A 144,179-nucleotide genomic window follows, 5' to 3' on the forward strand; every position below is an offset into this window, starting at 1 on the left:
GACAAACAAAATATACAAAAAGAGGGGGCGGAAGACAAGATGGGGAGAGAAGGGGAAGCACACAACCACAACATTTGAGAGCAGGGAGAAGTGTCGGAGGGAGAGGGCTTGGGGGGAGGAGGCGTGGGAAGGGGGAGGGGGGGGGAGAGGTATAAAACACAAGGGGACCGAAATTAGCGGGGGTAGAAAAGATCAAGGTTTTGGATGGGGGAGGATAAGAGATGGTGGTGAACAGCTGTTTTAAAGACCTGGAGGGTGGAGAGGGATTGAAGAGAGTGAGGGAGTTTGTTCCAGAGGCGGGAGAAAAGAGGAATGAAGGAGTAGTCAGGTTTGTTATGTAATTTCGTTGTTTTTTTGTGGAGATTAGCAAAACTATACATTTTTGGAAAGCTGATAGCACCAGGAATCCGAAAAACCATGTTTCCATTTGCGCAAATTTTTCTTTGGCGGCCATATTGGATTTTCAAAATGGCCACCATCGGAAACCTATTTTTCGCGATATCTCAACATCCGAACCACCTAGAGTGCTGATTCCAACACCTATACCCACATTTTTGGGCATGAGGAATCACATGAAGCCATCTAAAATAATCTACACCTACCCTGAGATACCAGGTGGCAGCCTACAGCGGATTTTCAAGATGGCCACTTTCAGGAAACATGTTTTTTTCTGAATATGTATACCACATTGAGTGATGTTTCGCTACATTGTGGCACACGGATCATAATTATGAAACCACATCCCTCATATATCCTAAACAGGTGATTTATGTATTCAAGAGGTAAGTATATAGAGATGAGGCTATACAATCCATAATTATACATGTAATAATTACTTTTATTTGAACATAGAATATTTCCCATAGATGAAATTTTATCTTTGTCAACATTCGTCAACATTTTGTCCTCATAGGTTTTCAAATGTCCTCATCACTGTCGTCAGAGCAGAGAACAGGTTGACAGTCATCGTCGTTTTCACATTCGGAGCTGCACAAACACAAGTCTGTGCATGCCAAGTCATTGGCACGGCACGAACACCGTCTCGATGAGCAGTCTCCTTTGCACTGACATCTGACCATCTCAAGTATTGCTTTCGGTGCTGGTGGTACATCTGTCATTAGTGGTTTCAATTCCCCATCGTTGTCCTTGAAGTAGCCATGTTGCTGTGGATCCAGGAACACTTGATGTGCGATAGTAGCCTGAGCCCATACCCTTGCCTGAAGATGTACACGATCAACATGCTGATTTAGAGCCCCTAGCGTTGGAGGTAACTTGTGACTTTCAGTCATGTGTTTACAGAAGAGGTACCAGCGCAACTCCGGAATGCTGTTGATACATATTCCCTTTGGTACGTACACTGCACATACAAATCTTGCCAAGTTGGACATCTGATCTGCGGTCACATCTGCAGCATCACCGAGCATTCTCATGGCCTGTATCACGTCACTATCGGCTCTGACGAAAGCTTCAAACCATGTTGTTTTGCCTATTCGCGAAAACCGTCCAGTATTGTCTGCTCCTGTGAATGTGTGGAATGCTGGCAATGCCTTGGCCTTTTCGACGCCAAGATTGTTCCAGATTGGTTGTACTTGCACAAGGCCCGACACAAGGGAGACAGCAGTGTTTTTGAGCAGAACATCATAGTTAGCTATGACCAAGACCAGGACAACCGTATCAGGAGAGAAGAAGGTAAGCTGTTCTGCGTTGGGATTGCGGCGAGTTGCCAGCACTGCTTGGTGAATCATCAGAGTGTCTGCCTCCTCATGATTATTGTCTTCAAAATGCACGCCTTTGTTACTCTTGGCCTTTCCTGCTGCACATATAATTTATCAGCTTGGAGGCATCTCTGTTGTACTCCAACGTTTTCTCAGCCAGATATTCTGCCAAATCTGACTTTGTCTGATCGTGTGACAAGAACCGCTTCATGGTGATGTGTTGGATCTTGGTATTGTCCTTCACTTGGTACTGGACTGGATTGTGCCCCCCTCGTCTTTTTTGTCTTGTGCTTTGCTTCAACGAATCGGCCTTGTAAGTATCAAACACGAGGATAACTTCGTCAAAATGTCTTGTCAGTGACATCAATCTGGTATTAAAGCTGACACTGAGATCTTCAACGGTTACTGTTGCAGCTGGTTTTGTCGACAATTTCTGTACAAGAACCATGGCGTCGACTACTGCTATTTTCATAGCTGCAGAGTTATGGACTTGAGCTTGAGGACTTGAGGTCGGAGCTAAGTCACCCGGAGCTAAGTCTCCATGTTTCACAAGGAGATGGATTAACTTTGACTTGTCAAGGCAAGGAAGCAGGTCACCGTTTGGTGCGAACAAGGCGCGAGGTGTAAGGGTGAATTCGTAGTTGCCTATTGCGTCTTTCTGGTCAACATCACGGCTTGATTTTGTCAATATCATCAGCCTTCCATACAAGTCTTTTGTTTCCTTCAAGTCGACTGACTTGTCCCTGAGCATGATCTTGGTCTTCTTCACACCAGACAAGTACATCGTGTTGTTTTCTTTTTTCACGGGTGCAAATAAGCTGACTGTTCCGTTGATTCTTTCGTCAACATACTCTTCGTACAAGTGTTGACCAATGTTGTCGATATTCAGGATTTGTGACGTGTGCTCCTCTGGGACATAGGCATGTGTGATCAAGTTGTATATGCTATTTCCTTCTGTGGTAAATGGATTGCCATGACTCATGATAGCAGCCTTGATCTTTTCAACCGCTGTATTGTTCAGATTCACTGCCCTCGGACTAAGTTCGTGGTGTTCAGTCACTTTGTCTGTTTTGGTGTCGAACTGATCTTTGAATTCTCTGGTCAGCCGTGACAATTCTGGAGAGGTCATAAAGAATCTCTGCCTTGCATTGGCATTATTGGAGATGCCTGGAAGTCCAGAATGAACCTTCATTGCTCTGTTTTCCTGTTCACAAGCGTGGTCTGCACCGATTGATACAAAGGGGATGCTAGATTTCGTTACTGAGATATTTCCATTCTCGAGTTCCCTGTATGTGGCCGGATGCGTCTTCCTCAGGTCATACATATCTGCTATGTATCGCGGCCAAAGACGTTTGTATTTGATACGATCCATGGAGAAAAATAGCTTGCTGAGTGCCTCACCAGATTCGAGGTGGAGTTTGAGATCTGCGTCCCGAGAAGCTTCCACAAAGAACAGAATTGTCTCCACTCGATGCAGGTAATTCATCAAGGACTTGAACATGGCTTTTTTGGATTGTTCTGTTTCCCAAGTCTTGAATATGTTCACAACATCAGCTGTAGTGATGACATTCAACAGTTTTGTGTTGGCTTCTTTCACACTTGTGGCTTTGGTGAACTTGTCCTTTTCTGAACATGCCTCGTCTATTTCTTCTGACATATCTGAGCAAACGGCTTTCAACTGTGGATAATCTTTGAAGAACAGGTCCAGCGCCATTTCATAAAGTGCTATATATGAATAAATATGAGCACGGAGAGTGCGTTTGTAATGCGAACATCTCAGGATCTGCCTTGTTGTTGAAGGTCCGTAGAGGTCGGCCTCTATCCACGCGTCATCAATACCTGAGTTCTCAATGGAAGTACCCAGGGCTCTCAAAGCAGCCATGACCACATGCAGCTCGCCAAGCCGAGGTACAACGGTACCTTTCAGGTCTGGCCTTGCATCCAGCAGCCTTATCACCTTTTCATAGAGGGCCATATCCCAGGAAATGACTGTAGGGTGGCTTGTACCAACAACTAAGTTCTTTAGCTGAGTTGTCTGAGAGATGACGGTCAGAAGAGTCGACCACTCATGTGCTACTTCAGGTAGAAGGGGTAAGACTCCGACTTGTGTCAAACTGTGACTACCCGACAGCAATGAGTGGTATCCTGCCCAACCAGGTATATATGTGCTGTTTGATTTCTGCATTCTGGTGATCATAGAAGCAACCAACCATCCTAGATGTGTAAGGTGATACGCTGGTGATATACCATCCTTGCTGATGTGGAATGTGTCTGTTCTCTTTATGGTTTTCGGCACCGGCTTGTCACAATGAAGCATAGGAACCTGGTACGGGGTCACTGACAAACTGGTAGTGTCAGCTATGCTCAGTTGTGGCGCCAATGTTTCTCCTTGAGTGTCACGTTTTTGATAAACAGCAATGATTGTTCCATGGGTTGTCCCTTTGCCATCCACGCTGTCTTCAGCAAAGTCTGTGTTATCAGCTGCAAAAAACACAAAAGTTCCCTTCTTCAAAAATGGAGGAACATAAAGTCCTTGGAACTTCAGGGTGTTTTCCACAATGGCATTTGCTAGGGCTGTTTTTTTGCTAGGGCGTTTGCATTTTGCATTTGCATTTGCATTTGCTAGGGCGACAACAGGTAAGTAATTGTGAGCTTCATGAGGTTTATTTTAAATGAACTATTAGGTCTGATATAATGACTTTCTATGTACATGAACTGAACATGTTGAAATGATCCCATTTATGACTATGACTGTACTGAGGCGAAACATCACTCAATGTGGTATATATATTCAGAAAAAAACATGTTTCCTGAAAGTGGCCATCTTGAAAATCCGCTGTAGGCTGCCACCTGGTATCCCAGGGTAGGTGTAGATTATTTTAGATGGCTTCATGTGATTCCTCATCCCCAAAAATGTGGGTATAGGTGTTGGAATCAGCACTCTAGGTGGTTCGGATGTTGAGATATCGCGAAAAATAGGTTTCCGATGGTGGCCATTTTGAAAATCCAATATGGCCGCCAAAGAAAAATTTGCGCAAATGGAAACATGGTTTTTCGGATTCCTGGTGCTATAAGCTTTCCAAAAATGTATAGGTTTGCTAATCTCCACAAAAAAAGAACGAAATTATAAATCTGAACATAATGAACCTGACTAGAGTGAAGGTGAGGAGAAAGTATTGATTTTGGCAGTTTAACCATAAGAGGGTTGCAGGCAGATCTTGTGCGACCTGTAGCAATATTTGGGGGACAGAACCCAGAGAGAGCTGGGGGGGGGGCAAGGCCAGAAAGGAGTCGGTAGAAGACGGAAAGACCACCAACCTGCCTGCGGTGAGTGAGTGAAAGGCCCTTGGAGTTAGCTTCATCGCGGGAGATTCCAATGATTCTGAACGCTTTGGTTTCAACAGCGTGAATACGAGCTAGGTGTGAGGCAGGAGCACCAGACCAGAGGGGAGAGCAGTATTCCATAGAGCTGCAGATGAAAGCCTTGTATGTGGTGAGGAGCTCAGGTGTGCCAAGGAAGGACTTCGCACGACTGAGGATGCCCAGTCCGCGACTGGCTTTGGAGACCAGATTTGAAATGTGGTTTTCCCAGGAAAGATCATGGCAAATAGTGAGACCCAAAAGCTTGAGTGACAGAACTTCTTGGAGAGGATTATTCAGAAAGTGGATGGGAGGGTTGTCCAGTCAGTCTTTTCGGAGAGACATCGTAAGAGTGTGGGATTTATCAGGATTGAAAGACATGTTCCATTTGTTTGCACAGTCTGTGATTTTGTCCAGGTCTGCAGAGAGTGAGGAGGATGCAGACTGCCGATCTGAGGGATGAGGATGGAGCGACAGAGAGTAGAGTCGTCAGCAAAGAGATAGAGAGGATTTCAAGAGAGTCAGAGAGATCATTGATGAAGACCAGAAAAAGCACAGGGCCCAGAACACTACCTTGGGGAACTCCAGCCTGAACAGGAAGAGGAGATGAGAGAAACCCATTCAGCGCCACACGTTGACTACGACCAGAGAGGAAGTCCGCCAGCCATGCGTGGAGATTTCCATGGATACCAAAGGAGGAGAGTTTGGTGAGCAGAGCAGGGTGCCAGACCGTATCGAAGGCACGTGAAATGTCAAGGGAGACAGCTCTAATTTCCTGTTTGGCATTGAGGACCTCCATCCATTGTTGAGAAAGCAGAAGCAGCATGTCCAGAGTAGAGTAACCAGGTCTGAAACCAAATTGATGATCAGAGATCAAGCCATTGGAGAAGAGGAAAGATTTCATATCTGAAGCAATGATGGATTCCATGACTTTGCTGATAATTGGGAGAAGGCTGATTGGTCTGTAGTTGTTAGGATCTGTTTTTGCAACTTTTTTGTGCAAAGCGGTGATGTTGGCTGGTTTCCAAGCAGATGGCAGATGACCTTGAGCAAAAGAGAGGGTGAAGAGAACAGAAAGAGGGAGTGAAAGAGCGGAAGAACATGATTTTAGGACCCGTGGGCTGATGCCGTCAGGACCAGTTGCAGAATCAGAGTCGAGGGTTGACAGAAACTTTTCCACCTTGTCAGGAGGAAAGGACACAGAGTCCAGGAGCAGCTGGGTATGACTGGGTACGGTGGGTACAGAGAGGGATGGGTTTGGGACACAAGATTTAGAGGCAAACACAGAGTTGAGGCATTCAGCTTTTTCACGTGCGGAGTCAGCCGTTAAGCTGTTTGAGGTGAGGGAGGGGATGGAGGGGGAACAAACACCAGAAACAGATTTGACCAGACGCCACCAGGATTTGGAAGAGGGAGACAGATAAGAGAGTTCGGTCTTGAGAACGGTGAGATATTGTTTCCTGGCTCTCCTGAGGGTGGACACACACTTGTTTCGGGCTTTGTGAAAGGAAATTAGATTTCCTTCCGTTGGATTTGCTTTCCAGGAGACGAAAGCAAGTTGTTTCAGGGCAACAACCTCACCACAAGATTCCGTTCGATTCCGATTTCACCACAAGATTCCGTGTACCATGGACGGGAGGAAGGGTATGACAACTGAAGACGAGATGGGATAAATCTGTGCATGAGAGAGAGAGCAATTTACTTTGAAAGAATTCCCAGGATGAGTTGATGTCAGAGGCGGTAGAGATGGGAGACCAGTCCAGATGATTGATGGCTGCTTGAAGACCGTGCCAGTTGGCCTGAGTGAAATGCCAGACTCGTCGACGCTGAGGAGGCTCTCTGAGAATGGTCAGAGAGATGTCCACTTTGACAAGCACATGATCAGATGAGCCGATTGGAGCAGAAGAAGAGCAGCAGACATTTTCAGGGAAGTTAGTCATAACCAAGTCCAGAAGAGAAGATGCTCCGTTGACTGAGATCCGGGTCGGGAAATTGACAGATTGTGTCAGTCCCAGTGAGTCGCAGAAGTCCTTTGCTGAAGAGCCGTGGTTGGTGAGAGAGGTACCCACACCCAGCCAACTGGCATGGTGACAATTGAAATCACCATATATGTGGAAGAGAGAGTTGGGATGGGTAGATAGAAGTTGGTCCATATTATCAGACAGCGAGATGTAGATGGAGTCATTACTGTTTGGTGGACGGTACAACACACATATGAACAAAAGGTGGGAGCGAAGGGGAAGCCGTAGCCAAAGGTATTCCTGGGGGTGAGGTGGAGAGTGGGCAGTGGAGGGCGAGTGAGCAAGAGAGTTTTTTATAAAGATAGCAACCCCACCTCCAGGACGAGGCTCAGGTCTATCATACCGGAGGAGGGAGTAACCTGGGAGAGATACCAGGGCATCAGAGACATCATGAAGGAGGAAAGTTTCTCTTAAGCAGATCACATCTGGTTTGTCAGAAGCAACCTGTATGGAGAGATCAGTCAAGTTTGAGCGAAGGCCCCGGATGTTTGAGGTCCATACCGTTAATGAAGAGGAAGGGGGAGCATCGGGTACAGAACAGGGGGGGGGGGGGGAGAGGGGTAGGGTAAGATGTGGAAGAGGAGGAAGAGGTAGGGAGAGCTGTTGAAGTTGTGTCAGAGATTTCAGAGATTTCAGAATAGCTTGGAGAAAGGGAAGAATGGGGCGGACAAAAGGTTTGATGGAGATTGGGTGAGGCACAGTGAGGTGTTATTTGAGGAGGGGGAAGAGCGAGGCAGAAGGTTGGGGGAGATGAAGGTGAAAGTTGGAAGGGGGAAGAAGCAGGGAGGATGCTTTGAGGAGGAGGGGTGAGAGGTGAGTCTAGGAGGGGAGGAGCGAGGGAGAGTCTCGGAGGGGAGGGGTGTGGGGGGAGTTTAGGAGGGAGGGAAGGGAAGGGGCAGGTGGGGAGATTTGAAAGGGATGGGTGATGGGGAGGATTTGGAGGGGAGGGGTGATGGGGAAGTTTTGGAGGGGAGGGGGGATGGGGAAGTTTTGGAGGGAAGGGGGGATGGGGAAGATTTGGAGGGGAGGGGTGAGATTGGATTTTGAAAAGTGTACGATTCATGGGAAACGAACATTTTTTGCAAAATGAGTTCGAGACCTTCGAGTCAAAAATACGTTTGAGGAAGCTGAAGGAGGGGTGGAGTTCTGGAGAGTTTAGGGAATGTAGAAAAAAGGAACTGTCAGAGATGGTATTATTATATTTTTTTGGAATGAATAGATTTGGTGAGCAAGACGAAAGCATCCTTTTGTAGGAGAAGAAGAAAAAGGTGTTATAATATATGAGAGAAAATAGTTGTTCAGGGGAGAGATTATACATTTCTAACCACGTGATCGCGTGATCGCGAACAACGTGAACGAAGAACGAACGAACAAGTAAGAACAACAAATAAACGAATAAGACCTGAGAAGGAAATATTTTTTTGGGTTTTTTTTTTTTGAGTAGAGATATTAAACAAGGAGGTATGGGGTGAACGACTGGGACGAAACAGAGAACGAACATAATTGCAGCGCATTCGATGAACCGCTGAGAGAAAAACAAAACCACAAGGTCAGAGACGGTACGGTAGCCTAAGCCTACGAGTACTAGGCCTCAGAATACTCGATACGCATTAACCGACGATTGTGTATACATGTACGAAAAATTAGCACCGAAAATTTTCCTAAAGATACGTTATAGGTACACACACCGAAAGATAGATACAGTCTCGACAAAAACACAATTGTGAAAGATTACTTAGCTTCGAAAGCGTGAGCGCATGGAACAGCTTCGAAAAGACGTGACCTCGCCTCGCCTCGCCGACCCTTGGCTCTAATAGGTGGTGTAGGGGAATTTGTAGCTGAGAGACTCAAGACTCCAATGACCGGACACAGGTTTTACAAAAGGTCTGGTTTATTAACTGGTTATTCACTTCATTCCAATTACCAAACGATAGGGCTTAATTCAATGGACCAGGTTAACTCTTTTCGCATGGTCCTTCTCGTTCGGCCGATGTTCCTCCGCCACTCCCGTCGGGCAGAGGGTCTGATGATGAGGAGTGCTCGTCCATTCCGTCGGTCAGAGCTCCTGGTGACAAGTTCTTTTGACTCAACGTTTGCTCTCGTTTATATGGACAAACTGGACTTAATCCCCTGTCCGCTGAACGTTAATCCTTTCTCCGCTAATGCCCCGAGGTCATGCATGCACCAAGTCCTGGCATCAGCTCGCTCCCCTCCTGCTGTGAGTTCCGTTTACCAAACGATAGGGGGGTGCTCCAGCCAGGGGCTGTGACCAGGTGGACAAGAGATTATCATGTTCGGGCACATTCCTGACACTCATTTACGAACTCGGCTTTCACAGAGTTTGCAGGTAAAATGTATCTGCTTCGTTACCAGTGTTAATTAATAAGTTACCAGTGCCAATTAATAAGTTACACTGAGTTACACTTCCACAATTCCCTCATCTTTTTGTTTTTGTTTATATTAACCATTAATCTAAACATCAATATAAGTAAACAATCAATCACTACAAGTAAACATCATTACAAGTATAAGTAAATAATCAATCACTTTGGTATTCAAATTCCCTTGGGCATACACCGTCATCCTGCAAGAATCACAAAACATTTCGTTGGTCATTGACTCCTTCCATATCGTTCAATCTATTGCATTTGCATCACAAATATATTTTCAAAACAACACTTCACCATCACCAAGATACAACAATTTCACTTCATTTTCAAATTTTGTAAAGCATCTGCACCATCTGGCAAAAACGTTTGCCTCCACACAAATGTTGACTTTGTTTGAAAGGAAGGGCTGATCACTTGTGTTTGAATCCTGGTATGAAACATTTTCTCCTAATGTCTTCATAGCTCCTGCACTACTTCGTGTAGGATTTCGCTGTTGTGGTAACATTGCGGAGTCATAGACTGACCCTGCTCTCCTTGTAGCATTCTTGCCACTTTTTGCTGTAAACCATTGTAATTCCTGAACAAGGCCTTCACCCAGTTGTAGTCGACTTGCCTCCTCCCTCATTGTGAGTGGGCAGCAAGTATTGGTGTGACGTTGATTGGCCAGCAAGATGTGGAACAGGGATGCCGGATGCATCCACAATGATGTTGGGACCATGGTGTTCCGGTCATTCATGGTCCTTACCAGGAGCAACCAGCAGAATCGTGCACAGCTGTTGTGACAAGGGCACAGCCGTTTTTTGCAGCTCCATGCTGGTTCCCCGGACGTTGGTGAAGTAATAACATATGTCCCCGCATTTCACAGAGGTTGCAGGTAAAATGTCGTTATCCTGCAACTTCTGATGTGGTGAATGTTCGAAGCCTTCAAACAAGAGTAAGTGATCGCCTTTCTTTCATATGTTGCAGTGTGATCCAGGCAAATGGTCACATAAATTTCCTTGGTGAAGGTAAGCATTCATCTCCAAGTTACACGGGAGAATGTCTTCATCATTCTTTGAGAAAGAGGGTGTATGCCATGATTAACTTCATTTTTTAGCCACAAATTTTCTTTCTCGAACTTCTTCCCAATTCCGTTAGCAATCCCTCCAAAATGTGATCTCGTCTTATCCTTATGCTCAGTCACATCTGAATCTGCTTTCCGCACACACTGAATCAGATAGGGTACATCTTACCATGAAATCAGCATAATCATGTATATCTTCCGACAGTTTCACATTCAACAATTTGTTGTTTTTCCTTAACACAAAAGTTATATTCATTTATATGCGTCACACAAATAATATTCAATCAGGTATGTATTTTATTACTAAACTAAGAATAGCATTGTATATGATTACAATCACAAACGGGAATACCTAATTCCCAACCACAATTTTCCCAAACCAACAAATTAAACATAATGTATTATTACCATAATTCCTCTCCACTTTTTCTTTTCCCTCTTTTTTTTTTTTCTAACAGTGTGTCACTCGTGGTGATATGAGTTCACTGATATTGTAATTGACACAACTCATAACATTGTCGTTATGCCATTATCTTAATTCTACTGTATTCACTATTCATTTGCAACATCACTTGATTCATTCTTTTAATCTCGGTATTATTCATATCATCATAACAATCTTTCTATTTTAGGTCCATATTTGTTTCTATTCTTATCAACCTCCTACGGTTTATCAATTTGTTCCAAAACACTACAACCAAAGGTTTTAACCAAAGCTCTACCAAACTATTTCCAATTTGAACTCAAAATGCTAATTAAACAACAATTCAAAGAATTAACTTCAATGGGTCAACAAATTCATTTTATAAACAGATCTAATTTTCCCATCCAATAATTTTCCTTGCCAAATGTCATATTGCAACACTTTAATAAACCTTCGAAAAATGTCTCCCAAATCAATAAATTCCCTTTTTACTTCCCAAATACTCATCTGTAAATTACATATTCAATTACAGTTTTTTCCTATTTGTTCGGCCTAAATGGCCACCGAAGTGGCTGCCAACATGCAGTACCGTTTTTATCTACCAAGCAAGTATTCGTCCACATAAGATCTCTACCAAAATGTTGTTTGTAAAAAACAAATCTGGGATTTCTGATTACATGGATGCACACTCTCAGGACATTTCAGGCTGCTTGTTAACAATCCACTACGATAAATTAATTCCTTTACCCACAATCAAATAATTAGTACAAATTGAGGATATTATCCCTATCACATTCATTTATAGATTCATTATGTTGGATCTAAATTTTCTCCCACAGCTGCAAGGAAGAACAATAGCTCTAATAAGTCTTTGTAATATCTCACTTCATTTACCCAGCATCGAAGAATTTATTTACTATCCATTCCCATCTGTTAACCAGTGACTTTGTTTGAACTCCAAAACTTAATTTGATGAATCCCATGTGTACAGCTACCACTTATTGAAACCCATACTTTTGTAGAAAATATCCAAGTAAGTGTTTTTATTTTAAACCCCCTTAACTGTTGCTCATCCATTTCTATGCACCCAGTGAGTACTACTGACACCAGTATGCCAATATAGGTGTGCGAGTTTAACAAATATGTTGCAGGTACACGTGACATCGCGTTCTGAGTATAAATAACGTAACAGCGCGTTCATGTCTGCCCCTTGGTTTAAGATTCACAATGCATTCCGTTTTAAAACTCACAATAGTTCCAACCAGCAAGATATTCTTTACTATTTTCCCATATCATCTATGCCTAATACACAACCATACATGCAGCACAATTTATATGCTGATAAAATTCAAGTTTATATATATATATATATATATATATATATATATATATATATATATATAAATCCGTGAGCAGAGTATTCTGGGAAGTCAGTGTAAGACCTCTCCCAAATTTGGCTAATTTTGTACTCCCTCATTTCTTTTTATGAAGCTCATATCCATAAATAGCTGTTATTCTCATATAAATTCTATCAAAAATGGAATCCCCAAATTACTCACAATTTTACTATTAATTAATGGCTGCTCATAACCCAGCACATCAAATCTTTATATTCCATCTCCCTTGACAAAAGAGATAATGTTCATAATCAAATTATATTTCTATTTTATTTTACGGATTCTCTGCATATTCAATCCTATCCACATAAAACTATCCATTTCCAGACAGGCACACTGTCGGTGTCAACAATCTTGTAAGATTGATACACAAAACAATAAAAAACACTAACATTGACACACAAAAATACACACACACATGCATTATGCGTATTTGTTTGCGTTGGAACTATTATTTACAGATCAAGATGGGTGTCAATTTTATTTCAATTTCATAAAATTTGTCCTTCAATTTTAGAAATGCTAATACACAAATGGACCAAAAAGTTTATTCTTAGAAAACCCCTATGATGTCACATTGAAATTACCCTTTCAGTTCCCACAATAATTTATCCAAATTTGACTACACACCCATTTATATGTCAGTCGACCACTGACCTATCAATCATGCGAAACAATAGTCCGAAATTCCCACCTGATCATCATGTGACCCTTGTCCCTTGGTTTAAAATTTGCAAAGCAATTGTTCCAACTTTGTAAATTTAAAATTGTGTGCCCAACATAAAAGATCCAATTTCGGCATGTGATCAATTAATTACTAATTTGCTTACAAGCAAAAGAAAAAATGAATAATTCTTGCTCCGAAAACTTTTCAGACCCAAGAATCATCGACAGTTATTCATGTTTGTCCAGTAATCGAATCTGTTGAGGCCAATCATCATTTGGGATTTGCAGCAATGAAGGCCTAATCATTGTCTGAGGTACCGGTACGCACTGGTACCTTTGATCTTGGTTTGCCCCATGACCTTGTCCTCCTGTTGACATACGGACATCTTCTTCTCCAATGTCCCATCTTTCCACACTCGAAACACCGGTTTCTGTCGTTTCCTGGTCTGTGCACCTGTGCATTTGTATTGCTGGGCTGCATCTCTACATCCCTGGGTTGCCACTGCAATCTCTCGTTGTCTCCTGAAACACGAAAAAATTCTCTGTACCGTCCTTTTTGGGGAGACAACTGGAAATCAGATGGGACAACTGTCACTTTCATTCCTAATTTCGAGGGCAGTTGTGCATTTGTCTCCTCCACTGTATCCTGTATCCTTTTTATTTTAAGTTCTAGATCCGTTATCCGTTCTTGCTGTTCCCGTTGTCTGGATTCACCATCCCAAAGATGGAATGCAAGCCAGTCTACCGTTAGATTCTGTCTCTTCCTGGCTTTCAATCTTTGTTCCAATCTTTCCAATCGACTTCGCTCAAATGTACCATCTCTTGGAAACTCCTCATCATGTCCCTTTGTCCACAAATACCAATTCTCGACCTGCCTTATAGCTTCGGCACCATAACGGTCGTACATATGATGTGTACAAGTACCTTTTTGTGGAATCTCTGGTTGTCCTTGTGTATTCTTGCAGGCTCCATTTCCCATTCTGCCTTTTATCAAAGTAGCGTTGGATGTGTTGTAGCTTGTTCCAGGTTCCTCTAAAGCTTCACTCGTACCTCCAGGAAAGATCTCTCCACCTGTTCACACGGTGATTTCCAGAGAGTCTCACTCAGTTGTGGCTTTTGCACAATCCAATCTGACAGATCAGTATTTGCAGATGAGCCGGAGGGTCAGTATGAAATGGGTGAATCCTCAGGTGTCCGCTCTGTTGACGGGGAAATCACACAATGGTAACCGCACATATATATCTGTATATAAACTCACCACCTTGCTCAATTTTCCCAGGTTGTCTCCACATTGATAATATCTCGCAAAGATATCAAAGCTTCTTTCTTGAGACCGCATTTTCATCAATCAAACAATCAATATATTCAATTCAATTTATTCAGTTCAATTTATTCAGTTAAATTTATTCAATTAAATTCAATCAATTAGATTCAATCAATCAAGAATATCCAATCATATCATTCAACTTCTTCCATGATTGTCAAGAATATCCAATCATATCATTCAACTTCTTCCTGAGTGTGAAGAATATCCAATCATATCATTCAACCTCTTCCTGAGTGTGAAGAATATCCAATCATATCATTCAACTTGTTCCTGAGTGTGAAGAATATCCAATCATATCATTCAACTTCTTCCATAAGTGTGAAGAATATCCAATCATATCATTCAACCTCTTCGTGAGTGTGAAGAATATCCAATCATATCATTCAACTTCTTCCATAAGTGTGAAGAATATCCAATCATATCATTCAACCTCTTCGTGAGTGTGAAGAATATCCAATCATATCATTCAACTTCTTCCATAAGTGTGAAGAATATCCAATCATATCATTCAACTTCTTCCTGAGTGTGAAGAATATCCAATCATATCCTTCAACCTCTTCCATAAGTGTGAAGAATATCCAATCATATCATTCAACTTCTTCCATAAGTGTGAAGAATATCCAATCATATCATTCAACTTCTTCCTGAGTTTGAAGAATATCCAATCATATCCTTCAACCTCTTCCATAAGTGTGAAGAATATCCAATCATATCATTCAACCTCTTCCTGAGTGTGAAGAATATCCAATCATATCATTCAACTTCTTCCATAAGTGTGAAGAATATCCAATCATATCATTCAACCTCTTCCTGAGTGTGAAGAATATCCAATCATATCATTCAACTTCTTCCATAAGTGTGAAGAATATCCAATCATATCATTCAACTTCTTCCTGAGTGTGAAGAATATCTAATCATATCATTCAACTTCTTCCATAAGTGTGAAGAATATCCAATCATATCATTCAACCTCTTCCTGAGTGTGAAGAATATCCAATCATATCATCTATGTACAGATCGCTAGAGAAAAAAAAAACACGAATAATAGATAAAACCGTGTGTAAGACCTCTTCCAAATTTTGTCCGCTCATTCACTTTTCCTGATTCGCATCAAGGATCTCCATCATCAGACAGCGTACTTAATTCCGCATTTTAATGAGAATTCAACAGGATTTTACGACTCAAAGGAAAAAGAACGAGCAGACCTTTTGCAGGACGATCGTTACAAAATCGTTACATATATTAAAGTATTTATAATGTCGACAAATCATATCTTAATTCTTACAAAATTTGGTTCTTTGAATAAATCACAGCACCGGGAGAACCAGCTCCAAAAATGGATATTTGTGTTAATTCAGCACCCTAGTAATTGGTTCTTTGTGTACTAATTACACAGCACCCAGGCCCCGCTCATATGGATCTTTGTGCAGCGCTGCACAGCACCTGAGCAAAAGGGGTTTCATCTACATTTTCCTTATCCGGTGTACCATCCGTGATATTTGTTTGCTCATTCACTATTCCTGATTCGTCATCAAGGATCTCCATCATCACACAGCGTACTTAATTCCGCATTTTAATGAGAATTCAACAGGAATTTACGACTCAAAGGAAAAGAACGAGCAGACATTTTGCAGGACGATAACTGGAATTAGTCGTGAAAATATATCCCAAATACACAAGAATACACACCCACACAAATAAACAACATTTATTCCGTTTAACAGAACAAACATTTCCTCTATCATGACATGCATGTCTTCAAAATTATATGACCAAGAGAAAAAGTAAAATTAATTAAAAACTGCGGGCAGTGATGATCCGGGGACCATACCGCTCCATCCTGATTGGACGAGTGCGTGCTAGAGTCGTTAATAACGACAGTCCAGATCCGATTGTTCAAAATTTCAACTCAATCGATCGAAAAATGAACGCAGGGATGCATTTTAAAGGTGCAGTGGCACTAACTGAGTTGCCACGAATATGGCCACGAAATTGCCAATATGGCCAATATGACAGCCACAAAATATTTTCCTTAATCAATTGGCTCATAGCATAACCAATCTGCAAGTATTTCATCCGAAGATGTATCTCTGAGGACTTTTAATTAAATAAGTCATTTATAAATCAACGAGTTAATTTATTAAATGATTAATCAATAAATCAAAATTTTCCTTGACAGCCACATCACTTGGTCAGTGTCATGTCCAAATATCAGCTTCCTTACTCAAAAGGTGCCTGAGTTAATGTAATGTAATTACTGTAATAAGATTACTGCAATTACTGTAATGATTACTGTAATTACTGTAATTACCGGAACTGTAATTACTGTAATTACCTCAGGTAATTACTGTAATGTAATTACTGTAATTTAATAAGAAATGTAATTAATTAAATAAGTACTTCATTAATCGTTAATAATGAAATAATTCCTGAATTTTCATTCGATTTACTTGACATTCGAATGGGATTTATATATCCGTCAACTAGTTCAATCAACACCTATTTTATTCAACATAGGCCAAAAGTCAACAACAATTTGAAAAATCCTTAATTTTCATTCGATTCACTTGACATTCGAATGGGATTTATATATCCGTCAACTAGTTCAATCAACAACTATTTTATTCAACATAGGCCAAAAGTCAACAACAATTTGAAAAATCCTTAATTTTCATTCGATTCACTTGACATTCGAATGGGATTTATATATCCCTCAACTAGTTCAATCAACAACTATTTTATTCAACATAGGCCAAAAGTCAACAACAATTTGAAAAATCCTTAATTTTCATTCGATTCACTTGACATTCGAATGGGATTTATATATCCGTCAACTAGTTCAATCAACAACTATTTTATTCAACATAGGCCAAAAGTCAACAACAATTTGAAAAATCCTTAATTTTCATTCGATTCACTTGACATTCGAATGGGATTTATATATCCCTCAACTAGTTCAATCAACAACTATTTTATTCAACATAGGCCAAAAGTCAACAACAATTTGAAAAATCCTTAATTTTCATTCGATTCACTTGACATTCGAATGGGATTTATATATCCGTCAACTAGTTCAATCAACAACTATTTTATTCAACATAGGCCAAAAGTCAACAACAATTTGAAAAATCCTTAATTTTCATTCGATTCACTTGACATTCGAATGGGATTTATATATCCCTCAACTAGTTCAATCAACAACTATTTTATTCAACATAGGCCAAAAGTCAACAACAATTTGAAAAATCCTTAATTTTCATTCGATTCACTTGACATTCGAATGGGATTTATATATCCGTCAACTAGTTCAATCAACAACTATTTTATTCAACATAGGCCAAAAGTCAACAACAATTTGAAAAATCCTTAATTTTCATTTGATTCACTTGACATTCGAATGGGATTTATATATCCCTCAACTAGTTCAATCAACAACTATTTTATTCAACATAGGCCAAAAGTCAACAACAATTTGAAAAAGCCTTAATTTTCATTCGATTCACTTGACATTCGAATGGGATTTATATATCCGTCAACTAGTTCAATCAACACCTATTTTATTCAACATAGGCCAAAAGTCAACAACAATTTGAAAAAGCCTTAATTTTCATTCGATTCACTTGACATTCGAATGGGATTTATATATCCGTCAACTAGTTCAATCAACAACTATTTTATTCAACATAGGCCAAAAGTCCACAACAATTTGAAAAATCCTTAATTTTCATTCGATTCACTTGACATTCGAATGGGATTTATATATCCGTCAACTAGTTCAATCAACAACTATTTTATTCAACATAGGCCAAAAGTCAACAACAATTTGAAAAAGCCTTAATTTTCATTCGATTCACTTGACATTCGAATGGGATTTATATATCCGTCAACTAGTTCAATCAACAACTATTTTATTCAACATAGGCCAAAAGTCAACAACAATTTGAAAAAGCCTTAATTTTCATTCGATTCACTTGACATTCGAATGGGATTTATATATCCGTCAACTAGTTCAATCAACACCTATTTTATTCAACATAGGCCAAAAGTCAACAACAATTTGAAAAAGCCTTAATTTTCATTCGATTCACTTGACATTCGAATGGGATTTATATATCCGTCAACTAGTTCAATCAACAACTATTTTATTCAACATAGGCCAAAAGTCCACAACAATTTGAAAAATCCTTAATTTTCATTCGATTCACTTGACATTCGAATGGGATTTATATATCCGTCAACTAGTTCAATCAACAACTATTTTATTCAACATAGGCCAAAAGTCAACAACAATTTGAAAAATCCTTAATTTTCATTCGATTCACTTGACATTCGAATGGGATTTATATATCCCTCAACTAGTTCAATCAACAACTATTTTATTCAACATAGGCCAAAAGTCCACAACAATTTGAAAAATCCTTAATTTTCATTCGATTCACTTGACATTCGAATGGGATTTATATATCCGTCAACGAGTTCAATCAACAACTATTTTATTCAACATAGGCCAAAAGTCAACAACAATTTGAAAAAGCCTTAATTTTCATTCGATTCACTTGACATTTGAATGGGATTTATATATCCGTCAACTAGTTCAATCAACAACTATTTTATTCAACATAGGCCAAAAGTCAACAACAATTTGAAAAAGCCTTAATTTTCATTCGATTCACTTGACATTCGAATGGGATTTATATATCCGTCAACTAGTTCAATCAACACCTATTTTATTCAACATAGGCCAAAAGTCAACAACAATTTGAAAAAGCCTTAATTTTCATTCGATTCACTTGACATTCGAATGGGATTTATATATCCGTCAACTAGTTCAATCAACAACTATTTTATTCAACATAGGCCAAAAGTCAACAACAATTTGAAAAAGCCTTAATTTTCATTCGATTCACTTGACATTCGAATGGGATTTATATATCCGTCAACTAGTTCAATCAACACCTATTTTATTCAACATAGGCCAAAAGTCCACAACAATTTGAAAAATCCTTAATTTTCATTCGAAAAAAAATTATTTATCTATTTATTTAAAACGGGTGTACACGATTGTACACGTGTACGGACCTTACCGAACCTTACCGACCCGGCAAACAAATCGTCTCATGGTGCACTTCATGAGCCGATTTGCCCGCAGATCTGGGCAAGGCTTTTAATACCCAGCGTCATGTCCTCGCAAGCTCACGAATAAATAGAATCATTTTAAAACGTTTCATCCTTGGATTACCTATGGACAATCACAAGTCCCACACACCAAATCCTCCATCTTCAGAATTCATATTTCATAATGGACAGATCCCCAAGACGTCATGCTCACCTTGGCGACGTCCACTCGAAATTCCAGCGGTGCCTCCAGATTGTAGGGGAATTTGTAGCTGAGAGACTCAAGACTCCAATGACCGGACACAGGTTTTACAAAAGGTCTGGTTTATTAACTGGTTATTCACTTCATTCCAATTACCAAACGATAGGGCTTAATTCAATGGACCAGGTTAACTCTTTTCGAATGGTCCTTCTCGTTCGGCCGATGTTCCTCCGCCACTCCCGTCGGGCAGAGGGTCTGATGATGAGGAGTGCTCGTCCATTCCGTCGGTCAGAGCTCCTGGTGACAAGTTCTTTTTACTCAACGTTTGCTCTCGTTTATATGGACAAACTGGACTTAATCCCCTGTCCGCTGAACGTTAATCCTTTCTCCGCTAATGCCCCGAGGTCATGCATGCACCAAGTCCTGGCATCAGCTCGCTCCCCTCCTGCTGTGAGTTCCGTTTACCAAACGATAGGGGGGTGCTCCAGCCAGGGGCTGTGACCAGGTGGACAAGAGATTATCATGTTCGGGCACATTCCTGACACTCATTTACGAACTCGGCTTTCACAGAGTTTGCAGGTAAAATGTATCTGCTTCGTTACCAGTGTTAATTAATAAGTTACCAGTGCCAATTAATAAGTTACACTGAGTTACACTTCCACAGGTGGTATTGCCCACTTTGGCAGAAACAACCTCAAGTAGGCGTTTCTTATAACTGTCTACTAGTCTCTGACATCGACTGGTATAAATTTTTGCCAAATCCTCCATGCAGAATTATTTCAGCTGTGCGATGTTTGAGGGGTTTCTTGCATGCACAGCTCGTTTCAAATCCCCCCACAACATCTCGATGGGATTTCGATCCGGGCTTTGACTTGGCCATTCCAGAACCCTCCATTTATTTCTTTTCAGCCATTCCTTGGTGGATTTACTGGTATGTTTAGGGTCATTGTCATTTTGCAAGGTCGACCTTCGGTTGAGCTTCAACTTTCCTACAGATGGCCTCACATTATCCTCAAGCACCCTCTGGTACAATGAAGAATTCATAGTGGATTCTATGATGGTGAGCTGCCCAGGCCCTGATGCAGCAAAGCTGCCCCAAACCATAATATTTCCACCACCATGCTTTACAGTTGGTATCAGGTTCTTGTGGTCAAATGCTGTCTTTGGATTTCGCCAAACATGTCTTCTGGTACTGTGGCCAAATAGCTCTACCTTTGACTCATCTGTCCAGAGCACATTGTTCTAGAAGTGCTGGTCTTTGCCTCGGTGTTCATTGGCAAACTTTAGTCTTGTCCTGATGTACTTCCTGGACAGCAAAGGTTTCCTCCTGGCACACCTCCCATGTAGATCAAATTTGTGCAGCCTCTTTCTAATGGTAGACTCGTGCACTTTGACATCAACAGTGGCAAGAGCTACCTGTAGGTCCCGTGATGACATTCTGGGGTTCTTAGAGACTTCTTTCAGCATCTTGCGGTCTGCTCTCGGGCTGAACTTGCTGGGCGGCCTGGCCTGAACAAGTTGGCAGTTGTTTGGAATCTTCTCCACTTGTAGATGATCTTCCGGACAGCCGAATGATTGCTTTCAAATTGTTTGGACATCTTTTTAAAGCCCTTCCCAGACTCGTTGGCATCTATAACCTTCTTTCTGAAGGCCTCAGAGAGCTCTTTTGATCTAGGCATGGTGATGCCGCACACTTCAACAACAAAGAGCATACCAAACTAAATGTCTGAGGTTTAAATAAGACAGGTTCCTCCAAGATCCTCTCTAACGATGTTCTAATCATTTGCATCTGGGCTGGTGCACCTGATTCTAATTTTAGGTATTTGAAGTAGTGATAAATGTAGGGGTGTACTTACTTTTTCTACATGCGAAATTTGCATTTATATTTATTTAAATTATACAATGGACTACAAAATGTAAATGTTTCATGATATTTGTTATATTATATCACCTTTATCTATCAATATTGTTGAAATGAAGATCAAATAGCTGTATGTTGAAATATTTTGAAAAAGTCAAAACTTTACATGGGGTGTACTTACTTTTTCATGTGACTGTACATACTTACATACATACAGATGGACAATTTATATTACACTTTCATCTTCCCACTTACGACACCCTATCCCACATTGCTTCGCAGGATATCCCACCATTAACACTGAACAGCTTCGTGGAATATCCCATCAGCTGCGTAACACATCATCCCCAGCGAGTTACTGTACAGAATTAACACTCTACACCGCATATATTAATGCAGTTAGCTGTCTCAACTTTCCCCCCATTGAAATAACTAGGGCATGCCCGTACTATATCTATATCTAAAATTATATCCCCCCCCTCTATTTACATGAAATGGTTTGGTCCAAAGCGAACGGCTTGCGAGTGGTGACAATCCCCCCCCCTCTATTTACATGCAATGGTTTGGTCCAAAGCGAACGGCTTCCGGAGTTTGGTAAAGAAATCGCCATCGCGTGCACAAACGCGCAGGAAAGCGAATGAATCGCAAATTCGTTTTTATTAGTTGTAAAACATAGTTTAACGCCAACATAGTTTGCAAACGTGAAATAAATGAATACGCTCTCAAATGTGCCATCCGAGGCAGAGTGTGCCCGCCACGTTCGGCACACGCGATCGTTCGCTGCTCTCTGATTGGTTGAATCGTTTTTTGGACATAGCTCGGTAAGTAATTGTCCGATTAATATGAAACCTTGAAAAGGCACATCCTCGGGTCCCCAGCAATATACCTGGCAAGTTAAAAGTATATCGGACCCGTGGTTGTCGAGAAACAGCGGTCACAGACAAACGTACAGACAGACAGAGATTACTGGAATTATAGATAGATGCCCTGACATTCATGGATTTTCCTCAACATTCACAGGATTTTCCGAGAATCAGGAACCGCCGGCACCCATCCCCCCTTTTACCATTGAAACAATGCCCCACATTTGCGGTTCTAACATTCACAGCATTTTCCAGGAACGTATCCTCTGTGAATGTTGGGGTCCGACTGAATATTGGGGTCCGACTGCATATATACTGTTGTGGATCTCAGCGCCGGCCTTTTCCCCTTACCAAGGGGGGATTAGTCCCCTTGTCTTTGACTAGCCGACGGGACCGGGGACCTATGACGTCCTTCCCGGACAGCGCGAAGTAGGGTCGTAGGACTAATCACAAATACCTAATTACTTGCGCTGCCCAGAAACGAGGAAATAAGCCCCGCACGAATCACGGGTGTTGGTGGATACGCCGAGCGGTAGCGAACCCGTGACCTGAGCCGTTATCAATGACTAGACCCCGATCCAAGCGGTTCTTAATCGTGCCACGCTTACCCAATGATGGAAATCACAGAAAGGGTCGAATTGGAAGAAAAGGCATAACAAGATTTATTTACACAATGTACAATGATTCAGCAGAAGAAGACACAGTGCAGCCTTAATCACAGTCTTAACTTATTCCCTGGACAAACGGGCCCATTCACACTCAGACACACTCACACAGCGTTTGCAGACGAACAGGTCAGCACGTCCAAGGATGGCGTCTGGGCAGCTCTCCCTCCGGTCCCCAGCTCGCACCGTGAAGTAGATGAATCATAGAGACGGCAGGAGCTCTCCGCGTGTCGTTGGTGCGCACGGGATAATTACAGGGCGAACGGTAGGGCTGGGCTCTGGCGGCTGCGTATGTAATAAGCGAATAGGCGCTAACAATGCGCTTTTCAATTCCTTCAAGTCCTCCGACAAATCCTCTCGATACTGTCATGTGCACGCGAGCCCTCGTAAGTTCTCCAACAAGTCCTCTCTCATAACTCTGGGTCAGTCCTCTAAGTCCTGTTCAAGAGCTTTGTGCGAAGGCTTATATAGCCCTGCCCAGCGAACTCTCTGGAACGTGTTCCAGATGCGCCCTTACCACGCCCTATTACGCCATGCCCACAGAGCCCCGGTTGGCTGATGGCCCTTAACGTCACCGCCTCTGATGTGCAGCTTGACGCCGCCCCTCCTCGACCCCCGTGCTCCTCCCTCTTCTTAGGCCTACCTCGTGTTACTGGGCGAGTTTGAGTGAACAAAAGGCAGCTAATGCTGCTGGCAGCCAAAGCGTAACACACGGAGGGATCAGCCAAAATGGGGCACGGGATCGATTATGCCCATGGTGGAATTGGAGGGTGGCCGCAAAAATGAAAGGACCTCAGCTCATTTCTTTACACAACGCAGATGTTACTAGGGAAATGGCCTACTCTTACACATACTATGACATAACTAATACTCTAAGTGGGCCTACGTGTTGCTTGTGGACTAACTATGGGGGGCCAACCTTTAACCTTTAATGATGTCATATATACAAATCTCAAAACCGTATCAATACACATCTACTGTACTTGTGGGATATGCTTACATGTTGTGTGAGCAATAACAAGTGAATCCTCTTGGATTGCGCTGAGGTTCGGGCATGGAATTTCTAGGAGGAAGTATAATTTGTATGCAATGAAAGTACATGTAATATGGGATCGAGTAAGATCGAGTAAGCTTCACCAGTGCGCGTGCGCGAATTTACGTCACGTCGGCAGCGAGAAGGCGTTCCCCAACACGAACCAATCAGGAACTGCCACGCCCACTTATATGATCTCAGAATTCCTGTGACAGGAATTAGCGTTACACTGGCTGGAAGTCATTCGCTAGAGGCGCTTCCTCAGCGCCAATAAACGGTGCTTTGTAAGTAGGTACCTAATAAATAGAAGCTTTATGATTATAGGTAAGCATCACCGACCTGTTGATAGATATCAATTTAAGTTTATTTATTTATTTATTTTACGGAAGCATTTACAGTTTTTATGTAAATTTTCATTGACATTTTTATTTCACAGTTTACAGTTGTAATAATATTACAATTTTCAAATGCTGGATACCGATTGAGGTTCAAAAATTTTTTTTACGGACAAGTTCATTTTTACGTACATTTTCATTTACAGATGCTTTTTCTTTATTTTCATTTATGGCCATTATTTTCATGTTTATTTCACAGTTTACATTTATAGAAATGATAATGCTCAATTACGAGCGATTCATTTTTTGTTTGTTTTTAACGTATGTGTTTACGGGTCAGTCAGTGATTCAGTTGTGAGAAAGGGCTGTATGTATATATACATATATATATATATATATATATATATATATATATATATATATATATATATATATATATATATACAATATATATATATATATATATATATATATATATATATATATATATATATATATATGTGTGTGTGTGTGTGTGTGTGTGTGTGTGTGTGTGTGTGTGTGTGTCGTTGGTTGTTATCTCCAAATGTGGGTTTCAGAAGGTAGAACGGAGCCCTCCCAGGTATCGATGTATCCACGTTTGTGTGTGTGTGTGTGCGTGTTTGTCAGTCTGTGTGTGGGGTATTCGGTTTGAGTTTAGGTGTGTTTGGGTGTGTGATGTGTTGGGTTTTGGTGTGTGTTGTGTGTGGTGTGTTCGGTTTGGGTGTGTGTGTGTTTGTGTGTGGTGTCTTCAGTTTGGGTGTGTTGTATCTAGTTATGTGTGTGTGTGTGTTTGTGTGGTGCCTTCGGTTTGGGTGTGTGGTGTGTGTTTTTTGTGTGTGGTGTGCTGATGGGTTTAGGTGTGTGTGTGTGTGTGTGTGTGTGTGTGTCTTTCTTTTTTTTTTGTCACAGCGATACGAAGCAGCCTAATGGGGTTAAACGATGAATCGAAATTAAAACTGCAAATCCTATAGTTTCAGCAATCATTGCCAGTACAAACTTCTGATTGTCAAGCCATTTTAGCAATATATTTCATGCATCAAGAAGTGAATGCTGAGGCTTATGGAATTTGTATGACAGTAGACAAAATAAACAGTCGATCAATGAAAGCATTTATTTGTATTCATTGCACTAAAAAATCCACAAAAACACCTGAGAAAAAACAAACAAGACAGAAGAATGACGTAAATAAAATATATTCACATTTTATTAAAAACAACAAACAAAAGCACCATCCTTGATATATTTAAAACAAAGCACACTCTCTCAAAAACAGATTACACGAGAACAAATCGTTTCCGGTAAAATATAATTTTTTTCCACACCATGAAAAATAAAACACTCAATGCTATATTTTTACATTTCAATGTTCATAAACATTCGTTGCTTTAAAATGTGATGATAAAATATAACAGAAAAGACACGATTTAAATAGAATGGGCATGTATAGTGAAATCACAGATATGCTAATAGTTTACTGTGGGTGGAATTTTCAATCCAAAAATGGAGTTTCGTCATTGTGATTGATGGCACACGTGCTCTTATTCAAAATAAAGTTTAGTGATTCGTGTGAAATGTGGCAAAATGGCATGTGAGGTTTTTATCCAAAATCTTATAATACCTGTAATTAAAGGGATGCAAACAGAAATCTGAGTGTTCTCATCTACTGTATTTCAATTTTCTCTGAAAGCAAAACATTCCAACAACAACTAGTTCCAGATGTCTACACCTTCTCTTAGCAAATTAACTATTCCACTCGCGTTTGTAAGTTGTAATTTTTTATTGATGCCCACACACGTGATTGATCGAGCTTGCGCTATTCGTCGGTCATAATTTTTTTTTCCAGAATAACGCATACGCAATCAATCGAGCTGACGTTATTTTATGGCTTACCTTGGCAAAGTTAGCCAGAAGCAAGAAACGAAATTATCCAAGTGGGGCAAAAAAACGAAAAAAATAAAAGCAGAGAAGAAATTGCATGAAAGTTTATAAAAAGTTACCAATTTCTTCAAAATTAAAAGCAGAGAATTGACGCTTCAGTGCCGCTATGAGAACAGCAGTCGGTTGAAACCACCACCAGCAGCAGCAGCATTCGGGCTAACAGGTAAAAACATTTCTACCTTACTAACCACACTTTTCCGAGTTGTAGCAAGAATATGTTGTTTTTCGAGCCCAATACAATGCACTCATACTGAGATGACAAATTAATCGAGTCATTACTTTCCAATTATAATATCAATTTTCTTTTTTTATAGCAATAGCTCTGTTTTCTGTATGGTTTTGGCAAATATTGAAGAAAAAAGTAAAATCACAAACTGCAGTGCATTGTCGAAGGGACATGCATCATGAAAATTTGGCACTTTATTATTGTTCACAGAGGTTTGGGTCAGAATAAAAGGAGGTGTAGGGCGCCCCATCCTTGACTTTTGCCTGGGCTCCCGAATCATTAAGACCACCCCTGCTGATAGAGACCCAGGAGTTTGAATGACCTGAACTTCACCACTCCAATAAATAAATAAAACTTCGAGGGTGTATGATTTCTCCGAGATAACTACGTTAGTCGTGTATAATAAATTATCAAAATGCTTGAAAAGTTATGGTACAGTACTCCGTTAAATGCTTGTTACAAAAAAGAATGTTCATAGATTCCTGGAATAAGAATCGTATACCTACTATACGGTATTGGTCAAATTACCTTCCCATTTTACTTTGTCTAACATAATTGGTCTTGTGTTTACTATACAACTTATAAAATAAAAATTTACATCGTTATTGTGAAAAACAAAACTAGCAATAAAGGCAGTGCAAGGATGTACATTCCCTTGGAGCAGAGCATATTATGACACATGAAAAATATTATGTGTTACTAAGGTGAGACCAAAAAAACACCCTTAAGAACACCAGGATAGCAAAGTGTCCATATTATTTATTTTACCATACAGCATATCTGCACTCTTTGGTAACTCTGTGGCCTGGTCTTGAGCAAGACCTTCAACATATAATGCAAAGATCAGGAAATAAAAGTGCTTATAATGCCAGGAAATCCCATAACAGCTTGATGATTTCATTATTTTATTTTGTATCCTAAAGGCTGAGGCTATGTGAACATTTGACATGCATCTTTAAATGAAGAAACTCTGCATAGAAGGATGTAATCCAGGCAATGGTCTGACTACAATGTAAATAATTTAAAAGGCCACCTTTGCAGAGGTCCAGCATCCCATTGGACCGAAGCATTAAGAAGTACATCACTGGATCATTAGAAAGAAACTACAGCATACATCTACCAAAACTGTAGCAGAACACTGCCGGCGTCAAATGGCACTTTTATAGATCCTGTTTCCTGGAAGAGACCACTCAAGACTTCCCTGAAAAATATAAATCCTAAATGGTATATTCATGAAGACGTGAACAGCACAATATCCAACAACTAAGATGAACACAGTTGGTAAAGTAACTGTCCTTGAGAGTTATTGTCAATGAAAGCGTGACATCATTTCTCACTCTATTGGTTAGGGTGAGAAGTCACTTGTCCTGCTGGCTTTAAGCGGTAGAGAAAACTTCGAAAAGGCTGGCAACTGAGTGCATACGGTAGAAGATTCCCAGTGGCATAGTGAGGTTGATTACGAGCACCCAAGTGGTGAAGCCGTAGAAATTCTGTCCGAGATCGCTTACCTTGTAAGACCTCTCACCAAAAGCTTCCAAAATCCACATCTATTACACACAAACATAAATCCATGTCAATAAAGAAGCAAACAATGCATGGCAAGTGTTGTTAAATTTTCATCATTGTTCATGCATCCTGCACAATGTGCCACGTGAGGTAGGACGGAGGGGAGGAAGTACAATCGGCAAATGCTGCACATATTGTGTCTCTGTGTCTTGCTAACATCAAATTCTCAAACCATTTAGTGTAGCCACTCATTAACACAAATATTATTTTCATGAATTGATATGATAATAGCAAAAAAAATATTATTCATTCCTATTTATTTATTCATACTTAACTTTTTTTCCCAAGGACAAATGCTCCACTTTCGTCCTTTTAAACATTAAATTACATTATTACCGTTAAAAGTTATTTTTTAAATAAACAAAGGAGATGAACTTCAAAAAAAATCACATTTACCACTCATTTGCCTATTAATGATCAAAGATGTGACCTACCGCCATGTTAGAAAGGAGGAGGTAGGCAGATATGTTCTTGAGAATGCAACGCTTGAGAGCAACAGCAGTCCAATAACCAGATGAAGGCCTCGAGCTCATGGACACAACAGTGCTGGCCACCTCTGCCCTATATGCACCGTTGCATGTCGTGTTCTGGGAATAATCCTCACTGATGGCAAACTCAAGACGCCGCTGCAATGCAGGTGTTTGAACACAGGTGGAAGCGGTTTCCTTCTCACTGGTACTACTATCACTTCCACTTGCAGTTTCCTCTATCCCCTCCTGGACATCAGGACATTTGTGTTGCAAGATTGAAGATGGTGATGCCTGTGGACTCCTGATTGGTTTCTGTCCCTCAGGTTCAGATGGATAAGGATTGCCAATATAGAAATGAGGGGACCGCTGTGACATTGGGGTAACGGAAAAGCCCGCATCACTCTCAAAAGTGTCATTGGCAACACCAGCGAATGGAGGCAGACTACAAAAAGACTGCCGATGATCAAGAATTGGGGAACTCCGGTTGAGGCCTTCAACAATGAACAAATTTTGTCCAATAATCTGTAGGATTTGAAACATGGCCTTGGCTAAAAGGAGGCCTGGTTGATCAGCATGATTAGGTGCAAAAGAAGCTGCCACAGCCGTGAAATACCCCAAAAGTAGCGGGGCCCCTGAAACACTCACAAGGAGAGAAACATCGATTCTTCTGACAATGCTCTTTCCTCGACGCATCCCCGGTACATCCTTGTGATACATGCCTAAGCCAGCAAGTGTGCACAACATCATGACAATGCTGACAGTCATATTAAAACTGTAGTTCATTATCAATGCCTCAGGCCGGGTCACCGAACTACCTTTTTGTACGCTGAAGGCCACCATTACTACCACCGTGCAGGTGAGTGTCAAAACGCCAGCAATGACCCCCAAAAAAGAGCCATTCATTTGAAAACCTCGTTTCACATGGTCTTCGGCATCTTCCTCCTTTGTCTCACCAATATTGCGCCACATGACAAAGAGCATCGTGGAGGAGAAGAGGCTGAGCTCGATGTTAAAAGGATGCAGGTACAGTGCACCATCATGAAATATGTGGCACAGATCTGTGTTGCAAGTACACGTGCCTGTACCATTGACAGCTGCAGGAAAACAAAGACAATTCATTAAGCAAGTGTTTCTCTACAACACAGTAAAACCCTGACATTCGCGATTTTGACATTCGCGGAATCCACGTATTCACGGTTCATAAAAGGTGGCCTGCTTTCATTCACGCTTCATGTTTTCATTCATTCACGGCTCTGTGCTTTGCGTATTCATGGGTGCAAAAATATTTTTTGATGAGGGACCTAGAGTGATTATTAAATTACATATCTTTTGTTTAGTTTTAAGTGTTTTGGTTCTACATGGTGCCCCGTCTCCCAGCAACCAATGAAAATGGTTTAAAATACTTTGATACTGTTTAAAATACCTTTATTCCGTGTAATATACTGCTTTATTGGTAAGGCCAAGGCTGTGAAGCACGTTCGCATCGAGATAACAGTCGATCCCGTCCGAGCGGGAAAGGCATATGGTCGTTCACAAAAAACGGAACCAAAGCACAAACCTTGACCAGGAACATAGCATTACATTACAGTCTGCACATAATTAAAGTATGCTCCCTAAAACGCATCTTGATCCCGGAAATTGGTGCCGATTCGACATTTGAGGTATTTTCCAGGAACGTATCCCCCGCCATTGTCAGGTTTTACAGTATCCAACATTTACGGGGGATACGTTCCTAGAAAATGCTGTGAATGTCGGGGAAATGTTTCAATGGGGAAAAGGGGGATAGGTTCCTGGCTGTTCGTGGTTCATAATTGAAAATTTTACGAACACGAATGCACTTCATTCCAATCATAAAAAGAATCATGCATGGCATATGCTCAGGAAAGTTGTCGTTAAGGTTCTTCTATTAAATTAATAAATACTAGAACGGCACTCAGTAGAGAGCATACCTCCACGTGGTTGGCCATGTCACTCAATGGTGAAGAATCAATTAAAAATTACAATACATGGATCAGGATCCGGATCTTCACCAAAATTGAATCCGATTCTTCCTTGTCACACACACACAACCTATCCAACAAGTTTCATCCAAATCAATGCATAACCTTTTGAGACATCCTGCTATGTATCGTTTTTGGCCGTATCTCCCAATGGTGAATAACCACGTTAAAAATTCTAGTAGTCGGATCCGTATCTTCACCAAAATCTAATCATTTCGTCCTTGTCACATACGCTACCTCTCTGCCAAATTTTGTCCGAATCCGTCCACAACTCTGAGATATTTTGTTCACAAACGGACATACGGACAAACAAACAGACAGACAGGGGTGAAAACATAACCTCCATCCACCTTTGGTGGCAGAGGTAACAAGGAACGCTATACAAGGAATTTTGATGCAGAAAAAGGCCATTTTGTCCATCATGGCCGAGCAACAAAAACAACAACTAGAAACGCACTCGGTAGACCGCATACCTCCACCAAGCTAAACAGTTTACGTTTCGTATCCTACTGATAGGCCAGATCTGCATCCGGACCCTGAACCAAATTTTAATCGGCTTGTTCTCATCACCTAATAAATTAATCCACCTAGTTTTCTCAGAATCTATCCCTAACTTTTTGAGATATCGTGCTATATATCGTTTTTGGGCACCTCTCTCTATGGCGAAGAATCACTTTAAAAATTCGCGTATCCAGATCCCGATCATCACCAAAATCGAATAATTTTGTCCTTGTCACACACCAAACCTCTCCACCAAAATTCGTCCAAAACTTTGAGATATCCTGTTCACATACAAACAGATAACCAAACACAAAAGACGTCGTGCAAAGCACAATACTTGCGAAAATCCCAAAAACAAATTGGACCTTAAAAATAATTGGTTATTTTTAATTTTTATGGATATCGCCCCAGACAAGGCATACAGCAACTCTAGGTAAGGGGCTAAGGAAAAGTTAGAAAAATATGATCAATCAAAACAAAATAAAAACAAGAAAGAGCAATCAGAGATTGCAAACCCTTGCCAGGATGTATTTTCAGTGGTTTTTAAGGCTTTTGTGTTAAAATTAATATGGCGGCCGAACCACGTGACCGATGACGTCATTATTTTTTTTTCTAAACTAATTTATTCCTAGATTATGCTCAAGAAACTTCATCTTGATCGGATGAAGTTTTGTACTTGTCGAACTATGACGTCATAATGGAGGCACCTATGACATCATCATAAACATATTTATTCCCCATGGAGAGTTATTTACAATGAGCCATGTCTCAATTTTTTCTATTCAGCACTTTTGGAGATATAGAGGTGCAATTTTTTTCGATTTTTCCAAGATGGCCACCGAACCACGTGACCTATGACGTCATAATTATCATTTAAAAAATTATACAGGTGGAGTTGCACCTATGGTGAAAATTTCCTGTCAATCGGACCAACGGTTGCAGAGAAAATCATATTTATTCTGTGCGGACAAACAAACAAACAAACAGACAAACAGACTCAAATTCAATACCCTCTCCTCAGAATAATAAATAAATCAACCGAAAGGTAATAAATATATAAAACAATCCGAGGGTAATAAATAAATAAATAAATAAATAAATAAAACAAGAAAACATCCAAGACACCGGAAATGCGATTAAACCTCAGAGATGTAGGAAGTATGAATTGACATTCCTCTTAAAGCCATGTAGATCGTAGGGTAATGGGAAGCATGTTACAGGTAGTGAATTCCAGAGTGAGACAGCACAAGGGATAAAACTATCTACATCGCCTTTCGTTCTGCACTTTGGATCAGCTATAGTGTGTGGGTGTGTGGAGATGGCGTCCAATCACTCCTACGGTGCATCTTCATCCTATCAAGATGACCGAGTCTTGCGTCCAATCACTCCTACGGGAGGGACCAAGTTAGAAAGTCCAACAGAACATTTGCCATGAAAATATCTGTAGAACAAACTAAGAGTGGCAATCGACCTAAGGTGAGAGCAGTTGAAGAGTTGAACCCATCTCCACACCAACCAGGTTGACTATGCGCTTCTGGAGCCTATCAAGTAAAGATAAGTGGCAGGCCGGTGCTCCAGCCCAAATATGGCAACAGTACTCCTTGAGGGGACGTATAGTTGCCTTGTACAGGTACAAAACAGCTTTAGGAGGTAATTACCTCTGTGCTCGATAAAGACAACCAACTCACTTGGAAGCACTCTTCACAATACCAGAAATGTACTTATCCCAACGGAGGTTAGAAGACATGTCCAGACCAAGAAGCCGAAGCTCCGATGATTCTTTTAAGGTTGAAGACCCCATGTGCACAGAAGGGAAAACCTGTTTCTAGAACGAGATATGGACAACAGTATCGTTTTCTTTGCATTGAAGGTTACCAGCCAGTCATGCACCCACTTCAACACATTCTCCAAATCATTGTCCAGAGAAACTCCAACCTCATTATAAGTGGCGTTGAGTGAATCAGCAGACGTACAGTAGAGTGAGGAATCATCAGCATACATGGCTATCTGAGACAGAACATTATCAGGAAGATCATTGATATAAACTAAGAACAATGTGGGACCAAGGACAGAACCATGTGGAACACCAGAATTGATCGAGCAAGTTGGACAAGATTGACCATCAAGTACCACCTTCATCTTGCGATTTGTAAGGAAAGCTGAGATGATTGATTGCATCACTCCAGATACACCATATGACTGAAGCTTGTGGAGCAGACCCTGGGTGCCAAACTTTATCAAAGGTTTTTGAGATAGACAAAGCAACTAATCGAGGTTCACCCTTGAGCTACAATGCCCTGTTGAAATGATCCGTAATTAAGGATAGCAGATCACCAGTAGAGCAAGAATAACAAAAGCCATACTGACAGTCAGTGAGAAGTCCATTGTCCTCCAGATAGGATAGCAGATAAACAGTAGAGCGAGAATAGCGAAAGCCATAAGGGTAGTCATTGAGAAGTTCATTGTCCTCCAGATGGCTGAGAAGTTGTTCATTGATGAAGCATTCAAAAACCTTACTTATTACAGGAAGCAGGCTGATGGGGCGATAGTTACTTGGTTCAGAATGCTCACCGGCACCCTTAAAAACAGGGACAACAGAAGCCACTTTCCATGATGAAGGAAATACTGAAGCAGACAAGCACATGTTGAATAGCTTGGCAAGAATCGGTGAAGTTTGGGACAACACATCTTCAATACAATCACAGGGATTCCATCAGGACCAGTCGCTTTTGAGGAATCTAGGGTACAAATCGTTCTGGCAACCTTCTTAGGTGTGATAAATGGAACAATAATATCAGAGTCTGTACGAGATGGAAAATTAGGAAGAGGGTATCCCTGATCATTGAGTGTTGAATTAGAAACAAAGCAGTTTGAAAAGAGGTTAGCCTTATCCAGAGGTGAAGTAACAACCTCTGGTCCATGAAAAAAAAGGAGGTACAGAAGATTTATTGCGGTTGAGTACACTGTTGGCAATCTGCCAAAAGTCCCGAGAGCCAAGCCGCTGAGTCGCAATGAAATCAGCTACAGAAGCAGCATATTGTTGCCTGGCATCCTCAAGAACTCTTTTACAGTGGTTACTTGGGTTGCAGAAGAGACATTTGGACTCCAGAGACCCTTGCACATGGTACTGCTTGAAATAGTGGTTGCGATCAGCAATTGCTGATGCACAAGCCAGAGTGAACCAAAGATGGGAATAGACCTACACTTGATATCATAGGGAATATAAATGGCCAAACAATGCAAATCCATAGGGATATTTCCTCGGCAGCCATATCAGGACCAAGGCTAAAACCTGAGGTCCATGCAATCAGCAAGAAATGAATGAAATCCATCCCAATCAGCTTTCCCAAAATGAAACACAGTGTGGTGAAAAGGATGCACTGGAGTTGAGAATGAGGAGTAAGAGACACAAACAGAAACAGTGAAATGATCCGAGTTACCGATTGGAGGCAGAACATCGGCAACACAATCACCAGGGTTAGAACACAGAAAGGGATCAAGCAGGTATCTTCCATCAGAAGCACGGTCAGGAATATGAGTGAGAGAGGAAACAATTTGGGTGAGGTTTTGAGAGATTGAGAAATTATAGGCAGTGATACCAGGAAGGTCAGTATTGCGAATGTGTAACAACCACTCATTGTGGTGAACGTTGAAGTCACCAAATACCATGATGTGTGCAGAAGGGTGGAGTAAAATAGACCTGTCAATGCTGTCTGAGTGATGGTTGAATTCAATGACCAAATATGAAAATCCTCTTCTAATTTCAAATCAATGAAATGAAAATTGACGATTTTAGAAATTCCACCAAAGTTGTTGACCTTTGGCCTTTGGTTGACCTTTGGCCATTAAAAAGCGACCTCAAATATAATTGGTGGTTGAATTCAGTGACCTGATATGCAAATCCTCTTCAAATATAAAGTCAATCGGATGATAGTTGAGGATTTTAGAAATTCCACCGACGCTTTTTTTTGTTTGTATACCAAGTCGAGGCTCGTATAAGAGGTAACACTCAGAACATATAATAAGCGGAAGACAAGCGGGAGACAAGAGGGGGAGAGAAAGGGAAGCACAATAACAGTAGGGAACAGGGACATCAGGAGATCTGTGGAAGGGAGAGGGCTAGGACAGGATACATGGGATAAGATGGACACTATAAGGGCTTTTAGAAAAGAAAACGGAATTTGAAGGAGGTGGATTAACGGGGGTACAAAATGACTGAATATGCAAATTGAGCAAATATGCAAATACTCTTTAAAATTCAAGTCAATCAGATGAAAATTGGCAATTTTAGAAATTTGGCTGATGTTGACCACAAATAGAATTGGTGGTTGAATTCATTTACCTGATATGTAAATCCTATTAAAATTTCAAGTCAATCGGATAAAAGTTGAGGATTTTAGAACTTTGAAAGAAGGTGGTTGACCTTTGGCCTATGTTGACCTTTTGACCTCAAAAATAAATAGGATTTTGTCGGACGACCAACTCTACCATTTGGTGAAGTTTCATGAAAATCAGTTTAAAATTGTGACCTGTAGGCAAGTATAAGTGAGCGGACAGACAAACAAACACACACACACACACACACACACACACACACAAGCACATACAAGCACACACACACACACACACACACACACAAGCACACACACACACACACACACAGTGGTGAAGGGGAGTTGCAAGCAGGAAAATAGTAAGGGAGTCAGCGAGTGCATAAAAAGTCAGTGGTAGAGAAAGGGGTAAATGAGTCACTTACTGCAATGACTACAGGACATACAGGAGTTATTTATTATAAATCACTTAGGAGTTATTTAAAGTCACATACACACATACAGGACATATTAGTCACACACATACAGGAGTTATTTATTTATTTTGACATAACAATAAATTGATGAAAGGTACCTTCGTGCCAAATGGAACTTGAAGATTTACTCGTGAGGTGATCAATGTTTTCCAATGATTCATCAACGATCGTGTGTAGCCAAATCAATATGTTAGTGGACACTGTGTGCATGAGTCCAAACCTGCATTCAGGAGCACACACACATACACGCACAATAGGCATAGGTGACTCAGTTGTAATGATTTGGCCATACACATGAGTGATTTGATTGTGTGAATCCCAGTTGATAATCCTCATGTTGATGGAGCCTTGCCCAAAGGTTGCGACAAGTTTGCCTCAGGATATAGTTTGTATATATGTCACAGTGGGATTTCACAACAAAGAACTATTGGCTTATAAATCGGCAATGTGTTTGGGGATGTTGTATTCATTGAGGAAACTACTGACAATGTATCAGAGCCAATGATGTCAGATCCATGTCCATGTTTGACTGGATCTCTCGAGTCAGCATGAGGCCTCGGTTCCGCAGAGTTGTTCAACTCTCATCCATAGGTAAAAGGAAAAGCAGGTCACATCTATTTTTAAATTTTAATTCCAATTGGCCAATGCTTTTCAACTTTGCAAGGAGGCTGCCTGGTGTTTGTACGAGTGTCATCAAATTGTTGGAGAATATCATGCAGTCACCTTAAATCACTCCGGAATAATCACCTGGGATTTACACAGATGACTCACCCACCCTCAGGTACGACTACTTGACAACATTGCAAAATCTCATTAAATGCGCAAATATTACATTTTCGGATGTACCGTACAATAGCCATTTCACAACATTCGATCATCTCATGAAATATGTAACAACTGGTCTGTATTCAAATTCAATAACTTCCTGTAGATTATAAAATATAGCACTGTACACTGTGTGCAGTGTAGAGGAGATTATTTCATCATAAACTGATGAAATAATTATTTGATAACCTACATTCTTTGGGGCTGACAGGATGGCCTAGTGGTATGCACATTCGCCTTTGAGCTGGCTATCCTTGGTTTGAATCCTGACTCAGCTATGTACTGTCATCCCAGTGTTTCACAGGCAGATGATTCATAAATGTGTGTGCCATCTACTTCAAAATAATACAAGAATCACAACTACACACTTCCCTTGCAAAAATCATTTCAACATTACCGGACATCTCTTTTTGGTGGCCTTAAAATGGCCTTAAAACGATCATTCATTCATTCATCAAGTCATTAATGGAGTGAATAAATGAATGAATGATCGTTTTAAGGCCATTTTCCCCGCTAGAGCGGGGGTTAGCCTTGCGGGCCCCATGACAATAATGGTTCCCTGTTTGAGGCAATGTTTTTTTTTATGGCCGGATGCCCTTCCTGACGCCAACCATTAGTCGCCTCTTACGATGCGATTACGGATACGGATATTGCAGGGATACGGTGTACCTATTCTAAATACACACCGTGATCATTCATCCCAGCAAGCTGGTACTCAATTTGCCGACCTCAGAAGGATGACAGGCTGAGTCAACCCCCCTGGCGTTAATTCAGCGATCGACCGGGATTCGAACCCAGGATCCTAGGATCCCAAGCCGGCACCCGAACCGCTAAGCCAACACCAGGCAACAATGGAGTGGGACATGAAAATGAATTTTCTCTTATAGTCCGTGGGCCAGTAGGGGTAACGCTACCACCATGCAGGACCAAACTTCATTATATTCTTCATATCAGTGATACTGTACATACTGATGTGATAGACATTTGAGAGAAGCAGTGTTTTCTCAAAATAGCTCACAACAGGTCGCACAAGCAACCTGCAACCCTCTTATGGTTAAACTGCCAAAATCAAGACTTTCTGCTCACCTTCACTCCTTCATTCCTCTTTTCTCCCACCTCTGGAACAAACTCCCTCACTCCCTTCAATCCCACTCCTCCCTCCAGGTCTTTAAAACAGCTGTTCACCACCATCGCTTATCTTCCCCCATCCAAAACCTTGATCTTTTCTACCCCCGTTAATTCACCCAAGATCCACTTTTTTGAAATACCGACTTCATTCCTGGAAGTCCTAGCAGTGTCCATGTGTTTTATACCTTTCCCACCCCCTCCCCCCATTCCCGTGCCTCCTCCCCCTCCAAGCCCTCTCCCTCCTACAGATCTCCCGATGTCCCTGCCCTCAAATGTTGTACTTGTGTGCTTCCCTCTCTCTCCCCATCTTGTCTCCCGCTCCCTTTGTCTTATGTTTTATGTGTCAGTTTGTCTTTTTGTGATTAATGTTAGCTCTTGCACGAGCCTCGATCTTGTATACAAAAAAATAAAAATAAATTAAAAAAAATAAAAACAGATGTGTGCTCGATGAGAACTGGGAAATTAGAAGAATGTCAAACGTCAGCCACTGGAGTCATTGACAACAATAGAGGAATCACCAACATGAAAAATTTATTTACTCTTGCCAGCCATTTGTCTGTCTGTTCATCAAATCATTAAATTTTCTTTTCTTGAGGATTAAGAAAAGTACCCACTATTTTGTTAATTTTAGCATGTTTGTGCATAAATTTGCAACAGATGTCAGAAAGAGACCAGAGTTTGAAGACGTTTGAAGAAGCCAAAGAGGATAACCTGGCTAATCAGGAGTTTCGATATTCTACTATAAGAGACTACGGCATAAACCCAACTGTTTCTCGATATTAGAAATCAAATCATAAATAAATCAAAAGTTGTCACCATGATAGATCTGACATCAAGGCTTGTTCGGGGAATGAAGGAGGTGGGCATAAAAAACCATTTGGAATGCACAAAGAAGCATGAACAAAGAGAGCTTGAGACTGAGTTTTGATCCTCTGGAGACGCGGTATTTCCAAATGGAAAAGGGAAGTTGATCGATATTTCAACAAAAAATATCAGTGTTTCAGTTGGCCATAGGAAGCTAGGAAGTGAAAGAAGAACTTGAGGCATTGAAAGATTGTGATGCAAGGGCCGGGAGGATGGTGCATTCCGACTGAGGACTGAACTGAAATCACACAAAGATGGGTCATCGTGACCACCCCAGCCGTCAAAACTGAGAAATGTATGCCTGCCTCTAGGAACAAAATAAATCTGATGCTGTTCCTTTGCAATGAGTAGAAGACAGACAAACACAGGGGAAAATCCTGAATGGAAAGGTACTCTGTATTGCATTTAAACAGGAGGGTTTTCTGTATACAAGGTCTAGGTCCGTGCAAGAGGAAGAACACTGAATGGATCAGGATGCAATAGCACAAAAATAACAGAAGAGAGAGGGAGAGATAGAGAGGGGGGGAGATGGAGAATAAAAGAGAGGGAGACTTGGACAAATAAGGGAAATGGGGAGGAAAAATGAGTCGGGGAGGATGCATGGGGTGGACAAGATGGATAGAGAAGCAAACACTCAGGAAGGAAAGACTGGAAATTTGGAAGGAGGTAGACTTGGGGGTGGGGGAGTTAACAAAGGTGGACCTTGTGCTGCCTGCAGAAGCCTCAGGGCAGGATAAACGCATAAGGTGCAGAGGATGCAAGACCAGAAAGGAGGGGGTAGAAGACAGAAAGACCATGGATAGGAGTTCAGGTGTGCCAAGGAAGGACTTTATACGATGGAGGATTCCCAGTCGGCGACTTGCTTTGGAGGCCAACTTTGAAATGTGGAAGTTACCTAAATTTCTGTTACTGGAAAAATACTATTGTAATTAACTAGATCCGTCAATTTACTAAAATAATGTTGGTGATCCTAAACTTTTTAGACATGAAGATTTGTTGCACTTAGCTTTTGCTGAGGTGTATATAAATGTAACAATACAATTTCACATCAGATCAGATCAGATCATGTACCATGCTTTATACAGAGTGTCGGTTCTGCTGAAGCAGTTTCTTAAGTGAAGCATACGCAAGTACAGTACTGTATGTTGTTTTTTAAACGCCAAAATTATTAAATAAACCTCCAGACTTACCTATGCCACATCTGGAATTTCTGCACACAGTACTTGGCAAAGAACCAAAGAAACACCAACTGTAAAAACAAACATTTGCAATGCGCAAAGTTATGACATCACTTCATGCAAGGCAGCCTCATGGGCTGCCCACTGTAGTCTAACAGATGAGGAAACAAAGCAAAACAATTGGTCAAAACAATGCAACAAAATCACAAAAGTTTCACTTCCATAAAATATAATAATTCCACATAGCAAATGTATGGCAGAGAAGCACAATAGTTGGTACTTTACAGGATAAGGAGCCAAATACACATCAAAACAAATCTGCTTTCCCTTCTATCATCCTGATCCAACTTCCAATTCCTTCCAACCTTCCTTTCCTTTTATGTTCTCTCTTCCACACTTCCTCACTTAATCTCAAATGTAATATTTTCAAGTTTACCTTTAACCCATCAAGCACATCAACAACTCCATTTCTCACTCCCAGTGCATTGCTCTTACACCTCCCAAACCTGAGGGGTATCTCTGGCTGCGACTTCCCGTCCACTCGCACCTCATGTTTGTCTGTGTGTTGTACCGTCCTCCAAACAGTGAAACCATTCCATCTACATCTCTCTCTCAAACGATATGGATCAACTTTTTTAACCAGTCATCCAACTCTCTCTTCCTCATAAGTGGCGATTTCATTTGTCACCATGCTAATTGGCTCGGTGTTGGGCCCTCTCTCACAAGCCATGGAACTTCTGCAAAGGAGTTCTGTGACTCCAGGGGACTGACTAACACTGTAAACGTTCCCACCCGGATTTCTCCCAATGGCAAATCTTCGCTTCTGGACTAGATGATGACCAACTTCCCCGCCAGCGTATCTTGCTCTTTCTCTGCCCCAATTGGCTCTTCTGATCATGCGCTTGTGAAGGTCAACATCTCTCTGGCCATTCTCAGAAAACTGCCTCAGCACTGGCGAGTCCGGCAGTTCAATCAGGCAAACTGGCAGGTCCTACAAGTAGCCATCACACTTCAGGACTGGTCTCCTATATCTACCACCCCTGATGTTAACTTAGTCTGGAAATTCTTCCACAGAAACCTGCTCTTCCTTATGCAAAGATTCATCCCATCTCATCTTCAGTTATCATGCTCATCCTCACACGCAGCAGTTATCATGCTGTTGTGTCCTGATCCATTCCATGTCCTACCTCTTCCATGAGGCTTGACCATGTATGCAAAAAATATATAAAACACCCTTCCCCATTGAGTACATAATATGGGTTATTGCCCTTTAATCGAAACAGCTAACCCGCTCTAGTGGGGGAAAATGGCCTTAAAACGATCATTCATTCATTTTTCATGCAATTGAAACAACAGATATCAATTTCAACATTATAGATCATCAAGAGGAAAACTTAACATCAAAAGAATATATAAAAGCATTATTTATTTAATGACCCATTCATACAAGTACTTTCGGCTGTTGTTGATTGGTATAGTCACGTTGCTTGAACAATACCGCAAAAATTCCATGAGCACAATCAATTGTGAGCACAATTGTTAGCTCTTTCACGAGCCTCGATCTTGTATACAAAAAATAATTTTAAAAAACTTTCAGCCACAGAGTGGCCTTCATCAGTGATTGTGCAGGTTATATGTGCTCAGATGTGAAATGTCCCACTGGAGGGATGGAGCTATAGGCCTGCAGAGGAAATGATTACATTATTATATCATGGTTTTATTGAAAGGTTTTATTACATGAGATGACCAAAAAGTGATGATGTAGTTGCCAGAATTGGTGGAAGCAATGCTTTTCAGGATGGTTGACATGGGAACACCCAGAAAATTACTACATCACCTAATTAACATAAAATGACCACAGATTCGATAATTTTCAAGATAGAGAATAAACTTTGGTATCAAATTGATCAGCATAGAAGGAGTCACTCGAGCATGGCATCAAATATGCTAATGACATCATTTGCATATTCATTATTTGATGGAATTTGGCATTTTTCAATGAAAATGGAGTTATACCTAACATAACATTCTCTTTCATTTTCATTTTCATTTTCATTTCATTTTTCATAACATTTTCATTTCATTTTCATTCATTTTTCATTTTTCATATTTCATATTGAATTCATTTTTGAATTTCATATTTGAATATTGAATTTCATATTGAATTCATTTTTTTCATAACAAATCTCATCAGAGGAGCCAAATCGTCTTTATAACAACAAACATTGCATTTTTGGAAAGATATAATATGGTTATTCCAAAAACAATTTTGACTGAAGAAAAAGGTTAAAACTCACATTTTAGCTGCGTTTCTATGGCGACTATTAAAATCATTATTATAATCCAATTGGATGAAATACGTGTAACTTCGGTACTATTTGAGACAGAAAGGTGAAATTGGTGTCAAAATGATAACTCTATTTTCACGGAATGTTAGGAATAAGTGTCACTCTTAGAATATAGAATACTGTATATCATATTTACCTTACCGTATAGAATACTGTATATCATATCATATCTTCACTTCACCTTAGCATGTTCTGCAGTTATGCATGTCTGTGATACTGGGTGGTTTGCCATTGCCTTCCCAGCAGTTAGTCAGAGCAGGAATTTATAATTTGATCAGGATGCCAGTGATAACAAGCCTCTCTTGCAAAGGACACTGAATGAATGAATGAATGAATGATCGCTTTAAGGCCATTTTCCCCGCTAGAGCGGGGGTTAGCCTTGCGGGCCCCATGATAATCATGGTTCCCTGTTTGAGGCAATGTTTTTATGGCCGGATGCCTTTCCTGATGCCAACCCTTGGTCACGCTCTGACGATGTGCAGGGATACGGTACCTATTCTAAACCGGGGTACACACCGTGATCATTCATCCCAGCAAGCTGGTACTCAATTTTCCGACCTCGGAAGGATGACAGGCTGAGTCAACCCCCCTGACGTTAATTCAGCGATTGCCCGGGATTCAAACCCAGGATCCTAGGATCCCAAACCAGCACCCTAACCGCTAAGCCAACACCAGGCTATGACAAAGGACACTGTGGGATCGTTAACATCCACCAACTAATGATAGCAGACGGGAAACCCGACTTAACATCCATTCGATGGATGACACACACACTGATCAATCACCCTGCCTGTGAAACACCGGAATGACAGTTTATCGCTGAGTCGGGATGAGGACCTTTTGACCTTTTAACAAATTAATTTGTCTTCTCCACATTCTCATAATGAAGCTGCGTTAAAAAATTGTTGACAAAGCTGAAATGGTAACTTTAAAATTTCAGGTCAATTGGATGAAAATGGATGATTTTCGGTGATTCTGACCTTTTGACCAAATTATTAATTAATGTTCTCCATATTCTCATAATAAATCTTTGCTGAAAGTTTTATGACAAAAGCTCAAATGTAAAACGTTCTGACCCTGACACTGACCCTGACACACACACACACACACACACACACACACACACACACACACACACACACACACACACACACACACACACACACACACACACACAAACACACACACACACACAAGTGATTGCAAAGCCCCATCCCCCGTTGCATGGGGGATGGGCTAATTATTCCGTGAGAGTACATCGTGGTTCCAAGGCAAGGCATTTTTCAGCAGTCCAACATAAATGGCGGCTTAAGACTCCTGCGATGCAGAGCGGGCTGACCAAGGATAAGCCTATTTTATGTTTTTTCATGAGATGACTTAATTATCTTCAAAAGGGGTGTTTTCATTTCCCAAATACCCAGTTTTCATTCATGCACTCCCGTGGAGTTCCCTTCATCTGCATGCAAAGGTTTGGGCTGTTAGGTTTTAATGGTTTTGGAGTTATGGAGGAGACACACACACACAATTACTGACTGACTGACACAGTCACATTTATTATATGTGTTGATTGCTTATTGACAATTTATTGTGCTTTTATTTAAATATTATAGTCATTAGAAATGACGAGGTTAGGGAGAAGAAGAAAAACCAGGGAGGGTTGTGAGAAAAACAGGGAGTGTGCTGAGAGCTAACCACCGTGGGAAGCAAGAAGCTGACATTTAAGATGTTATTTCTGTGTCAGAGCAAAACAGCTGTCCAGATTGCTCTGACGACGACCTTTTTTGCTTTGATGAATAGAAAGGTTAATGTCTGAAACATCAGTTTCTCCTTGCTTCACACAGTGGATAGCACACCCCAATCAACGTCCTATTGACTTGATCCATTGTTATAGCTTTCCACTGCAGATCAACGCTGGCCTTCCCTAGCAGGACTAGTTCTTCATTCTGCTTATAGAGTGAGCTTGGATTGAATATATGGAAGTGTAATGCTAATGATAGTAAGGAATTGCTATGAACGCATTTGTTATAATAATAATAATAATAATAATAATAATAATAATAATAATAATAATAGGAGTTCCCTTCCAATGAACTTCAACACAGGAGGAGGCCATTTGACCCAATCAAGCCTGTGCAATAGATGCCAAACTATAATTGTTTATTCATGCTCTATCCTTTCTAAATACTGAGTGTCAAGGAAGGAAGCAGCACAAACCATTAAAAAAGTTTTTGGTACAATTTGGCAGGGGATTAAACCTTTAACCTCCCAGACTTATAACGGACCTTCAAACTATTACGCCACTAGTCTGATTTAAAGTAAACTAGGGCGTGCCCGCACGTACGTGCTTGCCCGTACGTGCTTGCCCGTACGTGCGTGCAAAAAAACATGCGTGCAAACAACAACAACAAAAAAAAAAACTTTGAAACCACGTGGCAGTAACGACCACAGAACCCCCCCCCCCCTCTATTTACATGAAATGGTTTGGTCCATTCGCAAAGCCAAAGCGAACGGCTTGCGAGTACGGTGACCATACCTTGGGAACCACTTGTCCGATTAATTTCAAACCTTGAAAAGGCACATCCTCGGGTCCCCAGCAATATACCTGGCAAGTTTCAAGTATATCGGACTGGTAGTTGTCGAGAAACAGTGGTCGCATACAGACAGACACACACACACACACACACACAGAGATTGCTGGAATTATATAGAGATGAATTGAGGTATGCTAATCCTAAAATGTTTTTTTAAGATTGTGTTTTTTAAAAAGATTTATTTTAAAGAAAAATCATTAAATGTTGTCAGAGTTCTTTTGAACATCGCCTTTTGGTAGCGCAACTTAGTCCATGCTCTGCTACACAACTATACAAGTCTGTATATACAGACTTGGCATTTAATATGGAATATTTTTTTGGTGGGGGTGTACTTACTTTTCAAGATGACTTAGAACCAAAAGTTCATTGGAATTATGTTGAAATTATTCTAGATTTTGTTAATGTGACCTTTAAAAGAAACAAAAACCACATCTGACATTTCGAAGCAAATAAATTGATCCTTGAAAGTGATGGAAACTGATATCGAACTCAATTCACGGACAGTACTGTGTTAAACTTCTGTACGTTTTCCAGAAGTATCTTTTATTTGGCACATTAGCTAAAAAAAAAATTCAACAAAAACAAAAGCTAAATTATGACTGGGATTACAGACAGTAAAATTACAGTTCAGTACTTCGTGTAACCCCCACAGCATTCAGGAGAGCACGTACACGTCGAGGCATGCTGTTCACGAGATTTGCCAAGGCTTGGACAGGAATCGCTTGCCATGCAGTGACAATAGCCTGCTGCAATTCACGCACAGAGGTAGGCTGCTGGTCCAAATTGTCGATTTGACACGTTAATTCTGCCCACCAGTTCTCTATCGGATTCATATCCGGGGACATGGCAGGCCACTCTATATGCTTTACACCATGGTCAGCAAGAAAGTGTTGGATCATGCGAGCACGATGAGGCCGTGCATTGTCATCTTGGAAGACAAAGTTTCCTCGAAAGGCTGCACGAGCAAATGGAAGCAATGTTTCTTCGAGAATGACCCTGTACTTGAACTCGTTAAGGTTTCCATTCAGAACAACCAGGTCAGTTTTGCCCCCTGCATGAAAAGCAGCCCAAACGGTCACCCCACCACCTCCAGCTTGGACTCTTGGCACTATACAATCTTCGTTGTGGGCTTCGTGCACTTGTCTGCGCACTCGGACGCGGCCATCTTGACGATAGACCAGAAATCTAGACTCGTGACTGAAGGTCACGTGATTCCAGTGTCCTGGCTGCCATTGACGGTGCTCTCTGGCCCACTGCAATCGGCGCTGGCTGTGTTGTCTGGTCAGGCGTGGCTTTCTCAGGGGACGCCTGGCACGATAGCCTGCTTGAACCAGTCGTTGGTTGACTAGCCTTCTGGATACAGGCACATTTGTCAGTTGCTGCCACTCAGCCCTAAGTCGATTAGCTGACTTGGTACGGCCATTGCAGACTAACCAGTGCAGCTGGCGATCATCTCTCCTTGTGGTTCTGCGTGGACGTCCTGGCCTCGGTATTGAAGTAGGGATACCCCTCTGAGCATTTCGTTTCAGGATCTTTGACACCTGACCTTGAGTGATGCCATACTGCCTAGCAATAGCACGCTGTTTCATGCCAGAATTTCGTAAAGCCACCACTCCATGACAAACAGCATTGTCTAGTTGATGGACCATCTCCAGAGGAAGCGGCAATAACTTTTGTAGACGTGCAGCAGTTGTTTTCCACTAATACAGAACGCAACAACCCTTATATACCCGATTGTGAAGCCAATCGTCAAATGTACCTGTCCTTACATTTTATCACGCCACCTGTGATATAATCCTGTTATTGACTTCTTGCTGCGAAAGACAATTAGTGACATGGTTCTTTCAACAAAGACATCACCGAAGGGTAAAAGAAACTCACCAGATTGATATACTGAGTTCAGAAAGTAAACCCAAGTCAAGAAAAAAAAAATCCATATTAAATGCCAAGTCTGTATATTGTGTGCCCTAAATTTGACACTTAATTTGTTATTTGACCCTAAAACCTCAAACCTAACACATGTAGACTTTGATATTGGAGACACGCTTGCTCGGGGTCCAAATCCAGGATTTTTTAACCCATTGTGCATGGGAAAACATGTAGGCTGCCATAACTTTTGCTCTAGAAGGCGTAGAATGACAAACTTTATATCAATTTTGGAGAACTTTGACATGCCTCACACATTTACAATCTGCCATCATCTGCAGCCAGAAATCCAATATGGCTGACCACGCTGACCATAAAAATACTCAAAATAATGAAATGACCATAACTTGGGAGCTAGAAGGGGTACAATTGAAACCAAAGCGTTCAGAATCATTGGAATCTCCCGCGATGACGCTATCTCCGAGGGCCTTTCACTTAATCACCGCAGGCAGGTTGGTGGTCTTTCCGTCTTCTACCGACTTCTCTCCGGCCTTGCTCCCCCAGCTCTCTCTGGGCTCTGTCCCCCAAATATTCCTGCAGGTCGCACAAGATCTGCCTGCAACCCTCTCATTGTTAAACTGCCAAAATCAAGACTCTCTGCTCACCTTCACTCCTTCATTCCTCTTTTCTCCCGCCTCTGGAACAAACTCCCTCACTCTCTTCAATCCCACTCCTCCCTCCAGGTCTTTAAAACGGCTGTTCACCACCATCTCTTATCTTCCCCCATCCAAAACCTTGATCTTTTCTACCCCCGCTAATTTCACCCCAAATCCACTTTTTTGAGGTGACTTTTGACTTCTTTCCTGGAGGTCCTTGGTGTCCTTGCGTTTTATACCTATCCTGCCTCCCCCCAGGCCCTCTCCCTCCAAAAACATCTCCCGATGTCCCTGCTCTCAAATGTTGTGTTTGTGTGCTTCCTCCCCTTCTCTCCCCATCTTGTCGACCGCTCCCCTTTTTATATACTTTGTTTGCTTGTTTGTTTGATTTGTTTGTTTGATAAATGTTAGCTCTTTCACGACCCTCGACTCTGTATACAAAAATGGCAAACTTGGTACCAATTCAGACTGCGAGAGTCTTTTTTAGACTCAGTGGTTAAACTACGTTATCTATCTATCTATATATAAATGAATGTTGCCTGATCTTCATTGTATTTATTTATTCGATGTGATCAGGAATTAAGGGACACTGCGCACGGAATCTCGGAGGGTTGTGAACGTAGCCTTCAGTGAGGGAAACCTCTTGACATCACACAGCCTTGCATATTGTCCTAATACCCCCAATTAATTTTGGGGTATTAGGAGACCAAATGAACGAAAATAATGAAAAACTGAAAACAAAATGGACGAAATAATGAAAAACTGGAAACCAGGGCGATGTCCTCCAAATTGGCTTGAGATCGCTGCATGTCTAATCAGTTTATGTGTCAATCCCAGCGAGGGTGGGGGGACGGATGCAGAATTGGAATTTGGAGGGGAGGGGTGAGGGATGCGGAATCTTCAGCATCCACCAATATAATGATAGCAGACGGGACACCAGGCTTAACATCCAATCAATGGATGGCACACACACTGATGAATCAACCTACCCGTGAAACACCAGGGCGACAGTTTATAACTGGGTCGGGATTCCAACTCAGGCTAAACAGCTTAGAGATTAAGGTGTGTACTCTAAACTTTTGTATGTATCCCACTTGTATTTTTTGTATTTGTATTTGTATTTGTTTGTATTTGTATTTGTATCCTGTATGTCTTTGTATGTATGTATATGTGTCTTTCTTTGTGTGTGTGTGTGTGTGTGTGTGTGTGTCTGTATATCTGTCTATTGTTAGAATGTCCTTGTGTAATGTCTGTGTAATGTAATTTTGTATCATCTGCCAGTCCAACAGTCTCCACGAATGTGTGATTGATGTAAAAATGTGCTTGAGGGGTAGGAATGGATGGAGGGGAGGGGGAGAAGAGAGGGAGTTTGGATTGAGAAGGGGTGGGGAGAGGGTTGAGGAATCTTGGTGGAGGGGGAGGGAGGATTGAGGTGTTGTGGAGGGCAGAGAGGTTGAGGAGATGTGGTGTTGAGGGTGTTTGAAAGCTTGGAGTGTGGAGGGCAGAGCGGAATTGAAGCCTTCGGGTTGGGAGTGGGAGGTTGAGGACCTGGGGTTTGGGAGTGGGCCTTAATGACGAGGTGTGGGACCAGGCGAGGGAGGTGGAGGAGATTAAGGACTTCAAGAAGAAAGGTGTTAAGTACTCGAAGTCACATTTTACATTATGCAGAATTTCCACAGGTCTCTGCCATTACGCTGTCAAAGGACATTCCTGTCAAACTCCCTAAATAGTCCACTCTATTGGGAATTGTGATTTCAGGGCTGTTTTTCGCCACTTAGTGATTGGCAAAAAAATTCAAAGGAAATTTCCCTTCAAATAGACTGTGATGAATGATTTTCAATGTTTTTCAGAAAAATTTTTTTTGCTTTTGGGTTCCCCTTTAAACATGTAATCATCACTACCTCCAATAAGTGGGAGTGTTGAAACGTGGATACTCTGTTGGCACAGGCAAGATAGGTCAAATGACCTCCAGCTGTATTGTATTTCCCTTTCATTTCCTTGTATTAAACATACTTAGGGAGCTAATAAATGTTGGCCTGAAACAGATCTGCTTTAAAGTCATCTTGATTCAACAATGAGTCATTATGATGTATTTCTTTTTTTAAATCGAGGTCAATGTGGTTGTAAATCCTCTTTAGAAATTCCACTCCTTAATACCGGATATCCTCCTCCTAACAAAAGTGTGATTGTCCTCCCTCTAATATCACCTTACCTAACACTGTTTTGTTCCACAAAAGGTCACAAGGTGTTGAACTACTATATATTTGGAGCATGTGATCCATCCTATTGTTTCTTCTGTCATTCATTTGCTTTATATTGAGTGGGGTAATGGTTTGAACGTCCGCTCCGAGTCTGGGATGTCGGTGGTACAAACCCCGGCCTAGTCATTCGAAAGACTACCTTTTTTTTAATGGTATGTGCTGCTTACTTGCTTGACGTTCAGCATTTAAAAGAATAGAACACCGACAAACAACGCTGGAAAGGCAATGGCAAACCACCTAGTATAACCCTTTTCAAGAAACTGCTTCGGCAGCACCAATACTCTCTAGTGTAGAGCATGGAATGTCAAAAAAAAAAAAACTACTTTACTCCAACTCACACTATGCTACACTTTAAGTTGATAGAAGAGCTTTGATATGAATAACAAACTGTAACAACCACATGCGGGTATTTGACTGAGACGACGCCACCAGTGAATATAAATAATTTCAAACCCATCAGGGATTCAAATCCACGCTATATAACTCAGAGGCGAGTGGGCAGAAACTTCAGCTATCCTGCTAGGCCCATGCATTAATAACATCACACAAAGAGATAATACAATATAAATAAGCTTCCAGCACTCCCACCCCTCCTCTCTCTCCCCCACACCCCACAATCACCTAGCAAGACAATGTTGGTACGAAACCTTCCACAAACTATAAACGCATGTATTTTTTTTCGAACGACCCAAACTTCCCACCTATTCTATATGGATGACCCCAAAGTGATTAATTATGGAAAACGTTGTTTAGTTGATTCCTGTGAAAGGGGCAAATACTCTGCAGATTGATATGGGATCACCAGGTGGCAGCAGGCAAACTACTCCAAAACAAGCATTCTGAGTATTGCGCTGCAATACATGTCCCCTACCGGCAGTCTGTTGTCCGGAAAACTGTTGGGGAAATTACCAAAGGTTATTTACACACAGGTTCTGAATCGTTCCCAATCGCTAATTACCTCAGGACGGGCTCACCTGTGATTCGCACTCGGGACTTCGATTTATACACCTTGCAGACAGGTCAGCAGAAGCACGACAAAATAAGTTGTTGATAAAGAACCTTTCGAGTCGCTAAATATCAGTAATTTATTATATTTTCCGGTTCACGATCAATGATCGATGTGTATATATATGTTGCTCGGCTTGGCTCCGCCCCTCCCGAAAGCGTGCTGTGTCGCGCTTTTGACGTTCGCAGACGAGGCTGAGGGCGCGCGGTGCGGCTTGAGGAGAACTCTAGAATAAACAAGAGATATCCATTTAAAAAAAAAAAAAATTTCGTTTAATTAACGATATCTGCCAAACCACGTGCCCTATCGCAAATTCGAAAAGGACATTTTAGTAGATTGACGTGCTGAACAGATCTGTGAAGTTTCCCCTCGATTGGATCAAAAATGACGGAGGAGCTCAGTTTTAAAGGTTCATGCTTAAAAACCTCATAACTCTGAAACCATGTGACGCATGACGTCATGCTCGCTGACTTTTTTGTTCGTCATGTGTATGCGATTCTGCCTGCAAAGTTTGTCCTCGATCTGTTCAGCCGTTGCAGAGAAAAAGGGGTTTTCGTGTTTTCACGAAAAACAATATGGCGGCCAAACCACGTGACCGGTGACGTCAAAATTACCATTACAATATTCTACAGACCGAGTCCCTCCCTCCTATGGTGAAAATTTGATCTCAATCGGTCCTATTATTGCAGAGAAAATCTTTTTTAAAGGAAATTAAAACTTAAAATGGCACTGAGTTAAGGATCATCAGAATTATCAGAATTCCCAAAGTTCAAAGTGCCATAACTTTGTCAAAAATGATCGAAACGTCGTGAAGTTCGAACTTGACCTGTAACTTATCATGAGGAAACCATGTGCCAAGTTTGAAATCATTAGAATTAAGCGTTTAGAAAAAAATTCCGGAAAACTGTTCTTTGCATGACGGACTGACAGACTGACGGACGGAGGGACGGCGTGCAAACCTATAGTCCCCTCCGGTGTACACCGGTAGGGGACTAATAATGAGACGACGACCACAGGCCTCTGAAAAAGAAAAATCCCAACAGAAAGAAGATGCAAGTAGCTAAACTCCCATCGTCACTTTCTCAAAACAGTAAAACATGGCAAACAAAACAATAGACATTCCATCAGCATTAAAGTAAATCAGAACTGTCCGACTCTCACCAGGCCAATGGAGAAGATGCCCTGTGTAATGGGGAAAGCCAGCATGATGGGGTTTTCACAATGCGCCACGCCCGTGAAGCTTCCAATAAGGAAGGCATCCAGCACGAGAGTTGCCAGTGAGAAGAGTGCCAAGCCACCTGGATATTCCACCATCCAAACATTGCAAAATAAATCCAATGGAACAACATTTGCTTAAATGACTCCTCTAGAGAATACCGCATTATAGACCACTGTGCCCCCTAACAATACATGCTTTACTACTTACTTAACTAGCCCGTCGCCTGTGCAGTGGGAGAAGAGGGTTTGAAATTGTGTGTGTGTGTGTGTGTGTGTGTGTGTGTGTGTGTGTGTGTGTGTGTGTGTGTGTGTGTGTGTGTGTGTGTGTGTCTAGGCCATAACTTTTTTACCATGTGAGTTTTTGTTACCAAATTTTCAACAATAATTAATTATGAGATTATGAAGAAAATAATTAATAATTGGGTCAAAAACTCAAAATGTCAAAGGGTTAAGTCGCAATGATTACAACTAGGCCTTGTTAGCCCGTCCGCCATGCAGCACGAGATGGCCAAGGTTTTGTAATCACTTATTTATTTGTTTATTTATTTAACATTAAACTTCAGTCGGTCTGTCCAGGTGGTAGTTCGTGTGCAGTCTGTTGCTGCTGGTTGCATCATTTTTTCTGTGGGCGTGGCTGCCACTTTCGCTCGAACAGCTCAGGACCCTAAGATCTCAAGCCAGCCACCATAACTGTTAAGCCAACACCAGGCTTACACTGATCTGTAAGCTGTGTAGTCTGGGTTTGAATCCAGACCCGGCAATAAACTGTCATCCTTGTGTTTCCCAGGCAGAGTGATTCATCAATGCGTGTGCCTGCCCTCGGATGGACGTTAAACGGTGTGCCCATCTGTTGGCAATAGTTGGTGGACGTTAAAGATTCCACGTGCACTTCACAAAGAGTAGGCGGCCTATCACCAGCACCATGAACAAATTACACTTTCCTGCCATAACCAGCAGAGGGCGTTGCATCAACTGCAGAGCCACAGCCTCAGTCAATAACACCACCCCACAGCTTTGTGCTGCATATAAACAAAGAAGAAGACTGGGTTGTCAAACAAAAAGCTCGCTTGTCACATGAAATCCAGGTATTGCCAAAAAGCATATAGCTTGTGCAAAGGCATATTGTTGGGAGTAAAATGAAAAACCAAAAAACCTTGGAAGAATTTGGTGGTGGGTCTTTAGAGAAAGGAACAGGGTAGAGAAGGAGGAAGTGAGAGAAAAGGGAAAGAAGGTTGTGAGAAGATAGAAGTTTGAGAAAGGAATAAAGGGTGTGTTTGGAACGTGAAGGAGTGTGGGGTTGAAGTCTTTCACATTCATGTATTTCCTGTGCGGATGACCACATATTAAAATATGCCATCCACAAGTCCACCGTTTATCACAAGCATACCCACCACACTTTCATTCCTAATGGCGTCTTAAATCAAAGATAATCAAGCTCTTTGTGTTAATATCTCACTGTTCATGAGTAGAATGTCATCATAGGTTGACTTGGTCTGAATGGAGGAACATTGAAGGAAATTCCTGAAGTAGAAATTCGATTGTTGCTAAGCGGAGATGGCATGCTGGTCCTATACAGGCCCCAGCCCTGGTGATTCCCTGAATTATTGATGGCATCAATTTCAACATTTCTGTATAACTGCTCTCATTATATGTTCATTCCTTGTACAATAACATTTTCCAAGATTTCTAGATTGTGTCATCACAAGCACTTTTTAACTCCTCCAAGATCAAATATGATCGAGGTCCTAGCAATATGGCACGTTGGATGTTGACGGCATGTGTTGAGGATGGAAAAATGGGTGGTGGCATAATCATCTCGGAAGTTATCCCTTCAGTGTAATAATAAGAGGAAGGATTCTGCAACAATGTTGAAGCATTCGTATTATGCAATGTGTCCTTTCAGTAAACACATGAAATCCAGGTATTCCCCCCCCCAAAAAAAAAAAAAAAAAAAAAAAAGGCAGGTGATTACAACATACCGTCAACTCACATGATGGAAACCACCTTCCTGTTTAGGACTCAATCATAGCATTATACTTTGACCTGTCTAAAACAGTGTGAATTGTTAGATGATGCATTACTCTCATTCAACAGTGTAATCTCAAATGGTTTTTGGCATTCAGATGTCTGCTTACCATAGAGGTAAGTGGGCTGCAGGTAGGGACATTGCTACCAAGTCTGATTTGTTGAAGTTAATGTTTTTGGGTGATGTCTCCGGCTTATGAAACACGTTTGTTCAGCTGCTTAAGTCTGCACTGTAATTGTTTTTTATGGGATGTCTTGGCATGATGTATTGTTCAGAACACTTTGTTAACTGTCACGTAACGTGCGATGACAATCCTCAAATATCATAAAATAAACTGATTGTCTGTGCCTTTGATGACATCGAGTAGAGAAAGCAAGACAACAAAATTGGTGAGCCATATGCTGATCCGCACGCACACTTGAGCGACAAAGACAACCCTAAATAGTGACAGTCAAACCAAGTGAACTCGAAACTCGTCATAAATCCACACAAGGATAGTGAAAGGCAATGGACAATAACATGTCCATCGGAAAATGGTACGAACATTGAATCATCACCAGATATGGGGAAATTATCCAATGTTACACCAAGTGTACAGTCACGTGAAAAAGTAAGTACACCCCATGTAAAGTTTTGACTTTTTCAACATATTTCAACACACAGCTATTTGATCTTCATTTCAACAATATTGATAGATAAAGGTGATATAATATAACAAATATCATGAAACATTTACAATTTGTACTCCATTGTGTAATTTAAATGAACATAAATGCAAATTTCGCATGTGGAATAAGTAAGTACACCCCTACATTTATCACTACTTCAAATACCTAAAATTAGAATCAGGTGCACCAGCTCAGGTGCAAATGATTAGAACATCGTCAGAGAGGATCTTGGAGGAACCTGCCATATTTAAACCTCAGACATTTAGTTTGGTATGCTCTTTGTTGTTGAAGGGTGCGGCGTCACCATGCCTACATCAAACGAGCTCTCTGAGGCCTTCAGAAAGAAGGTTATAGATGCCTAGGAGTTAAAAAAAAAAAAAAAAAAAAAGATCTCCAAACAATTTGAAATCAATCATTCGAGTGTCCGGAAGATCATCTACAAGTGGCGAAGATTCCAAACAACTGCCAACTTGTTCAGGCCAGGCCGCCCCAGCAACTTCAACCCGAGAGCAGACCGCAAGATGCTGAAAGAAGTCTCTAAGAACCCCAGAATGTCATCACGGGACCTACAGGTAGCTCTTGCCACTGTTGATGTCAAAGTGCACGAGTCTACCATTAGAAAGAGGCTGCACAAATTTGATCTACATGGGAGGTGTGCCAGGAGGAAACCTTTGCTGTCCAGAAAGAACATCAGGGCAAGACTAAAGTTTGCCAATGAACACCGAGGCAAAGACCAGCACTTCTGGAACAATGTGCTCTGGACAGATGAGTCAAAGGTAGAGAGCTATTTGGCCACAGTACCAGAAGACATGTTTGGCGAAAACCAAAGACAGCATTTGACCACAAGAACCTGATACCAACTGTAAAGCATGGTGGTGGAAAAATTATGGTTTGGGGCAGCTTTGCTGCATCGGGGCCTGGGCAGCTCACCATCATCGAATCCACTATGAATAATTCATTGTACCAGAGAGTGCTTGAGGATAATGTGAGGCCATCTGTCAGAGAGTTGAAGCTCAACTGAAGGTGGACCTTGCAACATGACAATGACCCTAAACATACCAGTAAATCCACCAAGGAATGGCTGAAAAGAAAGAAATGGAGGGTTCTGGAATGGCCAAGTCAAAGTCCCGGATCTAAATCCCATCGAGATGTTGTGGGGGGATTTGAAACGAGCTGTGCATGCAAGAAACCCCTCAAACATCGCACAGCTGAATGAATTCTACATGGAGGAGTGGGCAAAAATTTCTCCCAGTCGATGTCAGAGACTGGTAGACAGTTATAAGAAATGCCTACTTGAGGTTGTTTCTGCCAAAGGGGGCAATACCACCTATTAGAGCCAAGGGTGTACTTACTTTTTCCACATGCGAAATTTGCATTTATGTTTATTTAAATTATACAATGGACTACAAAATGTAAATGTTTCATGATATTTGTTATATTATATCACCTTTATCTCTCAATATTGTTGAAATGAAGATCAAATAGCTGTATGTTGAAATATGTTGAAAAAGTCAAAACTTTACATGGGGTGTACTTACTTTTTCACGTGATTGTATATGATAAACCGATTTATCGGGCTTCATGCTCTCAACATCCAAACATTGCCGTGTTATACATCAAATAGTTAGATTGAGGTCATGTAGCAAAGCAACTCAAAACAAGTACAGATACATTCAAAGCACACCGCCCTATTGCCAAATAAATAAATAACATCCTCCAGTGTGCGACATTTTTTTTTTTTTTTTTTTTTTTAGTGTGCGACATTGCCGGGGAGCCTTCGACGCCTGGCGATACCGCAGTGCAACACATATAGAGAATAATAGAGATGGAATTAGGAGGGAGCGCTGTACAATATAATTGATTGTGTAATCAAAATAAATAAATAATCATTGTAAAATAATTAATTTATTAATTAATTAGCTAATAGCATACATAAACCACTACTGCTTCATCCGAATCCGTAATTTTTTGAAAATGAATTAATTAGTCAAAAAATAAATAATTAATCGATTCATTGATTAATTAATAAGTCAAAAAATACCCTTTCTAGCCACATCACTTGGTCATTGTCATGTCCAAATATCAGCTTCCTAGCTCAAAAGGTGCCTGAGTATTGCCCAGATGAGAAAGGAAATAAATAAGTGATTAATAAATCGATAATAATTAAATAACTCATAAATTAATTGATGAATCAAACAATAAAAAATACTGTTTTTGTCAAAGGACTTGTTCACTATTGTGCCGAAATTTCAGCTTCCTAGCTCAAAGGATGGCTGAGATATCGCCCGGACAAACAAACAAACGGGATGAAAACTGAGGAGTCCCTTTTGGCGTGCGTCATTGCCAGGTGCCCGGCGATGATCTCATGCAACGCCTGGAGATGGAATAGGAACGGAATGGTGTACAATTACTGTTCAGATTCATTTTTTTAAAGTAACTTAAAATGGCAGAACGAATTCAAAACATGACAATAATGAAGACCTTTACAAACTAAACAAGCGTTACGCCTAGGTCCCCCGTCGGTGAAGTGATGTGAGTTGACAAAGTGGAAGACGCAAGGCGGCCATCTTGGATTTTGACGTGGCGACCCAATTTTCAATAACGTTCTTCCTTATACCCAGATACACCCACACACCAGATTAGAAGTTGGTACTTCGCTTATTTTTCAAAATATTCCACTCACAAGGTTCAGACATACATGGCGGCAGCCATCTTGGATTTTGACGTGGGTTGCACCCACACGCCAAACTAGATTTTGGTCCTTCGCTTAAGCACGCACGCACGCACGTACGCATGCATGCACGCACGCCTGCACGCACGCACGCACGGACAGACGGGAAAACCATAGTCCCCCTTTCGCTCCGCGGTGCGACGAGGGACAATTACCAGCACCCCCAACCAAGTTCAATGGCTGACAACGCTGATTAAATGTATCCGTGTTCATTCTGGCGATCCAACAGCTTGACAGGAAGTTATTGAGTTATTAGCACAGTCAGTTTTGGTTATCAACTCATTGTTGTTCAGCGGTCTCTCTTTTTAGAATCTCACTCTCATCAGCTAACTTTCCAACCAAAATCTCTCTGGAGGTCACACAATTAGAACGTGTGTGTTCATTGGCAAAAAGGCATCCCACATCAGTTGCACCTGACATTCCATCTTCCTGATCTGTTTCCATCCTGCAGTGGATTAGGGAAAGGATCTCCCAGCAAATTCCAAGAGCAAGCATGTTGTTAGGTCCTGCTTGCTCATCATCACAAAGCAGAGCACCACATTTCTACATTTGCTTCAAAAGTCCACAATCCCTCACTGCTGCCATTTAAATCCTTCAATCCGTCTCCTGGAAAATTCACAATTTTCTCCTAAGAAGCAAAACCGCTGAACCAAATCCTGGTGGTAATTGGCAATCATGGCTTCAAAGTCTGCACCTGCTCTTCTTTCTTTTGCATAAATTCATTATGCGCTGCCTGCTTTCTGCAGAAATTACTGATGCAAAATAAGGGTTCAAATAAAAAGAAATCAAACTGTTGATTAAACTTTATCAGAGTTAATGAATAAGGTGGCCTGGCAATAGAGGTACGCACACTCACCGACAAGTTGTCTCGCCTGAGTACGAATCCCGACTCGCTATAGGCCGTCATCCCGGTGTTTCACAGGCAGGATGATCCATCAATGTGTGCCGTCCCTCAGATTGACGGTATGCTGACATTAGCGGATGTTAAAGGTCCCACGGTTTCCTTCGCAAGGAGTAGGCAAGCTACCGTCGGCACCGTGAACAAATTCCAAACTCCAAATTCCTGCTCTAACCTTAGTCGAACGTCAGACCTGGCAAGTGTTTTTTGAAAGAGTGACTTGGTCCAAGCTTCCCCTGGCCAACCCCACAAGAACGTGGGAATCATTGTGGCCGTAGAAGAAGAAGAAGAAAAAGAAGCGTTAGTTAGTAAGGTAATTGAATCGATAGGTGATGCGAACTCTCAACCTCGAACAGATGCAGACAGTTTTTAGCTGAACATGTAAGAATGTGTCACTTCTTGGCATCTAGTCCAGTTTGCGAAGACCTTTGCCAAGCTCATTCATGACTTTCACACTTTGCTGGTTCATTTGCATATGAAAAACAAAAACAAAAGTGCATTTGCCTAGATTTGGGGCCTGAATGGTTTGAACACATCCGCCCTGATTTTGCCAGGTTGGCAGTTCAAACCCCGGCCGAGTCTTCATACCGAAGACTTTAGAAAATGGTACGTGCCGCTTCCTTGCATGACGCTGAGCATTTAAAGACAATAGAGCACAGACAAACGGCCGTTGGTTGGCAACCATGGAACTGGCCTGATGAGTCTAATGGCCACGTCTGCATTGAAGATCCTTGTAAGGAAACTCATATCATTACCTCCACCACCGAAGTGGGACAAAGGTTATGTTTTCACTCCTGTTTGCCTGTCTGTCTGTCTGTTGGTCTGTTTGTTTGTCTGTTAGCCGGATATCTCAAAAAGTTAGGGACGGATTCAGCCAAAAATTGGTGGACAGGTTGGCTGTGCGACAAGTACAAATTACTTCGATTTTGCTAAAGATCCAAATCTGGATCTGCCCTATCAGTGGGATACAAAACATAAACTGTTCAGCCTGGTGGAGGTATGTGGTCTACCGAATGTTGTTCTAGTTATTAACATGTGATGGCATTTACATGTCATATTAACCGTTTAAAACTGCTTTCTTGAGACCAGTTTTGTTCTTGATTTTATTTTATAAATCTTACATATTTCTGCACCATATGAAGAAGCTGCAATATCGTGAGCCATTTTACACAATGGTAACTCGTGGCCTATCTCTTACGCTGTTAACCTTAAACGTGTGGCCTGTACCTCGAAATTGGCCTCTGCAGACAGATGTCACTTCAGAACACTCTACTAAGCCAAAGTATGTTTTGACCCAATTCCCTAATCGCAGTGTACAAGGCATTACGCTGTGTCATAAACTGTGGCTTTCCGATTAGAGACGGGCTTCTTACATCTGAACCAAACATTGTGAAATCAAGCTCAGAGTATCATTAATAGCTTCTGGCAGACTACAAGAGATGCTTTGCACTGCTTTTTCAATGGAGATAGATATGCGGCCTCTTGGTCTAGTGCCATATATTGTCAGATCGCAATTCTGCTCTTTTGCATTAACGCGGAGTTATGATCTATATATGTATTGATGACTGATGTTATCCTTTGTTACACTATTACTCTATCCTGCTGCTGACAGTTGAAAAAGTCCCAAATATACATACAGTCACGTGAAAAAGTAAGTACACCCTTGGTTCTAATAGGTGGTATTGCCCCCTTCGGCAGAAACAACCTCAAGTAGGCGTTTCTTATAACTGTCTACCAGTCTCTGACATCGACTGGGAGAAATTTTTTCCCACTCCTCCATGCAGAATTATTTCAGCTGTGCGATATTTGAGGGGCTTCTTGCATGCACAGCTCGTTTCAAATCCCCCCACAACATCTCGATGGGATTTAGATCCGGGCTTTGACTTGGCCATTCCAGAACCCTCCATTTCTTTCTTTTCAGCCATTCCTTGGTGGATTTACTGGTATGTTTAGGGTCATTGTCATGTTGCAAGGTCCACCTTCGGTTGAGCTTCAACTTTCCGACAGATGGCTTCACATTATCCTCAAGCACCCTCTGGTGCAATGAAGAATTCATAGTGGATTATATGGTGGTGAGCTGCCCAGGCCCTGATGCAGCAAAGCTGCCCCAAACCATAATATTTCCACCACCATGCTTTACAGTTGGTATCAGGTTCTTGTGGTAAAATGCTGTCTTTGGTTTTCGCCAAACATGTCTTCTGGTACTGTGGCCAAATAGCTCTACCTTTGACTCATCTGTCCAAAGCACATTGTTCCAGAAGTGCTGGTCTTTGTCTAGGTGTTCAATGGCAAACTTTACTCTTGCCCTGATGTTCTTTCTGGACAGCAAAGGTTTCCTCCTGGCACACCTCCCATGTAGATCAAATTTGTGCAGCCTCTTTCTAATGGTAGACTCGTGCACTTTGACATCAACAGTGGCAAGAGCTACCTGTAGGTCCTGTGATGACATTCTGGGGTTCTTAGAGACTTCTTTGAGCATCTTGCTGTCTGCTCCTGGGCTGAACTTGCTGGGGCGGCCTGGCCTGAACAAGTTGGCAGTTGTTTGGAATCTTCTCCACTTGTAGATGATCTTCCGGACAGTCGAATGATTGATTTCAAATTGTTTGGAGATCTTTTTAAATCCCTTCCCAGACTCGTAGGCATCTATAACCTTCTTTCTGAAGGACTCAGAGAGCTCTTTTGATCTAGGCATGGTGTCGCCGCACACTTCAACAACAAAGAGCAAACCAAACAAAATGTCTGAGGTTTAAATAAGACAGGTTCCTCCATGATCCTCTCTAACGATGTTCTAATCATTTGCACCTGAGCTGGTGCACCTGATTCTAATTTTAGGTATTTGAAGTAGTGATAAATGTAGGGGTGTACTTACTTTTCCCACATGCTAAATTTGCATTTATGTTTATTTAAATTATACAATGGACTACAAAATGTAAATGTTTCATGATATTTGTTATATTATATCACCTTTATCTGTCAATATTGTTGAAATAAAGATCAAATAGCTGTATGTTGAAATATGTTGAAAAAGTCAAAACCTTACATGGGGTGTACTTACTTTTTCACGTGACTGTAGTTGCCAATTTGAATGCCAACTAATATTATCTCGCTCTAAGGTCAAGATTCAGCCCTCTCTCGAAAACAAGGCAACAGTTCGTATATAATAGGAAAGGCTGTAGATTGAACCATGTTTACCACATAATTGGCTAAGTTCTCAGGTTATCCATCAACATTAACTGCAATTACGTGTCCCTCCTTTATTCTGTGTTTCTTTCTTTGCAACCCATCCTTTACTTTGCCCCCAAACCAACCTTTCAGCCAGAGAGCTCCAGCATGATGATCTTTTGGGGTTGTATACCAGTGTCTGCGTGCAATGCACGTGCTGAAGACAATCATCCAGATCATAGAGATCACCATGATAATTGTCAGGAACAGATTCACATCCTTATGGCTGACTGTGCTCTTGCCATCAAAAATCTGAGCAAACTTGAGCGCACTTCCAAATGCCACAAAGTTGAATGCGTACAATGCTGACAAGTGCATGCTGACTCTGTTCTTCCTGTTAGCAAGCCGAGGCCCTCCTGGCTCCAAAGGAGGGCTCACCTCAGAAGGTGGTATGGCTGGTGGTCCAGAGTTGAGACCATTTCCCACCTTGCCACGTTGTTCCTGCATCGCATAGTTCGAGTTTTCCATGGAGATCTGCATCTCGTCGTCGTAGCAAGGAAGTGAGGTTGTCGATTCAGACATATTCCTGTCGACTTCTATGGCTGCACCATGCTGTCAACAACAAGATACAAAGGCATTTATTAAAACCTCTGAACCTTGCTTCAAAACAAACATGGCCATTCATTTTTCTGCTGTATATTGTGAAATTTCAATAACTAATTGATATCTCAAAGTAATATTAAACATAGGCGCAATATCCCTGGCACTCACCTGGTAGAATAAACAGTATACTGCACCGACTCAGGGTATTTTAAAACAATTTCAATGGTTGCTGGAGGATAGGGCAGCATGTAGAATCATACTAACATAATCATAAGACTTTAAACAAACAAAGAAAAAATATATATACATATTTTGGGGGGCAACCCCCTCCCTTCCCCCAACCCCATATACCTCCAAAGACCCCAATTGTTCTAATGCCTTGAACAAACATGGTACATCATGGGTGATTAAGGTTGTGTTCAAGTTTAATCGAAATTGTGTTTGTAGTTTCTTAGAAAGAAAGCAAATACCTATTTTGGGGGACAACCCCTCCCATAGACCCCCAAAGGGGCAGATTTCTTTCAATGCCATGAACAAACATTGGTACATCACGGCGATGAAGGTTGTGGCCAAGTTTCATCAAAATTGTGTGTGTACATTCAGAGGAGAAACAAATTCCCATTTTTTTGGGGGGGGGGGGGGGGGGGGTCAAACCTGGATACACTTTGACCCCGGTAAACCCCCTTAGACCCCGATTTTTTCTTAATGTCGTGAACAAACTTTAGTCACAACACAACAAATATAATTTGTGCCAAATTTGGTCGCAATCCCATCAGCGGTTTCGGAGAAGAAGTTTCAAGTGATTACGGACTGACGGACTGATGGACTGACGGACGGACAATGCGCCATCGCATGAGCTCTGCTGAACTTCGTTCCAGGTGAGCTAAAAATGTGAATAATCTTTTTTTAACAAATCTGTTTTAGATGATTCACTATTTTCCAAGCTGTTCTCAGATGAGCACAGGGATGCTGGGACAGCTGATTACCATCCCAACTATTAACTGTCATCCTGATACTTCACAGGTATGACGTCACATAAATCAGCATTGTCTTTCAGAGAAGACAGAAAGCTGGCTGTTACATCTGCAAGCATTTATTTATGGATGTTAAAGCTCCCTCAGTACCATTCAAGAAAGAGTTGTGTGATGACACCAAGAGTCAAAATGCAAACTGCTGTTGTGGTGCAACACTGCTTCAGCAGTGACAAAGTAGCAACTTGAGCTGTACAGTGGTAAACTATCAGCGATGGAAATATTCATGAGCGATTGTGAGTTCCCTGATGCCCCCTAGGGTGATGGTGGTTCGAGCACAGCCTGTGGCTGCTTGGCTGCATCATTTTCTTGAGGCACAGCTGGGCTGCTGATGCAATGACACCCATTACCAGTCAGCTGGTACTCATTTAGCCGACAGGTTGAGCCAACCCATCTGGTGTTAATTTAACGACATGACAGGGGCTCAAACTCAGGACCCTAAGATCACAAGCCAGTCATCTTAACCGTTATGTCAACACCAGGCTTCCCCCGGGGATGTATGAGAATAACAAAAAATGGCCAAATGTCACATACTACCATCATTATCTACATTCATCCATAGAATATTCACTTGTGGATGTTTAAAACAAAAACATAGTGAAGTAAAGGCATGTCTTTGTTTTCCTTCAAGGGAATTCATTTTTGACATTTTTACTTTGACGTTTCTGGATCTTTATCTTACAATTAGAGTAACTTGTTGAGCAGTAAGCACCCATCCCTTTTGCACGACTTGCAGGTGGATTCCTGCAAAGCCTTTGACGAGCACCAGATGCAGCCTTTTGTAAAGTACGAGGAGCGTTCAACAAGTTAGATAAACGAGATACTCACAATAATCCAAAATACACCACGTTTTTTGCTTTCGAACATACAAGTGTGTGTGTCTGTGGATATATATATATATATATATATATATATATATATATATATATATATATATATATATATATATATATATGTGTATAATTATTTATACATATATATATATATACATAAGCAAAGATTTGCGGTTGGGAGTAAATCCAAATGACTCCATGGTAAGATCTCCAACCTTTAATTGAACAAACAATGACTCAACGTTTCGATTAACAACATTTGACAAAGCCACACGCCTCCGTTAATCTTCCTCAAGAGTGATAAAATCATCTCAACATCCCCTTATATGCAAAGTGGGCGGGGTATATGCAAAGTGGGGGTGGGCAAAGCTAGACAGCCAATGAAACCGTATCACACCGCTCTCGTGAACGGAGACGTTATTGACCAAATTCAAAAATCAACCGCATATTAATGGCTTAAAATAATCCTGTAAGCAATGCTGGATTATAACTCAAGTGTTTAGAAAATCAGGAACAATCATTACATTTAATTAAAAGTTAAACTTGTAAACAATTAAATTGTAAATTAAATTAAAACTGTAAATATATGAAAGCAAATAATTTTTTTAAGATAAAATAAAATTGCCATAATATGGAGATCATCACATGTGGCCCTATGCGGTAAAGGGGAATGCGGGAAGGAGGGGGATTATAGGGGGGGATAAAATGGGGGGGGGGGGACCAGAGGGGGGGGTTTGAGGGAGGGGTGGTTTGGAGGGAGAAGGGGAGGGGGAGGGGGCAAATTGTCCGAATAAAAACCTTGTGTGATATATTATGTGGACTCGTTGTTCAAAGTACGGAATGCCTGCTTCGTTTACACAAGAGTGGGTCAAACGCTACCGGTAAGTCAACGACCTCTTGTGTGATCGAGGTAACAGTTTGTTCTGTGTGCCAAGCCTCCAAAACACGTCTTCTGTTTCTGTTGGGTGTGGAACCCAAAATATTAACCCTATCCATAAAGGTGTGTGGCCTTCCTTAAGGCCGTGTTTGGCAATAGCAGATCTGCTGGGATAATTACATTCAAATGCTTTTTGGTGTTCAGCAATACGTTGACCTAAGGTCCTCCCGGTTTCACCCACATACTCAGCTCCACAACGACAGGGCACTACGTATACCACCCCTGACCTATCCTTCTTCGGAAGCTTGTCCTTGACCCTCATAAGGGCTTGGCGAAGGTTGAAAACCGGTGTGAAACTAACCCTCACTCCTGCCGATTTCAAAATTCTGCCGATCCTCTATGAAATCCCCGGTACAACAGGCAGCACACACAAACCCTTTGGTTGTTCTCTCGGTCTCAGCCTGTTGTGTGGGGAAGCCCTTATCGTTTTCCTGTTGGGTACCAAGCTGTCAGGATAACCATTTGCCCTTAACACATTTTGAAGATGGTCCACCTCACTCTTTGTCTTCAAAGGTAGATGGTAAATCACGTGCTCTTTTTGAGAGGGTGTGCACCACCGATCTTTTGTGTTCCATTGGATGGCAAGAATTGAAATCAAGGTAGCGATCAGTGTGTGTTGGTTTTCTGTACACCGTTACCTTTAAGGCTCCTTTGGGATCCCTTGCTTCGAGTGTATCCAGGAAGGGAAGGGCTCCATTTTTCTCCTCTTCAATGGTGAAATTAATGGAGGAAAAAGTTTTATTTATGGTCTCATGTATGATGCCCACCTCATCAGAGTGACAGATGACAAATGTGTCATCCACGTACCGGAACCAAACACGTGGTTGCACTAACAGGGCTGGAATGGTGCGTTCCTCCAAATCCTCCATCACCATGTTGGCAATCACAGCCGATACCCGGGAACCCATAGCGGTGCCATAAACATGCTTGTAATATACCTCATTAAATACAAAGTAGGTGGAAGAGAGGCAGGTAGAAAGCATGTCACAGACGTCCATCGGGCTGAAAGCTCCCGCAGTCTCTTTCCATCGATCATCTTCCATCAAATGCCGGTTTGTTTTTGCCCTCCGCAATTTTCACGCAACAATTTCAATTTGGACCCGAAAGAACAACAAGCTTTACGAGAGTTGCGCAACATGGATGATGTGGTGTTCTTACCAGCGGACAAAGGACGGGCAACGGTGCTCATGGATCATCTTGTATACACCAACAAAATGCAGGATATGTTGGTGGACCAAAGTACTTATGAACGGTTAACCACAGATCCAACTTAGAAGGAGGAATGAAGGTTAAACTCAATGCTTGCCAGATTAAAAGCGACTGGTGGTAGACTATCAGCTGCGGTGTACAAACGTCTGCACAGCAGTAAGGGCGTGGCTCCCAGGGCCTACGGGCTGCCGAAAGTGCACAAAGAGGGATTTCCACCACGGTTAATGGTTTCCTGTATTAATGGTCCATCATATGCTCTATCCAAGTTTTTGGCAAACATTTTGAAGCATTTGGTGGGGACAACAGAGCGAACCGTGCACAATAGCACAGTATTTGCTGAAAGAGTGAAGCAGCTCACCATCGAAGCACACGAGACCATGGTTTCGTTTGATGTTGTGTCTTTATTTACCAACGTGCCCATAGCCCTGGCGATTGAGGTGGCAGACCGGCGTTTGATGGAAGATGATCGATGGAAAGAGACTGCGGGAGCTTTAAGCCCGATGGACGTGTGTGACATGCTTTCTACCTGCCTCTCTTCCACCTACTTTGTATTTAATGAGGTATATTACAAGCAGGTTTATGGCACCGCTATGGGTTCCCCGGTATCGGCTGGGATTGCCAACATGGTGATGGAGGATTTGGAGGAACGCACCATTCCAGCCCTGTTAGTGCGACCACGTGTTTGGTTCCGGTACGTGGATGACACATTTGTCATCTGTCACTGATGAGGTGGGCATCATACATGAGACCATAAATAAAACTTTTTCCTCCATTAATTTCACCATTGAAGAGGAGAAAAATGGAGCCCTTCCATTCCTGGATACACTCGTAGCAAGGGATCCCAAAGGAGCCTTAAAGGTAACAGTGTACAGAAAACCTACACACACTGATCGCTACCTTGATTTCAATTCTTGCCATCCAATGGAACACAAAAGATCGGTGGTGCACACCCTCTCAAAAAGAGCACGTGATTTACCATCTACCTTTGAAGACAAGATGAGTGAGGTGGACCATCTTCAAAATGTGTTAAGGGCAAATGGCTATCCTGACAGCTTGCTACCCAAAAGGAAAACGATAAGGGCTTCCCCACACAACAGGTTGAGACCGAGAGAACAATCAAAGGGTTGGTGTGTTCTCCCTTTTGTACCGGGGGTTTCACAGAGGGTCGGCAGAATTTTGAAATCGGCAGGAATGAGGGTGAGTTTCACACCGGGTTTCACCCTTCGCCAAGCCCTTATGAGGGTCAAGGACAAGCTTCCGAGGAAGGATAGGTCAGGGGTGGTATACGTAGTGCCCTGTGGTTGTGGAGCTGAGTATATGGGTGAAACGGTTAGGACCTCAGGTCAACGTATTGCTGAACACCAAAAAGCATTTGAATGTAATTATCCCAGCAGATCTGCTATTGCCAAACACGGCCTTAAGGAAGGCCACACACCTTTATGGGATAGGGTTAATATTTTGGGTTCCACACCCAACAGAAACAGAAGACGTGTTTTGGAGGCTTGGCACACAGAAGAAACTGTTACCTCGATCACACAAGAGGTAGTTGACTTACCGGTAGCGTTTGACCCACTCTTGTGTAAACAAAGCAGGCATTCCGTACTTTGAACAACGAGTCCACAAAATATGTCACACAAGGTTTTTATTCGGACAATTTGCCCCTTCCCCCTCCCTCCAAACCACCCCTCTCCCAAACCCCCCCTCCTCTGCTTCCACCCCCCCCATTTTATCCCCCCCTATAATCCCCCAACTTCCCACATTCCCCATTACCGCATAGGGCCACTTGTGATGATCTTGATATTATGGCAATTTTATTTTATCTTAAAAAATTTTTTGCTTTAATATATTTACAGTTTTAATTTAATTTACAATTTAATTGTTTACAAGTTTAACTTTTAATTAAATGTAATGATTGTTCCTGATTTTCTAAACACTTGAGTTATAATCCAGCATTGCTTACAGGATTATTTTAAGCCATTAATATGCGGTTGATTTTTGAATTTGGTCAATAACGTCTCCGTTCACGAGAGCGGTGTGATACGGTTTCATTGGCTGTCCAGCTTTGCCCACCCCACTTTGCATATACCCCGCCCACTTTGCATATAAGGGGATGTTGAGATGATTTTATCACTCTTGAGGAAGATTAACGGAGGCGTGTGGCTTTGTCACATGTTGTTAATCGAAACGTTGAGTCATTGTTTGTTCAATTAAAGGTTGGAGATCTTACCATGGAGTCATATATATATATGTATATACGTATATATATACAGTCACGTGAAAAAGTAAGTACAGTAGTACACCCCATGTAAAGTATTGACTTTTTCAACATATTTCAACATACAGCTGTTTGATCTTCATTTCAACAATATTGAGAGATAAAGATGATATAATATAACAAATATCATGAAACATTTCCATTTTGTAGTCCATTGTATAATTTAAGTAAGTGTTACATATTTATGTGAATGTATGTGAATTACCATTCAGGTCTTTGCTTATCCGTGTGTAGTATATTAAGTTGTGGTGTAGTTGTTGTGGTTGGAGGGTCAGGAGCCCTTCGGAACCAGTGGCCGGAAACGGAAGTGGCCGGAAACGGAAGAAGAAAAGACACGAGGAGAGAAAAGGACGGTGCTTTTTCTTCCTCGCCCCGCGACGACGAGAAGGTGGAATCGACCTTACGCTGCGCGGAAAACGCGCCGTTGCGAAACGTCTGGCGAGAGGAGTTACCTGGGCGGTAAATACCTTTTGACACGTCCAGTCACCGTGAGTTCGTGCACGAAACCAAGCGTCCGGGACAGTTTGCCCCGTCTACAAAGACGCGTACGGGTCCGCACGTTGGGCCTCGCTCGCGTCGGAAGCCGCGCTGGGTTTTGCCCCGTCTACAAAGACGCGTACGGGTCCGCACGTTGGGCCTCGCTCGCGTCGGAAGCCGCGCTGGGTTTTTGCCCATCTACAAGGACGCGTAAGGGTCGCACTTGGGGCCTCGCGCACGTTGGACGCCGCGCTGGGTTTGCCCCGTGGCTTGGCAAGGAGGTGCGCTGCAGCCGCGGCCCCAGTCCGAGACGGCACGTTTAGAGCACGTCCGCCCGGGGCTCGTTCAACCGCCCGTGTGCGGAGAGGAGAGACATTGACCACGGAGGGAGTCAGGAGTGGGGCTCACGTGAGGAATGTATAAGATTAAGATGGCCATCTTAGAGTTTGTGTAGATGAGTTCACCTGGTTGTAATATTGATTGTGCATTGTTGATGGTTGTTGATTGCTCAGTGAATATATTATTGATTATTCCGGATCCTTGGTGTGGGGTTTCTTCTTGACCGGAATTCATATTGATTGCGTTACGAAAGCGTATAAACCATATATCTTTCTGGCGGGGTCCCTCCCACGGTCCGGGGGTCACCAAGACCAGGTAGTTACCGGGAGGACCACGTAACAGAATTGGGGGCTCGTCCAAATTACGATTTGCGGTTTCGCAATTGGGTCTACGTCCGGGATCTAAAAGTGTATAAAATAATAAAATAATAATATTTTTGGTAATTAAAATTTATTAATTAATTATTAATTGGTAATATTTTTTTTTGAGAAATTGGGGAAAGTCTTGGGGTGAAGGTTAACAGGTGTTAACGATAGGCACCATGGCGTTTGTGGCACAGAACTTTGGGGTAACCCCGAGTGAGGCACAGTTCCGAGCGTTGCTAAAGTCGGATCTCTTGAAATTGGCCAAACATTTTAACTTGGAGGTCCGAACTAATTTGAGGAAGGCAGAGTTGCAGGCCACGGTGATACAATCTATGGTGGGATTAGGAACATGGGACGAGTTAGCCTGGGAGTGGCTACCCGAAGAACCAGAAGACGTGGAGCTCCGGAAACTGGAGTTGCAATTACGGAGCCAGGAACGGATCAAAGAAGAAGAAAGGAAAGCAGAAAAGGAAAGAGCAGAAGAAGAAAGGAAAGCAGAAAAGGAAAGAGCAGAAGAAGAAAGGAAAGCAGAAAAGGAAAGAGCAGAAGAAGAAAGGAAAGCAGAAAAGGAAAGAGCAGAAGAAGAAAGGAAAGCAGAGGAGAGGAGAGAAGAGAAACAAGCAGAGGAAAGGAGAGTGGAAAGAGAACTCCAGGAAAGAAGAGAAAAGGAACAAGCAGAGGAAAGGAGAGCTGCAAGGGACCTCGAAGCAGAGGAGAGAAAAGCGGAAAGGGAATTAAAGGAACGTGACATGCAGCTTCAGCAAGAAATCAAATTCAAGGAGCTGGAGTTAATGAGAGAACGGGGAGAGGCACCACCCTTGCTGACGGGGTCGACACCTAACCAGAAAACCTGGGATGTGGGCAGACATGTGAGGCTGGTTCCACCGTTCAGTGAAAAAGAAGTCGCGAAATTTTTTCCACACTTTGAGAAAGTGGCTCGACAATTAAACTGGCCGGAGGAGGCATGGACCATACTCGTGCAAAGTGTGCTGGTGGGGAAAGCTCAGGAAATTTATTCGGCGCTACCAATGGACCAATGTGCAGATTATGAGGTACTGAAGAAGCACATCCTCAAAGCCTATGAGTTGGTTCCGGAAGCTTACAGGCAAAAATTCAGGAATGCCAGGAAGAGGGAGAGTGAGACCCATGTGGAGTTTGCCAGAGTGAAAGAAAACATGTTTGATCGGTGGTGTGAGTCAAAAGGAGTCGGGAAAGACTTCGAGAAATTGCGGGACTTGATCCTGGTGGAGGAATTCCAGCAGTGTGTCCACGAGGACATCAAAGTGTACCTGCAGGAAAAGAAGGTACCAAAGTTGTGGGACGCAGCCACCATGGCAGATGATTATGCCTTAACCCACCGAATAGGGGTCCACGAACCTAACTCCTCGCCTAGATCTCCGCAGGGGAGGTGGGGAACAGCAGGTGCGGAGAACGACCATACATGGCGGCGGCCTCGAGAGGATTATGGGGACAACTATGATACCCCACCGGTTCGAAATCGGAGGGATGAGGGCCCAAGACAAACTTATAGTTCGGGGGGCCCGAGGCAGACCACGAGTTTTTCCTCCGGGCCTACTTGCGCTTTTTGCAAGAAACCTGGACACTTGATGTCCAGTTGTTACCGCATGAAAAGCGAAGACCCAGAGCGGAGTCCGACGACTACGACTCCAAACGCAATGGCCATTGTGAGAAATCGCCATCAAAAGGGTTACCAACCCTTTATTTCAGAGGGGTTTGTGTCACGGGATGGAGCCTCGACTAACCGGAAACCGGTTAGGATATTGAGGGACACAGGGGCACATCAATCTTTAATGCTTGAAGGCATTTTGCCATGGTCCGAGGAGACGGCAACGGGGGATAGTGTTCGTTTACAGGGGATCGGGGGCGGTGTTAGTGCTCCCCTTCATGTCATCCATTTGGAGTCCGATTTGGTGTCAGGACCGGTCACCGTCGGTTTACAAGCCACGCTTCCTGTAGAGGGTGTATCTGTGGTTATTGGGAATGATTTGGCCGGGGGTCAAGTTTATGGTAACCTGAGGGTTGGTAAAGAGCCCAGCAGGGAAAATAACGCCACACCAGCTCGGGATGGCGACAAAAGTGCCAAGTTATTTGTAGGGGGACTGAACTTCAACACAGAGGAAGAAGTTCTGACCTCTGTCTTCAACAGATATGGGCCGCTGGTGGAAGTGCGGTTGGTAAGAGACTGGGCAACGCAACAGTCAAGAGGGTTCGGCTTTGTCACGTTTGCCAGCACAAAAGACGCCAGAGAGGCAGAGAAGAATTGGAATGGCAAGGATTTGGAGGGTCGGACCATAACAGTAGGGAAGGCATTTCGTAGGCGTCGAGAGGTCTACAGGAGAGGACAACTGGGCGGTAGTTTTGGTGGTGGCCGAGAAGGAGACCGCTATTCATGGGACTACAGGGACCAGTGGTCCCACCCTAATTATTAGGGAAGTTCTGAGAAGTTGAAGCACTGAAGGCGGCGGAGCCGCCGAGCCAAGATTCCTACACGAATTAACCGTGAACGCCGTTCCTAAAGGCGTCCAGGTAGTGAACTTTCATGCACGGGCTAACCGTGAACTCCACGTTCCTCAAGGCGCCCATGTAGAGAACTTTCCTGCACGGACTAACCGTGAACTCCGCGTTCCTAAAGGCATCCATGTAGTGAATACTCGGCTTGGCCTCCCGGAAAAGGTGCTATCGAGTTGCGTAACTTTGGATCTTTGATCAACCCTTAACCTTCATTCCCAAGATACGGACGGGCCAAGTCAGAGGGTCCTGAGATGGAGTTTGATTTGGCAGGGACAAGGTCGTTGTTGGTACTTAGTCCAGAGGGAGTAATCTGGAGGGGTTGGGGTGAAATTTTGGTTGCTTTATTTTTAAGTGATAACTGTGCCCGGGGGGAACGGATAATGTGGGGGGGGTTGAGTTATCTGGTTTGTTTCTCCAAATTGGCCGGCAAAGAAAGTTTTCGCTGGGTTCAAACTTTCTTTCTTGAAGGGGGGGAGTGTTACATATTTATGTGAATGTATGTGAATTACCATTCAGGTCTTTGCTTATCCGTGTGTAGTATATTAAGTTGTGGTGTAGTTGTTGTGGTTGGAGGGTCAGGAGCCCTTCGGAACCAGTGGCCGGAAACGGAAGTGGCCGGAAACGGAAGAAGAAAAGACACGAGGAGAGAAAAGGACGGTGCTTTTTCTTCCTCGCCCCGCGACGACGAGAAGGTGGAATCGACCTTACGCTGCGCGGAAAACGCGCCGTTGCGAAACGTCTGGCGAGAGGAGTTACCTGGGCGGTAAATACCTTTTGACACGTCCAGTCACCGTGAGTTCGTGCACGAAACCAAGCGTCCGGGACAGTTTGCCCCGTCTACAAAGACGCGTACGGGTCCGCACGTTGGGCCTCGCTCGCGTCGGAAGCCGCGCTGGGTTTTGCCCCGTCTACAAAGACGCGTACGGGTCCGCACGTTGGGCCTCGCTCGCGTCGGAAGCCGCGCTGGGTTTTTGCCCATCTACAAGGACGCGTAAGGGTCGCACTTGGGGCCTCGCGCACGTTGGACGCCGCGCTGGGTTTGCCCCGTGGCTTGGCAAGGAGGTGCGCTGCAGCCGCGGCCCCAGTCCGAGACGGCACGTTTAGAGCACGTCCGCCCGGGGCTCGTTCAACCGCCCGTGTGCGGAGAGGAGAGACATTGACCACGGAGGGAGTCAGGAGTGGGGCTCACGTGAGGAATGTATAAGATTAAGATGGCCATCTTAGAGTTTGTGTAGATGAGTTCACCTGGTTGTAATATTGATTGTGCATTGTTGATGGTTGTTGATTGCTCAGTGAATATATTATTGATTATTCCGGATCCTTGGTGTGGGGTTTCTTCTTGACCGGAATTCATATTGATTGCGTTACGAAAGCGTATAAACCATATATCTTTCTGGCGGGGTCCCTCCCACGGTCCGGGGGTCACCAAGACCAGGTAGTTACCGGGAGGACCACGTAACATAAGCATAAATGCAAATTTCGCATGTGGAAAAAGTAAGTACACCCTTGGCTCTAATAGGTGGTATTGCCCCCTTTGGCAGAAACAACCTCAAGTAGACGTTTCTTATAACTGTCTACCAGTCTCTGACATCGACTGGGAGAAATTTTTGCCCACTGCTCCATGCAGAATTCTTTCAGCTGTGCGATGTTTGAGGGTTTCTTGCATGCACAGCTCGTTTCAAATCCCCCCACAACATCTCGATGGGATTTAGATCCGGGCTTTGACTTGGCCATTCCAGAACCCTCCATTTCTTTCTTTTCAGCCATTCCTTGGTGGATTTACTGGTATGTTTAGGGTCATTGTCATGTTGCAAGGTCCACCGTTGGCTGAGCTTCAACTTTCCGACAGATGGCCTCACATTATCCTCAAGCACCCTCTGGTACAATGAAGAATTCATAGTGGATTCTATGATGGTGAGCTGCCCAGGCCCTGATGCAGCAAAGCTGCCCCAAATCATAATATTTCCACCACCATGCTTTACAGTTCGTATCAGGTTCTTGTGGTCAAATGCTGTCTTTGGTTTTCGCCAAACATGTCTTCTGGTGCTGTGGCCAAATAGCTCTACCTTTGTCTCATCTGTCCAGAGCACATTGTTCCAGAAGTGCTGGTCTTTGCCTAGGTGTTCATTGGCAAACTTTAGTCTTGCCCTGATGTTCTTTCTGGACAGCAAAGATTTCCTCCTGGCACACCTCCCATGCAGATCAAATTTGTGCAGCCTTTTTCTAATGGTAGACTCGTGCGCTTTGACATCAACAGTGGCAAGAGCTACGTGTAGGTCCCGTGATGACATTCTGGGGTTCTTAGAGACTTCTTTCAGCATCTTGCGGTCTGCTCTCGGGCTGAACTTGCTGGGGCGGCCTGGCCTGAACAAGTTGGCAGTTGTTTGGAATTTTCTCCACTTGTAGATGATCTTCCGGACTGTCGAATGATTGATTTCAAATTGTTTGGAGATCTTTTTAAATCCCTTCCCAGACTCATAGGCATCTATAACCTTCTTTCTGAAGGCCTCAGAGAGCTCTTTTGATCTAGGCATGGTGACGCCGCACACTTCAACAACAAACAGCAAACCAAACTAAATGTCTGAGGTTTAAATAAGACAGGTTCCTCCAAGATCCTCTCTAACGATGTTCTAATGATTTGCACCGAGCTTGTGCACCTAATTCTAATTTTAGGTATTTGAAGTAGTGATAAATGTCGGGGTGTACTTACTTTTTCCACATGTGAAATTTGCATTCATGTTTATTTAAATTATATAATGGACGACAAAATGTAAATGTTTCATGATATTTGTGATATTATATCACCTTTATCTGTCAATATTGTTGAAATGAAGATCAAATAGCTGTATGTTGAAATATGTTGAAAAAGTCAAAACTTCACATAGGGTGTACATACTTTTTCACTTGACTGTATATATATATATATATATATATATATATATATTGTTGCGGATATGGGATTTGGCCTCCATCCATATCCGCTTGTAAATATTCCCCTATTTCCCCAATACTCCCCAACTATCCCCAATCCCCCATTCCCTAGTCCCATTGTCTGTAAACAACACTCTGTAGCCCCGACCTTCCCCTTTTTCCCCCATTAAATGGCGTGCCCAGGTTCACCGCATCTCACGTAGACAACTATAGGACATCTTGCTAGTTTTTTTTTTTTTTTTTTTTTTTTTTTTTGTTGTATACAAGATCGAGGCTCGTGAAAGAGCGAAAATTAATCACATAGAAAGACAAACAGACACATAAAACAAATAACATCGGGAGCGGTAGACAAGATGGGGAGAGAGGGGGAAGGACACAAACACAACATTTGAGAGCAGGGACCGAGAGACATGGAGACATCGAGAGATCTGTGGGAGGGAGAGGGCTTTGGGGGGGAGGCATGTGAAGGGGGGAGGCATGTGAAGGGGGGGAGGCATGTGAAGGGGGGGGGGGGTGGGACTTTTTCTTAGTTATTCTTAGTCTATGTCAGTTAAGGACTCGTTTCCATTAATTCTGACTCTTCGTTGCACCAGAATGTGATTGTATGGCACCATTAGTAAGTTTAGGACCTCCCAATACCTCCCCGCATCTCTTCCTCATGGAACAACAACACCAACAACAACAACAGCGGCGGCGGAGCGGCGGCGGCGCGGGGAGTGTGCGTCCTCACTCCGGCTTGGTTAGCCGCCATTGAACATGTGCTCCGACGGGGTTACCACGCAGGGGCTCACTGTCAGCTCCTCGTCAAGGGCGGAGCCCGGTAACCCCCCGCACCCAATAAGAAGCGGCGGACCGATTCCATCTGGGGCGGAGCTAACGAGCCGAGGGTGTGTCACTCCCCGCTGGACATGCGCAGGAAGATGGAGGTGACGTCAGATGCGCCTCAGCTTGGAGAAGAAACGGACGCCACCTCCAGCGCGACGATACCTACCCGCATCTCTGGACCGGACCGGGTCGATTCTGCCCCTGAGCCAAGGTGCACCTTGAGCTATCGACTGCCTGCCCTCCCCTGCCATCAATCCCTGTGTGAGTCAGTCTTGTCCCGTTTGTCTGTGGTCTGTCGGGAATAAGATAAGACTGTGTCTAAGTGCTTATCTTTCTGTGCTGTACCTCTTGTCGTGTAATCTAACCGTTCTGCATAACCAATATTATATCCTCCTCCGGAGGTCTTGAGAACTGTACCCCTTGTGTTGTTGCCTTAATCCCAGCCGTTGTGTCCTTTTCCTTCATTGATTTAGCATAGCGCGATTCGGCCAACGTTCGAGTGTAATCGGGTAACTTGTGCGAACACGGCGGCCATTCCGCTCGGCCCATCATAACATCTAAGTCGTGTCCGTAACAATGGTTGTCAGGAGTTGGATTCGGACCTGGGACTAAATTTGTTAGGCCCAAATTTTGGAACACCAATTGTACTATTAGAGTAACAATTGGTGTCGAGGAGTGAGACTGGACCCGAGCGCGTGAAACGCGCTCGAAATTATAACGGCGAAATTTGATTGTGTTTTACAAAAATAAAAACCCGAATTTTGAAAGTCGTGCTATGGCAGATCAAAGACGGCTGGGTTCCGGTAGAGGAGAGTGAGGCAGGGTCGATCCAGGACCAAATTGAGGGACATGAGGAGAGCGAAGCAGTGAGGGTGGCAGGGTCGCAAAATGGCGGCCTCGCGCACGAGGTTGCGGGCGCGCAAAATGGCGCCTCGCACATAGCTACGGCGGCCGCACCCGCTGCACAAGTGGGAGGGATGGCCCAAATGCAGGCCCTCATGGAGCAATTTATGGCGCAAATGCAGGTGTCCCTCAACCTGCAGAAGGACGATATGAGGGCTAATAGTGAGCAAATGAGGGCTGATAGTGAGCGATTGGGTGAGCGATTGGAGGGCCAAATGGGGGTAATGGGGAACCGGATGGATGCTCAGGGTGAGCGATTGGAGGGCCAAATGGGGGTAATGAGGGACGAAGCAAGGGGTACCGGTGAGGGGTTAGAACAAAGGATGGGGGCCCAGATCGGAGGGTTAGGGAGTAGAATAGAGGGATTAGACAATAGATTAGGGGAAATACAGGAGGGGTTAATGGGGGTAGAAAACAGAATGGCCGCTCAAGAGAATCAAATGGAAGGGATGCAAAAGGGTTTTTTTTTTTTTTTTTTTTTTTTTTTTTTGTATACAATATCGAGGCTCGTGAAAGAGCGAACATTAATCACACAGAAAGACAAACCGACACATAAAACATATAACATAGGGAGCGGTAGACAAGATGGGGAGAGAGGGGGAAGGACACAAACACAACATTTGAGAGCAGGGACCGAGAGACATGGAGACATCGAGAGATCTGAGAGAGGGCGAGGGCTTTGGGGGGGGGGGGGGCGTGGGAAGGGGCAGTGGGAGAGGTATAAAACATATGGACACTGCCAGGACTTCCAGGAAAGAAGTTGGAATTTCAAACAAGGTGGATCTGGGGTGAATTAGCGGGGGTAGAAAAGATCAAGGTTTTGGATGGGGGAAGATAAGAGATGGTGGTGAACAGCTGTTTTAAAGACCTGGAGGGAGGAGTGGGATTGAAGGGAGTGAGGGAGTTTGTTCCAGAGGCGGGAGAAAAGAGGAATGAAAGAGTGAAGGTGAGCGGAGAGCCGAGATTTCGGCAGTTTAACCATCAGAGGGTTGCTGGCAGATCTTGTGCGACCTGTAGGAATATTTGGGGGACAGAGCACAGAGAGAGCTGGGGGTGCAAGGCCGGAGAGGAGTCGGTAGAAGACAGAAAGACCACCTACCTGCCTGCGGTGAGTGAGTGAAAGGCCCTCAGAGATAGCTTCATCGCGGGAGATTCCAATAATTCTGAAAGCTTTGGTTTCAACAGCGTGAAGCCGAGCTAGGTGTGAGGCAGGAGCACCGGCCCATAGGGGAGAACAGTATTCCATTGAGCTGCGGATGAAAGCCTTGTATGTGGTGAGGAGCTCAGGTGTGCCGAGGAAGGACTTCGCACGACGGAGGATGCCCAGTCGGCGACTGGCTTTGGAGGCCAGCTTGGAAATGTGGTTTTCCCAAGAAAGATCATGGCAGATAGTGAGACCCAAAATCTTGAGCGACAGAACTTCTTGGAGAGGATTGTTGAGAAAGTAGATGGGAGGGTTGTCCAGTCGATCTTTTCGGAGAGACATAGTAAGAGTGTGAGATTTGTCAGGATTGAAAGACATGTTCCACTTGTTTGACCAGTCTGTGATTTTGTCCAGGTCTTCTGAGAGTGAGGAGGCAGCAGACTGCCGATCTGAGGGAAGAGGAATGGAGCGGCAGAGAGTGGAGTCATCAGCAAAGAGATAGAGAGGATTTTCGAGAGAGTCAGAGAGATCATTGATGAAGACCAGAAAAAGCACGGGGCCCAGAACACTGCCTTGGGGAACTCCAGCCTGAACAGGAAGAGGAGATGAGAGAAACCCATTCAGGGCCACACGTTGACGACGACTAGAGAGGAAGTCCGCCAGCCATGCGTGGAGATTTCCATGGATACCAAAGGAGGAGAGTTTGGTGAGCAGAGCGGGGTGCCAGACCGTGTCGAAGGCACGTGATATGTCGAGGGAGACAGCTCTAATTTCATGTTTGGCATTGAGGACCTCCATCCATTGTTGAGACAGCAGAAGCAGCATGTCCAGAGTAGAGTGACCTGGTCTGAAACCAAATTGATGATCAGAGATCAAGCCATTGGAGAAGAGGAAAGATTTCATATCAGAAGCAATGATGGATTCCATGACTTTGCTGATAATTGGGAGAAGGCTGATTGGTCTGTAGTTGCTAGGATCTGTTTTTGCACCTTTTTTGTGCAAAGCGGTGATGTTGGCTGATTTCCAAGCAGATGGCAGTTGACCTTGAGCAAAAGAGAGGGTGAAGAGAACAGAGAGAGGGTGAGATAGAGCAGCAGAGCAGGATTTTAGGACCCGTGGGCTGATGCCGTCGGGTCCAGTTGCAGAATCAGAGTCGAGGGTTGACAGAAACTTTTCCACCTTGTCAGGAGGAAAGGACACGGAGTCCAGGAGCAGCAGGGTACGACTGGGTATGGTGGGTACAGAGAGGGATGGGTTTGGGACACAAGATTTAGAGGCAAACACAGAGTTGAGGCATTCAGCTTTTTCACGTGCGGAGTCAGCTGTGTAGCCGTTTGAGGTAAGGGAGGGGATGGAGGGGGAACAAACACCAGAAACGGATTTGACCAGACGCCACCAGGATTTGGAAGAGGGAGACAGATAAGAGAGTTCGGTCTTGAGAACGGAGAGATATTGTTTCCTGGCTCTCCTGAGGGTGGACACACACTTGTTTCGGGCTTTGTGAAAGGAAATGAGATTTCCTTTCGTTGGATTTGCTTTCCAGGAGACGAAGGCAAGTTGTTTCTGGGCAACAGCCTCACCACAAGATTCCGTGTACCATGGACGGGAGGAAGGGTATGACAACTGAAGACGAGATGGGATAAATCTGTGCATGAGAGAGAGCAATTTACTTTGGAAGAATTCCCAGGATGAGTTGATGTCAGAGGTGGTAGAGATGGGAGACCAGTCCAGATGATTGATGGCTGCTTGAAGACCGTGCCAGTTGGCCTGAGTGAAATGCCAGACTCGTCGACGCTGAGCAGGCTCCCTGAGGATGGTCAGAGAGATGTCCACTTTAACAAGGACATGATCAGATGTTCCGATCGGAGCAGAAGAAGAGCAGCAGACATTTTCAGGGAAGTTAGTCATAACCAAGTCCAGAAGAGAAGATGTTCCGTTGACTGAGATCCGGGTCGGGAAATTGACAGATTGTGTCAGTCCCAGTGAGTCGCAGAAGTCCTTTGCTGAGGAGCCATGGCTGGTGAGAGAGGTACCCACACCCAGCCAACTGGCATGATGACAGTTGAAATCACCACATATGAGGAAGAGAGAGTTGGGATGAGTAGATAGAAGTTGGTCCATATCATCAGACAGCGAGATGTAGATGGAGTCATCACTGTTTGGTGGACGGTACAACACACATATGAACAAGAGGTGGGAGCGAAGGGGAAGCCGTAGCCAGAGGTATTCCTGGGGGTGAGGTGGAGAGAGTGCAGTGCAGGGCGAGTGAGGAAGAGAGTTTTTGATAAAGATAGCAACCCCGCCTCCAGGACGAGGCTCAGGTCTATCATACCGGAGGAGGGAGTAGCCCGGGAGAGATACTATGGAATCAGAGACATCATAAAGGAGGAAAGTTTCTGTTAAGCAGATCACGTCTGGTTTGACAGAAGCAACCTGTATGGAGAGATCGGTTAAGTTTGAACGAAGGCCCCGGATGTTTGAGGTCCATACCGTTAATGAAGAGGAAGGGGGAGCATCAGATACAGAACAGGGGGGAGGAGGGGTAGGGTAAGATGTGGAAGAGGTGGAAGAGGTAGGGAGAGCTGTTGAAGGTGTGTCAGAGATTTCAGAATAGCTCGGAGAAAGGGAAGGATGGGGCGGACAAAAGGTTTGATGGTGATTGGGTGAGCCACAATGAGGTGTTATTTGAGGAGGGGGAAGAGAGAGGCAGAAGGTTGGGGGAGATGGAGGTGAGAGTTTGAAGGGGGAAGAAGCGGGGAGGACGCTTTGAGGAGGGGGAGTGAGCGGGGGGAAATTGAGAAGCAATGAGGGTGGGGAGATTTGAAGGGGAGGGGTGAGGGGGGAGTTTGGGAGGGAAGGGACAAGGGGAGGGATTTGAAAGGGATGGGATATGGGGGAGATTTGGAGGGGAGGGGTGAGGCAGGAGTCTAGGAGGGGAGGGGCGAGGGGGCGTCTTGGCGGGGATGGGTGAGGGGGTAGTTTAGGAGGGAGGGGGCAAGGGGGGAGATTTGAAAGGGATGGGTGATGGGGAAGATTTGGAGGGGAGGGGTGATGGGGAAGATTTGGAGGGGAGGGGTTATGGGGAAGATTTGGAGGGGAGGGGTGAGATTGGATTTTTGAAAGTGTACGATTTATGGGAAACGAACATTTATTGCAAAATGAGTTTCTTGTGACCTTCGAGTTAAAAATACGTTTAAGGACGCTGGATGGAGGATGGAGTGCAGGAGAGTTTAGGGAATGTAGAACAAAGGTACTATAGGAGATGGATATTTTTTTTGGGATGAATTGATTTGGTGAGCAAGTCGAAAGCAGCCTTTTAAAGAAGAAGAAGAAAAAGGTGTTATAAAATATGACGGAATACATAACTTGAGGGGAAAGTGTAAACATTGAAGGTTAATGAGTGAAAACTATCTGGGGAAATGGGGGAGAAACACGTGGTCGAAGAACGAACGAACGAATAAGAATGAATAAACGAATGAGAACAGAGAAGGAAATGTTTTTTTTTGTTTTTTTTTGAGTTGAGATTTACACAAGGAAGTAGGCTATGGGTGAAAAGCCTGGGAATACAGAGAACGAAAGTTATTGGATCACAAACGACGGACCACTGAGAGAAAAACAAAGCCTCAAGGTTGTACAGTGCACACTGTACAAGGCCTTGCTCGCGACACGGCAAACAGACGATCAATTTATGAAAGATAAACACCGAGAAACAACCAAAGTTGCACACAATAACTTCACACACCGAAAGATAAATACAGTTTCGACAAAATACAATTGTGAACAGACTTAACTTCGAAAAACGTGGAGACCGTGTGGAGCTTCGAAAATCCCTGCCGCCGTCTCCAAGATCTCGCGAGATCTCAAGGGGTTAGAAAACAGTATGGAAGGCAAATTGAGGGTCATGAGGGACCAAGCGGAAAGGGAAGTTAACCAAATGGGGCAGCAGATAGAGGGGGTCAGAATGGGGGTAGAAACCAAACTGGATGCTCACAGGGAGGAAATGGAGCAGATGAGGGTGGCATCTGGGCAGGAGATGCAAGTGATGGGAAAATAGATCAGAAGAGGTGTGAGTGAGGAGGTCGGAGGAGTGCGCGAGGAGGTGAGGCACTGTAAGGAGCACATGGAGAAGGAGGTGAGAAAGGGGACTGTAAAGTTACAAGGGGGCATAGAGGACCTGACGCAGGAGGTGGAACAGCTGACGAAGGGACAAAAAGGACTAACGGAGCAGGTTCAAATGAACATTGCGGTATTAGGAGGGTTAAAAGCGACACAGAAAGAACTAAAAGACGACTTGATAGCGACGAAGAGGGAATGTCAGATGGTACGTGAGGGACTGACAACGAGGTTGGACGAGGTGACAGAGGTAATGGAGACAAAGGACCGGCAGGTGAGGACGCACATGGAAACGGTCAAGGTAGCCTTAGAGGACGAACTTGAGGAGACGTACCGGGAAATAAAAGAGGTGAAGCAGAAATTAGAAGAAGTGGAAGAAGGGGTGAGCGAAATTAAGAAGCGACGGAGAGGGGATAAGAAAGAGATAAAAGAGGAGGTAAAAGAATTGGTCCAAAGTCTGTGTTTGGATCGTGATGATGTGCTCATTAACCGGATGAGGGATTCGCAGGTGATGGAGGAAAAGCGAAGAGGAAGAGGACCCGGTGTAAGTGGTGACCAATATGGTCGTGCGTATGATGCGCCAGGTGATTTAAGAAGCTTGGGGGTCGACATGGACCCGGGTGTTCGTGAGAGGCCGTTGGTGAAGTGTGCGACAGGTCTGGTGTGCGAAAAAAGAGGTGTGCGAGAAAGTCCGACTCTGGGGTGCGTGAGGAAAAAGTGCGTGCCAAGGAGTGAGGGTGCTGGCGAGAGTGAGTCGGTCGTAGCGCGTGTGCGAGGGAGCACATGGAAGCGCGGTGTGGTAAGTGTTACAGAGGGTGTGACGGGAGAGTGTGCGCAAGAGTGTGCGCGAGAAAGGTGTGTGACGGACAGGTGCATGGGGAAAGAGTGCGCTGTCAAAGGCAAGGAAGAATGCACGCCTGTGGTGAGTGTTACAGAGGGTGTGACGGGAGAGTGTGCGCAAGAGTGTGTGCGAGAAAGGTGTGTAACGGACAGGTGCATGAGGAAAGAGTGCGCTGTCGGGAGTAAGGGTGAGTGCGTTGTCATGAGTGGTGGTGAGAGTAGTGAGAGTGACAAGGAGCGTGAGTTGGTTGTGACAGGTGAGCGAGGATGTACACCTGGAATGGAAGGATGCACACCTGGAATGGTAGAGCGTGAGTGGGAATGCACGCTGGAATTGGTAGTGAGGCACGTGGTTGGGTGTGCGAGTGAGGGCCCACCTGTGATTGTCACAGAGGAGGTGACCGAGGAGGGGGCGCGAAGAGGTGTGTTGGTGAGGTGTGCGAGCGACGAATGTGTGCCAAGGTGTTCGGTGGTCAGGTGTGTGACCAAGGCTGGGAGTGGAACGAGTGTACCTGGGTGTGTAAGAGAAGGTACGACGAGGAGCATGGAAACGGCTGCATGTATGAGCAAGAAAGGGGTAGCGTATGCTTGTAAGCATCCAGGTGAGGCATCGACGATAACCGGGGTAGAGTTTAGAACGACTTATAGCCGAATCGGGCCCTCGGTGCGCGTCGGGCAGCTTCGCGTGCCGCGAGGACCAGCGGGGATCCGAACCATGGCGGTTTCGAAAGAACCGCCGTACGCGATCCACGCTGTGCCTCGCTTGGAACGGCCGCGTCCATGCCCCACTAGGCGGAGCGGGCAGCCCGATAGAAAGGGTCGTCATGGCGACCACTTTTTGTTGAGGCATTCCGGCAGGTCGAGATCGGGACATTGGATGGCTCCACGCCGAGATGGTGCGTGGGATCTCGGCCCGGGTAAGCCCCCGTCCCTGCCCCGAATGCGGGACGCATCCAGCCGCTGGCACAGAACAACCCGCATTCATGGCTTGGCTGTACGCAGCCGAGCTTTAGAAGTAAATTGGCGCACCGAGAGGCATTAGTAAGTAGACTGTAATGACGAGGATAGTGTTTTGGCCCCGAAATTAGAAAAAAACAAAATTTGATGATTGGCAAAGGATTGGCAGTAATGATTGGCAGATGATGGGTAGTGATTGGCAAATTTTTGATTTGTTGAAATTTGATGTGCAAAATTGGTAGTGGGAGATGCCCGATGTGGGGGGATGGCAACTCTGTCATCCCTCACAAAAGTGGGGCAAATGCGCAATAGCTTAGGGGGTGTATGGCAGTGAAAACTAGCCCGGGTGGGTTAGGATATTGATAGGGATCTAGCGAAGATGACTTTAGGTGACGCTAAGGTTTAGATAGTGACTGATACCTGTAGTGGGGACGCAGGTAGATTAGTGTGGATTATAATGACGAGGGAGCGCAATAGTTTAAAGGGACGACTGGGAAGCGCAAGTTTCAGAGGGGAGTAGTTAGCTGAGATGATGCTGTGTGATTGAACAGGTGTGATTGCACAGGTGTGCAACTGAACAGGTGTGTGGAGCAATGGATGAGTAGTGAGTGTTGTGGATCAGCGCGAATGCGCTTGGGGAGAGAAGGGTGCAGGTGGCACCAGGTGTGAGAGCACAGGTGTGCAAGTACAGGTGTGGAGAGAGTTGGAGTAAGTGGTACGGAGTGGTGTGCATGGTGCGAAGGTGTGGATGGGGGAAGAGTGGACCCCTTTCACGAGTACCCGGGGCGGGTAGTGTAAGTGTTAGGTAGAGGGTATAGGTAAATTGTGGTTGGATATTGGCATTTGTGGTGCGGTTGCAGAATGGTATTGTGGATGGGTGCATTAGTGTTGTGGAAATGGCTGGGCGTGTAGCCTGTTAGTGTGTGTAGTTGGTTGGGCACTCCACCACTGTGAGGATGTCGGCCAGGTGAGGCCGCAGGTGGGCTCTGGGAGCCGTTAGTGTCAGTGGGGCCCGAGGATCCGGAGGACGGACCCGGGTAGCCCAGTGCCAGAGAGGGCACCGAGTGGGGAGAGCGCCAGAGGGCCTTCCCCAGGTAGTTAGGTTAGGGTAAGGAGCAGCTAAGCTCGGAGGCAACTGCAGTGGTGGAGGTGTGCAGGTGGGTAGACCTGCTGGGAGAGCTACACGTCACAGCCCAGAAATTGTGCGAAGGCACCGGGAGATGAATCGGGGGAGTGACCCCAAATTGAGAAGCACCACAGTTTGGTCAATGGGAATTGGTTTTTAGAACCCATAGTGTAAGTTGGCCAATGGATTGGCAGGGAAAGACCCCGGGTAATGTAAAGTTGTTAAAGTCATTTAGGAAATAGTTATGATTGATGAACCTGTCGCACCATACACAGCCACTTACCTGTGGTGATGATGATGACTCCACACCTGTGTTTTCTTTGTTCTGTGTGCAGGAAATGAGAATTGTTGTGTGGATTGGTGAGACGCATCACGACGTGGATGAGACATTGGGGTGATTCCATCTCTCCCTCCTTAGGAGGGACTGATGATGAATTGGTGATGGCAAATTTTGATGTTGAATTGGAGATGGCAAATTTTGATGAGAGTTGGAAATGGCAAATTTGATTGGTTAGGAGGGAGAGAAGACGAATTTGGTTTATGGGAGGAATGGGGAAGACAGTAGGGACGTTTGTTGATTGGTAAAGTAGATGTTTATGGGTAGTGTTGTGTTTTTTGGATACAGTAAGGGGTAAGGGAGGGGCAATGTAGGTTACCTGGTGGGGGGGGGGGGGCATACGGTAGGAACGTACCTGTCTCACCTGGTTCCCATGTGCCCCCAGTGTGCATCACCTTGTATTGCGTGCACTTTTGCGCCCTTACCACCTTACTCACTTGTCTTCTTCTTTTGTCTCCCACCTCCGAGGATCTGGCTTTGGGGCAGAGAGAGAGGAGAGAGAGGTGCTGGCTCCGCAGTTGTGGGCCTGTACTTTCGCTGCTTGCTGCCTGGATCGATACACCATATGGACCGCAATTTTTGTGGCCACCCACCATGGACCGCAGTTCTTTTGCGGGCAAGCACCACCAGTGGATGGACCTCTGGGTCAACGTGGCACCTATGCCATAGAGGTGAACCACTATAGTTGGCCCCCTGACGGCCACAATTTAGAAATGGACGCGGTTGGCGCCTTTCTTTATTTTTAAGGAAGCAAGAAGGCCAAGTACACCACATGAAGGCAAGACCAGCGGCAGAACATCGGCCAGCTGCGACACCACCGGTGACGTTGAACACTTTATTGGTGCACCGGATGGTGCTGACTGTACATGATGGGGTGGTGCTTTTGGTGCTTGGATGGGGTGCTCTGCACATTATTAAAGGCCGTAAGGCCACAGGGCACTCGTGGGTTGGTGTATCGATGCTGGCATGCGTGCTCTCTCTATGCATAACATCTGCATGTGTTCCTCCAAAAACAGGTCCTGGATCGTAGTGTAAATATCAGTGTAGTCTTGTGTAAATAATGCTCCCTACCGGCTGTATGTTTAGTTTGAGGATTCTTTCCACGATTCGGTTATCCTGTGGGTGTGTTTCTGTGAGGAGAAGGGTGCAACGTCGCAGGGGGACATATTTACTCATTTGTGAACATCTGTAAAACTGTCGCACTCAGGGTTGAGTTAATAGTAGAGGGAACTACATCTGAGTGCCACACTAACGTAGGTAACAATTTATCGGGTCGGGACGCCCCGAGGTAGAGAAGGGTGCAATGTTGCGGATATGGGATTTGGCCTCCATCCATATCCGCTTGTAAATATTCCCCTATTTCCCCAATACTCCCCAACTATCCCCAATCCCCCATTCCCTAGTCCCATTGTCTGTAAACAACACTCTGTAGCCCCGACCTTCCCCTTTTCCCCCCATTAAATGGCGTGCCCAGGTTCACCGCATCTCACGTAGACAACTATAGGACATCTTGCTAGTTATTCTTAGTCTATGTCAGTTAAGGACTCGTTTCCATTCATTCTGACTCTTCGTTGCACCAGAATGTGATTGTATGGCACCATTAGTAAGTTTAGGGCCTCCCAATACCTCCCCGCATCTCTTCCTCATGGAACAACAACACCAACAACAACACCAACAACAACAACAGCGGCGGCGGAGCGGCGGCGGCGCGGGGAGTGTGCGTCCTCACTCCGGCTTGGTTAGCCGCCATTGAACATGTGCTCCGACGGGGTTACCACACAGGGGCTCACTGTCAGCTCCTCGTCAAGGGCGGAGCCCGGTAACCCCCCGCACCCAATAAGAAGCGGCGGACCGATTCCATCTGGGGCGGAGCTAACGAGCCGAGGGCGTGTCACTCCCCGCTGGACATGCGCAGGAAGACGGAGGTGACGTCAGATGCGCCTCAGCTTGGAGAAGAAACGGACGCGACCTCCAGCGCGACGATACCTACCCGCATCTTTGGACCGGACCGGGTCGATTCTGCCCCTGAGCCAAGGTGCACCTTGAGCTATCGACTGCCTGCCCTCCCCTGCCATCAATCCCTGTGTGAGTCAGTCTTGTCCCGTTTGTCTGTGGTCTGTCGGGAATAAGATAAGACTGTGCCTAAGTGCTTATCTTTCTGTGCTGTACCTCTTGTCGTGTAATCTAACCGTTCTGCATAACCAATATTATATCCTCCTCCGGAGGTCTTGAGAACTGTACCCCTTGTGTCGTTGCCTTAATCCCAGCCGTTGTGTCCTTTTCCTTCATTGATTTAGCATAGCGCGATTCGGCCAACGTTCGAGTGTAATCGGGTAACTTGTGCGAACACGGCGGCCATTCCGCTCGGCCCATCATAACATCTAAGTCGTGTCCGTAACAATATATATATATATATATATATATATATATATATATATATATATATATATATAGATATATATATATATATATATATATATATATATATATATATATATATATATATATATATATATATATATATATATATATATATATATATATATATATACTGTGTGTATTTTAGTTCTCTGTGTATATATATATATATACGTATATATATATATATATATATATATATATATATATATAGATATATATATATTTATAGATATATATATATATATATATATATATATATATATATATATATATATATTTATAGATACACACAGAACTAAAATACACACAGTATATATATATATATATGTATATATATATATATATATATATATATATATATATATATATATATATATATATATAGTTAACTGTGAGAAATAGTAGAAACTCCACAGTACGAGCAGGGCGTCTCATTTGCATTAAATAAATAATCGGGAGATTAAATCAGACGCGGACGTAGCTTCAGGACGGTCAATCTTTAATTCTCGACAAGCTTTCGACCAACAAACGTCTTCTTCTTAGTCTACAGAAAAAACAGGCATGTATATCAGACAAGTATGTGCAGTGATATGTGTGTAAGATGTGTGATATGTGTAAAAGATGCATGCAAAAGGAAGAGCCACGCTAAAGCTCACTCACCATCCCCAACTTCAGCGGAAGTGAAGCGCAGCTTACAGTTATCATTCAGTTGGTGCACGTGTTACAGTTGGTGCACATGCATATACAAATATAGAGATACTGTTACGTGTTCCTCCCCGACCTCCTGGTCTCGGTATACCTCCGAACCCCAAGAGGAGCCACGGCAGAAAATATGTTATTCTGTGTCCGTAATCAATAGGCATACCACACCAATGATCATAAACGAACAAATGCTGTATTAAAAATCACACACAAGAACAACGGTACAACCAATGGCAATCAAAGTGCACTCAATATATCTTAAGATGGTACCATCAGCAAAAGTAATATAACTCACTGCGCTCCCAGTGAATGAAAAAGAACACTCCTCAATGTCTCTATAACTCAAGGATAATCCCCTCCTGTGAGTAGTGATGAGACGATGAGGCGAAGAGGCGAGTAATGAGGCATAGGCAAAGCGTGGACACTGTCCACTGGACAGTCACATGGTCCAAACAACAGCAAACTGGCGGCGGAAAGGGAAATCCCAAAGGCACGATCCAGACGTGCACGTTCACAGTTCAATCAGCGAACCACAACGTATTCTTCAAACGCCGTTTTTGCGCACACACATCCCCGACAGACGACCGGAGGGTGAGAAAAGCTGACGCGTAGCAAAACCTTTTTCTCTGAACGAAGCGCGAGGTTCAAAATGGCCGACGGCTCTGACTTGAGTCGAAGCGACCTGGCGAGGATTCTCCGGAACCGCAACGCTTATACCTGACTACGCGGGTTTCTCAATCCTCCAGCGATAACACGTATCGCAGGAAATTCCTTTCAAGCACTCAAAGTTCACTCGCGATGTTCGCTCGATCACGCTCGCTACGGAGCTTCAAGACACGCGTCTTGTCCGACTTTTCCTCGTCACGCCTTCTTCTTCCTCCCCTCGCTCGTCGTCTTCTGGTTCTCGATCCAGTTTCCTGTTTCATTTAAAATACTAACCCTTTATGCCTTTTAACAACAATAACCTTACCTTTTAACAACAATAATTGCCATTTCCTTCAAACCCCAATAATAATAATACATAAGCAGAAATGTTTCAAATGGATGAAAACCACCATCGGAAGTGACGAATCCGTAATACTTCCCCCCCTCAAGAAAGAAAGTTTGAACACAGCAAAAACTTTCTTTGCAGGCAAACTCTTTAAACAAACCAAAAGTAAACTCACAACCCAAATTATCAATTCCCGTGAGCAACAATCATCAATATTTCCCAAAAATAAAGCAACAAAATTTCAAACAACTTACAGAAATTTCCAAAGTTAATCCACTCTGGACAAAGCATCAGCAACGACATTGTCCCTGCCCCTTTACATGTTCAATTTCCCAGTCGGACTCCTGCAAAGCCAAACTCCATCTCATCACCCTCTGATTTTTTACTTTTAGTTTCTTTTGAATGAAGGTTAAGGGGTTGATCAAAAATCCAAAATCAAGCAAATCGATAGCACTTTTTCCGGGAGGCCGAGCTGAAAGCCAAGTTCCATGGTGGTTGAGTGGTGAGGCCTGGAAGTATTCACTACATGGACGCCTTTAGGAATGTGGAGTTCACAGTTAGTCCGTGCAGGAAAGTTCACTACATGGACGCCTTTAGGAATGTGGCGTTCACGGTTAAACCGTGTAGGAATTTTGGCTCGGCTGCTCCGCAGTTCCGCAGTTCAGTGCTTCAACTCTTTCTAACTTTCGTAATAATCACGGTTGGACCGCTTGTCACTGTAGTCACGTGAATAGCGGTCTCCTTCTCGGCCACTACCCTGATAATCATTCCTTCGGGAGCTGCCGTAACTCTGGGAGCCTCCATAGTAATATCGACTGCGACCACCACCAAAACTACCGCCAAGTTTTCCTCTTCTGTAGCCCCCTCGACGCCTACGGCCTGCCTTCTCTACGGCTATGGTCCGACCATCCAAATCCTTGCCATTCCAATCCTTCTCTGCCTCTTTGGCATCCTTTGCGTTTTCAAACGTGACAAAGCCAAACCCTCTTGACTTTTGCGTTTCCCTGTCTTTTACCAGCACTTCCAAAAGCGGTCCATATTTGCTGAAGACAGAGGTCAGAACTTCTTCCTTTGTTTTGAAGTTCAGTCCACCTACAAATAGCTTGCCAAATTTGCCACCATCCCTGACTGGTGTGGTGTTATTTTCCCTACAGGGCTTTTTAACAACCATCGGGTTACCAGAAACTTGACCACCGGCCAAATCATTACCGATAACAAAAGATACTCCCTCTACAGGAAGAGTGGCTTGTAATCCTACGGTGACCGGTCCTGACACCAAATCAGACTCCAAATGGATGACATGAAGTGGAGCTCTGACACAGCCACCAATCCCCTGTAAACGAACACTATCACCAGTTTCCGTCTCCTCTGACAATGGCAAAATGCCTTCAAGCATTAAAGATTGATGTGCTCCTGTGTCCCTCAATACCCTAACAGGTCTCTGGTTAGTCGAGTCTCCATCCAGTGACACAAACCCCTCTGAAATAAATGGTTGGTAACCCTTTTGAGGGCGATTTCTCACATTTGCCATGGCATTCGGAGTTGTACTAGTCTGACTCCGCTCCTGATTGTTCCTTTCCAGGGCATAACATTGGGACCTCACGTGTCCACGTTTATTGCAAAAGGCGCAAGTAGGTCCGGAGGAGAAACTCGCGGTCTGCCTCGAGCCCCCCAGAAGATAAGTCTGTCTTGGAACTGTTGTCTTCTGATCCCTAAAAGTCGCGGTATTAGAGTTGTCCTCATAGTCATCTTGAGGCCACCCCCCATTAATTTTCGTTCTCCGCCCCTGATGTACCATAGCTCCCCTGGCTAAGTCTAGGCGAGAAGTTAGGTTTGTGGAACCCCATCCTGTGTGTTAAGGCATAGTCATCTGCGATGGTTGCTGCCTCATACAACTTTGGTACTTTCCTTTCCTCCAGATGTACTTTAATGTCCTCGTGGACACACTGTTGGAATTCCTCCACCAGGATCAATTGTCGCAATAGTTCGAAGCCTTTCCCAACCTCTTTTGAATCACACCACCGATCAAACATGATTTCTTTCATTCTGGCAAACTCCACATGGGTCTCACTTCTGAGAACCCTCCTGGCATTCCGTAATTTTTGCCGGTAAGCTTCAGGGACCAATTCAAAGGCTTTGAGAATGGTTTTCTTCACTATCTCATAATCTGCACATTGGTTAATCGGTAAAGCCAAATAAATATCTTGAGCTTTACCCACCAGAACACTTTGCACTAACATGGTCCAGGACTCCTCAGGCCATTTTAGCATTTGAGCCACTTTCTCAAAGTGTGAAAAAAAATTGGCAACCTCCTTTTCATTGAAGGGTGGAACCAGCCTCACATGTCTGCCCACATCCCAGGTGTTCTGACTAGTTGTCGAACCAGTCGGCATGGATGGTATCTCTCCCCATTCTTTCATTAAATCCAGCTCCTTGAGTTTAATTTCCTGCTGAAGCGCCAAGTCCCGTTCCTTTAACTCCCTTTCGGCTTTTCTCTCCTCTGCTTTTTTCTCTTCTAACCTTTCCTCGAGTTCTCTTGCAACTCTCCTTTCCTCGGCTTTTTTCTCTTCTAACCTTTCCTGGAGTTCTCGTTCAACTCTCCTTTCCTCTGCTTTTCTTTCCTCGAGTTCTCTTTCCTGTGCTGCTCTACTTTCCTCGAGTTATCTTTCCTGTGCTGCTCTTCTTTCCTCGAGTTCTCTTCCAGCTCTCCTTTCCTCTGCTTTTAACCTTTCCTGGCTCTGCAATTGCATCTCCATTTTACGGAGCTCCACATTTTCTTGTTCCTCGGGTAACCAATCCAAGGCTACCTCTTCCCATGTTCCTTGTCCCACCAGAGATTCTATCACCAATCTCTGCATCTCTGCTTTCCTCATATTCGCTCGGAACTCCAAGCTAAAATGTCTGGCCAATACCAAGAGGTCCGATTTTTTTAATGCTTGGAACTGTGCCTCACTAGGGGATGCCGCGAACTTTCCTGCGTCAAACACCATGGTGACTATCCGTTAACACCTGTTAACCTTCACACAAAAATTTTCTAATTTTTGAAAAATTTGGGAATGTTGGAAAAAATTTCCCAAATTTGGGAATTCTGGGAATGTTAGGGAATTCCTTCCTGGACGAAATTTAGGGAATGTAATCCACAGTATGAGATTTAGGGAATTTAATCAGCAAAGCCGAGCCCCCAATTTCTCCACAGTACGAGACCCCAATTTCAATCTGGGTCAATCCCAAACGAATGTTATTAGGGAATTTTAGATCCCGGACGAAGACCCAATTTCGAGCCCACGAGTCAATTGGACGAGCCCCAAATTTCTGTTACGTGTTCCTCCCCGACCTCCTGGTCTCGGTATACCTCCGAACCCTGAGAGGAGCCACGGCAGAAAATATGTTATTCTGTGTCCGTAATCAAAAGGGAAACCACACCAATGATCATAAACGAACAAATGCTGTATTAAAAATCACACACAAGAATAACGGTACAACCAATGGCAATCAAAGTGCACTCAATATATCTTAAGATGGTACCATCAGCAAAAGTAATATAACTCACTGCGCTCCCAGTGAATGAAAAAGAACACTACTCAATGTCTCTATAACTCAAGGATAATCCCCTCCTGCGAGTAGTGATGAGACGATGAGGCGAAGAGGCGATGAGGCGAGTAATGAGGCGTAGGCAAACCATGGACAGTCACGTGGTCCAAACCAACAGCAAACTGGCGGTGGAAAGGGAAATCCCAAAGGCGCGATCCAGACGTGCACGTTCACAGTTCAATCAGTGAACCGCAATGTATTCTTCAAACGCTGTTTTTGCGCACACACATCCCCGGCAGATGACCAGAGGGTGAGAAAAGCTGACGCGTAGCAAAACCTTTTTCTCTGAACGAAGCGCGAGGTTCAAAATGGCCGACGGCTCTGACTTGAGTCGAAGCGACCTGGCGAGGATTCTCCAGAACCGCAACGCCTATACCTGACTACGCAGGTTTCTCAATCCTCCAGCGATAACACCTAGCGCAGGAAATTCCTTTCAAGGACTCAATGTTCACTCGCGACGTTCGCTCGATCACGCTCACTACGGAGATTCAAGACATGCGTCTTGTCCGACTTTTTCTCGTCGCACCTTCTTCTTCCTCCCCTCGCTCGTTGTCTTCCGGTTCTCGATCCGGTTTCCTGTTTCATTTAAAATACTAACCCTTTTTGCCTTTTAACAACAATAACCTTACCTTTTAACAACAATAATCACCGTTTCCTTCAAACCCCAATAATAATAATACATAACCAGAAATGTTTCAAATGGATGAAAACCACCATCGGAAGTGACGAATCCGTAACAATACATACATACATACATAAACACACGAGCATATATTCATATACCATTTATATTCATATAATATATTTATATATTTATTTATATATTTATGTAAATGACATATAAACGTAGAATGAATGAATGAGTGAATGAGTGAATGAATGGGATACGGTTAATGATTTGAATGGGTTGATGTTGAAACATTCTTTAATCATCAAAATTTATGCCATGAGGGATTTTTGTCCGAAGTTTATGTACCCAAAAGGACTCACGTTTCAGAATCGTGGTGTGTGATCGATTTGTAATTGATTCAATGGCACAGATTTGAATGTCATTTATAGAGTGATCCGTTGATTAAAGTGTATCGTGTAAGGTAGAGATTTGCCCTGACTGGTGTGGAAGTTATTGATTTCTGACCGAGTGTTATTAAATCGTGTGTAGAGTGTATTCTCAGTTTTTCCAACATATTGTTTGGTGCACTTTTGGCAAGTGATTAGGTATAAGAGATTGTCATACATTCTTACTGATTTGGGATTACATCTGAGTGTTAGTTTATTAAAAACAATTTTGTGTGTCGATACTGAAACATTGCAATTTTCAACCCATGTGTGACAGTAGCAAATAAAGTCGTATAGAAACCATCTTTGGCACATTTCATTTTTTCACAATAAGGAACAATGTTAGCAACAAGCACCTGAAAAAAGTCCAATTTAATTTTTTGGTGTACATTTGAGGACCACCCTAATTATATATATATATATACACACAAACAATTATAATACATATACTGTATACATATATATACATTCAGACCCCTTCACTTTTTTCACATTTTGTTATGTTGCAGCCTTATGCCGAAATCGTTTAAATTCATTTTTTTCCCTCATCAATCTACACTCAATACCCCATAATGACAAAGAGAAAACAGGATTTTCGAAAGTTTTGCAAATTTATTAAAAAGAAAACCTGAAATATCACATTTACATATGTATTCAGACCCTTTGCTATGACAACATAACAAGGCTGCAACATAACAAAATGTGAAAAAAGTGAAGGGGTCTGAATACTTTTTGAATGCACTGTATATACATATACAGACTTGGCATTTAATATGGAATATATATTTTTTCTTGACTTGGGTTTACTTTCTTAACTCAGTATATCAATCTGGTGAGTTTCTTTTACACTTTGGTGATTTATTTGTTAAAAGAACCATGTCACTGATTGTCTGTCGCAGCAAGAAGTCAACAACAGGATTATATAACAGGTGGCGTGGCAAAATGTACGGACAGGTGCATTTGATGATTGGCTTCACAGTCGGGTATACAAGGGTTGTTGCGTTCTGTATTAGTGGAAAATAACTGCGGCACGTCTCCAAAAGTTATTGCCGCTTCCTCTGGAGATGGTCCGTCAACTCGACAATGCTGTTTGTCATGGAGTGATGGCTTTACGAAATTACGGCATGAAACAGCGTGCAATTGCTCGGCAGTATGGCATCACTCAAGGTCAGGTGTCAAAGATCCTGAAACGAAATGCTCAGAGGGGTGTCCCTACTCCAATACCGAGGCCAGGACGTCCCCGCAGAACCACAAGGAGGGATGATCGCCATCTGCACCGGTTAGTCCGCAATGGCCATACCAAGTCAGCTAATCGGCTTAGGGCTGAGTGGCAGCAACTGACAAATGTGCCTGAATCCAGAAGGCTAGTCAACCAACGACTGGTTCAGGCAGGCTATCGTGCCAGGCGTCCCCTGAGAAAGCCATGCCTGACCAGACAACACCACCAGCGCCGATTGCAGTGGGCCAGAGAGCACCGTCAATGGCAGCCAGGACACTGGAATCACATGATCTTCAGTGACGAGTCTAGATTGCTGGTCTATCGTCAAGATGGCCACGTCCGAGTGCGCAGACAAGTGCATGAAGCCTACAACAAAGATTGTATAGTGCCAAGAGTCCAAGCTGGAGGTGGTGGGGTGACCATTTGGGCTGCTTTTCATGCAGGGGGCAAAACTGACCTGGTTGTTCTGAATGGAAACCTGAACCAGTTGAAGTACAGGGCCATTCTGGAAGAAACATTGCTTCCATTTGCTCGTGCAGCCTTTCGAGGAAACTTTGTCTTCCAAGACGACAATGCACTGCCTCATCGTGCTCGCATGATCCAACACTTTCTTGCTGACCGTGGTGAAGAGCATATGGAGTGGCCTGCCATGTCCCCGGATATGAATCCGATAGATAACTTTTGGGCAGAATTAACGTGTCAAATCGACCACTTGGACCAGCAGCCGACCTCTGTGCGTGAATTGCAGCAGGCTATTGTCACTGCATGGCAAGCGATTCCTGTCCAAACCTTGGCAAATCTCATGAACAGCATGCCTCAACGTGTACGTGCTCTCCTGAATGCTCGTGGGTGTTACACGAAGTACTGAACTGTAATTTTACTGTCTGTAATCCCAGTCATGATTTAACTTTTGTTTTTGTTAAAAAAATTTTTTGGCTAATGTGCAAAATAAAGAGATACTTCTGGAAAACGTACAGAAGTTTAACACAGTACTGTCCATGAATTGAGTTCGATATCAGTTTCCATCACTTTCAGGATCAATTTATTTGTTTTGAAATGTCAAATGTGGTTTTTGTTTCTTTTAAAGGTCACATTAACAAAATCTAGAATAATTTCAACATAATTCCAATGAACTTTTGGTTCTAAGACATCTTGAAAAGTGAGTTCACACCCACAAAAAAAATATTCCATATTAAATGCCAAGTCTGTATATATACGCATACATACACACAAACAATTATACTATTGTTGGCATGCTTTGGTATAATCTTTTATATAACTTCTTGAACACCTATTGCAATGTGATGGAATACTTCAATAGACCTTAAATATCTGAAGGTAAATTTGTACTTATAATCTCCATGACCAGCTATAGATTTATCATGGTTTCAGCATCAGGGTTTTGACTTGAAAGTATTCAAAGTGGGACTGACATTCCCAATAACGTGGATTAAAGTAAGTAAAGGTCTTACAATTTCATCTTCCATTTCAATACGAGCCCACACAATCTCCTTCTTTATAAAATCCCCTTATAGCATCACGTGGTCTTTGCTAGGCAACTGGACGGACTATTTTCAGCGAAAACACCAAAGGTTCCGCCAAAAATAAATAAAGCAAACTAAATAACAACTCAAATAATTTTTGCATAGTGGCAATTCCAGAAAGGATTACAGTGAATGTATCACTGATGTGCACAGAAAACAGATCCTCAGATAATACAGACAAACAAGTATGCATACATATATATATATATATATATATATATATATATATATATATATATATATATATATATATATATATATATATATATATATATATATATATAATAAAGCTGGAATTTCGTTTATCAAAACTCATCGTGATTTAAAATGTAAAAACAGGAGGCAGAGGAATTTCAAACTGCAAGAACACACCCGTGATGGTTTGGTAGGACGTGTACAAACACCAGTGCACAATGCTGGGAGTGGAGGCACCAAACGCACCATCCAAGTGCGCCTGCGTCGAACCGGCCGTGTGTGGATCGCGAGTCTCGAACCACCCGGTGGAGCAAGACAAAGGCCACAGTGCGGGCAAGCAGAGCTTTTGGGACGATTATATGGCTCACGGGGCGGGTCAGGCGCCGGCACTGGGCGGGTCAGAACTCGTAAACACGGGTAAACGGACGAGTGCATGACAAGGACCTATGTAGTACACCAGCCCCACTTCAGCGCTCCGACTGTGCCCCCACCGTTTTCCCAAAGCCGTACGTGATTCTGTTGCCACTGATGTTTGTAATGTAACCAAACAGACAAGGTCAGGTGAGTCACAGATTATAGAGGTCGGCGAAACATCGGAATGCGGGTCTTGGTTCCCCAAATTATGAATATGCATGACCCTTGATAACTCCGCCCCTTCCCCCCTCCTCCCCCACCCCATCCTATTTCCGTAATTAAATAACTGTAACAGGTTATTAACAACAGTTTCGAACCTCGTCCCACGTTAAAACGATTCAAATCTTCGTGCAAATCTTGGGTCATAAATAACTTTGTAAAACTTTAGATTCCTTTGCTATCTTAAAAGGACGATATAAACTTTAATAATTGCAATGTCGAAGATTCTTGTACAAAATATCCAACTTTTTAAACCTGGAAAATTTCTCCTTTAAAACATTTCTACTTTATTACACACTGCACACACCACACACGTGTTTCTATTTTGATGTTACGTATCACTTATATCGTGATAATCGGGGAAGTTCGTTGTGGAATTCTGGAGAATTGGATTAAAGGATCATTTATTTTGTTTGGAGTTATGATCTATTATAAATGGACAAGGTGTGTGTGTGTGTGTGTGTGTGTGTGTGTGTGTGTACAAAATATGTGCAATATGTCACGCACAAGATGCGTGTACAGAACATATCACTATACAACATGTCACGCATAACATGTGTGTACAATATAGCATGTGCACCATATGTATATGTTATATGTGTATATAATGCATAAAAATAATGTGTGCACACAATACACAGCCTTTTATGTCACGCAAAACAAAACAAAACATGCCAAAGCAAACCAAAAGCAAAACCAAACATGTGTATCGACCATAATCGTGCATGTTTACGTACAAATCACGACCGATGCAAGTGTGTGTGATTGGTTTGAGTGTATGTGTGCGCTCGTGCAAGTGCATGCATGCGTCACTGCCACGGTCCTCATCTTTCTCAGCTCCCCCCCCCCCCCCTTCTCCACCCCCCACCCCCGCTCAGGTGCACCAAATTTCAGGTCCCCCTACCATTTGGGTGTGCCAAATCTCAGGCCCCTACCCACTTGGGTGCGCCAAATCTCAGCCACCCCCCCCCCCCCCCAAACCCTTCCACTCGGGTCCGCCAAAACTCAGGTCCCCCCTCCCAGTGTGCATGTGCGTGTCCCCCTTGACAGTTTAGAGTCGGCAAAACTGATCAAGCCACGGGCACCTCCTCCTCCTCTTCCTCCTCCTATCAAGGATGCCCACAAAGCTATTGCATTGCTGTTACTGGATCTCACGAACCTCCGTTCCCTACAGGCATAGCATAAAGGGAGTCGCCAATTCCTGATTACTCCCGCCAGGGAGTAATGCATTCGATCGTGTCCGTGTGTGCGTGTGTGTGTGCGTGTGTGTGTTTGTGTGTTTGTGAACAAGATATCTGGAAAAGTTTTGAACGGATTTGGATGAAAGTTGGTGGGATGATTGCCCTTGGGATAAGGAAGAATTGATTAGTTTTTGGTGAAACTCAGGATATTATTCCGGATCCAGGATTTTTTTTTTCTGTTTTCCTTTAAAAACCATTTTCTCTGCAATAATTGGAGCGATTGAGAGAAAACTTTCACCATAGGAGGGACTCGGTCGGTAGAATATTTTTATGGTAATTATGACGTCACAGGTCACGTGGTTCGGTCGCCATATTGTTTTGAGTGAAAAACACTAAAATCCAATTTTCTCCAAAACGCCTGAACAGATCGAGGCTAAACTTTGCAGGCAGAATCGCATACCCATGACAAACAAAAAAGTCTGCGAGCATGACGTCAGGCATCACATGGTTTCAGAGTTATGACGTTTTTAAGCACAAACATTTAAAACCTAGCTCCTCCCTCATTTGTGATCCAATCGAGGGGAAACTTCACAGATCTGTTCAGCATATCAGTCTACTAAAACGACCTTTTGGAATTTGCGATAGGTCACGTGATTTGGCAGACATCGTTAATTAAACGCAAATAATAAAAACATTTATATCTCTTGAACCACTTCAGTGATCGCCGTGAAACTTCATACTGTGGTAGAAGTCATGAAGAGTAACAAGTGTGCAAAATCTGAAGATCATTCGATGTACGGTCTGGAAGCTAGAAGTTGTTATTGTGTGAAGAAGAAGAGGCTTCGACTGTGGACGATTAATAATTAATTATTTATCACATATACAGACTTGCAGGCATCGTTTGACACAATCTCCCGGGTTAATTTGAACCTCAAATAAAATTATAATTCCAGATTTGTCAATGGCTGAGGTATATTAACAAACGAATAAAACAGATTTGGCAAAATTCTAACTTTTTTTAAAAAGATCGCATATTCACCCAGGGTTGTGAGAGGCTGAAGAAGAAGAAACCTCGCATGGGCCCCCCAGACCAAATAAATAATTCTGGTTCTGGCTCTGCGATTTTCAGGTTTATTACTCCCGCAAGGGAGTAATGCATTCGATCGTGTCTGTCCGTGTGTGTGTGTGTGTTCGTATGTTCATGTGTTCGTGTGTTTGTGAACAAGATATCTGGAAAAGTTCTGAACGGATTTGGTTAAAAGTTGGTGGGATGATTGCCCTTGGGATAAGGAAGAATTGATTCGTTTTTGGTGAAGCTCAGGATATTATTCCGGATCCAGGAATTTTTTTGAGAAAGATTTTTTCTGTTTTACTGCATTAAAGCTTTTATTCTTATTCTTAAATGATGTTTTTCTCCTCCAATTCCAAGATATATCAAAATAAATTATCTGACAGTTCGGGCCTACTTTCTTTTTAATTTATTGTTTTGGGGAGAGGGGATGTTAAACAAAACGTATTATTCCAACTAAACCCACGGCGGGAGTATGTGCTCTACTGAGTGGCGTTCTAGTTTTCCCTTTCAACATGATGAGGTCGGAGAAACCCAGCTAGCTGTCAGGCCAGGCCACGTCCCAGACGATCCACACAACTTTGGACGCCACGTGCACGGCCCTCCGCCCCACCAAAGTCACCATTTACTCTGAAGCCGCCGCATATAGCACAAATCCTCAATCTCACCTTGTTCTCTCACATCCTCAATCGATGGAGCTCAACAGGAAGACGTCCGTCAAAGCCTGGGCCTTCCCCACTTGGCAACACGGGTCTCACAATTCCCACCAAGCTCCAGAGCCAGGCCGCCCAAACGCACGTCGAATGGCACGACATCAACAACCAGTTTGTCCCATCAAAGGTTCCTGCCCCCAAGTCAGTCTTTACTGTCTTCAAAACTTATTTATTCAACACAGCTCCTGGTCCTCTCTGTCCCAGGTAAGAGGGAGGCAACATGACAGGCAAGTCATGCCGCCTCCCACACCGCCACTCACGTGTGTGCTTGTGTGAGGCATGTTTTTGTGGAGTTCCACTGGAGCTTTCTGATATGGAATGTGACAGACGAAAATGATTGTTATGATCTCCTGAGTTGATTAGGCTAATTAACTACAAAGAATCGGAAAGAATTATCATGGTTTAAACACACGTCATGTTAAGGTGTATAGAACAGCTTAGCCGGTCCTTCCACTGCATTGCATTATAAATCCAAACTAAATACAAAAATAATGATAACATTGTAACAAAGCATATATTAATTAATACTAATAATATTAATAATAATAATAATAGCTGTATCATTTCGCAATAATAACTAGAACGCCATTCAGTAGAGCGCATACTCCCACCGTGGGTCAAGTTGGAGCCCTATCTTCCAATGGTAAAAAAAATCCTTCAAAAAATTCCTGGATCCGAAATAATATCGTGAGCGTCACCAAAAAGTAATCAATTCTTCCTTATCTCAAGGGCAATCATCCCACCAACTTTCATCCAAATCCGTTCAGAACTTTTCCAGATATCTTGTTCACAAACACACGAACACACGAACACATATATATACACACACACACACACACACACACACACACACACACGAACACATATATATACACACACACACACACATACACACACACACACACACACACAAACACACACACGCGGACGTACACGATCGAATGCATTACTCCCTGGAGGGAGTAATAATAACAAACGTATAATTTCCACCCTGGCCCAAGCACATCTAGGCTTGGTGAAAGGCAAGCTCATGCTCAAGCACTACAGCAGGCAGCAGCAGGCTACAAGGCCGGAAGTAGCAATGAAAATGTGGTCCAATGGATCAATGGGCACACTAGTTATCTAAAGTGATGAGCAAAGTTGTGATTGTCTAGATTCTAAAGGGATGAGCAATTACATCGCATGCGGTGACATTTTGCTGAACAACTGTTGTTTTATTTGTTTTGTTTGTTGTTCAATTGTGATTGTCTAACCCATTATCAGATTGCTATCACATTCCTTGAAAAGATTTAGCTCAGCTGTGAAATAAAGCTCAGTTATCTAGGCAAAGACGAGCCACAAAACGGATTTAAGGAGAACAAGAGCAACAAAAACAAACATTTATTCATCTTGTTTAAAAGTTTGATAAATATGAACCATTTCCAAGCCACCTTTACCACACACATGTAAATGGATTAATTACATCATTGGTTTAAAATACGACAACTCATACACACAGGTTTATAATTGTTATGTATGTCATTGTGCACTTCTATCTGGTGAGAAAGATAACAACTGGCTTCTCGAATAGTTCATCAGAAAAGTCTCAATGCCAGACAGATCGATCTCCACAATTAAGGTTTCATCATAATTACATCGACAATGCCTCAGAAAGTATTTACACCCCTGGACTTTTACACATTTTGTTGTGTTACAGCCTGAATGTAAAAATGAATTTTATTGAATTTTTTTTTGCCACTGATCTACACATAATACCCTATAATGTCAAAGTGGTTTCTTTTTTCAGAAATTTTTAGAAAATAATTAAGAGAGAGAGAGAGAGAGAGTCAATAAGTCGTGAGTCAATAAGTCGTGTCGTGAGTCAATAGGTATTCAACCCCTTTGCTACGACACTCCAAATTGAGCTCCGGTGCATCCAATTTTCTTTGATCATCCTTGAGATGTCTCTACAACTTGATTGGAGTCCCCTGTGGCCAATTCAATTGACTGGACATGATTTAGAAAGAAACACACCTTTCTATATAAGGTCCCACAATTAACAGTTCATGTAAGAGCAGAAACTCTGGCTGTCCGACCAAACTGAGCAACCGTGTAAGAGGGACCGTGTGTAAGAGGGACCAATACACTGAGCAACCGTGTATTGGGCCGAGAGATGACCAAGAACCCAATGAGCACTGTGACAGAACTACAGAGTTAATTGGCTGAGATGAGAGAACCTGCCAAAAGAACAACAGTCTCTGCAACACTTCACAAATCTATGCTTGATGGACAGTGACGAGCTTCAAGACGAGACTCGATGTTTATACAAAAAAAAAAGAAGTGGCCAGACGGAAGACACTCTTGAGAAAAAAAAGCACATAACAGCACACCTGGAGATTGCAAAAAGGAACGTGAAAGACTGAGAGCCTGATGCACAGGATTCCGTGGTCTGGTGAGCCAAAAATTGAACTCTTTGACCTGAATGCAAAGCGCTATGTCTAGCGGAAACCAAGCACAGCTCATCACTCATCTAACACCATCCCTACCATGAAGCATTGTGGTGACAGCATCACACTATGGGGATGCTTTTCAGTGGCAGGGACTGGGAGATTTGTAAGGATAGAGGGAACAATAAATGGAGCCAAATACAGACAAATCCTTGAGGAGAACCTGCTTCAGAGTGCAAAAGACCTCAGACTGCGGTAAAGATTTACGTTTCAACAGGACAATGACCCCAAGCATACAACCAAAGCAACACTGGAATGGCTTCAGAACAAGAACCTGAAAGTCCTCGAGTGGCCCAGCCAAAGCACAGACTTGAATCCCATTGAGAATCTGTGGTAAGACTTGATGATTGCTGTTCACCGACACTCCCCATCCACCTTGGCAGAGCTTAAGGAATTCTGCAAGGAAGAATGGAAGAAACTCCCCAAATTCAGATGTACAAAGCTGATACAGACATACCTAAGAAGCCTCGAAGCTGTAATCACTACCAAAGGCACTTCTACGAAGTATTGACTGAGGGGGCTGAATACTTATATGAATTAGATATATCTGTATTTCATTTTCAATTTATTTGTAACAAATTCTAAACACATGTTTTCACTCTGTCATTATGGGGTATTTTGTGTAGATCAGTGACAAAAAAATCTCAATTTAATCCATTTAAAATACAGGCTGTAACAACAAAATGTAAAAAAAGTCAAGGGGTGTGAATACTTTCTGAAGGCACTGTATAACTGAGCTCCCAATGTAATTGCAACCGAGCTCCCAATGTAATTACAACCGAGCTCCCAATGTAATTGCAACCGAGCTCCCAATGTAATTACAACCGAGCTCCTAATGTAATTACAACCAGCTCCCAATGTAATTGCAACCGAGCTCCCAATCTAATTACAACCAAGATCCCAATCTAATTACAACCGAGCTCCCAATGTAATTACAACCGAGCTCCAAATGTAATTATAATCTAGCTCCCAATGTAATTACAACCGAGCTCCCAATGTAATTACAACCGAGCTCCCAATGTAATTACAACCGAGCTCCAAATGTACTTATAACCGAGATCCAAATGTAATTATAACCGAGCTCCAAATGTAATTACAACCGAGCTCCCAATGTAATTACAACCGAACTCCAAATGTAATTATAACCGAGCTGCAAATGTAATTATAACCGAGCTCCAAATGTAATTATAACCGAGCTCCCAATCTCATGACAACCGAGCTCCCAATCTAATTACAACCGAGCTCCCATTGTAATTACACCCGAGCTCCCAATGTATAACATTGCTCCCAATGTATTGCTCCTAATGTAATGTAACATCGCTCCCAATGTATTACAACCGAACTCCCAATGTAATTACACCCGAGCTCCCAATGTAATTACAACCGAGCTCCAAATGTAATTATAACTGAGCTCCAAATGTAATTATAACCGAGCTCCCATTGTAATTACACCCGAGCTCCCAATGTATAACATTGCTCCCAATGTATTGCTCCCAATGTAATGTAACATCGCTCCCAATGTATTACAACCGAACTCCCAATGTAATTACACTCGAGCTCCCAATGTAATTACAACCGAGCTCCAAATGTAATTATAACTGAGCTCCAAATGTAATTATAACCGAGCTCCAAATTTAATTATAATCGAGCTCCCAATGTAATTATAATCGAGCTCCCAATGTAATTACAACCGAGCTCCCAATGTAATTACAACCGAGCTCCCAATGTAATTACAACCGAGCTCCAAATGTAATTATAACCGAGATCCAAATGTAATTATAACTGAGCTTCCAATGTAATTATAACCAAGGTTCCATCATAATTATCATGGACTGGTTCCATCATAATTATAACGGACTGGTTCCATCATAATTATAATGGACTGGTTCCATCGTAATTATAACCAATCTGTACCATTGCAATTAAAACGAGGTTCCATCGTAATTATAACTGAGGTTTCATTGTAATTATAACCGAGGTTCCATTGTAATTATAATCGAGTTTTATAACTGAGGTCCAATCGTAATTATAATCATGGTTCCATCGTAATTATAATCATGGTTCCATCATAATTATAATCATGATTCCATCGTAATTAAAAACACCTGCAGTAACAATATTTTGATAATTAATGAGTCATTGTGACTAATTAGTGAAAATGTTTCCTTTAAACGTTTATGTAAATTAAGTGAGGGTATTAGTCTGTCGTTAATCATCTCCAGAACCTGCACTAATTAGGGTATCTGTAATTTACAATGCATCACGTGGTCTCACATTACGAGGCGATGTAATTATTGTAACAATTATTGTAACAGATGTATATACTGTAACAGCATGTAATAGGTGATGAAGAAGAATCCTCGTGATGAACATCATTCAATTCAACATAGGTAGGTGATTCCTTTAGATGGCGAATGCGTCATCAAGGTAAAAACTACAGCGCAGGCAAGTCATCCCAGACTTTTACCTTCAAACGGGCACGACTGACAGGTGAAACCCATGAAACACCAGGTCGGTGGAGACGACCAATATAGCGAGCAACACAGAACCTGTAGGGATTTAACAGGGGGCTCGGAGAGGTCAAGATCATAACAAATGTACAAGGTAACAATCATGCAGATGATTACATTACTGAGTAATATAATTACTTTGTGTTTCCTTTTTAGTCTGACAATGATGCACACCTGTGCTGCGGAAATGATTTAGCCCTTGGATTTTGTTTTTCCACATTTGCATGTTTATACCAATACTTCTTGATGTATGAGTCATATTTATGGTTACATCTCAAGATGTTTACAAAATACAAGGTGACGACCTGTGGGTGAAACAAATTTGACCTTTTGCTTCCGCCCGAATTATTTGATTACAACACGAGATTGTGGTGTTCCTATAGTGTAGTTTGAAACCTCATTTATGCCTTCCTTTCGTCATTTAATTTTATGCAGTTATAAGAGAAATAAGAGAACACTCCCATTTAAAAAACGTCTTATATTGCAATTTGTTATAGGTTATAGGGTGTCATGTCTGTCTCTTTATTCGAGAATTGTGTGTGTGTGTGTGTGTGTATGTGTGTGTGTATGTGTGTGTGTGTGTATGTAAGTATGTATATGTGTGTGTATATGTGTGTGCATGTGTGTGTGCGTGCGTGTGTGTCGTTGGTTGTTATCTCCAAATGCAGGTTTCAGAGGATGCAGTTGAGTCCTCGCAGGTGTCGAAGTATCCACCTCCATTTCAGTAAGGGATCATGATTCATGGACCAATTTGTGAAGTTTTCTTATTCTCAAAGTTTTGTTCCGAGGGATCTTTTGAGGATTTCACCGAGCCTTGGACAGCTTCCCACTGCAGTTTGTTTGATGTAATATTCCCACGAATGGCTTTTGAGATCTCTGTAAGGTTCTTTTTTTTATCATTCCCATTGCTCCAACAATCACTGGTACAATTTTGACGCTCTTCAGGTTCCAGGATCTTTTCAGTTCATTTTTGAGGGCTTGGTATTTGACCATTCTCTTAATTTCTGCATTATGTTGGCCAAAATCTCTGACACCTCAATTAGATATGCTTTCTTTTCTTTTATGTACCCTCAATATTATATTCGGTCGCAATGCTTTGTTTTCTGTGTTCACACTTGATGGGATCATTAGGTGATACATGAGCATTACTTCCTTGTTTTCAATGATTGCTTTTGGTTCCAAATTAAGGCTAACCCCCGCTCTAGCAGGGAAAAAGGCCTTAAAATGCCTGTTGTGTTGTGTGTTGTGCTTTTGGTTCATGTTTCCATGAGTTGTCTGGCACTGGAATATTGAGACTTTTGCAGATGTACCAGTGGATTACTTCATGTACTTTGTTGTGCCTTTGGGTGACAAAGTAACTGTTCCGACATGAGTTTGTTTTTTAACATCCTGATAGGAGGTGGCTCATACTTTATGTTTCTACCTTACAGAACCTACACTTGTCCGATTGACTCAGTCCCACCATTTTCTTAAAGCCATTGGTGTAGTGTCTTTGGTCTTGGGCATTAATGTAATGTAATGTAATGCCCTTGTAATGTCTTGGGCACATTATTAATGCCCTTGGTTTTGGGCATAAATAATGATTTGTTCCCCATCCCAGTTGAGCTGACCTCTTCTTAGCCATTCCAAAGAGCCTTTTGTCGACTCCCAATTTGTCCAACTTTTTTTTTTAACCTTCCTGCTCTTTTATCTACCCCGATTTAGAATAGGTACACCATATCCTTGTGCATCGTAAGAGGCGACTAAGGGTTGGCGTCAGGAAGGGCATACGGCCATAAAAACATTGCCTCAAACAGGTAACCATGATTGTCATGGGGCCCGCAAGGCTAACCGCTGCTCTGGCAGGGAACAATGGCCTTAAAACGATCATTCATTCATTTCATTCCTGCTATTTTATCGTTTTCCCAGTTGTCGATGTATATCTGTTGACATATCACTGTATATTTTTCTTTCTTTTTTTCCAATTGTAGGGGCTGTATTCGCTGTTATTTTGGTTTCTTGTTTTGGATTCCGTAGTCTGTTGCATTTTTTACAAATTCGGCCAATCATACAGTTGTCATTCTGTGCACTTGGTTGAGCTCCATCAAGCCGCTACCTCCTTCTCGTCTCGGCAGGTTCATTCTCGGGATACATTGATTTTTGTAAAACATTTTGTGAATGGTAAGGAGTTTCCTTGTTTTTATATCCAGTTTATTATTCCACAGCTGTATTGGAATACTGGTATTGGTTTATGGCTTTAATTTTGTTCCTTGGAGACCGGTATGTTTTTCAGGATCAACCTCGTTCTATGCAGGTATTCTTTGGTATTTCTTTTGTGCATTTGTTGGTGACATATTTGGTGGCCTTCTTCTACTCCATGGTATTTGTATGATGCTTTGTTGTCCAGCTCCTGTAATGTTGTGTTTGTGTCAATTTTAATGTTGTTCAGTTTTTGCCCAGGCCAAATTTTATTATCCAGGCCAAATTCCATTTGAATGTCGGCGGAGTACTATGTCACTAATTTGACTTGTTCTGCCAATTTTTCGTCGTTTGGTGAAAAAAGTTTTAAATACCCAGGGTACCCCAGGAAGTGACAGCACCTCACAAAGTTCAGTGGCCGTGTTTGTCTCATCTAACAGTCTTGCGTTGTGTCGCGTATGTTCATCTATATGTGTGTGTGTGTGTGTGTGTGTGTTTTTGTGTGTGTGTGTGTGTGTGTGTGTGTGTGTGTGTGTGTGTGTGTGTGTGTGTGTGTGTGTCTGCCAGCTCCACTACGAGCCTTAGATCATGTAAAACCAAAAAAGGTAGCACAATATAAAAAGATCAACAAAAGGTAAAGTATACCAAGACATATAGTGCCGGCACAACTCCTTTCTGGTTGTGAAACACAAACACTGTACTTCATGCAGATTAAATAACGAGACAAGGTTCACATCCTAGGTGTCAAATGGCAAGATAGATCTCCAAATGCAGTGCTGGAGAAAGCCAACATGAATGGAATTGAAGGAATGGAATTGAAGGAATGGTATTTCAGGGTTATGTTGGAATGCCAGATAGCCCACCGCCCAAACAGGTCCTTTACTCCCAATTGGCATCATACTAGCATAGCTAGGGAAAATATCATAAATGCATTTGCACCAATCACACATGTTTGCAAGATATCAAATTAAAACTTGGAAGCAACAGTCCTTGATGAAAACAAATGGTACCATATGATTCACAATGGAATAATTAGTCTTTGCCAAGCCTAAATAATAAAACAGATCCTAGGAAGAACCCACCAACACGCAGTCAAACTGTGGTGTTCACATTTGTCACCTTGTGGGAAGTGCTGTGATTCAATGAATCGGAGTTGTTATGCTCAGAATCCAGCAGAGAATATTTTGAAGTGAATAGGGATGAGGCTACAGCATCAGCTATCCAGGCATACCTGTTTGAGCTGTATTAACCAGGCACAGATGACAGCAGCAATGATATGTTCACTGCAAAGAACGAAGAGGTGCACAGGCATTTTGAAGTCTGTGTGGATCCACCTGATTTGCCAAACCTATTGAGAAAGTGGATGGAGCTGGAGACTGCCCCGGTGGACATGGCTCAGTTTGAGTGGCCGTAAGATAGATGACACATTGTAAACTAGAACGGCACTCGGTAGGGCGAGTACATCCACTAGGCTTAACAGTTTACATTTTGTATCCCATTGATAGGCCAGATCTACATCCGGATCTGCACCAAAATCGAATTGGCTTCCTGCTCTTTTATCTACCCTGATTTAGAATAGGTACACCATATCCTATTTGTCACCTAACCAACACATCCACCAAGTTTTGTCATAATCTGTCCACACATTTTTGAGATATTCTGCTCACAGACGGCTGGCCAAACGGCCGGGTGAAACCATAACCTCCATCCACCTTCAGTGTCGGACATTATAGAAAAGAAGGCAAATCCTTGAGACAAATTGCAAAAAAATTACAACTGACAGTAAATCCAGTTGCTTGTGACATTAAACAACATAACGAAACTGGTAAAAATGCAGACAGAAAACGTTCTGGTCGACCAAGAATCACAACAGAATCACAGGTCAAGTAATCCGAGTCACCAGTCTGCGCAACAGACATCTTACAGCACCGGAAATTAGAGTTAAGCTAAACAGCTACAGCATTGCAACTGTTTCAAGGCCTTCTTTTCTCAAAGTTACAATTGCCTGTCTTTTTTGGCGTTAGCTGAGCTTTGGCACCCATGTTCATGCAATCTGAAACACACAAACACTCATTAGATTGTTTGGCTGGCCTTTCTGTAAACATTTTTTGCAACGCCTGGCAATAATAGACATTGCACGTGATGAAGAAATAAGCACAAACTTTCATTCCACATAGAGCAGAGTATTTGTAAACAGTTTTTTCTCCTGAGATGAAACGTTAATAACATTAACTTCGCGTTTCAGTTTGGATTTAGTATTGCACTTTTCGACCTATTTCCAACAATTGCTTTAAACCTACGTTTCGCACAAGAAAGATACATTGAAGCACAATATATTATCAGTAGATAAGCAGATATATATTTGGTAGGAGTTTTGTTCACATATTATGTTCATTTTGCACATTAAACACATCATGTTTGGTGTACCTAAACTTTTGACTGGTAGTGTAGATATATATATATATATATATATATATATATATATATATATATATATATATATTGTTACGGACCGCGGATTAGATGTTATATTTGCCGAGCGGAGGATCCGTGACCGAACAGTTATTCCCCGACTAAAACCCGATTCAACCCAAACGTTGGCCGTATCGCACCGCAGCTGCTCAATTTGGAAAACTCTAAAGCGACCGAATGCAAAGAGGAAGAAGACGTACAGAAGAGTAACTGGGTTTATTGTTATTCCCACATATAAGCAAAAAGAAAGCAGTCACGTTTATTTACAGGGACATGAGACGCAGGTGACACAGTGAAATCTTTAGCTTATCTTACAGGCTTGCTTACTACCCAGGGACAAGACAAAAGACAGACTACGAACACACTTACACGGGGAATGATGATAGGGATGGCTGGTGGATGGCTGGCGGGATAGGGAGGTCCAACTGGTCCTGCAGCACGATCGGCTCGTTGGGCAGCCGCCGTTCCTTCGTGGCACTGCTCCAAACTGCCGTCCAGGCCCCACGCTGCTGTGGCTGCAGTTTCGGTGGCTCGAGCTGCTGTAGAGGCAGTTTCGGTGGCTCCAGCTGCTGTAGATGCAGTTTCGGTGGCTCAAGCTGCTGTAGAGGCAGTTTCGGTGGCTCGAGCTGCTGTAGAGGCAGTTTCGGTGGCTCAAGCACGCAGCTCAGCTCTGACGACCCAGCTCTTGTTTCCTCCCTCCTTGTCTCAACTCTTTCAAAGCTAATCTCTTGGACTCAACTCCTTGGGGAACGCCCCGCCGGTGGGTTATATAGGCCCCGCCCCTCAACCTTTGCGAACCTCCCCCAAACGCTCTTCCTCCGCCCTCTCAAACCAAACCCCTTGTTCACGGTTGGTTGTTCGGGGCTGGCTCACTCCTCCCCTCTATGACGAGGTGGAGACACGCCTTTCTTCTCCGACCCTGCCTCGTGGTCAATGGCGGCAATTGGAGGGAATGTAATTGCCAATTGACGAAAGGGGGAATGGAGGTTTTTTTTGGAATGGGAATGAAGGGAATCTATCTCTTTTTCACTCGGTGCAATGGAGTATTTAAGTTAATGGGAGACACAGCCTTACCCTAAGACACATAATAAGATATAAGCTATCGAACAGGGGTATTCTATGATTGGCTGACGTGGATGCTTTATGGACTAATTACCGAGACGCCCTTTTTATCTTTATACAACTCTGGAGGCAGGAGGGGCCATATCCAACAATGTTCATCACCATTTCCAATACAATACAACACAATCAAAAAAAATGCAATCCTCATATCCGCAACACTGTACCCTCCTCCTCTTAGGCACGTCCCGGGCCTACAACTTTTATTTAGTGTGACACGTAGGTGTAGTTCCCTCTACTTTTAACCTGACCCTGAGTGCGACAGTTTTAAAACATAGATAAATGTGTCCCGCTGCTCCATTGCACCCTGCCTAACAGACTTACGCCCACAGTTAACCGAATTGCGGAATGGTCTTCAAACTACACACTGACGGTGGGGAGCATTATTTACAGTGACGCTACTTTTATTTACAAGACTAACCCAGGACCTGTGATTGTTCTTTCTGGGGGGAGACAGTCTGCTCTGCATCAATGCACCATGAAAGCACCTATAACGCACCAAAACACCCTCAGGCACCAATCGGTGCCCAGTCATCATTGTTCATCAGTGAATAAAATAAACCAACAACCCCTAACCCTGCAGGTGGTCTCTTGCTCTTCGGCTCCCTCTGCTGGCTATTATTATTTCTTCCAGTTGTTGTCATTTTCCTTTGCTGGCGGCCTATTTGTATTAAAACTTGCACCCAACGTGTCCCTTTTATTTATTTATGGCCCACCAGGCCGACTACTGTGGTTCACCTGTGGGGCATCGGTGCCCTGTGGCCAAGGTCCGCCAGCAAGATTTCGGGCCTTCATGGCCAGTTCCAGCAGAGGGGCCATGCCCCAACCCATGGGGTCCATACGTGGTGCTCGGCCACAGGCATGTGGTCCATAATGGGGTGCATCGATGCAGACAGCTGGTTCTGGGAATTTCGGGCGCACAATGGCCGACTTACGCACGCTCCCCTCGGCGCCCAATGGCGCACAGGTCATGTGGGAGACAAAATGGGGAAGACAAATGAGCGAGGGGTAACGTCACAAGGGTACACATCAATAAGGCAATGCAAGGCGGAATGCGTACGGAGAGCGAAGTGAGAAAGCTCGTCCCTACCGTACGTCACCCCCCTGTCACCTACACTACCCTTGCCCTTACCCCATATGTACAAAATCTACACGTTACCAATCCATCGCTACCGTCACGTCTTCCCATATTTCCCTTATACCAAATTCGTCTTCACAATCCCACTATCCAAAATTTGCCATCACCACTTCATCATCAATCCTCATAAGGAGGAAGAGATGGAACATAAAGCACAATGTCACACCCACGTCATGATGCGTCTCATAATCCAAAACATTTGCACATTAAAAATAATCAAAACATGGCATGGTGTGGAGGTACCTGTCACCTCAGGTGAGTGGATGTAGATGGTGCGAGGAGACTTCAATCCTAACTATCCTCTAAATGACATTAACACACTTTACACTACCCGGGGTCTCTCCCTGCCAATCCATTGGCCAAATTACACTATGGGTTCTAAAAACCAATTCCCATTGACCAAACTGTGGTGCTTCTCAATTTGGGGTCTCACTCCCCCGATTCATCTCCCGGTGCCCTTGCACAATTTCTGGGCTGTGACGTGTAGCTCTCCCAGCAGGTCTACCCACCTGCACACCTCCACCACTGCAGTTGCCACCCGAGCTTACCTAGCTCCTCACCCTAACCTAACTAACTGGGGAAGGCCCCTCCTGGCTCTGTCACCCCTTGGTGCCCTCTGGCACTGGGCTACCCGGGTCCGTCCTCCGGATCCTCGGGCCCCATCCACAACTACTCTATCGGCTCCCAGAGCCCACCTGCGGCCTCACCTGGCCGACATCCTCACAGTGGTGGAGTGCCCAAACCAACTACACACACTAATAGGCTACATGCCCAGCCATTTCCACAACACTAATGCACCCATCCAAACATCATTCTTCCACCCGCACCACAGATGCCAATATCCAACCACAATTTACCTGTACCCTCTACCTAACACTTACACTACCCGCCCCGGGTATTCGTGATGGGGGTCCACTCTTCCCCCACTCACACCTTCGCACCATCCACTCCACTCCATAGTTTCCACTATACTCACTCCATGACCATCCATTCCAATACTCCATTTATTCCACACTCCATGTCTTCCACACAACCATTTTCCATACACCTGTTGTTGCACACCTGTGCACTCACACCTGGTGCCACCTGCGCCCTCCTTCCTTCCTGGACCATTTGGTCAACACCACACGCATCACCACTACTCCCTCATACACTGCTCCACCCACCTGTTCAGTTGCACACCTGTGCAATCACACCTGTTCAATTCACACAATTTAGCTCTTTCACGAGCCTCGATCTTGTATACAAAAAAAACAAAAAAAAACAAAAAAAAAACACGGCATCATCTCAGCTAACTACTCCCCTCTGAAACTTGCGCTTCCCAGTCGCCCCTTTAAACTATTGCGCTCCCTCGTCATTATCATCCACACTAATCTACCTGCGTCCCCACTACAGGTGCCATTGTCACTACCTAATCTTAACGTTACCTAATGTCATCTTCGCTAGATCTCTACACACGATATATCCTAACCCTCCCGGGCTAGTTTTCACTGCCATCAACCCCATAAATCTAGTGCTCCTTTGCCCCCCGCTGTGAGGGATGGTGGATTGGCCATCCCATCACATGGGGCATCTCTTACTATCAATTTTGCACACCAAATTCCAACCAATCAAAAATTTGCCAATTACTGCCAATTCTATTCACTTTTCTAAATTTCGGATCAAAACCACTATCATTATTATCATCATCAGTCTTCTCACTTGTGCCTCTCGGTGCGCCAATTCACTTCCACAGCCCGGCTTCGTAAAGCCGAGCAATGAATGCGGGTTGTTTGGTGCCGGCGGCTGGATACGTCCGACACTCGGTGCAGGGAAGGACGCTTACCCGGGCCAAGATCCCACGCACCCCCTCGGCACGGAGCCATCCAATTGCCCGATCTCGACCTGCCGGAGCGCCTCAACAAAAAGGGGTCGCCATGACGACCCTTCCTATCGGGCTGCCCGTTCCGCCTAGCGGAGCACGGACGCGGCCGTTCCAAACGCGGCCCAGCGTGGATCACGTACGGCGGTCCTTTCGAACCCGCCGTGGTTCGGATCCCCGCTGGTCCCCGCTGGTCCTCGCGGCACGCGAAGCTGCCCGACGCGCACTGAGGGCCCGATTCGGCTAAATGTCGTTCTAACCGCTACCCCGGTTACCGTCGATGCCTCACCTGAATGCTTACACGCATACGCTACCCCTTTCACCCTCACTGAGCTCGGTGTTCCAACGCCGCCCGTACACCCCGCATACTTCGTCATTGCATTCGTTCTTTCGCTCCCAGACTTGGTCACACACCTGACCACCGAACACCTTGGCACACACTCGTCGCTCGCACACCTCACCAACATACCTCTTCGCGCCCCCTTCTCGGTCACCTCCTCTGTGACAATCACAGGTGTGCTCTCACTCGCACACCCAACCACGTGCCTCACTACCAACTCAAGTGTGCATTCCCACACACGCTCTACCATTCCAGGTGTGCATCCTTCCATTCCAGGTGTACATCCTCGCTCACCTGTCACAACCAACTCACGCTCAGTGTCACTCTCACTACTCTCACCTCCACTCTTGACAGCGCACTCTTTCCCATGCACCCATCTGTTACACACCTTTCCCGCGCATCCTCTTGCGCACACTCTTTCGTTACTTCCTCCGTAACACTCACCACAGGCGTGCATGCTTCCGTTACATCCTCTGTAACACTTCTCACTACACGCTTCCATGTGCTCCCTCGCACACGCGCTACGACCAACTCACTCTCGACAGCACACTCTTTCCTCGGCGCGCACTTTTTCCTCACACACCCCAGAGTCGGACATTCTCGCACACCTCCTCTTTCGCACACCGTACCTGTCGCACACTTCACCAACGGCCTCTCACGAACACCCGGATCCAAATCAACCCCCAAGCCAACTGAAGCTTTCCTCACATCATGTACATTTCCACGTATATCGCCACTCACCTTGGCACCTCGTCTCCGCACCTCTTTCGCCACCTGCAAACTCTTTATTTGGGTAGTGAGCACACCATTATGAGTTGAGCACCGACCTTGCACATATTCCATCACCTCCTCCTTTATCTCCCTCTTAGTTTCTGTCTGTCCCTTCTTAATTTCACTCACCTCTTCTTCCACTTCCTCTAATTTTTGCTTCACCTCTTTTATTTCCCGGTACGTCTCCTCAAGTTCGTCCTCTAAGGCTATCTTGACCGTCTCTATGTGCGTCCTCACCTGCCGGTCCTTCGTCTCCATTACCTCTGTCACCTCGTCCATCCTCATTGTCAGTCCCTCACGTACCATCTGACATTGCCTCTGTGTCGCTATCAAGTCCTTTTTTATGTCATTTTGTGTCGCTTTTAAACCTCCTAGTACCGCAGTGTTCCTTTGAACCTGCTCCGTTAGTTCTTTTTGTCCCTCCGTCAGCTGTTCCACCTCCTCCGTCAGGTCCTCTATTCCCCCTTGTAACCTAGCCGTTCCATTTCTCACCTCTTTCTCTATACGCTTTTCGCCTCGCTTTACCTCCTCGCGTACCCCCGAGACCTCCTCACTTACACCTCGTCGTATCTCCTCTTTCATCTCCTCCCTCTCTTTTGTAGATGCCACCCTCATCTGTCCCAATTCATCCCTCTGAGCATACAATTTGGTTTCTACCCCGATTTTTACCTCCTCTATCTGCTCTCCCATTTGTTTAATTTCTCGGGCGGATTGCTCCCCTATTGCCCGCTATTTGTCTTCCATCCTATTTTCTAACCCCATTAACCCGTTTTTCACCCCCTCTAACTGATTCTCCTGGGCAGCCATTCTATTTTCCACCCCCATTAACCCATGTTTCACCCCCTCTATCCCATTGTCTAACCCCTCAAACTTCTTGTCTAATCCCTCAAATTTCTTGTCTAATCCCTCAAATTTCTTGTCTATTCCCTCACCGGTACCCCTCGCTTCGTCCCTCATTACCCCCAATTGCTCACTCTGAGCCCTCGCTTCGTTCCTTATTTGCTCACCCATTTTGGCTTCCAATCGCTCACTATTAGCCCTTGCTTCGTCCCTCATTTTGTCCATAAGGGCCCCGATTTGTAGCAACAAAAGGTCCGAATCCAACGGCGGCGCTGCTACGGTCGCGGGCGCGGTCGCCATGTGCGAGGCGCCATTTTGCGCGCCCGTAACCTCGTGCGCGAGAGCGCCATTTTGTGCGCCTGATACCCCCTCAACCACCTCCTCCATATACATTTCCCCGAGGTCCTGGGTCGATTCCACCCCGTCTATCTCTCCCACCGAAATCCCGTCGCCTTGACCAGCCATGGCGCGATTTCAAAATTCGGGTTTTGCTTTAAAACAACACAAATTTCCAGCAGCTCCAAATTTTGACCAAATTTTTTTTTCTAGATGTTTTAAAAATTTGGTTCGGGCCTCGTATCTCACTCCCTGACACCAATTTGTTACGGACCGCGGATTAGATGTTATATTTGCCGAGCGGAGGCTCCGCGACCAAACAGTTATTCCCCGACTAAAACCCGATTCAACCCAAACGTTGGCCGTATCGCACCGCAGCTGCTCAATCTGGAAAACTCTAAAGCGACCGAATGCAAAGAGGAAGAAGACGTACAGAAGAGTAACTGGGTTTATTGTTATTCACACATATAAGCAAAAAGAAAGCAGTCACGTTTATTTACAGGGACATGAGACGCAGGTGACACAGTGAAATCTTTAGCTTATCTAACAGGCTTACTTACTACCCAGGGACAAGACAAAAGACAGACTACGAACACACTTACACGGGGAATGATGATAGGGATGGCTGGTGGATGGCTGGCGGGATAGGGAGGTCCAACTGGTCCTGCAGCACGATTGGCTCGTTGGGCAGCCGCCGTTCCTTCGCGGCCCTGCTCCAAACTGCCGTCCAGGCCCCACGCTGCTGTGGCTGCAGTTTCGGTGGCTCGAGCTGCTGTAGAGGCAGTTTCGGTGGCTCCAGCTGTTGTAGATGCAGTTTCGGTGGCTCAAGCTGCTGTAGATGCAGTTTCGGTGGCTCGAGCTGCTGTAGAGGCAGTTTCGGTGGCTCGAGCTGCTGTAGAGGCAGTTTCGGTGGCTCAAGCACGCAGCTCAGCTCTGACGACCCAGCTCTTGTTTCCTCCCTCCTTGTCTCAACTCTTTCAAAACTAATCTCTTGGACTCAACTCCTTGGGGAACGCCCCGCCGGCGGGTTATATAGGCCCCGCCCCTCAACCTTTGCGAACCTCCCCCAAACGCTCTTCCTCCGCCCTCTCAAACCAAACCCCTTGTTCACGGTTGGTTGTTCGGGGCTGGCTCACTCCTCCCCTCTATGACGAGGTGGAGACACGCCTTTCTTCTCCGACCCTGCCTCGTGGTCAATGGCGGCAATTGGAGGGAATGTAATTGCCAATCGACGAAAGGGGGAATGGAGGTTTTTTTTGGAATGGGAATGAAGGGAATCTATCTCTTTTTCACTCGGTGCAATGGAGTATTTAAGTTAATGGGAGACACAGCCTTACCCTAAGACACATAATAAGATATAAGCTATCGAACAGGGGTATTCTATGATTGGCTGACGTGGATGCTTTATGGACTAATTACCGAGACGCCCTTTTTATCTTTATACAACTCTGGAGGCAGGAGGGGCCATATCCAACAATGTTCATCACCATTTCCAATACAATACAACACAATCAAAAAAAATGCAATCCTCATATCCGCAACAATATATATATATATATATATATATATATATATATATATATATAAAATATATATACATATATATATATTATATATATATATATATATATATATATATATATATATATATATATATATATATATATATATATATATATATATGTACAGTCACGTGAAAAAGTAAGTACACCCCATGTAAAGTTTTGACTTTCTCAACATATTTCAACATACAGCTATTTGATCTTCATTTCAACAGTATTGATAGATAAAGGTGATATATTATAACAAATACCATGAAACGTTTACATTTTGTAGTCTATTGTTTAATTCAAATAAACATAAATGCAAAATTTGCATGTGGAAAAAGTAAGTACACCCTTGGCTCTAATAGATGGTATTGCCCCCTTTGGAAGAAACAACCTCAAGTAGGCATTTCTTATAACTGTCTACCAGTCTCTGACATCGACTGGGAGAAATTTTTGCCCACTCCTCCATGCAGAATTCCTTCAGCTGTGCGATGTTTCTTTTTTGTTGTTTTTTTTTTGGTTTTTTTTGTATACAGAATCGAGGCTCGTGAAAGAGCTAACATTTATTTCACAAACAAATCAACCAGACAAACAAAATATATAAAAAGTGTGTTTGAGGGGTTTCTTGCATGCACAGCTCGTTTCAAATCCCCCCACAACATCTCGATGGGATTTAGATCCGGGCTTTGACTGGGCCATTCCAGAACCCTCCATTTCTTTTTTTTTCAGCCATTCCTTGGTGGATTTACTGGTATGTTTAGGGTCATTGTCATGTTGCAAGATCCACCTTCGGTTGAGCTTCAACTTTCCGGCAGATGGCCTCACATTATCCTCAGGCACCCTCTGGTACAATGAAGAATTTGTAGTGGATTCTATGATGGTGAGCTGCCCAGGCCCTGATGCAGCAAAGCTGCCCCAAACCATAATATTTCCACCACCATGCTTTACAGTGGTATCAGGTTCTTGTGGTCAAATGCTGTCTTTGATTTTCGTCAAACATGTCTTCTGGTACTGTGGCCAAATAGCTCTACCTTTGACTCATCTGTCCAGAGCACATTGTTCCAGAAGTGCTGGTCTTTGCCAAGGTGTTCATTGGCAAACTTTAGTCTTGCCCTGATGTTCTTTCTGGACAGCAAAGGTTTCCACCTGGCACACCTCCCATGTCGATCAAATTTGTGCAGCCTCTTTCTAATGGTAGACTCGTGCACTTTGACATCAACAGTGGCAAGAGCTACCTGTATGTCCCGTGATGACATTCTGGGGTTCTTAGAGACTTCTTTCAACATCTTGCGGTCTGCTCTCGGGCTGAACTTGCTGGGGCGGCCTGGCCTGAACAAGTTGGCAGTTCTTTGGAATCTTCTCCACTTGTAGATGATCTTCCGGACAGTCGAATGATTGATTTCAAATTGTTTGGAGATCTTTTTAAATCCCTTCCCAGACTCATAGGCATCTATAACCTTCTTTCTGAAGGCCTCAGAGAGCTCTTTTGATCTAGGCATGGTGACATCGCACACTTCAACAACAAAGAACAAACCAAACTAAATGTCTGAGGTTCAAATAAGACAGGTTTCTCCAAGATCCTCTCCAACGATGTTCTAATCATTTGCACCTGAGCTGGTGCACCTGATTCTAATTTTAGGTATTTGAAGTAGTGATAAATGTAGGGGTGTACTTACTTTTTCCACATGCGAAATTTGCATTTATGTTTATTTAAATTATACAATGGACTACAAAATGTAAATGTTTCATGATATTTGTTATATCATATCACCTTTATCCATCAATATTCGTGAATTGAAGATCAAATAGCTGTATGTTGAAATATGTTGAAAAAGTCAAAACTTTACATGGGGTGTACTTACTTTTTCAGGTGACTGTATATATATATATATATATATATATATATATATATATATATATATATATATATATATATATATATATATATATATATATATATATATATTAACTGAACATCAAAATATACTTTTCACATTCATTTTTTGAAATGTGCAGCTTTGCAAGCACGTTTCTTCAATTGTAATGGCTGATTATATTGTTACAGACGCGGCTTAGATGTTATTTACCGAGCGGTTTGGTATGACCACGTCTGCACAAGTTACCCGATTATACCCGAACGTTGACTAATCGCGCTACGCTAGATCAATGAAGGAAAAGGACACACGGCTGGGATTAAAATGACACGACACCAGGGATACGGTTCTCAAGACCTCCGGAGGAGATTATATTCGTTCGGAAGGTTAGATTACAACTACAAGAGGGACAGCAAAGGAAGATAGGCACTTAGACACAATCTTATATTAACCCGACAGACCACAGATAAACAGGACAAAACTGACTCACACGGGGATTGATGGCAAGGAAAGCGGGTATTCGATGGCCAGCACAAGGTGCACCTTGTGCTCAGGGACAGGATCGACTCGGTCCGGTCCAGAGATGCAGGGAGGTCACAGCGCTCGAGGTGGCGTCTTGTCGTCTCAAGCTGGGGGCGCGTCTGACGTCACGTCCGGTACGTGGCCGCGTATATCCGGCGGGGAGTGACACGCCCTCGGCTCGTTAGCTCCGCCCCAGATGGAATCGGCTCGTTGCTTCTCATTGGGTGCGTGCGGGGGGGTTACCGGCTCCACCCTTGACGAGGGGCTGACAGGGAGCCCCTTCGTGGTAACCCCGTGGAGCGCATGGTCATGGCGACTAACCGAGCCGGTGTGAGGACGCACACTCCCCCCGCGCGCCGTGGTTGTAGTTGTTGTTGTAGCTGTAGTTGTTGTTGTTGTTGTTGTTTGGGGAAGAAGATGGAAGGAGGTATGGGAAGGTCCTAAACTCAATACTGGTGCCATATAATCACATTCTGGTGCAACGAAGAGTCAGAATTAATGGAAAGGAGTCCTTAACTGACATAGACTAAGAATAACTAGCAAGATGTCCGAAAGTTGTCTACGTGAGATGCGGTGGACCTGGGCACGACATTTAATGGGGGAAAAAGGGGAAGGTCGGTTCTACAGAGTGTTGTTTACAGACAATGGGACTAGGGAATGGGGGATTGGGGATAGTTGGGGAGTATTGGGGAAATAGGGGAATATTTACAAGCGGATATGGAGGCCAAATTCCATATTCGCAACATTGCACCCTTCTCTACCCTCGGGGCGTCCCGACCCGATAAATTTTTACCTACTTTAGTGTGGCACGCAATGTAGTTCCCTCTACTATTAACTCTACCCTGAGTGCGACAGTTTTACAGATATTCACAAATGAGTAAATATGTCCCCCTGCGACGTTGCACCCTTCTCCTCACAGAAACACACCCACAGGATAACCGAATCCGGAAAGAATCCTCAAACTAAACATACAGCCGGTAGGGAACATTATTTACAAGACTACGCTGATATTTACACTACGATCCAGGACCTGTTTTTGGAGGAACACATGCAGATGTTATGCATAGAGAGAGCACGCATGCCAGCATCGATACACCAACCCACGAGTGCTCTGTGGCCTACGGCCTTTAATAACGTGCAGAGCACCCTTTCCCAGCACGAAAAGCACCACCCCATCACACAGTCAGCACCATCCGGTGCACCAATAAAGTGTTTATGAATCACCGGTGGTGTCACAGCCGGCCGATGTTCTGCCGCTGGTCTTGCCTTCGTGTGGTGCACTTGGTGTTCTTGCCTCTTTCAAAAAATAAAGAAAGGCGCCAACCGCGTCCATTTCTATATTGTGGCCTTCAGTGGTGTCAACTAAAAGTGGTTCACCTGTATGGCATAGGTGCCACGTTGACCCATAGGTCCATCCACGGGTGGTGCTTGGCCGCAAAAGAGCTGCGGTCCATGGTGGGTGGCCACAAACATTGCGGTCCATATGGTGTATCGATCCAGGCAGCAAACAGCGAAAGTGCAGGCCCACAACTGCGAAGCCAGCACCTCTCTCTCCTCTCTCTCTACCCCAAAGCCAGATCCTCGGAGGTGGGAGACAAAAGAAGCAGACAAGTGAGTAAGGTGGTAAGGGCGCAAAAGTGCACGCAATACAAGATGATGCACACTGGGGGCACATGGGAACCAGGTGAGACAGGTACGTTCCTATCGTACGCCCCTTCCCCCACCAGGTAACCTACATGGCCCCTCCCTTACCCCTTACTGTATCCACAAAACACAACACTACCCATAAACATCTACTTTACAAATCAACAAACATCCCTACTGTCTTCCCCGTTCCTCCCATAAACCAAATTCGTCTTCTCTCCCTCCTAACCAATCAAATTTGCTATTTCCAACTCTCATCAAAATTTGCCATCTCCAACTCAACATCAAAATTTGCCATCACCAATTCATCATCAGTCCCTCCTAAGGAGGGAGAGATGGAATCACCCCAATGTCTCATCCACGTCGTGATGCGTCTCACAAATCCACAGCAATCTCATTTCCTGCAACAAAACCAAGAAAACACAGGTGTGGAGTCATCATCATCACCACAGGTAAGTGGCTGCGTATGGTGCGACAGGTTCATCAATCCTAACTATTTCCTAAATGACTTTAACAACTTTACATTACCCGGGGTCTTTCCCTGCCAATCCATTGGCCCTCTTACACTATGGGTTCTAAAAACCAATTCCCATTGGCCAAACTGTGGTGCTTTTCAATTTGGGGTCTCACTCCCCCGATTCATCTCCCGGTGCCCTCGCACAATTTCTGGGCCGCGACGTGTACCTCTCCCAGCGGGTCTACCCACCTGCACGCCCCCACCACTGCAGTTGCCTCCGAGCTTACCTGCTCCTTACCCTAACCTAACTACCTGGGGAAGGCCCTCTGGCGCTCTCCCCACTCGGTGCCCTCTCTGGCACTGGGCTGCCCGATCCACACCCGGGATCCTCAGGCACCCACTCACAACTACCGGCTCCCAGAGCCCACCTGCGGCCTCACCTGGCCGACATGCTCACAGTGGTGGAGTGCCCAACCAACTACACGCACTAACAGGCTACACGCCCAGCCATTTCCACAACACTAATGCACCCATCCACAACACCATTCTGCAACCGCACCACAAATGCCAATATCCAACCACAATTTACCTGTACCCTCTACCTAACACTTACACTACCCGCCCCGGGTACTCGTGAAAGGGGTCCACTCTTCCCCCATCCACACCTTCGCACCATGCACACCACTCCGTACCACCTACTCCAACTCTCTCCACACACCTGTACCTGCACACCTGTGCTCTCACACCTGGTGCCACCTGCACCCTTCTCTCCCCAAGCGCATTCGCGCTGATCCACAACACTCACTACTCATACACTGCTCCACACACCTGTCCAGTTGCACACCTGTGCAATCACACCTGTTCAATCCTCACACAGCATCATCTCATCTAACTACTCCCTTCTGAAACTTGCGCTTCCCAGTCGTCCCTTTAAACTATTGCGCTCCCTCGTCATTATCATCCACACTAATCTACCTGCGTCCCCACTACAGGTATCAGTCGCTAACTAAACTTAACGTTACCTAATGTCATCTTCTAGGGCCCTATCAATATAACCTAACCCACCCGGGCTAGTTTTCACTGCCATACACCCCATAAGCTATTGCGCATTTGCCCCCATATGGGAAGGATGGTGGATTTGCCATCCCACCACATCGGGGGTCTCTCACTACCAATTTTGCACATCAAATTTCAACAAATCAAAAATTTGCCAATCACTACCCATCATCTGCCAATCACTACTGCCAATCCCTTGCCAATCATCAAATTTTGTTTTTCTCTAATTTTGGGGCCAAAACACTAACCTCATCACCCAGTCTACTCACTAATGCCTCTCGGTGCGCCAATTCCTGTCCAAAGCCCGGCTTCGTAAAGCCAAGCCATGAATGCTGGTTGTTTTGTGCCAGCGGCTGGATGCGTCCGGCACTCGGTGCAGGGAAGGAGGTTTACCCGGGCCGAGATCCCACGCACCATCTCGGCACGGAGCCATCCCATGGCTCGATCTCGACCTGCCGGAATGCCTCAACAAAAAGTGGTCGCCATGACGACCCTTTCTATCGGGCTGCCCGCTCCGCCTAGTGGAGCACGGACGCGGCCGTTCCACGCGAGGCCCAGCACGCACCGAGGGCCCGCTTCGGCTAAAAGTCGACCTAACCTCTAACCTGGTTACCGTCGATGCTTCACCTGGATTCTTACATGCATATGCTACCCCTTGCTTGCTCATACCTTTCCTTACACACCCAGGTACCCTCATTCCACTCACAGCCTTGGTCACACACCTGACCACCGAACACTTTGGCACACATTCGTTGGTCGCACACCTCACCAACACACCTCTTCGCGCCCCCTCCTCTGTCACCTCCTCTGTGACAATCACAGGTGTGCCCTCATTCGCACACCCAACCACGTGCCTCACCACCAACTCCAGCGTGCATTCCCACTCACGCTCTACCATTCCAGGTGTGCATCCTTCCATCCCAGGTGTACATCCTCGCTCACCTGTCACAACCAACTCACTCTCCTTGTCACTCTCACTACTCTCACCTCCATTCTTGACAGCGCACTCACCCTTACTCTTGACAGCGCACTCTTTCCTCATGCACCTGTCCGTTACACACCTTTCTCACGCACACTCTTGCGCACACTCTCCCGTCACACCCTCTGTAACACTCACCACAGGCATGCATTCTTCCTTGCCTTTGACAGCGCACTCTTTCCCCATGCACCTGTCCGTCACACACCTTTCTCGCGCACACTCCTGCGCACACTCTCCCGTCACACCCTCTGTAACACTTACCACACCGCGCTTCCATGTGCTCCCTCGCACACTCGCTACGACCGACTCACTCTCGCCAGCACCCTCACTCCTCGGCGTGCACTTTTTCCTCACACACCCCAGAGTCGGACTTTCTCGCACACCTCCTTTTTCGCACACCAGACCTGTCGCACACTTCACCAACGGCCTCTCACGAACACCCGGGTCCATCTCGACCCCCAAGCTTCTTAAATCACCTGGCGCATCATACGCACGACCATATTGGTCACCACTTACACCGGGTCCTCTTCCTCTTCGCTTCTCCTCCATCACCTGCGAATCCCTCATCCGGTTAATGAGCACATCATCACGATCCAAACACAGACTTTGGACCAATTCTTTTATCTCCTCTTTTATCTCTTTCTTATCCCCTCTCCGTCGCTTCTTAATTTCGCTCACCCCTTTTTCCACTTCTTCTAATTTCTGCTTCACCTCTTTTATTCCCCGGTACGTCTCCTCAAGCTCGTCCTCCAAGGCTACCTTGACCGTTTCCATGTGCGTCCTCACTTGCCGGTCCTTCGTCTCCATTACCTCTATCACCTCGTCCAGCCTCGTTGTCAGTCCCTCACGTACCATCTGACATTCCCTCTTCGTCGCTACCAAGTCATCTTTTAGTTCTTTCTGTGTCGCCTTTAAACCTCCTAATACCACAGTGTTCCTTTGAACCTGCTCCACTAACTCCGTCTGTCCCACCGTCAGCTGCTCCACCTCCTGCGTCAGGTCCTCTATGCCCCCTTGTAACTTTACAGTCCCCTTTCTCACCTCCTTCTCCATGTGCTCCTTACAGTGCCTCACCTCCTCGCGCACTCCTCCGACCTCCTCACTCACTCCTCTTCTGATCTCCTCTCCCATCACTTGCATCTCCTGCCCAGATGCCACCCTCATCTGCTCCATTTCCTCCCTGTGAGCATCCAGTTTGGTTTCTACCCCCATTCTGACCCCCTCTATCTGCTGCCCCATTTGGTTAACTTCCCTTTCCGCTTGGTCCCTCATGTCCCTCAATTTGCCTTCCATCCTGTTTTCTAACCCCTCTAACCCATTTTTCACTCCCTCTATCTGATTCTCCTGGGCAGCCATTCTGTTTTCTACCCCCATTAACCCATTTCTCACCTCTTTTATCCCGTTGTCTAACCCCTCAAAATTATTGTCTAACTTCCCAAATTTCTTGTGTAACTCCTCAAAATTATTGTCTAACTTCCCAAATTTCTTGTCTAATCCCTCAAAATTATTGTCTAACTTCCCAAATTTCTTGTCTAATCCCTTAAAATTATTGTCTAACCCCTCACTGGTACCCCTCGCTTCGTCCCTCATTACCCCCATTTGCTCACTCTGAGCCCTCGCTTCGTCCCTCATTACCCCCATTTGCTCACTCTGTCGCTTTCTATCAGCCCTCATTCCCACCATTTGTTCCATAAGGGCCCTCATTTGCAGGAGGAAAAGGTTCGAATCCACCAGGGGCGCTGCCACGGTCGCGGGCGTGGACGCCGTGGCCACCTCGTGCGTGACAACGCTATTTTGCGACCCTGCCGCCCTCACTGCTTCGCTCTCCTCGCGTCCCTCAATTTGGTCCTGGACCGACCCTGCCTCACTCTCCCCTACCGGACCCCAGCTGTCTTGGTCTGCCATAGCGCGACTTTCAAAATTCGGGTTTTTATTTCCGTATAACAAATTCAAATTTCGCCGTTATAATTTCGCGCGGGAAACGCGCTCCGAACCGATTCTACTACAAATTTGGGCCTAATAAATTTAGTCCCGGGTTCGAATTCCACTCCTCGACACCAATTGTTACAGACGCGGCTTAGATGTTATTTACCGAGCGGTTTGGTATGACCACGTCTGCACAAGTTACCCGATTATACCCGAACGTTGACTAATCGCGCTACGCTAGATCAATGAAGGAAAAGGACACACGGCTGGGATTAAAATGACACGACACCAGGGATACGGTTCTCAAGACCTCCGGAGGAGATTATATTCGTTCGGAAGGTTAGATTACAACTACAAGAGGGACAGCAAAGGAAGATAGGCACTTAGACACAATCTTATATTAACCCGACAGACCACAGATAAACAGGACAAAACTGACTCACACGGGGATTGATGGCAAGGAAAGCGGGTATTCGATGGCCAGCACAAGGTGCACCTTGTGCTCAGGGACAGGATCGACTCGGTCCGGTCCAGAGATGCAGGGAGGTCACAGCGCTCGAGGTGGCGTCTTGTCGTCTCAAGCTGGGGGCGCGTCTGACGTCACGTCCGGTACGTGGCCGCGTATATCCGGCGGGGAGTGACACGCCCTCGGCTCGTTAGCTCCGCCCCAGATGGAATCGGCTCGTTGCTTCTCATTGGGTGCGTGCGGGGGGGTTACCGGCTCCACCCTTGACGAGGGGCTGACAGGGAGCCCCTTCGTGGTAACCCCGTGGAGCGCATGGTCATGGCGACTAACCGAGCCGGTGTGAGGACGCACACTCCCCCCGCGCGCCGTGGTTGTAGTTGTTGTTGTAGCTGTAGTTGTTGTTGTTGTTGTTGTTTGGGGAAGAAGATGGAAGGAGGTATGGGAAGGTCCTAAACTCACTACTGGTGCCATATAATCACATTCTGGTGCAACGAAGAGTCAGAATTAATGGAAAGGAGTCCTTAACTGACATAGACTAAGAATAACTAGCAAGATGTCCGAAAGTTTTCTACGTGAGATGCGGTGGACCTGGGCACGACATTTAATGGGGGAAAAAGGGGAAGGTCGGTTCTACAGAGTGTTGTTTACAGACAATGGGACTAGGGAATGGGGGATTGGGGATAGTTGGGGAGTATTGGGGAAATAGGGGAATATTTACAAGCGGATATGGAGGCCAAATTCCATATTCGCAACAATATGTAACGGGAACTTCACTTCAATCACCTGGTTGATCAACCATAGCATGCTTGAGTGGTTTTGTGTCGGGATCTTTCCCTTTAAATAATGACCCTCATCATGAAATCCTTCAGTTCTCATTGTTAGGCATTTATTTACTGCTGTCTATAGTCACTCTGGAGGCTTCTGTCAGGGAAAACAACAAGAAAATACAGATGTCACGCCTGACATCTGAACAACGTTTAAGGGCAATTGGGATGCTTGAGGCTGGTGTAAGCCAGCGAACAATTGCCCAACGTTTTGGTTGCTCACAGTCTGCAATTTCCAACCTAGCCAGGCGTTACGGTAAAACTGCAACTGTGAATGATGGTCCACGAAGAGGAAGACCACGGGTAACCACCCCGAACCAAGACCGCTGGATTGTGCTGCAGCATCTTCGTGATCGTTTCCACCCTGCGAAGCAAACAGCTGCAGTGACAAAAGGTCGCCACAACAACCGCATCGGTGTCTCTACTGTGCGGAGGTGCTTGAGAAGTTGGGGCCTGGTGGCAAGACGTCCTTGCAGAGGTCCAGTGTTGAACGCAGTGCATCGGCGGAACAGACTAAGATGGTGTCTCCAGCATCGCCGCTGGACACAGCAACAGTGGAGTGCAGTCTTGTTCAGCGATGAGTCCAGATTTTGCCACTATGCTGCTGATGGGCATCAAAGGGTATAGTGCAGAGGTGGGGAAAGGTATGCATCATGCTGTATTCACGAGATCAATCGTTGGGGAGGACCCAGTGTGGTGGTATGGGCCGGCATTTCCACCCGTTTCAGGAAACCTCTGGTCGTCATCGAAGGCAATCTCACCAGTCAGCGTTATGTCAATTAAGTTTTGAGACCTCATCTGCTGCCATTTCTCCAGGCTTATCATGACGTCGCAATTTTCCAGCAGGACAACGCTCGACCCCATGCTGCTCGCCTGACCAACAACTTCCTCCAGGAAGAGTGTTGAAGTGTTGCTTTGGATGCCTTATTCCCCTGACCTCAATCCCATTGAGCATTCATGGGAGGAGCTTGGTCGACGTCTTGCATCGAGTAGATCAACGGCTGTCAATCGGCAAATGCTCATTCAAGGGTTGCAGGAGGAGTGGGACAGATTTCTTCAGGACCGCATCAGACGCCTGGTACAGAGCATGCGTCGGAGGTGTACAGCCTGCATCACAGCTCAGGGAGGTAGTTAGGGAATTTTAGCAAATTGTATTGACCATCTGTGAAAAAATTGCTTACCAAAAAATTTCTTCACTAACGTATTCATCTAGGTGTCTACTAACACCTATCAATTGGTACAAACCCAAATCCTTGTGGAAAATTCTGGGGAGCCAATCAAAGTTCGGGTGCTCAGAGGGCCTGCGCGAAAAAATCGGAAAATTAACTTTTGCCAATATTGACTTGTGGGATGTCTAACTAGGGGTTTTTTTGGGGTGCTGAATTGATTCCAACCATTATTTTTGAGAAAAAAACACTCCATGATCATATAAAATGTATTTTATTGACATTTTTAACAGAACTGTGCTCAATGGAAATGTTGCTTCGTCAGCTTTTAAAACCTTATTCATCAAACTCCCCAGTATCTTCCTCACTCCTCTTGTCATCCAGCTGGTTTATGTTCAGGCAAGAGTTACCATGACAGATGCCGCAAGCAGAAATACACTTGACTCCTTGCTTTTTACAGCAGCACCTGAGTGAGCTGCAGTCCCCCGCACAGTTGCAGCTGGCAATCGTCAGGAGGTAGTCTGGTGCAATGGGGTCTGTAGAAGGGACTGGTGCATATCCTTGCTCAGTGAGTTGCCATCCATAGTCCCGGGCATCCAACGATGGACTTTGCAGCATCAGCCAGTCTCTAGTCTGGAGGTAAGCTCGGAGAGAGTGCTGTGCTGCAGCTCCTGTTGTCGGGGGGAGTTTCCCAGGTTTTATGCTCCCAGTAGCAGCTCGCTTGCTGAAGATGTCGAATCTCAAGTCTTCCAAGTCTTTGGAGGATTTCCCATGGAACATGAGCTTGAAAAGATCACAGCCTGCTTTAATGATATCACTTTTCTCAGCTCGGATATCCATAAAAACGTCCATTGCCCTCTCTGCTTCATCAGTCTTGCAGAGCTTGCTTAGCAAAGTTGGTTTGCTAAACCCAAAAATTGCAGACACTGTATCGCAGCCAGAGAAGCTGTGCAAGAAGATGAGATACCTCCGGTATATCTCTGGGAGGGCCTCCCGGATCTTTCCGACATCGTAAGATGTTTCTTTGGCTGTCGTGAGGAAGATCGGATGGTCTGCAACATGATGAATCAGCATAACCAGGACGTCTGTGTCCTCAGCCCTCACCTCGACAGGGGACTCTCTTGCCTCATCTAGAGCTGCGCGGACGATGGAGGTGTCGGCATCATCGGAGCATTGCTGTACACTGATTCCATTCCTACTAAATGTCTCAGCAAGGAGCAGAACAAGCTGGGCTTTGTTTTTCTTGTTATCGAGGAACTTTTCTCTTTGCTAGGGCAGCCTTGTCTGGCTTTCGCAACTTTTGATTTTTGTCAAACAGAGACATCGGTTTTGGCATCAACTCAAAGCGCAGAGCTTCTTTGGTCTTGACTTCACGCTCACTGATGACAATGAGGCGGTTGAATAGCTTCAGTGAGTCAATGACCAGCTTCTCGCCATTGACTTTGGGTCCAGATCTGAGGCATGCAAGTGATTTGACCTTGTGTTTGGTTACCATTGCATCCACAACAGTTTTCCCATCCATCTTAGCCTGTATGGCTCTGCCAACTTCTTCTGCTTGATCAGCATTGACTTGGTCTTCGGGAGTGCTGCTGAACCCAGTTGAGAAGGACACCAGAGTCTTCTTGTCCCGTGTGGCATCGAAAGGGTTGACTTCCTCCAACCACCCAACTATGGTGTTGACAGAATCGTTATCTCTCTTCATTTGGGCTCTTTTAATGTCGGTGTGGACAGGTACCCCACATTTGACCATGCTTCTTTCTAGCTCTTGGTGAATGAACGAGAAGTGGTTCAGAGTCTGAACCCAAGACTTATGAGAAGACTCATTCCGAAAGCGGCCTCTGTTTAGACCACCGGAGGATTTTGCCTCACGCATGAGTGTGGTTTCTATCGTGATGTCGGTCCATGTGCCTGACCATTCATGGTCTGAGAACCTGACTACATGGTTGCCGTACAAAGTGAACTTGGATAGAGTTTCCTGGAACATGGGACTCCCCTGTCGCTGATGCATCAGCTGTACATACAGCCTTGCTCCCTTTGCGTACTGATGGTGGCCCGCTGCTGCGAAGGTATTGAGCATTCCAATGATGCAGCTGAGATGACCTGTGTGGTCTGGGACACGCTCACTCCTGATGAATACCTTGATGAGGTCGATTCTGCCATAGTACCAGACCCAGAGTGCTGGTGTCCTTCCTCCTTCAGCTAAGATCTTCAATCTCTCTGCCATCCTCTCCTCGAAGACAGTGACTATCCTTGGTGCAGATGTTAGATTAGCGGAATTTTGATTACCTGTTGTCTCATCTTTTGCAGTCCTGATGAAGTCCTCGATGTCTTCGTACTCCTGCTCACTGAAGACACCTCTCAGCACGAACTTGGCAATTCCTGCAGATGCAAGAAGGTGAAACCGAATGGCCTTGGCATAAGCCCCGCCTGAGAGGATGTGTTCTGCTGTGGTGCTGCCTGGATAAACTAGCTGTATGACCTCTTGCAACCCAGAGTCAGCCATGACCATCCCGATGGACCCTAGGAAGCTTTTCAGGAGGTGAAACCCACCTAGTCTTGTGATGATGGGCAATTCAGACTGGAGGACTATCTGCGTTGCTTTCAACCATATAGGCAGGTCGAATGTTATGAGGGCAGGAGACGGACAGCGCCATAGGCATTCCATTAGCGTGGTGTAGATAGTGCTGTACTCGTTAGGGTCACCCTCGATGATTGGAAGAAACTCAATGAGGGACTTCTCCTTGCATTCAGGTCTGTATAATGACTTCATGAAACCATTCCAGTTGGCATGTTCGAATGTGGGGTTGAGATTCTTGATAGCCCATCCTGCCATCCAAGCGATGTCCCCTGGCTGCAAGGCTGGAGGGTCTACATGAAGATCTGCAACAGGAACAAACTTAACGTCTGCCAATCCTACTTTCTTTTTTGGAACAAAGGATAGAATCTTCACTTCTGCTGCTTTGAGGGTTGCTGCCTTCTCCTCAACAGTTATCTGCCTTCTTGGAATAGTTGCAAGAAGCTCTTCTTGTCTCTTTGCAGGGGCCGGAGATGTCACTAAGATGACGCCCATAGCATGGAATGCTGTGTTCCTGTTTAGTGACACAATGTTCAGATCTATATTATCACCAACACATTGCTGAACTGTGCTTTCTCTGGAACGAAGACGGCAAAACCCTCATCCATCTCATCACTATTCTCCTCTTGCTCTTCTGCCTGTTCTGGAGAACCGCATTTTGCATTGCATTTTTTTGTAAACAACAGACAGGACATGAAATTTTGACTAAACAATACACATTATTATCAGTTAAAACTAATAAGGTAAGTCACAAACCATGTGCAAAACTTGTGTCTTCACTATTTGTTCATTTATCAAGGTATGTCGCAGCACCACAACACTACACCGCGTTGGCAGCAACCCATAGCGGCAGCAACACACACACCTTCCCACCACCGCGTCTAGACACACACTGGCAAGTGAACTGGGCACATGTGGGGGAGTGGTACAGCGGGGGACAGGGGAGGGCAGCATGTGGGGGAGTGGGGGACGGGTGAGGGCAGCATGTGGGGGGAGTGGGGCAGCGTTGTATGTTTCAGCACAATTTGAACAATCTGAATCAATTGAGCCAATTTTTTTTTTTTTTTTTTTTTTTTTTTTTGTATACTGAATCGAGGCTCGTGAAAGAGCGAACATTAATCACACAGAAAGACAAACCGACACATAAAACATATATCATAGGGAGCGGTAGACAAGATGGGGAGAGAGGGGGAAGGACACAAACACAACATTTGAGAGCAGGGACCGAGAGACATGGAGACATCGAGAGATCTGAGAGAGGGCGAGGGCTTTGGGGGGGGGGGGGGAGAGGGGCGTGGGAAGGGGGCGGTGGGAGAGGTATAAAACATATGGACACTGCCAGGACTTCCAGGAAAGAAGTTGGAATTTCAAACAAGGTGGATCTGGGGTGAATTAGCGGGGGTAGAAAAGATCAAGGTTTTGGATGGGGGAAGATAAGAGATGGTGGTGAACAGCTGTTTTAAAGACCTGGAGGGAGGAGTGGGATTGAAGGGAGTGAGGGAGTTTGTTCCAGAGGCGGGAGAAAAGAGGAATGAAAGAGTGAAGGTGAGCAGAGAGCCGAGATTTCGGCAGTTTAACCATCAGAGGGTTGCTGGCAGATCTTGTGCGACCTGTAGGAATATTTGGGGGACAGAGCACAGAGAGAGCTGGGGGTGCAAGGCCGGAGAGGAGTCGGTAGAAGACAGAAAGACCACCTACCTGCCTGCGGTGAGTGAGTGAAAGGCCCTCAGAGATAGCTTCATCGCGGGAGATTCCAATAATTCTGAAAGCTTTGGTTTCAACAGCGTGAAGCCGAGCTAGGTGTGAGGCAGGAGCACCGGCCCATAGGGGAGAACAGTATTCCATTGAGCTGCGGATGAAAGCCTTGTATGTGGTGAGGAGCTCAGGTGTGCCGAGGAAGGACTTCGCACGACGGAGGATGCCCAGTCGGCGACTGGCTTTGGAGGCCAGCTTGGAAATGTGGTTTTCCCAAGAAAGATCATGGCAGATAGTGAGACCCAAAATCTTGAGCGACAGAACTTCTTGGAGAGGATTGTTGAGAAAGTAGATGGGAGGGTTGTCCAGTCGATCTTTTCGGAGAGACATAGTAAGAGTGTGAGATTTGTCAGGATTGAAAGACATGTTCCACTTGTTTGACCAGTCTGTGATTTTGTCCAGGTCTTCAGAGAGTGAGGAGGCAGCAGACTGCCGATCTGAGGGAAGAGGAATGGAGCGGCAGAGAGTGGAGTCATCAGCAAAGAGATAGAGAGGATTTTCGAGAGAGTCAGAGAGATCATTGATGAAGACCAGAAAAAGCACGGGGCCCAGAACACTGCCTTGGGGAACTCCAGCCTGAACAGGAAGAGGAGATGAGAGAAACCCATTCAGGGCCACACGTTGACGACGACTAGAGAGGAAGTCCGCCAGCCATGCGTGGAGATTTCCATGGATACCAAAGGAGGAGAGTTTGGTGAGCAGAGCGGGGTGCCAGACCGTGTCGAAGGCACGTGATATGTCGAGGGAGACAGCTCTAATTTCCTGTTTGGCATTGAGGACCTCCATCCATTGTTGAGACAGCAGAAGCAGCATGTCCAGAGTAGAGTGACCTGGTCTGAAACCAAATTGATGATCAGAGATCAAGCCATTGGAGAAGAGGAAAGATTTCATATCCGAAGCAATGATGGATTCCATGACTTTGCTGATAATTGGGAGAAGGCTGATTGGTCTGTAGTTGCTGGGATCTGTTTTTGCACCTTTTTTGTGTAAAGCGGTGATGTTGGCTGATTTCCAAGCAGATGGCAGTTGACCTTGAGCAAAAGAGAGGGTGAAGAGAACAGAGAGAGGGTGAGATAGAGCAGCAGAGCAGGATTTTAGGACCCGTGGGCTGATGCCGTCGGGTCCAGTTGCAGAATCAGAGTCGAGGGTTGACAGAAACTTTTCCACCTTGTCAGGAGGAAAGGACACGGAGTCCAGGAGCAGCAGGGTACGACTGGGTATGGTGGGTACAGAGAGGGATGGGTTTGGGACACAAGATTTAGAGGCAAACACAGAGTTGAGGCATTCAGCTTTTTCACGTGCGGAGTCAGCTGTGTAGCCGTTTGAGGTAATGGAGGGGATGGAGGGGGAACAAACACCAGAAACGGATTTGACCAGACGCCACCAGGATTTGGAAGAGGGAGACAGATAAGAGAGTTCGGTCTTGAGAACGGAGAGATATTGTTTCCTGGCTCTCCTGAGGGTGGACACACACTTGTTTCGGGCTTTGTGAAAGGAAATGAGATTTCCTTCCGTTGGATTTGCTTTCCAGGAGACGAAGGCAAGTTGTTTCTGGGCAACAGCCTCACCACAAGATTCCGTGTACCATGGACGGGAGGAAGGGTATGACAACTGAAGACGAGATGGGATAAATCTGTGCATGAGAGAGAGCAATTTACTTTGGAAGAATTCCCAGGATGAGTTGATGTCAGAGGTGGTAGAGATGGGAGACCAGTCCAGATGATTGATGGCTGCCTGAAGACCGTGCCAGTTGGCCTGAGTGAAATGCCAGACTCGTCGACACTGAGCAGGCTCCCTGAGGATGGTCAGAGAGATGTCCACTTTAACAAGGACATGATCAGATGATCCGATCGGAGCAGAAGAAGAGCAGCAGACATTTTCAGGGAAGTTAGTCATAACCAAGTCCAGAAGAGAAGATGTTCCGTTGACTGAGATCCGGGTCGGGAAATTGACAGATTGTGTCAGTCCCAGTGAGTCGCAGAAGTCCTTTGCTGAGGAGCCATGGCTGGTGAGAGAGGTACCCACACCCAGCCAACTGGCATGATGACAGTTGAAATCACCACATATGAGGAAGAGAGAGTTGGGATGAGTAGATAGAAGTTGGTCCATATCATCAGACAGCGAGATGTAGATGGAGTCATCACTGTTTGGTGGACGGTACAACACACATATGAACAAGAGGTGGGAGCGAAGGGGAAGCCGTAGCCAGAGGTATTCCTGGGGGTGAGGTGGAGAGAGTGCAGTGCAGGGCGAGTGAGGAAGAGAGTTTTTGATAAAGATAGCAACCCCGCCTCCAGGACGAGGCTCAGGTCTATCATACCGGAGGAGGGAGTAGCCCGGGAGAGATACTATGGAATCAGAGACATCATAAAGGAGGAAAGTTTCTGTTAAGCAGATCACGTCTGGTTTGACAGAAGCAACCTGTATGGAGAGATCAGTTAAGTTTGAACGAAGGCCCCGGATGTTTGAGGTCCATACCGTTAATGAAGAGGAAGGGGGAGCATCAGATACAGAACAGGGGGGAGGAGGGGTAGGGTAAGATGTGGAAGAGGTGGAAGAGGTAGGGAGAGCTGTTGAAGGTGTGTCAGAGATTTCAGAATAGCTCGGAGAAAGGGAAGGATGGGGCGGACAAAAGGTTTGATGGTGATTGGGTGAGCCACAATGAGGTGTTATTTGAGGAGGGGGAAGAGCGAGGCAGAAGGTTGGGGGAGATGGAGGTGAGAGTTTGAAGGGGGAAGAAGCGGGGAGGACGCTTTGAGGAGGGGGAGTGAGAGGGGGGAAATTGAGAAGCAATGAGGGTGGGGAGATTTGAAGGGGAGGGGTGAGGGGGGAGTTTGGGAGGGAAGGGACAAGGGGAGGGATTTGAAAGGGATGGGATATGGGGGAGATTTGGAGGGGAGGGGTGAGGCAGGAGTCTAGGAGGGGAGGGGCGAGGGGGCGTCTTGGCGGGGAGGGGTGAGGGGGTAGTTTAGGAGGGAGGGGGCAAGGGGGGAGATTTGAAAGGGAGGGGTGATGGAGAAGATTTGGAGGGGAGGGGTGATGGGGAAGATTTGGAGGGGAGGGGTTATGGGGAAGATTTGGAGGGGAGGGGTGAGATTGGATTTTTGAAAGTGTACGATTTATGGGAAACGAACATTTATTGCAAAATGAGTTTCTTGTGACCTTCGAGTTAAAAATACGTTTAAGGACGCTGGATGGAGGATGGAGTGCAGGAGAGTTTAGGGAATGTAGAAAAAAGGCACAAGAGGAGATGGATATTTTTTTTGGGATGAATTGATTTGGTGAGCAAGTCGAAAGCAGCCTTTTAAAGAAGAAGAAGAAAAAGGTGTTATAAAATATGACGGAATACATAACTTGAGGGGAAAGTGTAAACATTGAAGGTTAATGAGTGAAAACTATCTGGGGAAATGGGGGAGAAACACGTGGTCGAAGAACGAACGAACGAATAAGAATGAATAAACGAATGAGAACAGAGAAGGAAATTTTTTTTTTTTTTTTTTTTTTTTTTTGAGTTGAGATTTACACAAGGAAGTAGGCTATGGGTGAAAAGACTGGGAATACAGAGAACGAAAGTTATTGGATCACAAACGACGGACCGCTGAGAGAAAAACAAAGCCTCAAGGTTGTACAGTGCACACTGTACAAGGCCTCAAGACACGACACGAATTAACACGATTTTCAATACAGGTATGAAAGATTTGCACCGAAAAATCTTCGTCGGGACACAATATGATACAGTGTACAGGACACAACAACACCATAAATAAATACAGTTTTAACGAAAATACAAATGGGAACAATCACTTAACTTCGATTTCAAATCGTTCGCGACGCGGCAAAGGCCTTGCTCGCGACACGGCAAACAGACGATCAATTTATGAAAGATAAACACCGAGAAACAACCAAAGTTGCACACAATAACTTCACACACCGAAAGATAAATACAGTTTCGACAAAATACAATTGTGAACAGACTTAACTTCGAAAAACGTGGAGACCGTGTGGAGCTTCGAAAATCCCTGCCGCCGTCTCCAAGATCTCGCGAGAAAATCTGAATTACCGCAAAACACAGTCTGAGATATCTAAAAATGTATCATATCAATATTTTACGGCCTGGGATTCATTTTTCCTCAAATCTAATGGTTGGAATCAATTCAGCACCGCAAAAAACCCCTAGTTAGACATCCCACAAGTCAATATTGGCAAAAGTTAATTTTCCGAATTTTTCGCGCAGGCCCTCTGAGCACCCGAACTTTGATTGGCTCCCCAGAATTTTCCACAAGGATTTGGGTTTGCACTAATTGATAGGTGTTAGTAGACACCTAGATGAACACGTCAGTGAAGAAATTTTTTGGTAAGCAATTTTTTCACAGATGGTCAATACAATTTGCTAAAATTCCATAACTAAGGACACACACGATATTGAGGACTGCTGTCATTCTGTCCTTGACTGTTAGGAGTGTTGCGTCCATTCCTGTGTCATTTTATTTTGACTGTATTCAGGTGCGTGCCTTGATGTTGCAGTGCTGTGACTTTTGTTGCACCACCCCTTGTGATGTTCATGCTTTTTGCTTTTTTGTGATTGAGGCAACCACTTGTTTATTGGCATGTGTTTAGTAAAGATAGCTGAACTTTACCTGTGTTCAAATATTTTTCATTTTTGCGTGGAGTATTTCAATGCGTGTCCTTCTAAGGATTTGATGTTTCTTTTGATGTTGCGTATATATACAGTATATATATATATATATATATGTATATATATATATATTGTTATGAATTTGGGGTGAGGGGGTGGGATATCTAGATCCAGGTAGATCTGCATAGGTAGGTGCTCCGATGATCGTGATAGAACCATCTTGATGTCTTGATGTACAGTAAGTCAGGGACCTGTCGAGACTGAATGTCGGATTAAGTGTGTACTTGTGATCATATGAGGATGATCCGGTGGTAAATAGTTCTCGGGAATAAGGATAAGACTCCATTGTATGTGAAACCTCTGTGATCATACCTGTGTCCCGTATAGCAACGCACTCATAGACACTTAGCTAGGCCATTAGCTGCACACATTAATTAAATCCCCCCCCCCTTACAATGACTGACGATAAAACTGACCGGAAGAAACAAGCAGGAAGCGGCCGCGTACAACGGCGCCAGGGAAGACAAACATCGTGCAAGGCAGGCAACAGCCACGCTCAGGAGGACTCTTGAGTGACAGGGGGGAGGGGCGAACAAAGAGTGGAGTGCCGATTGGCAGGGTAAGGAAGAGCTCGTGATTGGCCATCGACCAATGACACCAAAGGCGCAAGACGCTCGGCCAATCAGGAACGAAGTTCAGGGGAGCTTATGCGATGGCGCGTTGTCTGTCCGACCGTCCGTAAACACTTCAAACTTCTTCTCCGAAACCGCTGATGGGATTGCGACCAAATTTGGCACAAATTATATTTGTTGTGTTGTGATTAAAGTTTGTTCACGGCATTAAAAATATCGGGGTCTAAGGGGTTCTACCAGGGGTCGAAGTGGATCCAGGTTTGACCCCCCAAAATAGATATTTGCCTTCTACTCTGAAACTTCACACACTATTTCGATGAAACTTCACCACAACCTTCACCACCCGTGATGTACCAACGTTTGTTCACGGCATTTAAAAAATCTGCCCCTTTTGGGGATATATGGGGGGGGGGAGGGGTTGCCCCCCAAAATAGCTGTTTGCTCTCTTCTCAGAAACTACACATGCAATTCTGATTAAACTTGACCACAACCTTAATCACCCATGTTGTACCAAAATTTGTTCCTGGCATTTAAAAAATCTGGGTCTAAGGTGGTCCATGGGGGGCTTGCCCCCCAAAATAGGTATTTGCTTTTTTCTCAGAACCTACACACGCAATTTTGATGAAATGTCACCACAATCTTCATTATCCGTAATGTACCAATGTTTGTTCAAGGCATTGGAAAAATTTGGGTCTGAGGAGGTACACGGGGTGGGAGGGGAAGGGGGAGGTGTTCCACCGCAATATAGGTATTTTTTTGTTTGTTCGTTTAAAGTCTTAAGATTATGTTAGTATTATTCTACATGCTGCCCTGTCTTCTAGCAACCATTGAAATTGGTTTAAAATACGTTTATTCTACCAGGTGAGCGCCAGAGGTATTGCCCCTATGTTTTTAAATATCATGTTATATATCGCTTTTCGCCCGATCCCTCAATGGTGAAAGATTACTTATAAATTAAATAATTCTCATCAGGTGAACAGTTTACGATTTGTATCCCAGAGTAGATCAGAAAATCACAATACAGATTCACATTTAATCAAAATCATCCATCCATAACTTTTTGAGATATCCCGCTATGTATCGTTTGAGCCCTATCTCCCAATGGTGAAGAATCACTTAAAATTTTAAATAATTCTCATATCCGAATCCATATTCAGATCTTCACCAAAATCGAATCGAATCTTCCATGGCGCACACCCAACCTGTCCACCAAGTTTCGTCCAAGTCTGTCCAAAACTTTTTGAGATATCTTGTTCACAAACAAACAAACAAACAAACAAACAAGAAGACATCATGCGTAGCATGATACGTGCAATATCCGCCCCCCCCCCCCAAAAAGTTTTCCATTGATACAGCAAATTGTCCATTTCATGAAGATTAAAATTTACAATCTTGATCAAAGATTAAACAGGATCAACGGGTCAACAGGATGGAAATTGACGATTTTTCAGATGAAAAATGATGATTTTGGAAGGTTGACCTTGAGTTGACCTTTGACCTTTTTACCTCAAAACCAGTTCGTTTCCCTATTTAGTGACTCAATGTGCAAATGCTGTTCAATTTTCAAGTCAATCGGATGAAAATTGAGGATATTAAAAATTTGGGCTATGTTGACCTTTTGGCCTATGTTGACCTCAAAAATAGATGGTGGTTGAATTCAGTGACCATGTATATAAATCCTCTTAGAAGTTCAAGTCAATCAAATGAAAATTGGTGATTTTAGAAATTTGGCCTATGTTGACCTTCTGGCCTGTGTTTACCTAAAATATAATACGTGGTTGAATTCAGTGACCAGATATGCAAGTCCTTCTTCAAATTTCAAGTCAATTGGAAGAAAATTGAGGATTTTAGAAATTTGGCATATGTTGACCTTTTGGCCCATGTTCACCTAAAATATATATTTGTGGTTTAATTCAGTGACCAGATATGCAAGTCCTCTTCAAATTTCAAGTCAATTGAATGAAAATTGAGGATTTTAGAAATTTGGCCTATGTTGACCATTTGGCCGATGTTGACCTCAAAAATACTTGGTGGTTGAATTAATTGACCAGATATGCAAGTGGTCTTCAAATTTCAAGTCAATCGGATGAAAATTGAGGATTTTAGAAATTTAGCAAATTTGGTGACCTTTGGCCTATGTTTACCTTTTGACCTATTGACCCCAAAAACAATAGGCTTCTGGCTTTTGACCAACTCTACCATTTGGTGACGTTTCGTGAAGATCGGTTGAAAATTGTGACCTGTAGGCCAGTGACAAACAAACAAACAAACAAACAGACAGACAGACAGACAGACAGACAGAACCACAAACACAACTGACCAATATACTTTTAAAATCTTCGATTTTGCAAGTGACAAACAGACAGACAGACAGACAGGGGTGAAAACATAACCTCCATCCACCTTTGGTGGTGGAGGTAATAAATTTTTCACATGATCAACTGTACGTGGGCTGCTCTCGAGGAAGAGGAATGGGTTGGGTGGGAGGCTGGAGTGAGAGGGGATGGGGTGGGAAGAGGGAGGGAAGGGTGGGGTTGGGAGTCTGGAGGAAAGTGGTGGGTGGAGTTGGAAGAGGAAGGGAAAAGGGTGGGAGAATGGAGGGAAAAGGGTGGGAGAATGGAGGGAAAGGGTGGGAGAATGGAGGGAAAGGGTGAGAGAAGGGAGAGAGAGGGAGGGAGATGGTGGGAGTAGGGAGGGAAAGAGTGAGAGGAGGAAAAGAGTGGGAGGAGGGAAAGAGTGGGAGGAGGGAAAGGGAGGGAAAGAGTGAGAGGAGGGAAAGGGAGGGAAAGTTTGGGAGTAGGGACATGACTTTTCTCGGTCATGACCTTTATTTTCGCTCTCCCCTCCTTTCTCGACCCCTCATTCCTAGCTCACACCAATCATCGCCCCCTCCTCGCTCTCCCAGTCCTCTTCACTCCCCCTTCCACCTCTCTCTTTCCCCCCTTCTCACCTCCTCCTCACTCTCCCCCTCTTTCTCTCTCCCCTCTCCCTGAGTATTCCTGCCAGGGAGGTGACGGGTGGTATTTGCTAGTAATGCACATACACATGACTCCCCCCCCCCCCTCCCTCCTCATCTCCCTTGCTACTCCCACAAGGAATGGGTGTTTCCAGTTAATACAAGATAGTCAACCAGAATTTGTAACCCAATATAAGGAAAGAGGCTGGGTTGTGCATTGTATCCAGATCAAAGTCTGTTGCCGAGGTTTTGCTCCGACATCATTGATCACCTTCCTGACTAAGCTACGAGTGGCCAGTGAAGAGGAAGAAAGTAGTCGAGAGAGCTCTAAATTATGCTACAAGAGCCTCAACTGGGATATGGTAGTCATATATAACTGGACAAACAAAGATGGTCAACCAATATTTAAGGCAGCTTGAGGTAGCTTGTTTGGCAGATGCTGCTGACCCACCCTCTGCCACTCAAGTGATCGATGTTAAATGGCCAAAATGACCGAGCAGGACCCACCCTCTGCCACTCAAGTGGTAGAGCTTAAATGGCCGAAATGACCTAGCAGGGGGACCTCGAATGAGGATTTGGCGAAGAAGAGGAATTTTATCTTTGAAGTAAACTTTTTTTTTGCTCTCTGGGCTCTGTCCCGCAAATATTCCTACAGGTCGCACAAGATCTGCCTGCAACCCTCTTATGGTCAAACTGCCAAAATCAAGACTCTCTGCTCACCTTCACTCCTTCATTCCTCTTTTCTCCCGCCTCTGGAACAAACTCCCTCACTCTCTTCAATCCCACTCCACCCTCCAGGTCTTTAAAACAGCTGTTCACCACCATCTCTTATCTTCCCCCATCCAAAACCTTGATCTTTTCTACCCCCGCTAATTTCACCCCAATTCCACTTTTTTGAAATACCAACTTCTGTCCTGGAAGTCCTTGGTGTCCTTGTGTTTTATACTTCTCCCTCCCCCCCCCCCCTCCCCTTCCCACGCCTCCTCCCCCCAAGCCCTCTCCCTTCCACACATCTCCCTGCTCTCAAATGTTGTGTTTGTGTGCTTCCCCTTCTCTCCCCATCTTGTCTTCCGCTCCCTCTTTTTATATATTTTGTTTGTCTGTTTGTGTGATAAATGTTAGCTCTTTCACGAGCCTCGATTCAGTACAAAAAAAAATATATATATATATGGTGTGTTTGTGTCCCCCCCCCCCTCCCTCCCCATCTTGTCTACTGCTCCCCTTATTTTGTGTTTTATGGCTCGGTTTGACTTTTTGTGTGATTAATGTTAGCTTTCACGAGCCTCGTCTTGCATACAAAATTTTTTTTTTTTTTTTTTTTCGTTTGAGCTTTGCAGTGAACTTGCAAAATTGCATTTTAAAAAAGAATTGGCTAATGAAGGCAATCTGAGCACGGGGTTTGTACAACCCCTGTGAGTGGCCACAATGATGTTTAAAGTTACTGCATTCAATTAATTGTTCATTCGTGGGAAAGCAAAAAAGGTGGGAAAAATGGATGTTTATTTTAAAAATAAATAAAGGGGATAAATAAGGACAGTGCGATAAATAAATAATGGAACAGATCTGGTGGTCAAAAGACACAATAAAAGGAAGGGAAGAGGGGAGGGAGGGAGGTAACAAACATGATATTTTATTCAATGAGAAATATTACCCGCTATGGTGCCGACAATACCAGATTCACACAAAGAAGGGAGCAGGCAAAGATCTTAGGCAGGCATGACCTGGTCTTGGGGTGGTGTTGTGCAGGTTGGCGTGGCACAGGGCGAAGTGCGGCTTGGGTGGGAAATGGTGATGAGGACGTCAGGAGACGAGGGGATGTTGATGAGAAGCAATGTCTCTGCGACTGAAAAATGGTCCATTGTGGGGAGCGACAAAACATAGAGAGGGCGATAGAGAGATGTTGGTCTCACAAAGGTCCAACTCCAACTGCCACTCTGATTCCCGGACACCACCTTCAGCACCCCCGGAAGCACCCTCATGCACGGTGAGTCCCTCTCATTGGCCACCCATTGGTGTGCGTGGTGCCATCTTTCAGGTCATACCACCCTGTGGTCATATCACCCTTGAAAAAGTGGGCCGCCCCTCCATATGTGCCCTGGCCCACTGTCTTGTGGCCAAATGACCCATGTTTCCTTTTAAAGCATGCAACACTTTCACATGTACCTTTTTACCCAAAGTCCTCCACCTGACCTCACCTGTACAGGGAATTTGCATGATATAACCTTACCATAGTCTGCTCTGTTGTTTGCAATCACCACCTCCTTGGTGCACATTTTACCAGACAACTTACCTCTGCCAGATCCCTAATACAAGAGTAATTCTAAACTAGTCTACACACAGTCCATACTATTTATATCACAATCTAACAATGTCCCCCCCCCCCCCCATGCATAACTACTCCCCCACCCCCTCCCATGCCTCCCCTCCTCACACTTCCACATAACAATACTATGATGGTGGTGGAGGTCCCACAATCTGATGCTCATTGGGGCCTATGAGAAAATGGATATTACCAAAAAGAGTCTTTACCTACTCCAACACCAAATCACTCACAGAATACTGTATAAGGCCATAAACCCTGCTATAAGAATTCCAGAAAGTTAAACAGTTGAAGAATTTAAACATATCA

At 44.2% G+C, this 144,179-nt stretch overlaps 1 protein-coding gene across 1 annotated transcript; it reads right to left on the reverse strand.

Annotated features, from left to right (window-relative positions):
• Window positions 1-25,546: 25,546 nt before the first annotated feature.
• LOC137417368 (proton channel OTOP2-like) lies at window positions 25,547-97,371 on the reverse strand. The gene is made up of 7 exons (XM_068103246.2): window positions 97,066-97,371; window positions 61,539-62,004; window positions 51,851-51,987; window positions 39,974-40,032; window positions 36,065-36,186; window positions 28,623-29,752; window positions 25,547-28,169 (listed from the first exon to the last, which is right to left on the reverse strand). Exons 1-7 carry the CDS (start codon window positions 97,321-97,323, stop codon window positions 27,999-28,001), a joined length of 2,343 nt encoding a protein of 780 aa, XP_067959347.2. The 5' UTR covers window positions 97,324-97,371; the 3' UTR covers window positions 25,547-27,998.
• Window positions 97,372-144,179: the final 46,808 nt, after the last annotated feature.

The sequence above is a fragment of the Myxine glutinosa genome, chromosome 2, assembly GCF_964187855.1.
Source record: "Myxine glutinosa chromosome 2, kmMyxGlut1.1, whole genome shotgun sequence".
In the NCBI taxonomy this organism is placed as follows: Eukaryota; Metazoa; Chordata; class Myxini; order Myxiniformes; family Myxinidae; genus Myxine; species Myxine glutinosa.

What these genes read in the sequence shown, in the direction of transcription:
- LOC137417368 (XM_068103246.2), bottom strand. Translation starts at nt 97,323, where the DNA reads ATGCACTCGTCCGTTTACCCGTGTTTACGAGTTCTGACCCGCCCAGTG. An exon ending in TGGAGCTCTCTGGCTGAAAG is followed by an intron (nt 51,988 to 61,538) that starts GTTGGTTTGGGG and finishes TGGAATATCCAG; the next exon opens with GTGGCTTGGCACTCTTCTCA. An exon ending in AAATTCCAGATGTGGCATAG is followed by an intron (nt 36,187 to 39,973) that starts GTAAGTCTGGAG and finishes TCCTGAATGCAG; the next exon opens with GTTTGGACTCATGCACACAG.